This window comes from Mustela erminea, chromosome 14 (assembly GCF_009829155.1).
Source record: "Mustela erminea isolate mMusErm1 chromosome 14, mMusErm1.Pri, whole genome shotgun sequence".
NCBI classification, from domain to species: Eukaryota; Metazoa; Chordata; class Mammalia; order Carnivora; family Mustelidae; genus Mustela; species Mustela erminea.
The window spans coordinates 27,154,111-27,298,289 of NC_045627.1; the positions used below are offsets into that span (position 1 = coordinate 27,154,111).

The following is a 144,179-nucleotide window of genomic DNA, read 5'->3' on the forward strand; positions in this document are numbered from 1 at the left end:
GTGTAGGTAGCTGGGTGAGTGAGGTCCAGAAATTCAAAGAGTCTCTGAGCCCTTCCTATGTATCAGGCCCAGAGCTGGGCTTGGAAGCAAAGATGCAGAAGAATTGGTCCAGGGACACAGCAAGCCAGCCTGTGGCCACAGGAGACTTGAAGTTCAGTCTCCCAGGTTATGCACTTTTCCAACACACCCTCATGCAATCTGAGACATGGGTCCTTCCCAGGGATAAGACTTCTGACCTGCACGTCACAGCTCTGCACCCCAGAGGAGCCACGGGAACGCTCCAGCATGGAGGGAGGTGGGGCGGGGAGCGCTATGGGCTGGCGAGGGCAGTTCATGCCAAAACAAAAATAGTGCCTGACCTCTAGCCCCCTCCTTCTGGCAAATTTCTCTTAACCCATTCATTCTGATGGAAAAATCTTACATACACTTTGCCTCTAATTCCCATTTTTATCAGATCTCTACTGTTTGTTTTCTAAATCTCAAAAAGGGTTATAGTTTAAAACTGCTATTGAGGTGACGTAATGAAAAAAAATCCTATTGGAATTATGTATTCAAGCAGTTTTTCAAGCACTTTTCCCGAATTTCATCTCAAGAAGCTGTTTGGGCTCTTGTTAGTAAGGAGAACCCAACTTGATAAATATGTGTTGAACGAAGAAGTCAGTGAAAAGCAAAAATCCTGGAACAGTAACCTTCAAGAACCAATGTGTTGGGACGCCTGGGTGGCTCAGTTGGTTAAGCAGCTGCCTTTGGCTCAGATCATGATCCCAGCGTCGTGGGATCGAGTCCCAGGTCGGGCTCCTTGCTCGGCAGGGAGCCTGCTTCTCCCTCTGCCTCTGCCTGCCATTCTGTCTGCCTGTGCTCGCTCTCTCTCCCCCTCTCTCTCTCTGATAAATAAATAAAATCTTTTAAAAAAAAGAACCAATGTGTCCCTTCTCACAAGCCCATGGCCCCTCCAAGCACCCTCAGCGCAGCAGAAGAGTTCATCCAACTCCAGGTTCCGAACATCCCTCCACAATCCCGTTAGAGTCGCAGAGAGCCTGTGTGTGTTTTTACGTGGCAGAATGCGCAGGGTCCCATGTGAGCACAGCTTTGTTTGAAGATGGCAGACCGGCTTCTAGCAGGAAGCTTCATCCAAAGGGAAGGTGGCTGGCAACTTGCAACTGGCCCTCAGTCCTTGATAATATTTGTCAGGAAGCTAACTTCCTGTCCTTAATCAGCCCAGTATTTTTTAAAGCGATGAGAATGGCCTGGGCATGGTGGGGGGCAGTGGGGAGGAAGTGACAAAGAACAGTAATCAAAAGCCTTTGCCCATTGTCTCTGCCCTGTCAGCTCCATGTGGCCCTGTTTCTTTTCTTTTCTTTTTTTTTTTTTTTTTTTTTGGTCCCAGTTTCAATTTCTGGACACACTGGAGGAGAGTGACGTGGCTGATACAGCAGGCAAGCCATGGAGAGTTCTGCTCAGTGTTCCGAACTGATACATCACCGCATTTTGAAGACGGGAACTTCATAAGAATCAAGCACCTAACTAATTCGTTGAGAAAGCACAGGGGAGGAGATTATAAATGACTCAGAATAATCCTGAAAGGAATCTTACATATTTCAGATGCGGTATTCACACGACGACGCTACTGCCAACAGAAAATAAGTGGCTTTGGAAGGAAGCCATTGTCTTTTTTTAACTGCATGTTCAGAAAGGAAAAACTTAAGAGAGATGACAAGCTAGATGGACAGCTATCATCAGAATTTAGGATCATGATGATCCTGGTATGATAAAGTGAACAGAGGAATACATCATAACAGTTCTCATATCTTGAGGGCTTGCTTGTCGTAAGTGCCAGGTCCCTGCCATGAGAGCTGCATATAGAGGAACATACCTGTCCCACACACTCTAAGAGGAAGTCTCGGGAATGGATGCCGAGTGGTTATGCAATTCACCCCAGGATCTAAGTGTCCACAGATGCTCGCAAGATATACATGAGTAGCTGAAACAAAAGTATGTTCTGATGCAAAAGGGAAAAAAAAAAAAAAAAAAGGAGGCACACCTCATATCAACTGAGTTGTTTATTCTGGTCTCCCTACTGCCAGATTTGATGAGATGGTACCTCCCAGAGAAGGAAAATTCTCAGACACTGATTAACCTGGAGAGGTCAAGATGAATGAGTTGCTAGAGCCCTCTTTCAGGTGGGCTCAACTTTCCTTTAGAAATGCAAAGGGACTGAGCCAAGCTTATAGATAATTCCATTTACCATGCAAAAAAAAAAAAAATTGCAACTCAGGGTATGGGTTCATAGATATTCAACCTGGCTCAGGGTTTGAAGTGTAGGTATTTCCCCCCTTCACCTTTGGAGGGATTCTCAATGCATAAAAAAGGCCAATAACATGAGTAACCTGCACTTTGTCTAAATGGTAGGAAAATCCATTTAATCATTGAACATCTTGATGCTCAATGCATCTTGAAGGCACTTTGTTTTCCTAAAGTACACAGAGAATAAGTAACATAAAAAAGAACTTGGTTTTTAAATGCTTTAGAAAGAAAACCACTCCTCTTTTCCTCCAGGCTGTTGTAATTCCCATCTCAGTGATGCAACTACAGATAACTGAGCCAGACTGGTTTCTGAAGTATTTTCTTTAGGACCAAGGAAACCTAGGATGTCTTCAAATGAGGGGATGGAACTTGAAGACGGTGTTCCTTGGATTAGGAAAATGACTGGAAGTCTGAGTGCCAGTAGAATCTAATCCAACTTTTGCTGATTCATGGCTCAGTTGTCACTGTCCTAGGCTCCAACCCAGCCAAATTAGAAAATTCTACCCTTGTGGAGAAGTTAGGAGGAGAATAGAGAATATTAGAGGTTTCCTCCACCCTACATTTCTTTTTTTTTTTTTTTTTAAGATTTTATCTATTTATTTATTTGACAGAGAGAGATACAGCAAGAGCAGGAACACAGGTCGAGGGAGTGGGAGAAGGAAAAACAGGCTTCCCGCTGAGCACACCCCACATTTCTTTACATTTAGTTTTAATAAACCATTTGGTCTCACAGCCAAGACTAATAGGTGATGATCCCTTGGAGCTCAGAGTATCAGAAATGTCCTGCTGACATCCGTGTGGCCATTTAAAGTTCTTTAAAATTACCATTTTAAAAAATTTTTTAATTTTTAATTTTAATTTTATTTTTTAATTTAATTTTTTAATTCTATTTCTTCAGTGTTCCAAGATTCATTGTTTAAGCACCACACCCAGTGCTCCATGCAATACATGCCCTCCTTAATACCCACCACCAGGCTCACCCATCCCCCCCATGCCCCTCCCCTCTAAAAAGTACTGACCTAGGGCTAGTGAGACAAGCAAGTCAGAAGCTTTTGCAAAGCTTCTGTTGTTAAACTGGGTATGAAGCCCACCTGAGAGCCGGATGCTCAGAGAATTCTGCACGTCACACCTTGATTTACACCCCATCATGCTACCCAGCCTGGGGTTATACATTCCATAACCTGTCGGGGTTATCCAATGAGTCATGAACACTCACCACAGAGCAAGGCCAGGAATTTTAAAAACACCCCAAAGTTGAGCCTCATATTTCCAAAAAAGAGACTGAAAAGCCAAAATGAAACAAAGCCCAGTGATTTCCTCTCTCTTGTGTCATTCTTGAGCTTGGGGGTCTCTCTCGATACTTGGTGAGTGTCTTGATACTTGACTGATTCTTCAGAAGCCTCATCACTGGTGGACCTTGGTCAAGACTCCCAGGCCTCTTACGGTCCCGGAGTTCTATAAGGCCATCTTAAACCATGACAACAAACATCACATCTCAACTAAAAAATCTGAACACCCTGGGACAGCTACAAGCTGTCCTTTCCCAAGCCAAGGGGACGCCCCACCAGGTGAGCCCCATTGTCTGCTGAAATGTGCACATGGGAACAAAAAGGGAATAAAGGAGAGAACATGTCCTTGTGTTTCACCTGACCAGGGATCAGTTCACTTGCTCCGAGTCCACAGTTCACAAAGCCATAAACTTGTTTTCACCACAGAGCAACTTCTCGCCATGGTTCGCATTTTGGGCGGTGGTGAATGAAATACTTACACCTTCTTGCAAAAATTAGAATTTCCTATGGTGACATCTCCAGCACTGTCCTCAAAACTCCCTTCTTCCTTTTCATCCTTAAAATCTCTTGATCCCCTCCCCCTCCTTTATTTTTGAAAAATGTATTATGAAAATCTTAAACATACCCAAGTAGAGAATAATCTATCATGCAATTTAGGCAGTCAGTGTAGGGCCCGTCTTGTTTTATCTACACTCATATCCTCTTCTTCATTCTCCCTCACTAAGTTATTTTTAAAAGCAAACCCAAAACATCTTATCATTGCATTTGTAAATATTTTATTTATTAATTCTCAAAGATGCAGACCTTTTAGAAATATTGTTTTTATTTACACATAAAAAATAGGCTGAATGTGTTATATGCATCAGTAAGAAGTCAGAAAACATAACGAAGCAAGACTGGAGAGATTTAGAAACTCCGTGAAGCCATGAGTCAGGCAAGAGTTAGTTCACCTCAAACCTGCATCTTCTGCTGCTTCAGGCTTTGCCCTTTCCAGCTGTACTCTGTGACCTCTCTGGGAACCTGTCCCTCCCATGGGGTTGCTCTGCAGAGTCAGCCTTTGGACTCAGATTTAAGGAGAAAGCTCCACGGGTACATAATCTGTCTAAAGCCCTCAAGAAAGGTCTCATGGTGGTAGACCCAGAATCTTGGCCAGATGGGTTTCTGTTCCTATGGCCTTCCCTGACACCTTCATTCCAGGGTCCTGACATTTCTCAAGGATCGGAGCCCCAAGTTCTCAGGGAAATAGCCACTGACTAAGAAAAAAAAAGAGAGCGAGAGAGAGAGAAAAGAAAAAAGGAACTAGTCATAGTATCATTATCATAGCTGGAAAGAAATTCACAGTACATCTTTCATACAACTAAGCAGTGAGAGTTCAATCCATTTCCCCTTTGATCCAAGCATCCTGGACTCAGATGCCGGACTGAGCCTGGAGAGAGACAGGCCTTGCTTCCGAGAGCAGTCTCCTGGCAGACACACAAATAGGTTAAGAAGCTCACCAAATAGGGAACCTGGGTGGCTCAGTCGTTAAGCCTTCAGCTCAGGTCACGATTCCAGGGTCCTGGGATTGAGCCCTCCCTCGGGCTCCCTGCTCAGCGGGAAGCCTGCTTCTCCCTCTCCCACTCCCCCTGCTTGTGTTCACTCTCCAGCGCTCTCTCTCTCCGTCAAATAATAAATAAAATCTTTTTTTTTAAGTTTTTAAAAAAATTTGTTTATTTGACAGAGAGAAATCACAAGTAGGCAGAGAGGCAGGCCAAAAGAGAGAGGAGGAAGCAGGCTCCCCGCCAAGCAGAGAGCTCGATGCGGGACTCGATCCCAGGACCCTGAGCCGAAGACAGAGGCTTAACCTACTGAGCCACCCAGGTGCCCCAAATAATAAATAAAATCTTAAAAAAAAAAAAAAAGAAGAAGGCCTCACCAAATGAAGTTCGCAGCTTTCCCTTCCCTTTAGTCTGAGCCCCATGCTCTCCACATTTTTTGCCACTATATCCCCAACAGCTTCCCAAGGATTTTGTGGCAGCTTCCAAGGGCCACAGCTTCTGGAACTCCTTGTCTGTGAGGCATGCCTCCCAACAATCCGTTCATTTTGTCCCCACATTTTTTTTTGTCCCCACATTTCTTTTCCATCAAGAGATCCCATGTTATGGAGCCCGATGATTTACTGTTTGATTCGCTCCAAGGTCATTAACCTTGTCAGTTTATAGTCCAGCAAAGGGGGGGTGAGCTATGGGACAGCCCCTCTAGTCTGGACTGATTTCCAAAAAGTTGGGTGAACACGAGTTCCCCGCTGAGCCCTCAGGTCGACCACCAACCTCCGCACCCCGCGTGATGTGTCTGCTTCCCTGGAGGGAAGTCCTGGCCCCCTGTCAAGACTGTAGACTGGGGTGTTAAGGGAGGTAAAGGTGGAGTTGGGGGGAGGGGAGGGGAAGATCCCTGCTGCCAGAGATCCTGTGTGCTGGGGCTCCTGAAAGGAGTCTTGAGATTCCCAAGAGAGCCTCACCACTTTTGTCCTCTGCTGAGTCCAGACCCAAACTTGCTCTCAGCCGGCAGCTGGGCTCGGGGCTTGCGGTCCCCCCAGTAAATGACTTTCTCCACTGTCACTATGTCCTCCTTTGCAACAGGATACAGACGCAGCCGAGGCCTTGCTTCCTCTGACCTCCTGCCACCCCACTGCACCCTCTCCCAGCCAGAGGCACCTAGAACAGGATCAGCAGGCTCTCTACAGATTACTATTAAATGTCCAGGAATTTTGTCAGCTGGCTGTTGAACACTGACACTACTAAAAATTACATTATATAAATTTATGATTTAAAAGATTATAGTACAAACAGCTAATAAATACTGAAAACATCATATATCTTAGTTGATTTACTACATTTTACTATTATTGTGCTTCTAAGGTTATTTACAACAAACCTGTCTCTACGGTGAAAATACAACAGAAATGGTGCCCGCCAGCCTAGTGACCCCCAAGCTTGGGGACTTTACACGGAGGGCCCGAAACCACATTGCTGGGGAGCATTTACACAACAAAAACTGACACACAAGAAGAAGAAAGGCTTATAGTCTCTCGAGAGCAGAAAGTTAAACACTTACCAGCACACCCCTGTCTGACTAATCTCCAGGATTCTAGACCCCCGGGGACATTCTCAGCCCAGCTTGTGGAAAACGCACTGGGTACTGAATTTAAAGAGAGCAAGGGGCATGGGCCAACCTTCCCTGTGAGGCTCACCGGACCGACCGGATGACTGCAGGCCCTCGGGTGCTGATGTCCCGCTTCAGTGTTCTGGTCTGGATGAGCGCCGCCGGGACCTACTGGCAGGGAGGCCTCTCTCCACAGCCGCTTCAGGGCTCGCCTCCTGCTGCCCTGCCCCTCGCCCTTCTGTCTTTCTTCTCCGCACACACAGCTCTGGCTGTCTCAAACTTCGTTCATTCCTCAAATACCCTATGCCAGGGGTTTGCAAACTCGGAAGCCTGCAGGGACCGTGTGGTAGCAGCTTCGCGCCAGGCTCTGAGGAGGGCATGCTGTTCCCTGCCCTCCATCCAGGGGCCTGCTCAGCCCCTCTGCCTGCGCGGTAGAGGGAGGAGGCCCTGCCGTGATCTTATTTGCAAAGAGAAATCAGGACTCTGGATCTTTGTAAAAGAGGAATTTCCCGCCTTTGAAGGTAGAAAGTACTAGAAATTTCAACTACATGAGGTGGATATGCTCACCTCCCTTACCCCAGCAATCATTCTACAGCATAGAGGCATTACCAAATCAGTACACTGTGCATGTGACACACGCTGTGTGTGTTGATCATTTCTCCAGAAAGCTGGAGGAAAAAGAGGTAAATAAAACACATTGCATTTCTCAACTCCTGGGAAATCCACCCCCCCTTTTTTTTCTGGAAAATTCACACCCCCCCTTTTTTTTCGTGCGAATTCCAGGCTAAACCAGCTGATGGTGACAGGTGTTGTACTCAGAGGCCACCAATGCGAGGCCCCCCAGCCTCTCAGCCGCCTAGTTTCACCACATTCATGCACCTTGCCAGCAACCCTCATTAAACATGAGGGGTCCCTTATGCCTCAGGCTTTTGAGAAAGCCTCTGGCACAACCCAGAAAATTCAAATGTGGGGGTGGTTCTCTCCCAGGGCACCTTTAGCCAACAGATGAAAGGAGTTGGTGAAGCCAAGTCCCTGCATTCCTGCCCTCTGGTGGGACAATTCTGAGGCACTTCTAAATGACTCCTCAGGGACACCCCACGAGGTTGAACTCCAGGTGGCCACAAGGCCAACAGACTCACCTGCACACCGTTCAGTGGTCAACTTTTTTTTTTTATTTTAAGATATTTATTTATTTATTTGACAGACAGAGATCACAAGCAGGCAGAGAAGCAGGCAGAGAGAGGAGGAAGCAGGCTCCCCACTGAGCAGAGAGCCCGATGCGGGGCTCGATCCCAGGACCCTGGGATCATGACCTGAGCCGAAGGCAGAGCCCTGGAGTCACCCCAAGCAAGCTTCCTGTGCGCACCCAAGGGCTTGTCTCGGTTGGCTTTCAGGGAACCCAAACTGTCGACAAGGATGGATGCTCTCACTGCGGGTTTTCGCACGTGCTGTCCCCTCGTCGTGAACACTCCTGAACCGCTCTGCAAGAACCTGTTCAGGATCAGTACCTCTGGAAGTCGTCTCTGACCCTCCTCTCTTCCAATGCTGTGCGATCCCACTGCGCCATTTCCCTAAGCACATCACTCCCGCACGTGCAAACTCTAATGAAGCTACAATACAAAAAACCTTACACTCTGTTTTAAGTTTAAGGGACATGTCCATTGGATCCTACGACCCCCATCCTCCTTCCTGTTTTACAGGTGCGGAAAGGGAAGCTTGGGAAACCAAACGTAGGCTGGACTTGAACTCACAGGACACCTTCCAGGACGCTGACTCCCTTAAACCTGAGGCTCGGTGCCTAACATCACAGCGACTAATGGCAGGAGCTGAGGACTTCAGCAGCGGCTCCCTAGCACCCCGGCAAAGCAAACCTCAGGGGAGGGGAGGGAGGAAGGTAGCTCAACGAGGCTGAACTTGAATTTCAGGAGTTGCCTTTTAAAGGAATATTTAGAGAGCACAGAGATCCACAGAAGATGTAAGTCGCAAGTTTTTGTTGTTTTAAATTTCAGACATTAGATTTTTTTTTTTGTCTCTAGATGTTCGATCTGGGTCTATTTTATATTTTACGTTTTCCTCATCACGCTCACACCTTCTGCGTTCTTGAAGACATGGAGGAAGTTTTCTCATCGCTGTCTACTAATTCTGTCATCCATTTCACTTCTGAGTCTGGCTTTCTTTTTAAGAAGAAAAAAATTGGGGGGCCGCCTGGGTGGCTCGGTAGGTTGGGCATCTGCCATTGGCTTGGGTTGTGGTTTCAGGGTGCTGGGATGGAGCCCTGCATGGGGTTCCCTGCTCAGTGGTGAGTCTGTTTCTCCCTCTCCCTTTGCCCCTCCCCCGCTCATAAGTGTGTTCTCTCTCCAATAAATGGGAGAAAATCTTAAAAAAAATTTTTTTTAATTAAAAAAAATCTGTAAAAAAATTTTTAAGTAATTACTAAGATTTCTTCTGGGGATAATTAGTAATCTTAAAGTTGCACTAAATCATGCATAGGGTAACAGAAAATACAATCTTCAGAAAAAGCTCTCAATATATTTAGTTCAATAGCATTCATTGTAATATGGAATTAGGGATGATATCAGAAGTTTGAGGTCAGGAATCCAATCTCCTGTTGTAATAAAAATTAGGCACAAAACCTTAAAAATCAGACATGAAAAATTAGACACACACTGCCTTCTTCCTCTATTTCTAGAGAATGTTACAAAGTTTGGGTCTGGCTTAGATATCAGTGACTGAATACAACTATTTCCATGAGTTTTTAACTTAAATAAACATTAAAACAAAGTCCCTGGGGGCGCCTGGGTGGCTCAGTTGGTTAAAGCGTCTGCCTTTGGCCTGGGTCATGATCTCAGGGTCCTGGGCTCAAACATGCTCAGCTGGGAGCCTGATTCTCCCACTCTCTCTCCTTCTGCCCGTTTGTGCTCTCTTGCTCTCTCTCAAATAAATAAAACCTTCAAAAGAAAAAAAGACCCAGATTTACATAGAGTTTTATTTACATTAACACAAAATTTCCATTAACAGTTTCGATTTTAGATAGACTTGGTGGACACACTGCCTCTAAAAGGTATTAAAACAAGAAAAGAAGTACACAGGTAGTGTAGACTTTACTTGTTGTTAAAGCACTTTGTTTCAATCTTATTTTCATCACACTCTACCTGAAATTAAAATGGCTATCCCCAGGTTAGAACACTGAGGCTGGCCAAAGGGGCCAAGACTTGAATTCAGAGATCCTGGGCCATTACTTGGGCCACATTTTCCACTAAAACCTAGTAGCTGTCAGGAGTAGAGAGGCCTTGATCAAAAGCCAAACTAAAATCTTTCATTAGCCCATAGTGAACATGGAATCTGGCTTAAGCTGGAGTGAGGTCAAGGGTCAAAGTCCATTTAATGCTTTTATACAGAAAAGGGCCTAGATTCAACAACTGCCCCCCATGAGACTGTATCAGAACCAGGTTCTTGAAGATGATGCTCCAAAGACAGATCCTGCTCAGTACCGTGCTCCTCCCCACCCAATGCTAAGGGCTTACGAAAGTGCAGCTGACCAACAATACAGCCCCCAAACATGCATAACACGTCTCCCCAAATACCCATTGTGTTTCTTCCCAAATGAACGCACGTGGGAAGAGTGTGTACCTTCCCGTGGAAGGGCTGCACTTGAGGCTTCCATCTCCCGGTTTCTCATTTTAGCAAGGCAGATAACCTGTCTCGCAGGGAAGGAACTGGATTTCCAGATGGACTAAGGAGCCAGCTCATTTAAAGAGCTGGTACACAAATCTGGAAGATTCTGGAGCCGTGCTTCCTACAAAGGAGAGAGAGGGAAACCACAGAGATGGGCATCAAGCGTAAGCCCACAAATATAGTAGAGGTCAGACCCAAAGCCCAAGTATGTGTGTGCACAAGCGTGTGTATGCACATATGTGTAAACACGCACACTTGTTTATATGTAATATATTTTGGGAAATGTCAGTTTTCATAATCTCCTAGGTTTATGGTTTTAAATTGAAATACAACACGTACTTGGAACAGTGCACAAATTATAAACATACGGCTCAGTGACTTTTCAAAAATTCAATACATCCAGGTAACCGGCACCCTGTTTATGAGACAGAACAGTCCTAGCCCCTTCTGCTATGTTTACTTTCTAAGTCCTTACATTTACTTTCTAAGGCAGCCTGTAGGATTAGAATCAAAGTCAGATGTCCATCAGAAGCAACAGGGAAACAATGTTCAATTTTCTGACCCAAAGACCAGAAAGAGAGAGGTTTTAAGGCTCAAGAGGTGCATTTTAAAAAATTATCTTTATTTAGGTTTCTGATTCAGCACATGTATCAAAGACTAATCAACATAAAGAAGTAAATAAGACATTAATTGGAAGTCTTACATCTCTCTAAACTCTGACCAAGAATGTCAAGATTGCCACTATTACCAGAACTCCAACCTAGTCAAGTTGTAAACAAGCTACCATGAACATACAGTGTGCACGGAGATGCAGAGGCAAAGACATGCTAGCACTTGGCTCTCCTCTCTTCCTTGTTGATGTCTTTCCACTTGACAGTCCACTTTTGCTTTCCATGCTGAGTTCCAAATAAAAGTCCAACGGCTCAGGGTCAACCTGATCCAAACCTCTTCCAGAGGAATGCGTTCTTAAACTGATGTGCCTGCAACTTTGTTTTTGCCAAGATGAAGTTCAGATCAAGATGTACACTACAATCTCGATGACGGTGCAGACCAAGTCAAGAAGTGAAGTTGAGCAGTAACCCGAGTTAAGGCATGAATGCACACATACACGCACACACACGGCGCCCACGCTATCCTGAACATAGGCTTCCTCCCACTGCCTCGGGAGAGGCACCCGGGGCCGGGCTGTTAACCACGATGCCAAGCATTCTGGAAAATGTTCCCCATAGTGTCATGCTAACAGCTGTGTGTGTGTGTGAAGAAAAAGGTAGAAAAGAGAAAACAAGAAACCAGAAACGAAAACCTAAAAACCCCTTAATCTTACAATGGCTCTCGAGCATGGAACTCGTGTAGCAGCGTCAATGGCTGGCTCTTTAATAAATTTGGAAATAAAAGGTTGTTTTTACTATGTATTTCTTTGGTAGTTACCACTACAAAGTTTTCAGTGTTGGTTACCTATAAGACAAGTACTAGACAGAAGATCAAGTTACATAGAAACGATTCTTCCGTACTGTAAGAAAAAGATTGTGCTCTCGAAGCACAAGTTACTACGCTTTTTCTTGCCTTATTGGGCTTCCTCTATAAGCAAGGCTTCGTGCAGAAGTTCATGTCTACCTAACAGAGGGCGATACATAGTCTATTTTCCTACAATTGAACAGTTAACAAAAATTCACATTATCAATGATCTCTGGTCAAATCAGTTAGAAGCCAATTACCAAGGGACAGCAGCACTCGGTGCCAAAGCCACATTCTGGTGACACATTCATCCCATGGTTGTAGTCAGTATCTCAGGAGCTCAGAATTTAAAACTTCTTTCAATTAACAAGGAGCAAGTTAAATTAAATCTTCCAATACTTCCACCATCTGCCAAATTTTTAGAATTCTGTCCAGAATGCCAGCACGCTTGATGAGAGAAAGCAGTTAAGAGCCCAGAGGTGTCAGGTATTAGAGAAGTTAATTTGGTTTCATATAAAAGGCATGGTAATCTGGCAACAGAGTACTTATCCTATTAGCAGCACAGTGGTAGCCAAGGGTCTCTGTCCACAAGACAGGGAAAGGAAGCTCCTAGAAGCTCCTGGTGCGTCCGCCTGCCCTCGGGCCAGCTCCTGACTGGACAGAGGCCTTCAGGGAATCACTCCAGGGTGCCCCTGGGCACGTGGGCCACAAGAATGGCAGGAACCATATTCAGCCCCCACTGAGAAGCACCCGTGGTAAGTCAGCTTCCCATGGGTGAGAGGACTCCTGCCTCCACGGGCTGGGGTCTGAATCTGATGGGTCCCTGGCACGTGTACTGCCCGTGCGTGACCGATGGCACCCGGGGTCAGAAACCACTTGAGAAGAACCTGAAACAGCATAGATTCTAAAGAGTAGTGTTTGTTCGATCAATTCTGAATGTCTGCAGGGAGGGGCACTCATTTATGTCGACAAAGTGCTGTCTGAAGGAGCTGTGTTTTATTTTGAAATGAAATGACAAGTCTGGGGGAACCAGCATTCCATTTCTGCAAAGTCTGAAAGTCAAGAACCTGTTTCTAAAAGGCAATTGTCAGCAATGGTTTGCTCACACCAAGTGCTTTTTCATTCACCATATGGCAATGTCGCGACTTTTGTGCTTTCGGGAGGTAACACTATTGGCAGAAAGCGAAGGGAAGCTTGTTACGTTACGGACGATCTCGGCTGCGTGCAAGCCACTATCCGACAGCACTGAATTCTATCAGCTCGCAAAAGAGTCTTGTAAACATAGACCGTACTTCTCCTATGAAAAAAAAACAAGAACTGTACCATGAAGGCAAAATGGGTTTGCCTCCTCTCAGAATTCCTCGGAATGGCAATGTACCAGGAGGGGCAACAGGCTGTTGGTGAGGTCCCTGGGTTTGCCAGGACCCTGTCTGATCAAATTAAAAACCTAAAGCCTCGATAACGAAAGGCCACACTTCTTCCCCTTATTTGAGAACTGTACTATGATTATGTATATTACATACAGATTATAAATAAAATTTAGATCGACCAATTGGGGAGTTAGGGGTGGAAGCAGGAAGAGGTGAAAAATCCTATTGTTGCTTTTACTCTCAAGTTCTTAAAATGCTAATCAAACACTATTTTCCGACAAGACTTGCTTCATTCTGTAATTTTTAAATACGCATTCGAAGGCAAAAACGGAAGTTTCTATACTGTACACTATCAAATATCTACAATGTCACGGTTCCTTATTTTTAGGAGTGTGTTCAATAAAGAGCTAGCTATTAGAGATGGGTGTCACAAAACATGGACTCTTAAAAATTACTGATAAATTAATTTTCAGTTCTCTGATTATATCCAACAGATACACATTCTCATCATAAAATATACATTCTCTAGTAAGTTATTTTTGTCCACAGCATATATAAATATGCAAACACAGGTGGTAAAAATCACTTTACTACCAAAGTACAAAACAGTTACTGCTGAAAAGCAAAAATAAAGATGTTGCAAGTATTAAGAAAAGAGTGACTCACAGTGTTCCACTTCCAAGTGAAACCAAACGATTTATTTGTGCTAAATGAATGGAAATGATGTATTCAGAGTATACTTGTTTGTACACCGCACTTGCTGATACTGGGCAGCACGAACGCTCGGGCTAAGGGGCTCCTTTCCGCTCACCTCTGGTCTTTTCTGCCAAGCAATAAAGGATTCTGTGGCCATTAGACCATGATATTCCTATAATGTTCATTTCAAATAGTACTTTCTAATAGTATTTTGCACCTTTAAAATATGTGTTCAAACTCTATCTTAGGGGAACATGAACAATGGAAAGGGGAAAATAGCTGTTTTTGTTACAATCACATTGCTTTCTGCAGCAGATATCCAAGAGTGTGTTCTAATCCGCCGTCAAAACCACTGGTGGGCAGGACAACATTTATTGACTCGTGTTGGAGGGCCCGTCTGGGTAGGTTAACACTAAAGATAAGGAAGGAATCACACCTTACTATACACTAATTATCCATCCCACGTGTATGTGGAAAAGGTACAGCCATGTGACCCATTACTTTTAGTCTGTTTCACAAAAGAAATGGATGTTGACAGATACTGAAAGTAACCTATAAAAAGTGTATCTGTAGAAAGCTCTATTAAAGAGTATATTGTCTTGGGCACTGGTGCATCTAACTTTCCATTCTACACCGAAAGCTAGATTTTCAAAGGTCTGAACTGTAGTGCTGAATTATTGGTATGTTTGGTAAACACCATTATAATGGGGATGGGGAGGAGAGGTAACAGCTCAGTAATTTTCTGCAAATTCATGAAAAAAAAAATATAAAAAAGATATCCCTTTTTATTTTACAAACCTAAAAGCCAGGAAAATGAAGCTCTGGGGCCAAGCAAAAATTGCACACTGCTGCTGAATTACCAAATATTGAATAGCAAATGTTCCAGCCAGGGAATGGACATACATGTAGATTCAAGTAAAACACTGATGGAAAAAGTCATCTGTTTAGTGTTGTAGACCCACAACACTGGCTGCGCTTCCGACAAACACTTACAACACAATTAATAGTGAAGCCTAGATAACCTCAGTGCAAATCAGTCAGATCCAAAAATGCCAGGGGAGGAAGCCTTTGGCGTTGAGTAGACGGCTCCGCTGTACGAGTCCCAACATGAGATGCGGACTAAGCACATGCATTAAGGCTGGGAGGAGGGGTGCGCCGGGTGTTGCGAAGGGGCGGGCTGCGAGGTGGCTGCTGACGGGGCCGCGGGCTGCATGGGGGGCGGAGGCGGAGGCGGAGGGGGCTGGACCGGGGTCTGTGTGTTGGGAGACGGAGGCGGTGTGGGCCGCTTGAATTTATCAGGACTGTTGCTTCTCCGCGGTGAAGGCCTCTGTAGACGGGACAGAAGAACAGGTCAGTCTGGGTCCAGACGGCTCATTTCTAACAGCCTGATAAGCCGGGGGCGGTGAGAAAGGGGAGCGACAGAGACAAGAAACTAGAGAGCTCCTTGTCTACCCCTATTGGTTTCTGAACTACTAATGAAAACTTCGACAAGGTGGAGTTTGCACCTACACCTTTGAAAAAGCCATGCAAGATTACCCCAAAACGTGCACTGACCAAACTACTGGACTTGGCCCTTCGATGGGACAGTCCTAGAATTAAGAAACAGCTGTCTCATCCTCCGCTCTAATCTTTTCCGTCCACTGTATGTCCCCAGGTTCCTTCCACCACTCAGGTAAGTGGTCAACATCCTGAAAGATGCAGCTCAACCAAATGTGTCTTTTACATAAAACCCAGCAAACCAACAAAACCCAAAATCCAGATTACCTCCTGCTTTCGTAGAATAAGAGGCTTTTTTTAAGGATTCCATTATCAGAAATACCCTCACTTCTCTCCTATTCTCAAACCCCTGTTAGCTACATTTCTGACTGTTCTATTAGTCAACCTACTAAGCTGGCCGGGGTTTAATTAAGGCACTGGCCAGAGTTCAAATTACATTTCACAAAGCGTCATTTTTCACAGAAAGTGAAGCTGAAGTTTTGTCTCCTGGGAAGGATTTTAGTTTCCAAACCAGAATTTGGTATCAAATTGATGGAAGTCGCTATAGTTTGAAGGTGAACTGATGGTGGGAGGGAGAAGAAAGGGCAAGGTCTAAGGGCATCACCCCTGGTCTCTTGAGGAGGAGCTGCTGCCACCACCAACAGAGTCAAGTGCGGCTTCCTCCCCTCTGGATACTTACTGTGATGCCATGGGATGCTCCCATGTGCTGCACATGAAGACCCGGGGAATTGTAGTAAGACATTCCGGCTCTAGTCAGTGAAGTTGGTGGCGTGAAACCAACTGTGTGACTTGCGTATGATAGACCTGAAATATAACCATGGCAAGTATGATGTCAAACTCCATTTTCTGCTGTCTTTAACCATCCAGAAGACTTTAAAATGCAGAAGTTCTCAATCACCAACAAAAATGAACATAGATAAGACTGGTGAGCTAACCAAATGGTCTCCTGGATGAAAGGGAATGTAAAAGTCAAGTCCTAGAACAGAACAGAGAGCCGAGAAATAGGTCCACACATAAACAGTCAAGTAATCTTCAACAAAGGTGCCAAGAATACATAATGGGGAAAGGGCAGCCTCTTCAACAAACAGTACTGAGAAAAGTGGATATCCACATGCAAAAGAACATGGACCCATGTCTTATACCCTATACAAAATCAACTCAAATCTAAGACCTAGAACTATAAGCTCTTCGAAGAAAACACAGAGAAACAGTTTCATGACATTGGTCTTAGCAATGATTTTTCAGATGTGACACAGTCATAAAAGCAGAAACTAGACAAATGGAAGTCTGTCAAACCCAAAAGCTTCCAAAGCAAGGGAAATAATCAACAAAAAGATAACCCAGGGAATATGAGAAAATATTTACAAACCATACATCAGATAAGGGATTAGTATTCAAAATACATAAGGAACTCCTCCTACGGTTCAATAACAAATAACCCAATTAAAAAGTGGGCAAAGGACTTGAATAGACATGTCTCCAAAGACCTACAAATAGTCAAGAGGCGTAAGAAAAGATGCTCAACATCATGCAACATAATCCAAAATAGCCAAGATGTATAAACCACCTAAATTGAACTCAACACCCAAAAAACCCCCCAAAAAATCCAGTCAAGAAATGGGCAGAAGACATGAACAGACATTTTTCTGAAGAAGACATACAAATGGCCAGCAGACACATGAAAAAAAGCTCAACATCACTCGGAATCAGGGAGATAAAAATCAAAACTACAATGATACCACCCCACACTGGTCAGAATGGCTAAAACTGACAACTCAGGAAACAATGGACGTTGGCGAGAATATGGAGAAAGGAGAACCCTCTCACACTGTTCCTGGGAATGCAAACTGGGAATGTACTCTGGAAAAGAGTATGGAGGTTCCTCAAGTTAAAAACTGAACTACACTACGACCCAGCAACTGCACTACTAGGTATTTACCCAACAGATACAAACATGGTGATTTGAAGGCGCACAGGGCACCCAAACGTTCATAACACCATTATCAACAGTAGTCAAACTATGGAAAGAGCCCAGATGTCCATCAACAAATGAATAGATAAAAAGATGTGGTACACACACACACACACACACACACACACACACACACACACGAATATTACTAAGCCATCAAAAAGAATGAAATCTTGCCTTTTCCAACAATATGGATGGAACTAGAGGTTATCATGCTAAGTGAAATAAATCAGTCCACGAAAGACAAATACCATGATTTCATGCATATGTGGAATATGAGAAACAAAACAGATGAATATAGGGGAAGGGAAGGAAAAATAAGACAAAAACAGAGAAGGAGACAAACCATAAGAGACTCTAACTATAGGAAACATTGAGGGCTGCTGGAGAAGAGGTGAGTGGGGGGGATGGGAAAACAGGGATTAAGGAGGGCAATTGAAGTAATGAGCACAGTTCTTTAAGCTATTAAGGATACTTTTCTTTTGGATTCCATGGCTGAAACATGCAGCCACCAAGCCTAGCTTTATGTGTCATGTCCCAGAATTTGTCTGTGTCCTCAACATCTAAAGTCAAGAATTTATTTCATTTCTTGATTTGACTATCAAACAGTGCTTTCTATTTGGCATGTTTCCATTTCAATTGTGGATGTGGGGTTCCCATTTACAAAATGAAGGTTTGGAGTAAAGTCTAAGTCCAACTAAGTGGCTGTGTTTGTTTTGACCACAAGCACTTCATTCAGCTGGAGAAGGAAAGAAGAGGTTTTATTAATACAGCTCTGATGAATACAACCCTAATTCTGTTTCTTATGAAAGTGATGAAATTTAAAAGAAAGGGTATGAAAGTGGATTCTTATCCCAAGACAGAGAAGTTCATGATAATAAAAAAAGATGCAGCCTATTTTGTATTACAAGGTTAACTACTGGTATGTTAAACATGAATCAAGAATCTTCAAAGACTCCCTACTGTCTACCTAAACTGAAGAAAAAAAAAAATTATCTTCTCTGGCTATTATAAAGGCCTCTGCACTTGGCTCCAAACTATCTCTTATATTGTAGGTCAGTGGTTCTCAACACACAGTATTAAAACTCAGGCCCAAATCAAATGATATCAGAATCTATGGGAGCAGGGCCTCAGGGCAGCCCGTAGTAAGAACCATAGTGACCCCTACCACTCTTAATCCTGACCTCTACTTCAGTTCATACCATGCCCTTTGCCTGAGGTGGCTTCTCTGTACTTTCTCCCCTGTCATTCAGGACCTCAATCAGCCTCAAGAGGCAAACAGCCTAGACCCCAGAGCCGACAGCCATATTAGCTCTAGTTCTGCAACTTGGTGCTGAGTGACAGTGGACTTCAGATCCATCAACTGTAAAATGAGATTACTGAAGTGGCCTCACAAGGTTGCTGTGGGGATGAAATGAGTAAATGTCACAAAATGCTCAGAGTGCCTGGCCAACGATAGCCTCATTAAGCTTCGGCTCATGAAGCTCCTTTACAGCCCATCTCAAAAGTGCTCTAAGTTGGTAGCTCTCTCTTCTTTGAATTTGAATCTCTTCTTAAACTATTGAGATTTTTTTTCAATTACCACTTTTCATTTTGAAACCATTCACCACTTGCATGAAATTGCAAACACACTACAGGTTCCACCAAAGAGTTCTTCCAGAAGCACAGCACAGTATCAACGCCAGGAGACTGACACAGGTCCCCGACTAGTGACGAAGGCATAGGCTCGAGGTGGACTTCATCAGTGTTTACTGCACTGTTCCCATGTGTATGTGTGTACACAGCCCAAAGTAATCTGATCACATGGGCAGATTTGAGTTAACTCTCATCACAACCAGCCGCAAAACTGCTCCATCACCACACACAAAAAAAGAACCCAAGTCAGTCCTTCCATATGTCACACCTTCCCTCTCACCCTGTGCCCCAGCAATGACTGACCCATTCCCTGTCACTATAATGTTGTCACTTTGAGAATGTTCTAGAAATGAAATAGTACAGTATATAACCCTCCATGGAGTGGATGTCCTGCAGTTCGGCTATTTCACCTTCTGCATGAAATTATTACACTTGGCCTTGCAAAGTTTCTTAAAAAGAGTCTCTTGTATTTTCCCTCCCAGCCCCTTCCCCAGGCCCTGTGGTTGATGATAAGCTCTTAGAGGCCAGACCGTATCTTAGTACTTTTTGTTTTCCCTTAAGTTCTAATCATCATGCATCTGACCCTCTGGCCCACAAACACAATACAGGATGAGAATCCAAAAATCACTGGGTTGAAAATGCCAAACCCCAAACACCAGTCCACTAATAAATCAAGTAGTACGATTCTTCAAAGCTATTGGTACAATAAATTTCTCTTGCTCTCTAGAGAAAGGCATTAACTAAAGTGAAAATGGTAAGACTTGTTCTGCTGTCCACAAGCTCAAGGCTGCAACTTTAAAAAAAGATGGTTAATGAAAAGCAATTCACGACAAAAATTCATGACAAAAACCACTCAGCAAAATGAACAAAAGTGTATAATCTGGTATGAAACCAACTATCTAAAGGAACACTGCAGGAGGAGCGGGTAGGAAAATGAGGCATTTGGAAACACTAAAATATTACCAGTACCTTTGGATAGGAGGATTCTGTATGACTTTATTTCTGCTTCTACCCTTCTGACTGTCCCCAAATTCTCTTTATATCTTTTTGCCAGTGAAAAAAAATATAGAGCCAAACTAAAGACAGATACATTTTCTTCCTTTTAAGAGTTTTTATTTTAGATTATAATTTTAAGATATTTTAGTTCTGTAAGTTACACCTAAGACCATGGTCTTTGCAAAACTTTAACTACAGACACAATTTCCTCTTTAAATCTCCCTAATCCAGCTCCGTCCCAATGACTTCATCAGCACCGCTCTTGCAAGGTCAGTGGTGCTTCTGAGCTGCGGGCTGTGACAACCTTCTCCAGCCCTCATTGTACTTGACCCTGGAGAGCCTTGGACAAAGCTGACTCTCTTCTGGGTGAAAGGCGTTGTCTTAACTTCAATGAGCTCATATTCCGATTTTCCTTCCAATTCTCAGTCTCCTTCGCCAGGTTTTCTTCCTGTACTTGACCTCCAAACATCGCAGTTGCTTCAGGATCAGACAGGAGGGCTTTGCTCTGCTCCTTTTATCTACTAGGACGAGGCAACGTCTCACCTATTTCTGTGGTTTTCTTCAAAAATAAACTTTTAATTTTAGAATAGTGTTAGGTTTACAGAAAAGTGGCAAAAGTAATAAAGAGGATTCCTGTATGGTCCACGGTCAGATTCCCTTATTATTAACATCTTATGTGAGTATAATACATTTGTCGCAATTAATAAACCGAGGGGCGCCTGGGTGGCTCAGTTTGGTAAGCGTCTGCCTTCGGCTCAGGTCATGATCCGGGGTCCTGGGATCGAGTTCCCCATCGGGCTCCCTGCTCAGTGGGGAGCCTGCTTCTCCCTCTGCCAGTCACTCCCCCTGCTTGTGCTCTCTCTCTCTCTGACAAATAAATAAATAAAATCATAAAAAAACAAACAAAAAAAAACAACTAATAAACCAATACTGATACGTTATTATTAACTCAGGTCCCTTTTTGTTCCAGGATCCCATTTGGATGCCACTTACTATTTCATCATCAGGCGTCCTTAGGTACCTCTTGGCTGAGGCAGTTCCTCATTTTTTCTTGTTTCTGACGAGCTTATCACATTTGGGGTGTATCAGTCAGGTCTTCTACAGACAGACTATCCCTCAGCTGCGATCTGTCTGATGTTTCCACATGGTTAGGCAGGGTTATGGATTTTTTGGAAGAAGTCCACAGAGGCGAAGTGCCATTTTCATCACATTGAGGGTACGTGCTACTGACAGGGCTCCCCATTGTTCACATGGACCCTGATGGCCTGGCTGAGGCCAGGTCTGTCAATTTCCTCCATTGTAAAGTTACTCTTTTAACCCTTTTCTACACTTCTCTTTGGAAGGAAGACCCTATGTCCTCCCACACTGACAGAATGAGGGGTTATTTCTACTTCCTTGAGAGCAGAGTATCCACGTAAGTTCTCTGGAATTCTTTCAAAGGACAGATCTGTCTCTTCTCCCTTCTTTATTTATTCCATTATTTATTTATATTCATATGAACTCACGGATATTTATTTTTTGTTTGGGTTATAATCTAACATGACATCATTTCTTCTGTTGCTCAGATTGTTCCAGCTTTGGCCTTTGGGAGCTCTTTTGGTTCGCACCTCTGTGCAAGACACCCCTGTGTCTCTCTTGCATCCCTTCATCTTGCTGTTTTCTTAGCACCGCCTTACCCTGCAACATTCCCAGATTTCCCAGGTTCATCCTGTCCCCTGCCTGCTCTGTGCCCTAGAAAGAGCCATTTCTCCAAGAAGTTCCCAGTTCTCTTCACTGGAGAAGGGAATTAGAAACCAAGATCTGGGCAGTGGGTACACTCGGATGTGGCTAGTGGGGTGCAGACCCTCTTTCGAACTTCGTTTTTCCACATCTGAGATTTAGGCACATCGAAATAGGCTAATTGGAAGTATTAGCATCAAAATATGCTAATAGGCTGCTTAAAACAGTGGACAACCTGAAAGGTTAACTGTTGACAAGTAACTCTCTCCCTGTGGTAATCCACACATGTAAGTCCACACATTATTAAGAGGAGGATCTTTGATAAGCTCTTGGAAATATGTCTTTCAATTCAACTGAAGGAGAACTTAAAGTATTTCAACAACTTGATGAAATGCAAGACTGCCAATGTTAATCAGAAACGGCAAGGGAAGGAACGAGCCAAAATGATTAAAATGGAAATGAAAACTATATATATAATATATATATATATATATATATACACACACATAACATAATTCCACTAAGAAAGTGATTAGATATTCTTAATACTGAGCACTTCCTCCAATAAAAACTGAATTGAAAAGCAAATTTGAAAATTCAGGTTTTGCTCATGTACTATGTATAGGACTATAAGGGACTAGATTAGGAGTAATTCTGCTGCCAAATAAGAGATAAAATCTACTTTGATGATATTATAGAACTTAAAATAAGACACAAATGTTCTTCTCACTTAGGCTGGCTGAAAGAAAAAAAGAAGAATCTGGGTGTTACTTATTTCTTAGTTTAAGGAAAAGCAAACAGGTTGTCTAACAGGCAAGTCCCCGATACAGGGACAGGGACAGTGAGAGTTCAAATTATGTACACAGAGTAAGATATTATTGTAGAATACCTGTAACAAGAGAAGTTAATATTCCCAACCAGGGTCTGACTTTTGCTTTTTCTCTATTCAAAGACCTCAACATTAGACTTAATGAATTGGAAAACAGATGCCTCTAAGGACCTCTTTAGGTTTAGATAAATCAAACAGAAGGCTAAATAAATTATAATGAATATGAATCAGTACCATCATCTCCATATTGCTTCTTCCTAATGCATGCCTTCCTTTACATCAATAATTCAGAAGGCCAAGAAGACCTTTATCATGGTAATGGACCCTGAGTGCTATTTGGGGGAAACTGAGGCAGCAGGGAAAGGGAGCTTTCAGAGAGATGTAAAGGCCACCAGAGAATGGGAGACACAGATGTAAGAGCATCCTTAGGGCAAGAACAAGGGGAGATGATCATGTACTGATCCAGGATGCAAAGCCCTTTCGGTTTGCAAACAGCTCTTTACCCTGCCTGAACTGGATAGAAGTTGCCCTGCTTTGTGCTGGGCTCTTTTGATTTCTCCTCTTAGAAAAAAAGAAAGAAAGGTCACAGCAGCATAGCACCGGGCAGGACCCTAACCTCGGTGTGTCTGTGGCAACGTGCACTGCCGGGGCATTTCCCCTTGGCCCCCTGAAGGGTCTCCCGCACTTTCCATAGTTCCAACAGCCCAAGTGAGAGGGTCCCCAACACTCAGCTGTTCTACTCTCCAAAACCACAGAGCCTTTCCTGCCACCATCCCTCCAAGCAGGCACCTTGCTTTATTCTGCTGTGAAATTCTCACACTCACTCTCACACACACACACACACACACTCTTTCTCTTTCTCTTTCTCTCTCTCTCTCTCTCTCTCTCGCCAGCTCTGTTTAAAATCTGTTTACCAGCAAGCACAAGAAACTCAGACTTGTCCCTTCAGTCACAAGATGCGAACCTTTGGCTCGCTACCTTTTCTTTTCCTCCCTCCACTCTCCTCGCTAGTCCCCCGCCCCTGCTTCCTCCTTCTTCCTTGCTGGATCATTTACTTGCCCTCCTGGCCTGAAAGCCCCATGCTGTGCTGGTTCTGAGCCAGAGACCCTGGCGGGGGGGAGGGAGCTTTCAGGGTCAGATGAAGACAAGCACGCCTTTGAGGGAAAGGCTTGAAGACCAAAGCCAGATGCAGGAGCAAAGCCAAAAGCGAGGCCAACTCCTTGCAGGGCCTGCCTACTAGGCCCCAGTCCTGCTCACCAGTCGTCACCAGGAATGTCAGGGGGCAGCTTGTGCTGCAAAGAACCCAAGCTTGGGAAGCAAGAACCGGTCCACCTTGCCCCCTCCTGGACCTGTGACCAGAGCCACTGAACTTCTGAATCACTGCTTCCTCAGTGGGGAAGATGATGCCTACGTTAATTATTCTGACGGCAAAAATGAAAAGATGTATGTAAAACATAATAACAGAACCCACAGGAGATGGGTTACGATCCATCTGAGACATCTGTCCAAGGCTTTGTCAATCCACTGGAACTTAAAATCAGTCAGAGACAGTCTTTTTAAAAAGAATCTTTGGAGTTAAATTCCTTTTCAACAACAACAAAAAATTTAAAAACACCAGCTGGCACTGTAACATTTATGCCTAAAAATTTCAGGCTAAAACTCAGGCTTAATGGTGATTTGTTTTTGATGTTTCTGAAAAACACATGACTGTTCTTCCTCTGCTTACAAGATTTTTATATGCTAAAAGGGAACACATCTGGGGAGGCTTATTAAATGTACCAGAGATCACTCACAGGGTAACTGAGACCGTGTACTCACCGGGTGATATGGGCCTGCTTGAACTCGGAGACGGTGTGTAAGGGATCGGGCTGGACACAGTGCGAGGTCTTAATCCTTGGGCAGACATCTCATTAAAATACCTAAGAGGAAAGGGGGGGAAGTATCAGAATTGCTTGCATTTCAATAGTTCCTAAGGGAGCTCCTATGAGATAATGTTCGGGGTTCAAATCTTGAGGTCAAACCCCGGGGTATTTGGAGAGTGATACTATAAGCTAGGAGACAAGTAAAAAGCAGACTCCGGGGTCACAAAGCTCCACTGCTTGGCAAGCCCCTCTCCCCAGGGGTACAGGTTAGGGAAATCTGGAATATCCTAGCTCCAGGGGGAGGCCTCCTAACAGAACTGTGTTGTACGACAGAGAGGGCTGGGCTTTTCTTCATCACACGACAGCTATGTAGAAATCTACCTCCACTGTGCTGAAGATTAGACACATCCATGTTTTGATGGCTATATTTAAACTGTTATTTGAGCCGCAAACCCACTCAAGCCCTCTAAGATTTATGTCATCAAATTAAAGCGTACAGGTAATGGGAAAAAATAAATTAATTTAAGAAGTAAAAACAAATCCCAAAAATTAAAATTAAAATTAAAGCTTAAAGCTTAAAGGTCACAGTATTCCCGCAAACTGGAGGTCAATCATTTATGAGGTAAGCCTGGCTTAGCGAACAGCCACACACGAGAACAGTCAAAGACCCAGCACTCCACACCTACAGGAGTCGCACTTGGCCACGCCATGCTGGCTCGGACTTCTTCCTGGACGTGGAAGTCACACCAGACCTGAGGAACCTCAGGCCTGATGGTCAGGAATGTCAGCCTTCATTCTGTGAATGAGCACAGAACGCTGACAAGCAGAAATCTCTGCTCAAGAGTCTTCCCCATCAGCTACCCTCCACAGGCCTTGCAGCCAAAGGAAGCGCCGCGTGTGCAAACCGCTCTGTCCCGGGGAAGATCACAGCCCAAAGGTCCTCCGGCAGTTTGCAAGAACGTTACCACGGCTACTTCCATGCTGGGCCGTTTGGCTCACAGAAAACCAGGCTCCCCAACCTGCCACAAAGCTCTCAGCCAGACAGCCACCTGCAACCTCTGCCTGCCCTCTTGAACAGCCCAGCACAGCGGCCCCAGGTACTGACTCTACCCAACTCCCGCAGGCAGCGAAGACCACCTCTTGCTCTTTAAGAAATAAACACATTTTAGACAACTTAAGTTTCCAACTATTTTCTTTCTCCCCAAGGTGACATCACCATTCCTAACAGGGAGAGGAGAAATCTCAGTTGGGCAGCAGTACTCTAGCTGGGATAATGTGACCTATGAAAGATAAGGCAAATCTTCTGGAGTCGATACCAGTTCTGGAAAATATCTATATCTATCTATCTGGAAGCCTGAAGTAGCTCCAGTATTTTCACCACGGTTGGAAGATACTGTCCCTCAGAGTGCGTCCTTCAAAACCAAGTACAGGGCATTGTGTACTGTTAATAACTGGTCCACTCCGTGTCTCAAGGTAGTTAATAAAATAGTCATCTGGTATTCAAGCTTATGTTTTTAGTCAAATGACTGTCAGAGGCCAAGGGTTTCAGAGAGAAGGGAACATGTCAGAAAGAAATCAGTGAAATTCAAGGTCAGGATAACAGTTTTATGATATAAACTTTTGAGAAAGAATCATCTTTCCAAATGAGGACGCACACAGATATTTTAAATATAACCCATTATTGTGTTTTTCTAAGTTTTTTATTATAAAAATACAGACCTTCATTATAGAAAATCTCAGGTTTTTCTTAAAATGATAATACCACTATCTATATAGCAAGTTGATCAAAAGCTTTGTTAATAACTCTCTGGAGCTATCAATGGAAAGAGAAAGGAAGTGATTCTGATGTGTTTTGGTGTCAACAAGTCAAGATGATTCATCATGGTCATCTGCAAACTCTGCTCTCAGACTGACTGCCCAGTCCTGTTGGAGGGAACGCTCAAGGAGGCTCGGTCTTACCCCTCACTCTGACACCAACACATAAGGCTAAGGAAACCCTGATCCAGAACACAGAATTTCCCTGCAGAAATGATCTGGTTCAGAGAAAGCCCAATTTCCCAAATGCTGGGTTTCTCTGATGATTGAATAATTTTAGTTTTTTCAAGCTGGATTTGCTGCTGATTCTAACAATCGCCTCACTCCCAAGTACAAGGGGTCTGTGGGAGTTAGGGGTGGGGGAGGAAAGACTGTGGATGGGACAAATGCTGGGGCCATTTCCTCTAGTCAACCACAGATGACCCTCTTACTTCAGCCCATTTCTCGGTGGGACAATGAGAGGGCTTGACACAGACTCTTGAGCAGAGACAGGGGACGCACTGGTTTTAGTTTTTTAAAGTAGCTCCAACAAGGCCCAGAAGTTTCCAAGTTGTTAAGGCAAGGCCTCTGCCTTTCAGCAACCCCCACCTGCCTCCTGCTGATCCTTCCACCCAGGCACAGTGCGTTACCTCAGGCCGCAGAAGCCTGCTCATCCACATCGGGGCGTAAGATGCTCCCGTCCTTTAAACAAACACAGGGCAGGAGGAGACAAACCCAGCAACTAGGCAAACTCTGTCTCTCTATACGTAACCCCCATTTCTCTCTCGACCACGTAATTTTGGAAAGGCAAGTTCTCGGTCTTTTTGTGTTTCAGGAAAACGGTCCCCTCCTCCCTTTCCCCAGGCTCAGCCCCGGCTGTCACGCGCCGCTGTCTGTCACCACCACGCAGAAGCGTGGGGGCCGCCTCCTTCCACATCTGACCGGATGTGAAGGGAGACCCCTGGAGCCTGGTTTGGTCTGGCTTCCTCGCGAGGCCGGGAGACGCGCGCGCACCTTTCGTCGTCCATTTCCAGGCTGGACTCGCTCTCGGAGAGCTGCCGGCACAGGGCTTCCCTCCGCTCCATCTCCCGCTGCAGCTTCCTCTGCAGCCGCAGATTCTCCTCCCGCATGTGGCGCTCCTCCTCCAGGTACTGGGCCATTTTCTCAGAATCTGAAAGGCCAGAATTCTCCATTCAGCCGTGTTCCGCGCGGTCACACTCACACCTGAGCTAAGAACACCGCGGTCAGGTTCCCGTGCCGCAAAGAATCGCGCTCCTCTCCCACGTGAAGGGGATCTGGACTTACAGATCACCCCCACGCACCCCAGTTCCCCAACAAGCTGCATGTACAAGAAATGTAAGAAGTGCCATGGCACTGGGAGGTTAGGTATTTTCACGCCCACTTGGGTGCCTTCTACAGTGAAGCGTGGGGAAGAGGAAATGGTGGAGTGGCAGCGCCGGGAGCCTTCCCCGCTGCTGGAGCCCACAGGGGCGGGGGCCCAGCCAGGGCACCCAGCTCAGCCCTAGTTTCCCCTCAGGGAGGCACCAGCTCTGCTGCTCCTCAGCTCCAGACACAGAGGGAGCCCATCACACCCGCCAGCACGCCGGGAAAGACCGCTGCACTAGAACCCACTTGGTAAGTCAGAATTCTGTTTATGAAAATAGGAACAGACACAGTAAACAACTGGAGGTGAGTATGTCAGGTGGAATTTCTGGTGTGTCTGTGAGACTGTTTTCCTGACCCAGGCCCAGCCTCTCTGAGGTTCCTCAGGCACCACCCTGTGTGATAAGGACACAGCAACAATACTGGTTTCCTAGCCCAGAGCTGATTCGTCCCAGCATGAGACACTGGAAGCGGCGGATCCCCTTGTTTTGACTCTACAGGAATCTGAAATTTGGGGCTGCCATCTTCATAAGGTTCTAGAATCTCCTTGTGCCAAGTTCCCTGGAGCTTTCACCAGCCCTGCCCTCCTGAGGGGACTCTGTGCCAGACTGTGTGGTACCTGCCAGCACCATTCCAGTGAATGGTAAAACGTGTCCCCACCTCTGACAGAATATGTGAAGTCACCAAAATAGTATCGATATACAATTCAGTATCAGCCCATCATCTTGCTTCCTTCCTTTTCCCTCCTCTCAGCCAATGAACTTGGGAAAAATAAACTCTCCATCTACTTCTCTTTTCTGAAAAATAGCTACGAACCCAAGAGCGGTCACAATCATGTTTAAGAGAGTCCCACAGGTTACTGCTCCGTATTATTAGCCCACTCCAAATTCTTTCAAGGAAGGAAGGAGGAGTGAGAGTTCCACACTAATCATTTCTTTCCCACAAATTGACCCTACTTCGACTCCTAAATCTATCCAATTAGTTTCAGTTTTAAGCACCTCTATGAAGGTCTGGTGTTTTAGCAAATGATGACTTTTGATGGTAGGAATTCCATGATTTCCAAGACAGCATCATTACAGAAACTATAAAAGCTCTTGAATATCCTTTAGAAATTCAAATAAAAATGCCAAAAACACTAAGTTATTAAACACTATTATGTGCACTAAACACTAAATCCCTCAGTTGTTTTCAATATAACCAGAAACCCTGCTGTCTAATCCAGATGCAAAAATCTCTTTAATTGAAGGCAAGCTGGGAAAATATTTACAAAGTACACGTTTAATATAAACGATTTAAATTATTTCATCCCAAATATGCAAGCCGGCAGAATTTTTTCACTAGCTCTACAGGAAGCACTAGATTGGGCCCTTGGAGTATTACTGTTTCTAGAATAAGAGGGGTGGCTGTTGGAGCAAGCTGCCTTTCTTTTCCATAAACAGGAAAGCTTCAGAGAACTGAGGATTTATGAGGCTTCAAGAATAATCATTTAAGAGGAAACACTGTCTTTGTTTTTCAGATGCAACCCTTCAGCATCTGGGGATATCAGCAGGGGGATCCTTAAGCAATAATCTATACACAAGACCATCAGTCAGGAGGAGTGATGGCTGGGGGACTTTCCTGGCACCTGGACAATTAACCCAGAAGCCAGAGGACAGAGAAGGCACCAGGCCCATCACCTCTGGGTGGCACAGACCAGCCTCAGATGCTGACACCATGGTATGCCTTGGGTGCCCTCTGCTGGCACATCACCACACCTGACTTCAAGACTGGATTTACTCCATTGAGTCACCCTGTCACCTTCTCTCACACAGAGCTCCCTAAGACTTAGGGGCCACAGCTGATGCTTCCACCATCTTTAGCCATCTTGCAACACTCAGTCAAAGATGACATCAACAGAGGATGACTTCACAGACTCCCAACAGCTGGGTCTCCTATGATCCAAAGGTGGCCTGTACATTTTATATCCCCTTTCAAGTTTATGGTTAGAAAATGCTGGTGCCCAGGCCGCACCACAAACAGATCAGAACCCTGTGGGCGAAGCCTCTCCACCACTGTACTGAACAGTCCCCAAGGGATTCTTATGTTCATCCCGAGCTGAGACCCACAGGGAGACAAGCCCAAGTTCTGATACAGCAGACCTGGAGGGTGAGGAGCCAAGAACCCAGCAGCAGCCCGGGGAGGCAGGCTACCTGACCTCGGTCACTAACTCATCCTCTAAACCAATCCAGACCAGCTATGAGCCAGCCCGTTGCCACGTGTCCCTCCTTACACTCAGCCTTCTCTGCCTTCACAAAATCAAAATGGCACTTATGGATGCCTCTGTCCGCATCGGCAGGCTCTTCAAATACCAGATATTGCCACAGGAACAAAGTAAAGGGAATGAAAAATTCTTCCTCAATTTCTTCTAAAGGTTTTGTCTGGGGCACAAGAAAGAAAAATGTAAGCCGGTGGCACAAAAAGACCTCTGTCTGTCCGACAAACCAAAAACTCAAAAAATATCCTAACATATCTATTATTTGAGAACTCGCTGATTCGTTTTCATAAAATGTATTATCATGGTTCTCAACTCAAGGGTACACATCAGAATTCCTTGTATTAAAAAAAGATGGAGGGCTGGTTTCTACTAGCATTAGCCCAGAAACTATGAGGTTAGACAGAATAACGGACCCCCAAAGATGTCCACATCCTAATTCCTGAGGCCCATGACGATGTTACTTTAGGCGGCAAAAGGGACTTTGCAGATAGGATTAAGTTAAGGAACCTGAGATGGGAACTTATCCTGGATTATCTGGCTGGACAAATGTCAGGCCAGCGTTTCGTAAAAGGAGGCAGGGGGTCAGAGTGAAAAGGTGCCATGGGTGCAGGCAGGAATGCTGCTCAGGCAGGGAAGGGGCTCTGAGCCAAAACACGCAAGCAGCCTCTGAATGCTGGAAAAAGCAAGGAAACAGTCTCCCTTAGGGCCTTTTACAAGAAACCAGACCTGCTGACACCTTGATTTTAGGCCACCGAGACCTATTCTAGACCGCAGACCTTCAGAATTGCCTTAAGCAACTAAGGCTGTGGTCATTTATTATGGCAACAAGAGGAAATGAACACCATTTCTTACAGGTTCCAAGGATGATCCTGAGTCACCAACCCAGATCCACTACCGGATTAGAACTTGCAATGAACTTTAGAGAAGGAAACAGAAAGGTAACTATCACCGAAAATTTAAATGAAGAGTCACTGGACTCTGTAATTCCACTTCTAGAGTTTATCCTGAAGGTGTTCTTGCTTGGGTGTCAAATGTGGGGACACAGATGTTCACTGTGGTTGCAGCATGACAACCAGAACGGGCCCGTTGACACAGGACATATAGCATCCATGGGCGATGCCTTCTAAGACTCCCAGTGGGTGCCCAAAACTAAGGATGACCCCAAACCCTGAAGATACTATGTATTTTCCTAAATATACACACTATGACAAAGTTTAATTTTTTAAATCAGGCACAGGAAGAGGTTAACAAAGTAATAATAAACTAGAACAATTTTAACAATATAGGATACTATATGTTATATGAAGTGGTCCCAGTCTCTCTTGTGGGGGACCCAGGGCAGGCCACTCCACAACGGGCCACTTTGGCAGGAACAGTATTTTGAGGTAAAGCAATCCACACCCATCAGATTCAGGAAAAGCTCTTTATTGCCCCCCAACTGCCTGCCTTTATCAGGAAGAGAATTAGCGCTACAGATTCTTTTTTATCTACAAAACTTATCCACATAATAGGGCAACCTTTGTTTTCTAAGCATTTTCTCTCACCTTCCTGCTAAGGGTCTGTCTCCCTTTGTACTGTCAGCACACCACCCCTCTCTTTAGCTCAGGTTAGCTTCCCGGTGCCTGCCCGACCTTGCAATTTCCACATCTGTGTGGAGTCCCCGTACATATGCTATTAGATTTGATTTTCTCCTGTTAATCTGTCTCATTTCAATTCGATTCGTAGTCCAGCTAGAACCTTGAAGGGCAGAGAAAGGTCTTCCTCCCCAACACTCTCAAAACATCCTGCCTGGCTGTACTTGCCCTCCTCGTGATGATGTGACATGACACGATGCCTATGTGAGGAGATGAAGTGAGGGGAATGACACAGGCATTGGGACACATCATCAGGCTTCTACTGCTCTTCTGAGCGCAAGGCAGGAGAGTCACCTGCCTCCCGACTGGGCTGACACTATGGAAAGTGAAGCTGTGTAGGTAAGAAGGCACTGGCGTATCCCCAGAACCAAATACGAACCAGCCTTTTAGAAAGGCAATCAGAGAGCTCTCTACATGTATTGGCAAGGAAAAATTTGCAAGATACAGTAAGGAAAAATAGATAAATACAAAAGAGTGTGCTCGCTGTGCTGCTTTTAGTATAAAGTAAGTTTATCCAGACACATACATGTATCTGGAAGAAAAGATAAAAAAGTGTCTAGCCACGAGACATGGGCGGCTGGGGTCAGAGGCGAGAGGGAGAGCCCCTCCTCCCCTGCGCACCCAGCTTGGCACTGTCCATTCAAATGCCTCTGAGCAGCCTGCACAAGGAAATGGGGAAAACCCAAGCAAATGCACGGTGACCTCATCAAGTGTTCAGAAATCTAGTTCCCCTGATTTCCAACTCAACAACTGGACATTTTCCCAATCCGTAAGGATACATTTTTAAAGCATTTATTCTTCAAGTGCGAAAATGTTAGCTGACACTAAAATTTAGTAAGGATGATACATGCTCTGGTCTCTGCCTTTGTTCCCTGAAAGTACATTTGTGAACACAGGGAGAAGCATAAAAATAGTACCCCGATTCTGGACCCTTCCACAATTATTTGATTTTCTAGAAGTACTTGAGACTATTTGCCTGTCCTACTGTAATATATTCAAAACTAGTCCATTCCAGGACAGAAAGGTTTCTATATGCATGTATTGGTAACGGACTACAGGATGGATCTGACCCATGCAAATCCAATGGTCAATACTGGTAAAAGCCTGTGCTTGGTAACTGGGTTGCCTGTGCACACAGAAGACCGGGGAGAGAAACCAGGGGCTACGTACGCTGTAACTGAGCGGCTCTCAGCTGCTTCTTCAGCCTTTCCACTTCATTCTTTAAAAACCTGATGTGGCGCATCATGTTTTCTGGAGAGTCTATCTCCATGGAGATGTCTCTAGGCGACGGGGGAGCAGAGACCGGCTGGTCTAATTTCTCCTGCAGGATTCTTCCGTGAAAAGAAAAATTCCAACAATGAAAAACAGTTTCCCTTAAAAGACAAAACATACTAGCTGGAGGGTTTGTTTTCACGGCAAGCTCCTGTGAGTCACCAGAATTCACAGGGTTGACAGACTCAGGTTCTGCCCGTTTTAATACCCACTTTGGGTCTCCCTTACCTAGTATCCAGGTCAAGGTCAAAGGGCAGAGCTGAAGGATCCACCCTCCTTTTTCTCTTTTAAATGTTCGCCGGTAATTAAGCATTAGTGAAAAAGTCGTCAGCATTTGTTTCTGATTATTATGCCTGGCATACAGTAGGCACTCAAATTATCTGCTGACTCAATGCATCACATCGGCTTGTGGGAACAGAGATACTAAAGAAATTTCACTCTCAACGCTTTCTGGTAAATGCTTCTGAACTCCGTACTAGGGTTCCCTTGGAAGGAGACACCACACAGACTCCACTTCTAAAATTCCCTCCGAAAAAATTCCTAGGAGTGGGGCAAACTGGGCTTAAGGCCCTTTGCTTCTATTCAGAGCACAAGTGAAAAGATAAAGAACAAAACCAAGCCACAATCATTGGGTTAATAATTGGTGGTCCCACCTTCTCTAGCAATTATCACTAGTTTGAGGCACAAGGAATGTCAATATTCAACAGCTTTTCACTGACCAAATGATACATCATATTGTTTAACACAATACTTTGGCACTTACACATATAAAACCTCCAACTGTGTTCTGTAAAGGAAGAGAGACTGGCAATAGACCTCTAGGCTCCCCTTTCATAAGCTGCTAGGCTCTTGGTTTGGTTTGGCTTTTAACTTTTACCTTTAAGTTTGCCCAACTGCAAATTGTGAATTGCCTTCAGGCCTGCCCTTGTTGAGAAAACTAGCATGTTAAACATTGTAATGGTCCTGCATTTACTGTATTAAATACTCTTTCATAATTCAATTTATTAGCACCGCTACAATAATGCAAAACACACCCAATTCAACAACAGCTTGAATATTTCCCTAGAGATACAGCTCTGATTTTCACTTCTCTTAAAGCCTGTGATAGGACTGTATTTTGCAAATTTAGAGATGAACTCAAAATAGCTTACAGATGCTCATCCAAACCAAATACTTATGGCAAAGGACTCTGGTTAGCAAACAAAAGATCCTAGTGAAGTAGATTAAGGAACATTTTTAAAACTCCCTTTCTACACCCCCACACACATCCCACATACAGAACACCCTGCCATTCTTCAAGTCCTGCTCCACCACCCAACGGATGCAGCACTGAAAAATCAGGACACGAAGGGGTTCAAGAAACGTCTGCTGTTGAATGACATGTCACACCATGTACACACATTTAGCACAACGATTCCTAACCTTAACTATGTGCAAGTATTTACAGTAAGTCTTCACGCCAATAGATAATAATTTTCCTATTAAAATCTCAGCCTTCCTGTTGAAATACATTCTAGAGATGTGTAATAATTAGCTGTACACCATCCACAACCGAAGCACTTGAAAAAACGGGGGAAGCCAGTTCAATAAGGTAAGACGCTGAAATTGCAACGATCTTTCCTGAACAATTTAAAGAGGAACCAATAGCACCTTGACTAATGTCTTCATAGACTTTGTCCCAAAGGAAAGGAAATTCGGGACTAGAAGAGAGAAATAGAAAGAAATAGAAATAGAAAAAGAAATAGAAAGATGCAACATGAGAAGAGTTCAGGAGGCTTTCAAGTTTTTTTTGGTTTGGCAAGTTAAAACAATGTGCATCACCCAAGGAATTAAAACTCCCCTTTCTCTCCATCAACCACACCCAGAGCAGCGCTCTCGCCGTGCACATGCCCCACACTGAACAGCAAGACTAAACAAACCGCTTTTCAGCTTCAAGTTTGTCCATCCTTTTCCAGAGACGATTAACTAGCGCTTCTTGTTCTTGTTCCAAAGTATTTTCAAGGTCAATCTTCTCTCGTCTCAACTAAAGGAAGGAAAAAAGTTTTACTGAGAATAGTAAGCCATTTAAACTTTTGTTAATGAGATTTTTTTTGATTGGACCATGAGGACCCCCTTACTTGGAAAAAACTGCAAAGAAATGGCCAATTTCCTGGCATAGTCACATCAAGTGCATCTAGTTCTTAACCTTTAGTTGAGAGAACCGAGACAGGTTCATTCTCTGCTATCTGGTACACGAGTCACACCACTTGTTTCAGCATTCATTCAAGGCACAGGGACACAGGTAAAGTCTTCCTCAGAGAGCGCTGAGAGAGCTCAGCTTACTACTCTTACCAGGACTTCTCCGGGTTTGTCCCCCGACCCCAGTGCTGCATGTAGTTCAGGGCTAAACCAGAAAAGTTATATTACCATTTATATAAAGAGCTCAACACCTGAAGACAATTCTTTATACTGATTAATGGCTGCACAATGCCAGTTACCTCTGAGGAGGTAGGGAATAGAAGTCTGATTTGGGGGAAAGTATGCAGTAGCAAGGAAGCCCCAAAATGCATTCTACTTCATGAAAAGAACACATGTGGGAAAATTCATTTACTCCATCAATACTGGGCAATATGAAAATACTATGAACGATGCCAGTCACTGGCTAATAAGGGTGTATCAGGGAATCAAAGTCAGAATTTTCGGCCTTCATGACAGTTATATTTTAGTGGGGTCAAGAGAGTAAATGAAATAGGATTTTATATTTTGGTGGAGAGTGAAAGAGCTATGAGGAAAAAGAGGGCTGGCAGGAAGGATAAAAAGTGCAATGATCCATTTCACAGCAATGTGCAGAGGGAATGTGTTATATCATTCTTTGTAATTCTCTACCTGTTTGAGATATTAAATAATTTTAACAATTTTTTTTTTTTTTAAGGAAAGAAAGGTTATGGTACTGCCCCTATACTGTCTCTTAGAATAGCAACTCACCTTTTCAATCACCGAGTCAACAAATTATTTTTGATTGCACAGCTACAAAGACTGCCTTAGCAGGTCACAGAGGCAAGCTCCTCACTGATCAAAGATCCCTGTACAGGGCCATCTGGGTGGCTCAGTCAGTTAAGCGGCCATCTCTTGATTTCCACTCAGGTCATGATTTCAGGGTCCTTGGATCAAGCCCTGCATTGAGCTCCCTGCTTGGCAGGGAGTCTGCTTGTCTCCCTCTCTATCTGCCATACCCCCTGCTTTCTTCTTCTCTAAGATAAATAAATTAATCTTAAAGAGAAAAAAAAAATCCCTGCATATACAGTAAGATGAGACCAGCACTATGTATAAACTGCAGTCTTTTAAAGCAACCAAAGCAGACCTTATTATCAGTGAGTAAGTCAAAGTCACATCGCATGGTCAAATGAAAACACAGCGTGGAAATGCGTGCGCCAGCAGGTGGAGGGGCGGGACGGGGGAGAGGAACAAGCGGATTCCACACTGACTACAGAGCCCAACTTGGGGCTCGAGTTGGACACTCAACCGAGCGACATAGGCACTCTGAACCCAAGTCCCTTCTGACTGCTTATCCTGCGAGCGCCCAGCCCAATGGGTATCATCACTGACTTGTGTAATATTCATTTAAAAGCCTGCTTTATAATTAAATCAGCTCAATGGACTGCCAAATTCTTTTTTTCTCTTCAGTAGCTCTCCTTTCCGTTGCAAGTTAATTAACATCAGACCAGGAGTTCTTATTATGTTCCCAAAATAAATACAGAAACTTCAGTAGATAAACTTAAGTGCATAAAAGTCTAGCTGGTTCATGTGACTTCACAGCCTCTCCTAGCTCCATCTTCTCACTGGGCAGATACTAACCTATCATCAAAAAAGCCAAAGGTGGGGGGTGGCTGAGAGATGGCTCCCAGCACCACCACACTTCTTTCTCCCTGTAGCGTTTTCCCATTTAAAGAGAACTGGGACACTGGGGTGGGGGTAGAGGTGTGGGAAAGAAATGGTTGGCCAAAAAACCTGGTGAGAACTTAAGCCTCACCGCTGTGCTCAACTACAAAATTTGGAACGTCTTAATGAATTTTTTTTCAATCTACATTGAAAAGTTTTACTCTAACCACATTATCATGGGAATCATGTTATCACATGCACATTTTTTTCCCCAATGATTTACGTTTTTTTATTTTTTTTTTAAATATTTTATTTATTCATTTGACAGAGAGATCCCAAGTAGGCAGAGAGGCAAGCAGAGGTTGGGGGGTGGGGGGAGCACACCCCCTGCTGAACAGAGAGCCCGATGAGGGGCTCGATCCCAGGACGCTGAGACCATGATCAGAGCCGAAGGCAGAGGCTTAACCCACTAAGCCACCCAGGTGGCTCTCAAAAGTTTTATTTGAGAGTGTTTGTGAGCTGAGGGGAGGAGATGGTTTACAAAGAGGCAGAGGGAGAGAGAGAGACAGAATCCTCACGCAGACTCCCCAACCGAGTGCAGAGCCCGTTGCAGGGCTCAATCCCAGGACCCTGACATCATGACCTGAGCAAAATCAAAAGCTGGACATTTAAGTGACTGACCCACCCAGATGTCCCACTTCTATTGGAGAATATATTCTGAACCCCAAACCTCTGGCTTAAAAAACAAATTTTGAAGGCAAGATAATAAAAGAGAGGGAAAAGCCCATGAAATAAGAGCTGCCATAAAAACAGAACAAAGACACAAAGTTTGTTACAACACACAGGAGAGGGCACTTAGATGGTGATGATGTAAGAACAGGACCCGTTGTTTAAAAAAGGAATCAGAGTCCTCTAACACCCACATTAACCAAACTCTAAGTTGGCTAGATTTTTTTCTTCCCAAGAGAGAAATTCCAAGAAAACAAGTAGGTGCTGGGGATTAACATGACAATCCCCCAAAACCTTCCAGGTCAGGTAGTATCTAAAGGCTATCAATAGTTTAGCCCAATTTCCTATCAATTTGTTATGTAACACTATTAGATTTCAAAGTGGTTAACCTGGAGATACAGAATACCTGGGAAAGTAAAAGCACCGTATTTTAAAAATGACTAAATTACAGACAGAAAAATGAACGTTTTCGCAATGGTTGAATGTGTCCCCCCAAAATTCCTATGTTGAAGCCCTAACCCCCAGTGTGATGCCATATAGAGGTGGGACCTTTGGGAGGTACTTAGGTTTAGCTGATGTCATGAGGTCGGGGGCCCCCATGGTGATGGGACTTGTGTCCTTTCTAAGAGTCATGAGAGACCTTACAGCTTGCCTCATGAGGACACAAGAAGTCGGCAGTGTGCAACCTGGAAGACAGTCCTCATCAGAACTCCACGACGCCACCGTGCACTGGGATCTTAGAATTCCAACCTCCAGAGCCATGGGAAATGAGAAACAAATTTCTGTCGTTTATCAGCCAGTCTTTGTTGTTGCAGAAGCCCAAATGGAATTAGAAAATTTTTGTTTTTACTACAAAAGTAGAGCCAATAAAGATCTTAACCTCCTTCCAGCCTACTTTGGGAATATATCAAGGTTTTCCATACCCATGGGAAAGAACAGGATTCATGGAGGGGGGGCGCGGGGTGTCTGAAAACAGATGATGAGCAACGGACATGAAAAGAGCAGAGTACAAGGCACCACGGTCCTTGCTCCACGGCAAAGCCGTACTCACCAATTAAAGCAGCAGACACAGAGCTGGTCAAAAGTGGATGCTTCTGCCAGTGTCTGTCCAGGCAGTCAGTGGAATTTTGCTCAGCCCTAACAATTCCCCTCCTAGGCTGGAAGACATCTGACCTCTGCCTTCTAAAACAAGGTGGACTTTTTGTTGTTGTTGTTGTTGTTTTTTAAGAAATTCAACAGCCAATTTTTATCACAGATGAGTTAAGACGGGTGTTCACAGGCCACAGAGCCCCTGAGGTACCTATCTGATTAACCAAACTGCAGCTGGTTTCAAAATTAAAACCAAGTTCTAGGTCATCATCACTGCCCGGGCAACACCAAGCACAGAAGGAGCCGGCAGAGTCAGTGAAGAGCGAGAGGAAAGGAGAGGAAGGAGGCTCCCCTTTGAGTCCAGAAAGTCAACAATTTAGGTGAAAAAAACTCATCTGTGTACATAAGAAATATACTGATAGACGGGGAAAAAAGGAAAAAAGATTAAAAAAAAAAAAAACCCCATAAAAGAACTATATAGCAAGATAATTAGGGTTGGCTCTGCAGTGAAAGGAAGGAATACTGGTGGTAATTTCTCTTCCTGCCTTTTCCTGCCTGCACCCGATTTTGTAATGAACATTTATTATTTTTGTAACAAAATATTTAAAGACATCTGATCTTAAAAACTGACAATTTCTGGGGTGCCTGGGTAGCTTAGTTGGTTAAGGGTCCTGGGATTGAGCCCCACATCGGGCTCAGCGGGGAGCCTGCTTTTCTCCCTGTGCCATTCCCCCTGCTTGTGTTCCCTCTCTCTCTGTTGGTCTCTCTCTCTGTGTCAAATAAATAAAATCTTTTAAAAATAAAAAAACTGACATTTCCAATACAATTTAACAGTACATCCATTAATTTAGGATGTTAATTTACATATACAAAATCCTGAATAAGCCAATAAACTCTCAGAGGATAAAATGTTAGCTATTTGAAATATTCTGAGAATTTTCCAGATAACCCAGAGTCAACCTTCTTTACCACAGTTTCCAAATATTTTTTCTCAAAGACCGTCTTCCTATAAAAATTAGATTTGTTCGTTGAAATGAACATAACTTCAGGACAACATTAATATCCCGTCAATATTAACACGTGAAAATGACATTATTTCATTATTTACCAGTTCAATAAATTTTAGTTTTGTTCAGTCATGTTGAGAAACGATGGTCTTTTATGAAAAAAACACATATAATTACTCAGATTTCTATGGTTTCTGGACTCAAGTGTTCATCACTTAACATCGGCATAAAAGCATATAAACCTGCATATATGGGTTCCTAATTCGAGGGGACTTTTACCATTTGAGTACCATCAGTGGAACTGGGTGTACATCCTTTTGCTACATCGAGAGTGCTGTGGAGAAGTCCATGGGAAAGAGGTCCCCTCAAAGCCATGTTAGAAATACGGTATCACATCAGTGGCTATCACCAGTCCATTACCTAAAATGAGCTTAAGAAAATAACACGAGGAAAACTTTTCTCGATATGCTTTCTCCAAAATGGAAGTTTCTGTGATGAATCGTTACTGCCTCCATCCCAATGCCTTACACAGAGATGTTGGATTTACTTAGCCATTCATTCTTAACCATGCACACTGAGCTAAGAAGAATGCCCTTTCTTAAGTCATCAACTAAATTACTGTTCTGGTCATAAACAAACAGATTTCATGCATTTCAAAAATCACAAAGTCTGAGTACAGTGTCTCTGGATTTTACTGCCCTTACTATGGCATACCCAATGGCCTTCAGTTTAACAGGCAAAGTCTTTACCTCCAGGGCATGACCAGAAACACACCCTGTTGGGATGTGATGAGGTGTCTCTCTTGTTATACGGGGAACACGTTTTTAATTTTCCCCCTGCCACTGTGTAATATCTGTACCAACCTTTCCACACAGCAAATGTTAATCCGATGCTTCAAAATAAAGTCTGACAAGATGGAAGAAAGTGAGTTTTTCTATTTAATTGAAATGAGATCTAGCGAAGGAATTCTGAGGGACTGTTTCCCCCACATCCCATAGACAGACTGACTTATCTGTGTCCCAGATGGAGCTCAAAGTATACTTTCCCAGGTCTGGAGTAGGGACCTCTCTCATCTGCTTTATGACATCCCGACAGCTTACGGATTACAAAACAAATCTGCCAAAAAGAAAGCCCACTAAAGCTTGCTCGGAGCGCTGAGGATTGCCCTTAGCTTGCCTCCTTCCCAGGCACAAGATCCAGCTCGAGTTTCAGCTCTGCTCTGAGGCGTTTTCCTATCTGTCCCAAATAAGCAGTTGGTAAAATGCTTGTACGCAAGCTTCTCAAGTGACCTCAACATCCTCAAGGATTTGCTACAATCAAATTGCCACAAGCGGACTTCAGGAATTATCCTGATTATTATTCTGGCTGTGCCCCGATGCAGCTTGCCTACACGTGCAGGCACAGGTTACGATGCTTTATTTAAAACAAATTAAAGCAGACAGCAAATTATAATACCCTGTTGTTTCTTGGTTGTGTGTGTGTGTGTGTGTGTGTGTGTTTTAGAGGTAAGAAGAAAGAGGAAAAGAGGGAAAGATTAAAATATGAATAGCAGTTGTTTGGGGGGGGTGGACTATAGGTAATTTTTTTTTCATATCTGTACTTCTGTGTTTTCCAAGTTTTCTTGAAAAAGCAATGGATCGCTTTTCTAATACAAATATTTAATTAAAAACTCCCAAGATCCGGAACTTGATATTAGCAAGTTTGAAATCAAGTTTCAAAGCATGCAGTGGTCACTAAATTTCATGTCCTTAATGGAAGTGAACCCTCCAGTCACAGCATCTTTCTTTGGGGCAAAATGGCACACAGAAGCTGGCAGGGACACCCAGAGCCATTGCAGCAGGGTCCTCATGGCCAGACCCTGAAAGGGCAGCGGGCAGCAGAATGGAACTATAATAAAACCGGCAGGGCCACACTCCCTGTGAACTTTAAAAATACCCTGTTTCACAGCAATTAAAAAGATCAACCAGGGACGCCTGGGTGGCTCAGTTGGTTAAGCAGCTGCCTTCGGCTCAGGTCATGATCCCAGCGTCCTGGGATCGAGTCCCACATCGGGCTCCTTGCTCAGCAGGGAGCCTGCTTCTCCCTCTGCCTCTGCCTGCCATTCTGTCTGCCTGTGCTCGCTCTCTCCCCCTCTCTCTCTCTGATAAATAAATAAAATCTTTAAAAAAAAAAAAAAAAAGATCAACCAAAGATGCAAAACTGGTTTGTATCTTGAACGAATCACCGTGTTCACAAGGAAGGCAGAAAGGCCATCCTGTAAGAACAATTGTTCTAAGAGTTGGAAACCTAAAACCTTCTTTTCTTCTTAATAGCACTTAAAATATACTAAGTGTTTCCTTGTTTCAACTTAAAAAAAAAAAAAAAAAGGAACAAAATTAAATCTTATAAGGCTTGAAGAGTGTCACTCTAACCCCAGCCCTGTGATTTGCTGCAGTCACGGAGGGTGAGACACGACCCTGGGGTAAGTGGGTGTCACCTCTGCAGCGCTCCTGACACTGCGGTCTTGTCAGGCCTCTGTGGTCACCTGGCGTTGCCAGGTGGCTGAAGGTAAGCCCCCAGCACCGATCTACACGGAGGCCTACATCAGACAAAATGCTGCCTGGAAAGACAAGCTTACGCCCTCAAAGACACCATGGAGGCAGACCACCTCGACACTTCTTCCTTGTCCAGGAACACAGTGGAGGGGTTCAACGTCATATCCTCTTCACCAGCTCTGTTCTGTTTCCAGCATCTCTGCTCCATGCAGGCCCTGCACCCACTTTTTACTGCATGTCTTCTCTCCCATTTATCTCCTCCCACCTCCCTGCTCCCCTGCAACCAGGCTGGACTTCGATCAATCCAACCAAGTGTGTCAATTAACAAATAATTAAACCAGGTGCCAAGGAACTTCAGGGCATCTCCCGCGGTTGGGGACGGGGGCAGGGGGAGGACACGCTGCTGCAGGAGCGTCACCGCTCCCCTCCCCCAAAGTCATGCACACAGCGTCCCTCCTCGCCGTCCACAAATCCATCCACTGGCCTTGCCAGACCAGGAGACCACCCTTCATGAGGCCAGATACCTAACATCATCTTTCTTAGCAGAGTCTGTGCAGACAGCAGGCACATGAACTGAGTGAATGCAGGCTCTGTGCCATACAAATGGGCTAACTGCGCATGGGCACAAGAGAAAGCCAGAGGGGCTGGGTCACACAGAACATGTGAGCCCATACTCGTTCGTCAACTGAAGAGAACAGGTCAAGGAAGGTGATGAGACATCTGAGGTTCAGATAACACGCATGCTCATTTTCCTGGAAAATGGGCAGGGCAAAGTACCATAGAAATTAGATGAAACTTCCGTTATTAACAGCAACAGCTACAGTTTTTGGAGAGCTTACTAGATGTGAGTCACCGGGACTTGGTGGTTAGGTCAACACTGTGCCTTTCCTCTTTTAGCTTACTAGAAAATTTATAGGGAAGAAACACTTTAATTGTTTGCTAATTGCTGTTTGTGTAGCAAGTGTTAGGGGCGCAGTACTGATCATTCTGTGAACGCGGGGCAGCACAACCCTGCCTGCCTGGAGAGACGGACCCGTGCAGATCTGGGGGCAAGCGAGCATGGCGCACAGCACAGCATGGTTTTCTAACTGCAGGCCGTGGACCATTACTGGAGTGTGAAATGAGACCACTGTGACCTACATTTTGCTAAAAATGAAACAGAATTCAATAGAAAATCAGCGCAAAGCACAAGAAATGCTATTTTAGGAAACTTGTCTCCGTCAGATACATGGTAACAAACATTGTAGTGTCCGAGGTCGCCATGTTAACTTCTCTCTTGTCCACACTGGAACGATCTGGCTGGAGGGATGAGAGAACTTCGCCATGGTGGAGTGTGAGGAGGGGCAGGATTCAAGAGTAATCCTCTCAACAAAGCCACGAATTTAGGTATTCATGTCTGTTTCACAAAACAGCTCAAACTGCGGGCTGATTATCATACAGGTTCTTCAGATGGAAGGAAGAGTGGGACCCAAGACAGTTTTCCTATGCTACATGGGCTAAGATATTGTCATTTGTAAATGGGACGCTAATGAATGAAATTACCATTCAATTCCAAATCCAACTTTAGACAGGAGTGTCTCTGCTTTTGCGATTCGGGGTTATCTCAGATAAAAGAAGACTCCTCACATTCTAGAAATTACAGCTAGAGAACAGAGAAAGGGTGTCTGGTACGTGGCAGATGAGCCTGTTCATAACGCGAAGGTTAGCTGAATTACGGGACTAATTCATTCCACTTTTCCTGTTGTACTTCCTAACAATGGTTAAGTACTCAGTCCACCTAGCAGCTGCTCTGTTAGCTGTCTCCTCCTTTTCCAGTTTTCTATGCCAAGTGCACAGAGGGCTCGCCATAGCTGCTGACTTGAACTTCACTTAATAAATAAGCCAGTGCTGCCTGTCTTTTAATGCTAGTTCTCCTTCTCCAGAGAAGAAAAATCCTTCCTGGTTGGGAGAAAACATTCAAGGTCAAGATTTCCTGACACTAAGAGAATATTCCAAGTTCTAAATGTTCTTACTGTCACCTAAGAAAATGTGAATACCAATTAAGAGACTAACAATGACCATGTTTGAACAAAAATTTTCAAATAAGGCTTTTGCAGGCAGTGACCACCAGTTCAAAAAAAAGCCTGTAACAACACTGAAGTTATGTTGATTAGACTAAACCTAGTCTACAGTGAGGGCCTCCTGGCATGTGACCTGCAAACGATATATCCTGATAAGGGAAATATATCTAGAACATATAAGGAATTCTTACAATTCAATAATAAGATCATCTTGAATGGACATTTTTATAAAAGATACAAAAATGGCCAAGTAGCACCTAAAAGATTCTCAAAATCAGCCATCAGCGAAATACAAAACCACAATGAGATACCACTACACATTGACCAAGATGGCTTTAATCAACATGGTACGACCACCTTGAAAAAACAGTCCAGGGGCGCCTGGGTGGCTCGGTCAGTTGAGTGACTCGTGATTTCAGCTCAGGTCATGGTCTTAGGGTCTTGAGACTGAGGGCCACAGTAGGCTCCACACTCAGCACAGAGCCTGCTTCTGTCCCTCTTCTTTTGTCCCTCCCCTCACCCCAGCTCATAGGCGCTCTCTCTCTAAAATAAATAAATCTTTAAAGAAAGAAAAACAAAAATAAATAGTCTAGCAATCCCCCCCCGAAAGGCAGACATGGAGTTACCATGTAATCCAGCATATGTCTTCCTAGATAAGTACCCAAGAAAAATGAAAACACAAATCCACACGAAAAACTGTTCAAGAGGGGGACCGCCTGGCTCATCTGGTTTCAGCTCCAGTCATGACCTGAGGGTCATGAGATCAAGGTCCATGGTGGGCTCTGCACTCAGCAAGGAGTCTGCTCGAGATTCTCTCCTTGTCTGTCCCTCTCCCCCTGCCCCACATTCCTGCTCTCTCAAGTGCATTTTCTAAAATAATTAAAATCTTAAAAAAAAAAATGTACAGGGATATTCATGGCAGCATTATTCATAATAAGAAAAAAGGTTAAAACAACCCAAATGTCCACCAAATGATGAATGGATATATGAAATATGACACAGCCACGCAGTGAAACGTTATTCAGTCAGGAAAAGGGGTCAAGTATTGATACAGGCTACAGATGGATAAAAGCCTTATACCTAGTGAAAGGAGCCACTCACAAAAGGGGACACACCGTATGATACCATTTTTCCTTCCATTCAGAATGGGCTCATACAGAGACAGGAAGCAGAGCAGTGCCTGCTTCAGGGGAATGGGAAATTCAGAGTGACAGCAGAAGGGCACAGGGTTTCCTTCTGAGCTGATGAAAATGCTCTAAAATTGATCACGGTTACGGTTATACAACTCTGAATAGACTAAAAACCAATAAAGTGTACATTTTAAATGGAGGATTTTTATGTTATGTGAGTTTATCTCAATAAAGCTGCTACCATCACCAGCACTGCTGAAAAGAAATTGACCTAGGATATTAAGCAGAAGAACTAGATTCACATCCAGTTCCTCTGGAATCCAGTGCCCAGGCTCTAAACACTACACTGTATCTCCTTCCAAAACACAAATGACCACTTTCCAGTTACTTGGCCAAATCTACACTTAAAACTCTTCCAACAGAGCAGTGGTAGACCATAAGACATATGGGATAATTGCCTTCAAATAGCATACAGTTTAAAAAATACGTTTATTGTCAGATAGATGAGCAAAGGCATGTACCACAGACAAATCATTGTAATATGTAGTACACGCCTTTGCTCTTGATAATGATCTACAGTAGAGGATATATTCTGTAACACAAACTGTGACCTACAGTCTATCACACGGAGGATAATCACAAGAGAGGATCAGATCACATTCATGGATGAACAAAAGACATTTATTCCTGCTGGAGGGAAAAAACATTCCCCCAAAGCACTAAAGCTATTTATAGCTAAACAAAATACAGAACAAGATCCCCAACATTTAATCATCCCAGACATACCCAAAACAAAGAGGGGAAGTTTCATGATGATGTTAAATTTCTCCATCTTAATTAAAACAGGACCTTGATATTCTAGATCTGAGGTTTATTTCCAGGATAGGGCTTTGCAGTACATGTACTCCATTGTGGAATGCCATTTCTTTATTACTGAGGTGTGCAATAACCCTGAAAGTGCACTGTGTCATTAACTTGGTGAGAACGTATGCCTTGGACATCATTTTACAGGGTTTCAGTTACTGAAGTCCCCAGAGAGTCTTAAGACAGTGCAGCAATCCATTCTCTCTTGCCCATGGACTCTAAGATCAGACTGTCCCCTAAGATCAGACGCCAGGCCACTACCTCCACCTTGTGGCCACAGCTAAACCCTGAGGGTCAAAGCCCCAGTCCCAAAGTCTCCTCAGCTTTGGAATAAATGCAAGAGAGAAGCTGTTCCAATTCCTGACAGCCACCAATGAAGGCTGTGACCAAGTGAAGCTCTCACAACGCCCACCCCTGTGAGAACTTCACTTGGTCACGTGGTCAGCTCTTGATTCGTAAGTTCCGATAACAAGTATCTGGTGTGTCAGGACCTTAAATAAGAATCTTCAACGTTTTCACTTGAAGGAACTTGTTATTGCCTATCTTAGGAATTAAAGAGGTGAACTTTGGAATAAAATGTTTTTAAACTGTGTGTGGTAGGCGTTTTCTAAATTGAGATATTACATCTGAATTCTGAATACAAATGTTAAGTCTACATTACTCTGGATATGTATAAAATAAATAACCAACCTTTGCAAACAGAACTTTTTTTTCCCCTTTCCCTGGAAGGGATAGAGAAATGTTTTTAGGACCATTATTCACAGTCTTAGAAAACGCAGTGACATTCCTCCCTTTGATACAGGGAGATTCAAGAGTAACACAGAAAACAGATGCCAGTTAGAGTAAAACTGACTTCCTTTCAAAGCTGACATTCCCGTCACCGTTTCATTCTCAGGGACGATAATGAAACTAGAGCGGCCCTGGGGGTGATTTCAGAACCAGTCAGCATGAACCGAGACACACAGAAAGACCCTGAAGTTGGGATAAATCTGGTAACTTTGCCTGAACGGCTAAGCCAAACCATCGAATTAGCAATCAGGGTTGAAATTACAAAGAACTAGAAGATTTTCATCAATACACTGAATTTTACACAGAAACCAGATCGCAGTACACTATGGTCAGCCTCTTATAATCTCTCTTAGGGAAAATAAAATCTCAGGACATCAGATTAGGGGAAAAGCATCAGGGAGCACCGAGGCTAGGGATAACAAGTGCTTTTATCTAACATGCCAACTTGGATGGGCTGATAATGGCTGTCCACAGTTCTGTGTATCGAAGAGCATAAAGACCATACTGGACTCCCCAGGCAAGGTCCATGTTCTAATACCAATGTCTGCCAAGGGCAATGGACGAAGGGACTATACACAATTACTTTCCACCTTTTGTACTGTTTAAGCTTGCCATTCCGGATTTTAGTTTGTCCTTCTCTGCTTACAAATGGAAAACTTGGGCCCAGAAAAGTGAGTAAAGTCAATGCAAGGTCATACAACTAGTTAGTGGTTGAACCAGGATAAACAACCAAGTCTATCAACTAATCAAGCTGGGAAAAGATAGGGCTCAAATAATACCATTAATGACTGCTAATAATATTGTTACTAATTCAAAGAAGAAAAATGCTGTTTGTGCTGAAGAACCCCTAAAAGAAAAGTTTTAGTTCCACAGCCACAATGTCTCAAGAACTTTCACAGAAACTATCCTGTGGTTAAAAACACATTGTTTCCCCTCAGTAAAAGGAACCTAAGATTTCCTGCCTATAAATCAGTACATCACAACATATCTCCAGAAACTTTATTAATTGCGGTTTAAAAAAAGAGAAAGTGTGTGAGAGAGAGAACAGGTGCTATGCAGCTCTGTCAATGCTTACTTCAGAAATGAAGTCTCCACTGTGGGAAGAAACAGCTGAAAAATACTTTTCACTTACATTCCTTAGGGTATCTTGAAGGCCTGAAGGAACAAGCTGATAACAGGGGATAAAGCTATATGGAGAGAACTACATCTTACCTGTTCTAATGTAAGCTGCTTAGAAATGGTATCATTCTCCAGTTTTTTAATTTTCTTCATCAGTTTGTTGACCTGGAATTCCTGCTCCTGTTCAAGATGCTGTTCTAGTTCAGCTTTCTCATGCTGCAACTAGAAAATGGGAAAAACACAGACGTGAAAATCAAGACACCCACAAGCCAGGGTGAACATGGGCTCTAAAAGCTGGTTCCACTGAGTAAGAGGTATCATCACAGAAATTACAACCCTCATGTCTGCCAACATCCAAGTGTACACCTATGAGGAACCTGCTCCCAGGTTCCTCTAACTTGCAACCAAAAATTACAGCGCATGTACACAGGCACCTGGCCTGAGCAAAAGGCTGAAAATGACAAGACAGATACACCCGAGCACCAAACTATGAGTACACCCAGATTTGTTTTTTAAAAACATGTAAATGGTTGCCTCTGTAGGGAAGAATTGGGAGGCTACAGAATGAGGTAAGGAAGGAAACTTGTATGCACACACGCACACATACACACACACCCCAGTTTGGTTTTATACCATGATAAAAATTAAATAAAAATGGAAATTTTACACTGTCAAGTTTTCTTAAATGAATGCGTTTACTCAGGCTTACAGAAATGTGTGTAAAGATGTCACAATCACAAAGCTTACTTAGTAAATTATTCTGAATGTTATTTCCCAATATACTAACGAGCATCCTTTGGCAAAAATCAGTACAATTAATTATCTTTCTATAATGAGAACATACATCACACCTCCTACATCTTTCCTAAAAACCAAGATGGGGAGGGGGAGGCCTCTCATTTATGCAATTAAAAGATAAAGTTATGGTGTCACTGTAAAGTTTTTTTAAGAAGGTACTCCAACCATCAAAACCGACAGGGAATAAAGGAAATCCATCAGACATCTGGCTACTGGGGTTCTCATTAAGAACCCAACTGGGAGGGTTGTGCTGATCCACAGCAGGAGTTGGAGAGAAAGGTAGCAACGGGGTCCGGTATTTTCAAAATCAACGGGATGTGAAGCAGAAGCTATTCAAAACAATGAAACACACAAAGTGTTATGCATATATCTATGAGGACACTGCTCCCTACTTTTACCTTCAAAACCATTTCTTCGGGAAGCATGGTGTACCAGGCTCTTCATGGGCATCAGGCAGGCATGACCACCCCCATTTTATATGTAACAAAGGAGGCGACCAAGGTAATTCAGCAGGACGGTGGCAGAGTCTGGGACCCACATCCTGCACTGACCCCCAGGCTGGCGTTCTCCCACTGGATCCTGAGCAAACCTAAGAGGAATCAACTTCAGATCCCTCTAGAGTCTAGTGCATTCTCGATGCTTAAAAAGTCACGTGATCGAACGGAGATACCAAGCCACCCTGCAAGCTCCCTTGGAGGATGGGACGTCTCCCTGTAAACGCTGCATACAGCGTGATTAGCTGGCCCTGAACAGCCTCCACACGGGTGCACCCAACCCTCTCCACACTGAACACAACTGCCACTGCTCTGCAAGCAAGCACATTCCTGGCTAAAAAAAAAAAAAAAGTTTAAAATCTGACATAGTGTTCTAATACTGGAAATGTTGACTAAACAGATGCTGGTTTTCCTCCAACTGATTTTGATGTGCAACTCCAAAAAAAGCTGGTCAACCTTGCAGGGACCCAGAAAAAAAGCAGATGTGAGAAGGTGCTTACAGTGACAAGTCTATTTTTAGCTCACTCTTTAAAACTCAGGTTCTGCAAGATCAAGCAGTAATTAAAAGAAACGAGAACTGGACAGAGAACAAGGAGAGCTCCTGCATTTCAGACGCAAAGACCCCGATGGGACAATTACCACTCGTGAAGAAAAAAACAGCAAAGCGTGCACATCTCCACCTAACGTTTTTATTCATAAACATTATCTGTAGGTCCTACCTCAGGCATAGGTGACATCTCTAGTGAAGATACCATCCTTGCCCCGAAGCAGTTTACCTACACTAAGCTTAAATGATAGCTACTGGTTTTAGAAAAATGAACTTTAGTCTAAAACCTTTAAACCCTTTACAAAGTCTTTTTTTTTAATATTCTTTTTTTTTTTTTTTTTTTAAAGCATTATTCTTCCACCCTGTGGTAAATGAAAACACTAAAGGATGCAATCTAACGTTGAAAAATGTCTGGCCCACAAAGCCGCATTTGTCACAGAATGTTAATCTGAGAAAAGGTAAGGCTGTCTTTGGCTTACAGGAAAACATTCCTGTTCAAACAGATGGTCTATATTGTCAATATCTGATTAGGTATTCCCTTTAAGAATACAGATTAAACTAGTAATAAAAACCATAAAAGCTCTCAATTTTAAGAGGCTTTTTCCTCTCAAGAGCTATACCCTAAGGAGAACTTGGTGGTTAAAGCTGTTGTTGCCGTAACTCAAGTAAGGTCCCTGGGTTACACTAATCCATTTGGAAAAGATCGAGCCGTCCTGAGATCTGTTCACCGAAGATTCACAAGGTTCATCGTCCCCAAAAGACAGAGCTGGAACAAACAGCTTTGCTGCCTGCTTTGTTCTGCCATCTCTCAGGTGACAGGCAATTTCAGAGCAAGCACAGAGTTTCTGAACAGAACACGAGAAGCAGAAAACAGGGTTCTTCCTTGGAACAAAGAAACCACCAATACAAAGAACACAGAAATATAGAACCCCCCCCCACCACCACCACCCTTCAAATCATTAGAGAATAAAGATGAGCAAGAGGGAGGGGGCAGAGCAAAGAAGGGATCTTGAGAAACTAACCACCACAGAGTTGACCTGAGGAAAATTCAGTAATTGTTTTCAACAGATACCATATAAATTCAAGCCACTCAGCCCTAACGGGGCTGGAACCGACATCCTGAATCCACCCTTCTGTGTTAAAGTCGTAGCTCATGACACCACAAACAAAAACCCTAAAGGGAGCATGGCTTAGGCTGACGAAAGACCAGCTACCAGAAATAAACCCCACTTTCAGTGGCATCTTTGAAGTAGGCACAAAACTCAAGGCATGATTTTACATTTCTAATCAAAGGTTTTAACAATTTATAAGCAATTTTTTAAAAAAGATTTTATTTGACAGACACAGAGAGAGACAGAGAGATCACAAGTAGGCAGAGTGGCAGAGGGAGAGGGGGAAAACAGGCCCCCAGCTGAGCAGGGAGCCCCATGCAGGACTTGATCCCAGAACTCTGGGATCATGACCTGAGCTAAAGGCAGATGCTTAACTGACTGAGCCACCCAGGAGCTCCTTTATGCGCAATTTTAAATCTTCCAAGAAGGTCTGTGATCCTGAACTAGAACAAAAAAATAACTGAAACTGAGAAGTAAATAGTCAAGCAAATTCTATTAATGTGTTTGAAATAAACTCATGTATTCCCCTTAAATATATCTAAAGCAAAATGCTTAGGCAGATTAAAATTTTTTTAATCAGAATTTTCTATAAATACACTTTATAAAGTCAATCACAAAGATTATGAAACCGAGTTTTATAACTCCTACTTGTGCAATATATTATTAACATTAACAAAAAACCCCTGTAGAATGGAAATTCTGTTATGTAACAGATGATGCACTGGTAGCATATTTTTGATGGAATTAGGGTTATATGAACGAGGGTTTACTCCTTAGGATTCAGCACTTAAATAAATAAATAAATAAATAATAAACATAACTGAGAAAGCCATAAGCAAAGATACAAAGTATAAACCTATAAAATTCTAAGTACTAAAGCTTGAGCATTTTGTTACTATATCCACTCGTTACATACTGAGCCCAAAAGCAAACTTCCAGCCCATTACAAAATGCAAGTATAACATTATTTTGAGCTAAAACAGGCTAGGCTTACGCATCATTCAATCACTTATAACTACCACCTTTTTTATGATTTACAACGGCTTCCTGGAGCCACTTCTGTGAACCAGGCATCTTACGTAATAGATTCAAGACCTCTTCACTGAAGAGTTCACTCTCTAGCACGTAGAGACGCTAAAAACCGTTCAGCTGCGAGAACCCCCACAGGCGCACCTGCAGGCTCCCGAGCCAGGCCTCCCACCCAGCATGCGGCAGGTCTGCCAAATTCCAGTCTGGGCGGAATGGGCGTGTGCAAGTCTGGGACTGCTGTCAGTTCAGCCAATGCCAAGTGAGGCGAGACTTCCAGCCACCGGCCCCAGCACCCAGGTTTTCGTGCAACTTCTGAATCAGCTCAAGCTGCCCCCACCTCGGCTCTCCTTAGTCCACGCTAGTATTTCTCTCTGGGTACTTACACCACCCAGCCCTGCAGCCGACAGCCTTGGTTTACTGACAACCACCAAGGACTAGAACTACATGCCCCCAGTAGAGACCCCCAGAGGACAATAACTATTAAGTCATTGGGTTGTTAAAAACAATTATCAATGTTATTCATAGAAGCTTTGCAAAAAAGTTCAAAAAGATCTCTCACAACACTGAGTTTTTTATGAACCAACTTTTCAACTGCTCCACTGAGGAGCCTGAGCAGAAAGACAGCCTCCCACTTCAAATCCATTATATCACCACTAAATGCCTCTGGGGCCCACACTTATTCCCACCTCCAAACCCCTTCTGTTACTGGTACCATTATTCTCAATCAACACCTCACATCTCATCAGTTACCAATTGGCAGTAAGTCAGCCTCCATAACAGCTGTCAAACCACCCTCTTCTTCCTGTGCTCACGGCCCCAATCTCGTCCAACTCTTTCATTCCTCTTCTCTGGGCCACAGCCAAAGCCTCCTAACAGATCTCCCGAGATCCAGGGTAGGTCATCCTGGCAGACAAAGCCTAATACTTCAGGACTTTGCTCAAAACCCTTCATTGGCTCCCTACAAACTGCAAAGGTGTAACATGCCAAAGCCACATTCAAGTCCTTCCACGATCCAGTCCCTCTGCAAAAGTTTCCCTTGCTTTCCTCATGCTATTTCACACTCTCAAATGACATCCTAAGGTTTGCAAACCTAAATGCCTTCAGGGTCCAGACATCTAGCAAAGAGGGATGAGCCTCAGCACAGAGAGTGGTTTTAACTGCGGATAAAGGCAAAGTTCAAGACTCTTCCTAAAACATAAAATTTAAAAAAAAAAACAAAACCCATCATGCTGGGCAAACACTTCTGGAGACCACTCCAGTCCAGGCTTACAGACTACAAGCTCTGTGAGTCACGTGGGACCATGGTACCACGAGCTGTGCCCCCGTGGCCCCACAACCCTGATCACACTGTGCCCTCTGGTACAGTGCCTGAATCCCTCCCTCCAACCTACCGCAAGAGTGGGCCGGCTCAGAAAACACCTTCCACAGAGCCTTCCCACATGCCTTCCTTCCTTCTTCAAGCTGCGAGGAGCACACTGTTCTACCCATACATTATAATGTCTAGTTCATGGTGTGTTTCCTATCCTATGAGTTCCTTCCAAGAGCAGCCAACACGTCAAGGCTCCAGATATTATGTCCCAAGCATTTTACGTCCACAATGATGGATACTATTATCTGCATTTTACGAAGGACAAAACCACAGTGAGGAGATGTCAAGTACCTGCCCGAAGTCACACAGCTGGGGGAAGGAGTCAATCTAGGGTTAAACACAAGGTCTCTGCCTTTGGAACCTTTGTCCCTTCCCCTGACATGTGCAGCCCCCCTCAAGTTCCAGCATACATCCTCAATCACCCTGATAGGACTGCAAGCTCCGCGAACAGCAGTGGCCAGCACATACGAATTCCATTCCAGATCATGCAGAAGATGCCTTGTCTGGGCAAATACTGACTGGAGAGATGATAAAAGTCTCACTTCCTTTAGAAGAAGCATCAAGATGAACGAAACCACTAGGCAAGCATCAAGGGTGCCATTACTACATACATAGTACTCTCAGGTGACCAGCACCAAACTCAAGAAATGAAATTTGCCAGCTCCCCCGAAGACTGCGATGTCCCTTCCAAACCAGAGCCCCCATCCCTGAGAGGTCATCACTCTCCTGATTTTCACCTAGGATAAGAATTCCTTGCATTTCTTTAAAAAAAAAAAAACAAAAAAAAGACTTTGTTGCCTATGTATTTCTAAACATTAGTTTTGCATTCTTTTTTTGTCTAGCTTCTGCTAAATAAACTTGTGATTTCATTCACCCACGTTACTGATTCTAACGGTATTTTTATTGCCTTTTAATAGCCCAATGATATTATCCACACAATTTATCCACTCATGGATAATGGGTATTTGGGTCATTTCTGGTTTTTTACTCTGGCGAACAATGCCACAAAGAACATTCTTCTATACATCTGGTGCACATGTGCACACACTGGGAAATACATCCAGGAGTGAAAGTGCCGAGTTACACACAGTGAATATTTCCAGTATCATTAGGTTATGCCAAATCGCTCTGAAAGCAGTTGCAACCACGTCCACATTCTGACAGCATTCAGAAGGCTTCTCTAGTAAGATCGTGTGGTTTATTCTGCCTTTCTTGATTACTAATGTGTACTTGTTCCTTCACTTCTTATTTGGCTATCTGCCTTTGTGAATGGTCTGTTCAAGTCTCTGTCCATTTTTCTTTGGGACCGTCCATTTTTCTTACTAATCTGTAGTTTTTTGTTGGTTATATAAAGTTGCAAATATCTCTTCCCACCCTGTGGCTTGTCTACGCATTCACTTTACATGATTGCCAATGGTATGTCTTTGTTCTTCTCTAAGCAAAATGTCTCTGTTGGGAGAATCAGTGCTGCTGCCGATCTGTAATCTTCATGTGAGTGTCTAGACATCATAAATGAATTTCTGAGCTTAGTAAGCATCTTCTTTTCTCTAGCTTACTTTACTGTAAAAATATGGTATGTAATACAGATGTGTTGACTGTTTTTGTGATCTGTTAAGGCCTCCAGTCAATTCATGGTTAAGTTTTAGGGGAGCTAGAAGTGATATACAGATTCTGACTGAGTGATAAGGAGGAGGAGTTGGACCCCTAACCCCTGTGCTGTTCAAGGATCACCTGCATTTCATCCTTGAACGTCTGGTACCACCCTCAGTGAAATCGTTTGGGCCTACAATTCTTTCACTAGGAAGGGCTGTTTCTCACACAGAATTTCTCCAATGACTAGAAAGCTCACGTGTTCCAATTCTCCTCATCCAGTTGTAGAAAGCTATGTTTTTCTAAGAATTTGTCCATTTCATGTAAAATTCCAAATGTACTGCCATATAAAATTATTCTTGAGTTATTCACTCTACTTTTGAATGTCTGTAAGAAAAGTTGTGATGTGATTCCTGTTTTCTAACAAAGATTTCAAGCTTGGTTTTTTCTTTTTTTAAATTTCTTTGAACGTAGTAAGCGCAGTTGCTTTGGAGTCTATGTCTGATAAGTCTAATAGCTACAGTATTTGTGAAGTCCACTTCTGTTCTTTTGTTTCCACTGGTTTACATCCATGAAGTCTCCTACCCCCATGTGCCTGGTTCTCCTTGTGTGCTGTGCAATGTATTGGAACTTATATTTTAGGCAAAAACCTGTAGCCTAGGATGATGGTACCTTCCTCCAAAAAAATTCCATCTTCTTCTGCCAGGAACAAGAAGCCTGGGTCTATTATAATCCACAACAAAAGCCTCACTATCTTTTCGTGATCAAGTGCTGCAGAACTGGTTAGTTCTTATCCTGAGATGGAGCTCTTCACGATTCCAGCTTCAACTGGGCTTCAGTTATCAAGGCCCCCATCTCTGGTCAGCCCCGAGCTCCAACTTCTGTAACCTCAGTTCCCGCAGTTTCCAAAGCACAGCTCAGTGCCACCTGATCCAGGAAGAACAGCAAATGTTCTCAGGACAAAAGCCACCTTGGGAGCTGCGGTCTTCTCAATTCCCACCTCCCACCCAGGGCACAGACCTGCAGATCTTCCTCATCTTGTTAGTTCTTCATGCTTTTTTAAAAAACGTAAGAGTATTCTGTCTAGCTTTTGTCTATCCTCAGTGAGGTTTGTTTGGGTTACCTCATCTGTCATTTCCTAAGTGGGGGAGGCACATGTAACTTTTGCAAGGGAGTAGCTAGGTCTCTCCAGAAAATCGTTTTTTAGATGTTGTTTTCTTGTCAGCATCCTCAACCCCAAGGACAGGTCCTCACTTCAGAGCAGAGGCTCCAGGAGAGTTCAGGCTTCCCACCCACCCAGAATATCTAACAGGCCACGTTTGAGCTTCCTGCAACCCCCAGAACATGATGGTGCTGAAAGCATTTAGAGAAATTAATGTCTTTAGAGAAATCTGGTTAGGAGGAAAATTTTTAAAAGATGCTCCACAAATAAAGAAATCCTTTCGGCCCTACAGTCGGCCGACTGCACTGAAAACCCATTCTGTCAAAACTAGCACTTTCTTCATCTGAGGACTAGAGTGTTCAGCCCAAAGAAAGAACTGACTCAAACTTGAAACATTACTGTGAATTAAAAGGCCACACCTTTATGAATAAAGATGAAAAAAAGGAAAGTAAAGGTAGTGAGCAGCAGGATGTAGCTCTGAATTTTAAGTTCATCACTGACTGGGAGGACTATAAACGGGTTTGAAATGAAAAGAGAACCTACCCAAGAAATGCAGAACATTTCTAAGTGCAAAGTCTTAAAATCATTTAAAGTGTTTCCAGCGATGGCTAAAGGCTATCTCCACTGGAGCCACTGGTCCTTTACTAACATTCATCTTTTCAACTAGAAATAACAATGCCGACTCCTAGCCTGGTGAACAAAGCAAGCTCTACTCCAGCTTCATCCAGTTATTTTTTAATGTCATTTTCCTTCTACTTTTCTTTTCCCTCTACCTGTGTTTTCCCTGACTTTTTTCAGGAAGTCAGCATGGAGGCTTAAAAGCCTTTCCTCTTGCCCTCACATTCCTGGGAGTCTGTACTGGTACATCCAAGCCAGCCCTGATGTCAACACACATACGCACACTTGGAAAGAATCTTGTGATTTCTTAAGACTAAACAACTGCATCAAGTTTATTGTGTTTTCTAATCACAATGCAAATTGTGTTGGACAGAGATTTTTGGCAGGCTACTAAACAGGAAAATTCTGGCTCGTAATTCAGCCTCTGGAGCTGCATCATTTAAAATGCATTGAAAACATCCCAGGAGCCCTTTTGCGGATGTATCGGGAACACAATGTATAAGCCCCTTGCTCCATGAAAAGAAACAAAGAACAGACAAAGCTGGTTTCAGATACTTTGTAATAAAAACAACACACACACACACACACACTCCTCTGATCCAACTGTTCTGTAAGCTATAGGTAATAGCAAATTTTTCAGACCAGCATTAACAACCCTGAAAAAAGCCCAGAGGGCCAAATGCCCAGGGCCACCTTAATGGAGAATGTATTTTAAGGTCTCTTCTCTTCTGCCATGGGGAGGGCAGAAACAGTTTTCCTTTGAATGGAGGCAATGGCATCCTAGGTTAGGTATCTTTAAAATTAACTAGAGAGTTTCCTCCCTATTTGTTGCCCCAACAGGTGATTTTGCTACCAGCACTGCCCTCCTAGTGCCCTGATAAACTCCAGGTCAAAGGCAACCCCAGACGCTGGTGCATCCGCTGACACTCTGTGCTCACCCCTGTGCCTGAGGGCCTGGCGGACACACAGCCCTTCTGGGGTTGCAGAAGCATCCACTCCAGAAAGCCATGGGGCTGGAAGGAGAAACTACTTCTCCAGAACTGAGGGGAGGAGAAGAAAAGGGTGAATGAAGTGATACGCCTCTGTCTACACGAACAAGCAGATTCAGGGATTCACTCCAATTTCACCTCTAGGTTTCCCGTCTGTGCAAACCGAGGTGGAAGAGTAACACTGCTGCACGCAGTCCTGCAGCACCGCACGGCGGGACGTCCTCTGGTAGTGCCAGCTTCCGCAGCGGCATCTGCCCTCCCTCCCCAGCTCTCTGTCCGCCACCTTTCCATGGATGCGAGGAAACATCAACTATGTGCATTCCGGAAGGCATTCTAAGGGACCAAGCCAGTAACGAGAAAGCCATGCCACTGAACAAGACATCCGGAAGACTTTTATTCTCAAGTACTCTGAATCATCAACATTCGGAATATGCCTTCCCATAAGGGCACAATAATTTCTATTAGAGCTATAGTGGCATTATTTTCCAGACTGGACCAGATCCAATTTCAAATGTGAATCAAAAGTACAAAACTATTAACCTATTTGTTATTTTAAGGTCTAAAATTTAAAAGTTGGCTTAGACTGAAAAGATTCAGAGATACAGTACCCTTCTTATCTCAGTCCTGTTCCAGGGTTTTTAAAAAAAAGAAAAAGTATTAACTCTTGGCAGCAGTGCTGGCTGAGAGAAGACTGCAGACAAGAACAGGTCTTCCCAAGGAGCAGGAAGTAAACTTGATGCATCAGGCTTACATAAAAGCCAAGTGAAAAAAAATCCACGACTGCTAAAACCACAACCAGTCTCAGCAATGTCAGGCCTTCCAGTTGGCATTGGTGATTGGTAGTTCACAGGGGAGTTAGGCATTTATTTAAAAAAAAAGAAAAAAAAAAAAGTTTGAAGGCCGAGGACCAGTGGAATAAATCATATCAAGACTGACAAGACAGTTAAGCTAGTCATTAGAGCATTCTGATAACACTAGTTCTTAATGATCACAGCATTCCAGAATCCTCTATCACCTGCAAATGCACCCAAGTGTGCAGTGGGCTTCAGTGCACTGAGCTTGGTGACAGACAGACACAACTATGACAGATCTCTGCTCTCAGAGCCAGTGACACAGAAGGTTCCAAAAGGTAAGGACAAAAAAGGCCTAGGAATTTTTAAATTTCCTTTTTAGGAAATAAGACATTTCCTAATTACAAAAATAATATATGTTGCTTTTACAAAAGGAGAAGAAAAGGGATGTAAGAAAGTTAACATAACCCGTAAGCTCGGCACCCCAGTATAACTAAAACTAACATTTTGGAAACCAGTCTTTTAGACATATTTCCCAACATGCGTGTTATATATCAAAAACTGATGAAGAGGTTGCTTACAAAACATTTCTCATAAATTTTAATTATAAATTATGGTTAAATACAACCTGTCTTTGAGGCATTCCAGAGCTCAATTTAGTTCTGATGTAGGCTTGTGCTGGGCTTACAGAAGTACTAGAAGGTTCTTTTTAGAACAGTTCTCAATCAGATAATCCCATAGCTCAAAAGGATACAGATTTTTCAGACAAGTTTTCATAAAATGAAAGTATAATTTTCTGGCTACCCAGTGGATATACACAAAAACAAGAGAGAAAGCATGCTTTTAGTGTGTTGTTTGTTTCAGTGATTTTAACATATTTGAAAATATTTGAGCTATCTCCAAACTTTATCTTCTAGGACAGAAGGATTTCCCCTCATCCACGCTTAAACAAATTTCCATTTTTAAAGGCATTAGATACCAGTTCCATCATGGCAAATGGGAAAGGAAGTGTTTCCTCCACAGCAATAATCTCAATTTGTCCTCAGACCCAAAGAATTCCTTTGAAATGCACACAGCAGCTCTGGCCAATCATTCTCAGAGACAACAGTCAAAGCGTGGTGACAAAACCAAAACTGTTCTACCAACAGCCTCTCAGTGGCCTTTGGGTGAAAAATGCTAAGCAAACACTTTCCTGGTGAACAGGTCCATGGCCTCACTTGTCAACACCTGTATGAAGTGTCTCTTGCAAGCTTTTCAAAAAAGGTCTCTCTAGAAGCACCATCCTAGAGAGCCATATTAAAGTAATTACACAATTAGAAAAGTCTATTGGTAGCAATTACTCTAAAAGCCTCCAGATGGAGATCCATTCTTCTATACTGGGTGGCAGAAAATGTGAGCCTTCCACAAAGGACTGGCTTAAGTCCCTGAGGCAAGCCTAGCGGGAGGGCACCACAGTGGGATGGGCGCCACAGGGGGGCAGCCTTCTTCCCTTGCAGCTGTCCCAGCTCTATCCAACCAGTCAAAACCAGAGGAGGCCATCAAGGATATTCACCACAAAATGGTGTACTGTGACACCTGATGTCTAAAGTGAGAGATGACCTATCACTCCACAGAACACACATAGTGCTAGAATGTGCCAGAGACCTCAACCTCAAACTCCCTGACACCTGTCTCCTTTCAAGAGCCCAAGAACCAGGAGGGGAGTGATGAGTCACTCACTGTTCAATGGGTACGGAGTCTGGTTTTCAAGAAGTTCTGGGAATGAACAGCAGTGATGGCTGCACACACAAATGGGTGAAATGGTAAATTTTGTGTTAGTGTTTATTTTGCTACAATGTATGCATGCGTGGTGTGGGGGGGGCAAATACAGATTGCCTAAGAACCACACTGGGATTCTTGGGAGGCTGTCTCAGAGACATGCTGATCATTCATTTGTCCAGATCCTACAAGTCAGATCCCAAATAAGCCAGTCTCACCAAGAGCTCCCCCAACAACAGAATCACAACTTCTTAGGAAATCCTTTATTTTGACAAAGGGCCAACCTAAGACTTGGCCACATGGAAACTATTGGTACATGTTATATACTACTCCCTGCAAAAACAATTTATTGCCCTGTTCAGGTCGTACCTTCTTTAATCTCTTCAGAAAAGATCCATCATGCCCCTCAGTTTTTAATATATGAAAAAATTTTTTCTTCTGACCAAGTAAACTACTTTTTTTTTTTTTTTAGATATAAGAATTATGAAAAAAAAATCACTATATTTCTGCAGGTTATAGCTTTATTTATAGGATGTTCAGAACTTTAAGTTCAAACCTTCTTACGCCAAATATATTATTATAACTAACTCCCTTTTCTGCTGTGCATGGCTCTTCTGTTCTCACTCTTACTTAGTGTCTTATTTTAAGAGACATCGATGGCTTTGGAGAAAAGGTACTTTATGATAAGAAACTACACATCACAGAACCACTCACAAAGAACAGGAGTAGAGCATGATGACCTTGCTAGCTTCGGGCAGCCTTAAAAATAATTTGGTACAAGACTATAAATACTAACAAACATTCAAGTTGAAAACAAAATATGTTTCTTGTAGGGTTAAAAATTAGGGCACGTGTTTACACACTAAACTCAGAAGAACAGACCATAATTGCATCCCTACAGTTCTCGAAGTAACATGCGAAGTAAGTGATCTGATGTTGCCCCCGTGAGAGAGCGCCAAAGGTCAGACTAACCACCTCCCCTTCTCTTCCTCTATATCAAAAGGCACATGAGTCTATAGAGTTTCCACACAGAAATTCTGCTGGACAATAATTCCTGACTACCTCTCTTCTTCACATTTCAACAGCCACCAGCTAAATCAAATTTTGTGCAAGAGAGTAACAGTATCTTTATTCAGCAAATAGGAAGAAAAATGAGAATGAAATAAAGATTCTGTTGCCTGGACCCCTGTATGGTCCTAACACTAGAGCTTCTACCCCAGAGCTTCCAGCCTTCTCTTACAGGAATGTCTACATTGGAAGCTTAGAAAAGGATTTAGGACATTATTTTAAAAAAGTCTCAAGTATCCTTTTATTATAACCTCCCTAAAATGTATTCTTCAACCATATCAACGAATGGAGTGGTTAGCGATGTCCCTGAACAGAAGATACGAGGAAATGCATCTATCTCTCTTAGTCACCTGACAAAGTGGAATTACTTGTCCTCCTGGCATAATTCTACATTTGCCCATGATCTTGGACAAGCTGTGGTATATAATGAAAACTTAATATTCCACTTATTCTTAAGTTCATATTAAGTGAACACAAAATAATTTGTCCTAAAACAAATTTTACTTTGTGTAATTTACTAGTAAGCTTTGAGGGGGAAAAAAAGGAGCCTCTGAATTAGGGGGAAAAAAAAAAATCAAACCTTCCTACATGTTTTGTGTTGTGTCTTCTATAAACTATTAGTGATTAACGTTAAGTTATAATAGCTGTCTGACATCTGCTCAGTAACATACTACTCACCCATCTGAACACATCTGATTGCACGTAATTTTAACAACATACCATAGATATCTTTTATTTGCCTCCTAAATTGACATTTCACTTTATATACTCATATTTTGGTGCAAAAGACCCACTCCTGTTGCAATAATGTTTATGTATTCATTATAGATTCAATGTATAAGGAGGAAGAAGTCCCACATTTAGTGTTAATCCTCGTATTTCCAAAACACCACATATAGGGGTGCCTGGGTGGCTCAGTGGGTTAAAGCCTCTGCCTTCAGCTCAGGTCATGGTCCCAGAGTCCTGGGATCGAGCCCCGCATCGGGCTTTCTGCTCAGCAGGGAGTCTGCTTCTTCCTCTCTCTCTACCTGCCTCTCTGCCTACTTGTGATCTCTGTCTGTTAAATAAATAAAATCTTTAAAAAAAACAACAACAAAAAAAACCCAAAAACACCACATATAGCAATTACTCCTGTGCTAAGGCTTCAGGCTCATCAGCAACTTTGAGAGGCGCTCAAAATATAAAATAGCGTCCCTTACCTAAGCAGATGGGTCACAGAGCCAGAGTCTTGAGTATTACATTGCTGCCATCTTTACCTGGTATTTTTAATCTCCAAAGAACTTTAGCTACAACCTCATCAGCAAATGTTTCAAGCCAAGTGCTCCATCAAAGTCATTTCTTCCTAGAGAGGAAAACAGGCAGGGAAAGACGTAAAGGGAGAAAAGATAAATTTACCTGCATCAATTTTCTGGAGAGCTCATTAGTGAGGAACTCTTCTTCCTTCTCATAATTTACAGCAAGGGTTTCTTTCTCCTTCTGCAAAGCCTGGATTTTCTTGAATAAAGTGTTACTGATGAATTCTTCCTCTTGCTCAGCCCTGGCTTGCTGTTTAAAAAAAAGGGGGGGAGGAATAAATGAAAAGAGAGCAACAACAATAACGAAAATACGTTAAGGAAACAGAAAATTTACTAGTTAAAATACAGTTCTTATTTGCAGAGGGTGCACCCATTTTAAGGAGATTTCTATTTTTAACTGTGAACCAATGCCCCCCAAGATGCATAAACCAGAGGGGCCGAGTCACAACCCCAAAAGCAAATCTGGCTATTCCCCCAAAGGGCCTTCCTGTATATGTACGGCCTCTCTTCTTAAAGTGATATTTCAAAGGCATTAATAAAGACTTTCTATTACAGTTTTTAGAATCAATCCCAATCAATCACTGGACTACAGAGAGCTCTGTAGATGGCAGACAGGTCCCATTGTGGGGCATACGCCAGCCATTCCTGCTAACTCCCTGCAGGTCTCTATATCTCAGAGGGTTATAGTTAAAATATCTAGGCAACAAGTTTTATTGAAGCAGAGAAGTTCAACTTGCTTGAAAGTAAAATCCTGTCACCTATTTAGGATGTTACTGAAAGGCTTTGGATATGCACTTTTAAAAAGCAATGCAGGTCCACATAAATTCGATGACACGCGCAACGAAGGGTAATTGTAAGGAAACACACAAGTGGCTAGAAAGTCTTACTGAAGAAGCAGGAATCCAACCAGTGAAAAGTAAGGGTGGATGAAAGGGGTTTTTTTTTTACTTTATTAATTTCCCACTAGGAATTTTTTGGAGGTGAGGGCAAAGACAGACATATTTTAAAAACAGAATTTTAGAATCAGAAGAGAAGAGGGTCTGGATAATTCAACGGAGGTGAAAATATTCTTCTGTAGCATCCCCCTAGCCCATACTATGTTTTACCAGAATAAACAGAAAAACTTAACCATCAACTTAACCATCCTTAAAGGAAATTCATCTTTTCAGAAAAACCTGTTTCAAGTGAACTCAACTCTACTCAAAACACTTTTTAAGACCATCATTGTGATGCATTCATCACAAATAATGCATTCCTGTTTTATCAGCCAAGTGGAGGCAGAAACAGCTCCATCAATTCCAAGCCGCCAGCACCTGTCACTTACAATAACACAAAGCCAGAGGGCAGGAGACAAAAGGGCAGCGGCACTAAATAATTACTACCTTTTATTGTAAAACCTCCAACAACCACCTCCAAGTCTGGTGGTTTAGATCTCTGTACATATACACTCGCCTCCCCAGCGCCCGTGCCCTAACAGCCACAGTTTCTGGGGAGCCTGTCTTCTGTGCTCCCCATCTCTGTGGCCAAAAGGAAGCACCCCAGTCCCCAGAACTGCCTGTCGAGGAATTCTACAGGAGAGCCACCCGGAGTACTTCAACTGAAAAACAGAGCTACACAAAGAATGGGAACTTTGGGAGAAGGTCCAGTAGAAACCACCTGGGATAGGTCAGGAGAACTGAGCCCCTAAGGGCACGTCTCAGCTAATAAATGTTTCTTTCCATCCAAGAGCACCCAGGGAGAGGTCCCTAGGTTCCAGTGGGCTCCCTCACACCTGATATTCTATAAGGCCCAGAAAATCTCCTGAGGACTGGTGCTTCTTCCCCTCCCCGCTTTGCAACGACTCCCCACTTCTCTTTAAAACTCACATACGTCCAGGTGTCAATACTAGTGCAACCGGGAGGAACCCAAAGTATTTACGGAGGCACACTTGACACGCAGATCCAAGCCCGCAATCTGTCCAAGCTACTTGTTTCTAGGTTTTGACTGACAACATCCTACATGATTTGAATCCTGAGAATTCTAAAAGTTACAGAACGGAAAGGTAGAGAGAACTATAATGCTGCAATTCTGCCCTTAATTTTTCGAAAAGGTGGTGTTGGCCATACATTATTATCATCAGGTCAGACTCAACCTCTTACGTGTTGCCACATGCTCAGTATTTGAGACACCTGGTGTATTTGATCACCAGCAGGGAGAGGGCCAGACTCTCCCCAGGCTCCGGGGACACCCCTCCCCTTTGCACTGGGGCCTGGAAGTAAGAAGCTGGAAATAAGGCACAAGCCCTAAATGTCTGTCGGTGGAGCTTGCTCCCCTGCCTCTCCCTTCATCTAACCATTAAGTTTCAGGGACAACAGACTTCAGTATAACATAAAACAGAACTCCGCGATGAAAAGCAGATTTGTGTTTGCCAGGGGCTGGGGGGCGGGGGAAGGGGCGTGCGTGTAAGATGGGAAGCGACTGCTAATGAGCACGGGACAAATTCTTTCTGGGGCGATGAAAATGTTCTGAAATCAGTGCTAACGGTTTACACAACCTTGTGAATATACTAAAAATCAATGAGGTGTATACACTTTAAAAGGGTGGATTTTATCGTACGTGAATTATATCTCGATTAAGAAAAAGCACTCTGAATAATTAGCAGGGTCTGTATTTCACGGAGCACCTGGCTTCCTTTGCAGTTCTTCCCAGAGAAAGCAGCAAAATTTTAAAAGGATGGGGGTGGGGAGGCGTTGAAGAGCCCCAGATCTGCTATAAAGTGCCTTCCCAAGTAAGTGACACACCACCAGTCGTGAGGTTGAGGCTTTAGCTAACAAAATTATTCACCATTTTAAAATAGCCATTTAATTCTAGGCAAAGCCCATTAATGGAAAATGCTGCTCTCAGGACCCCTGAATAACATGCGGAACTGCTCTGGGGAGCCTCTCTAACTTCACGGGGGCTGGACAGGCCCTCACAGACTCCATCAAAGGCCTCCTTTTTGCCACGTTTTCATCCGAACCCAGGTTGGGGGTTAGTCTGCCTCCCGTGGCATCTGACATCCAGAGGAAAACCACTAGGAGAACAAGATTCCAAGTCCCCAAAAATGTTAAACCAAGTCCACCCTCTTTCTAACTGGTCACAACCACTGTAGGAATGAACACATAAATGAGGACAAAAGGCAAGCTGTTATATCCAAGAGAGCCTCAGAGAAAATTGTTTAGAATATCAGACAGAGTGGACGGAAAACCAGGGGTGAACTTGATGCCCAGAGTCTGCGTGGAGAGCCACACAAAGCAGCCAGCATCTGCCACTTCCCCTGCAGCCGTCTCCCACCATGGGCTGTGTCTGCCCAGTGTCAGTCTGGGGCCTGGCTCTTTTTACCCCTAACTCCAAAACAAGCCTTTTATTTAAGCTGTAAGTGAATTAACCTTCCAATTTATCTCCCCCCCCCCCAACCACCACCACCAAAGACAAAAGCCTGGGAGAGAGTGGCCTAGGAGCAAAGAAGCAAGGCCCAGGCACCATTCACCAGGGGGACAGATAAAACAAGCTACTGCTTCCCTTTTTATTAGAAATGCTTGACAATTTCAGCATACCTAAAGACATCCAAATTTGAAAATAAAACTGTATTTCAAAAGCTAAATATAAGAATCATGGTTCACCTGTAACACCATAAACTCCCAAAAGAAAATGTGAACATAAAATTAGGAATGCTCTGAAGGAGGAAAACTTTACTCTGTGTTCTGCCTATGTCTGTAGAGTTGAAGACTGGGAAAATCCAGGGAAAATTTTTTCAGTATCTGTGATTATAGCTGCATGTTCAATATGGTTCTGGATGTTGTGTTTAGAAACTGAGTGGCTCTGGTGTAACCATACTCACTTATTCCCCTAGCAATAATCATCTGAGGTCTGTAAACACAAGGACCACAGCAGAAGGCATCTCACCATCACTCACTCTTTCCCCTGCCTATCAAAAATCCAACACCAAAAAAGAGGGAAATAGTAAAGAAATAGGGGAGAAAGCAGAACAGGAGAAATTTACGAAGTACTCTGGCAAAAATAAACACCAACAAGATTCTTAGAAGAATTATTTTCTCCCCAGTCACCACATATTTAGGCAACCATACTCTGAGCACAATTTTCTGTGAAGAAGGAAAACAGCCCATTCTGATCCAATGCTAGGATGACCACCAGGGCACAAATCTGATAGGAGTTTCCAGTGTGATTGTTTAGGGTTTCTGCTCTTTATCGCAGCATTCTGGAGATCAAGGGCGGGGGGAGAAAGGAGAATTCAAAAACTCTCAACAGTAGCATTCACTGCTGATGAGAAAAATCCGAGTGCCAAAACCAAACTCATGTAGGATGATGCAATTCCTGATCTATCAAGCATGAGAAAAAGAACAGTTTTCCAAAGCAGGCAATCAATATTTGATAGCAGCCATAGGTAGAGGGTATAATCAAGAGAAGATACGAGTGACTACCAAGGTAGCACATTAGCATTTGTTTTTAAAAATTACTTTTAAGTTGATTGCTGACTTGTCTTAATGACAAAAAATCATAAACGTAAGATTACCTTGAAGCTCAAATGCTTAAGAATCCAGGCAGGCTCTATTTATTATTTTAATTATCTAAATTTAGGAATCTATTTGAATATATTATTTAAATTCACTATTCTGTTGCCTAGTCACTTACAATCTGTATTTTAATGATCTTAACATCTCAGTTTGAAACAGCATCGGAAACCAAATTGTTAAAATCGCAGGAGCCACCCAACACAAAGCCAGGGAAGTGACTGAAACCCTGTGCTGTCTCCGCTGTCATTTACAAGGGTCACCACAGCACAGTCCGGGGAGATGCTGAGTTCAACAGAACCCATGCCGGATGGCTGGTGCCTCTCAGAGGATTTGCCTGAATATCAGCCATACCACTGGGTTTATTCACAACAAACCACTGTCCTGCCGCGGTCCTGCTGGATCTGTTTAACACTGAAGTACCAGTACCACAGGGGTGGGTGGCAGGCGACACAGAAGATAAGTCCGTTAAGTACCTTCACTTCTTCGATTAGAAGAACAAGAGAGATGATTTCACACATCAGATGTGTGAGCATTAGAATTTCCCACTTAGTGGAAGCACTAGGTTGTTTTGTCTTTCCTCCATGTACTGCATACTACCTAGGCTTATAGTAAGAACAGTTAATAATCAGTAAATTCAAACACTTATTTATTGTATTCCAGTATTGCCAGCAAGTCACTGAGTACACTGGATCAGAGCAGAATCACTGTCAGCCTTGCCACTGGGCTATTCTATCCCAGACACTATGCCCAGGCCATCTGCAGGACTGCAGGGCAAGAGAGAAACAGCAAGAAAGGGTGAGTACAGGACAAGAAGAACTCAGAGAATCTCGAGGTTAAGAAGGACTCCAATAGCTACTAGGTTTTATCAACCTGCTGTGCCTCTCAGATCAGCTTCAGTGAACACCAGGCCTCACCACTCTGCTGTCAGACTGCCTACTTCACAAGATGTCCACCTCCAGCTGAGTGACCCCAGACAAGCCATGTGACCTCTTGGGACCACTGCTTTCTCCTCTGTAAAGTGAAAAGAATGGCACCCCCTTCTGGGTTGGTGTGAAGATAAATTCATATACTTCAAAGAAAGAGCTCAGCATAGTATCTTGCCTAAGGAAGCACTCAAAAGATAGTTACCAAAAAGCCTGGGAAGAAGCATGTACAAGAGGATTAATGAGAAAACAATGAAGTCTTATGGAGTTCCCTTCATTTAATGAAAAGTTGAAAGGGGCTTAACTATGGCACATCCATAGAAAAATATTGAGGAACCATAAAAAAATTATATATATATATAGATAGATAGATAGATAGATAGATAGATAGTATATTATATATTATAGATTATATATAGATTATATATTATATATATAATATATAGATATCTATATGTATATGTATATAGTATCTATATGTATATAGAGATCTATATATATATGGTTTGCGCTTACTATCATGAAAAGATGTCCAACAACAAATGGTTAAGTGAAATATCAAAATGGAATGTTTATATCTGAAGTAGAAGGACCCTCTTTTTTTTTCCCAAAGAAAAGCCACACCTCAAGGACACAATGCACTATAATAGAAACAATCTATTTATAGTTCCACACATACACACTAACTCATGATCAGCAAAGGCTTCAGATATTCAAGTTCTCAGAAACTATAAAATAGTTTTATCTGAAACATTACAAAGAAAGAAAATATGGTGAATGAGCAGCAAGAGAATGGATCAGGCAGGTTTGAAAAAGAAAAGAGAATTTCTTGAAATAAATGTTTAAATTCATCTTACATTTTGTATTTCAATACCAAATTTGACAGAGCTGATTAGCAAACACTGAAAGACATAAAATTAATCCAGAATGTAGCACAAAGAAACAAGAAAGTGGGAAATGGGGAGGATATCAGTAGATACAAGGAAGAAATGAAAAATCTGACACATTATCTCACTAAAGATTAAGAGGGAAAAAATACTTGAAGAGATGATGGTTTCAGATGGTGTATCTCAGAAATACCATCTGAGAACATCCCTGAACTAATGAAAGACATGAATCTACAGATATAGGAAGTACAAAGAATTGGTACCTAGACACATTTTGATCCAACTGTACCACATTAAGACAAAAATCTTAAAAACAGTCTAAAGAAAAGACAGATCATCCATAAAGAAAAAGCAGACTAACAATCACTTCTCAGCATCGACAGGGAAAGGGGACAACAGAATATTCTCAAAATGCTAAGACACAACAAGCAGCAAACTGTACTGGGATATCAAGACGAACTGTCTTTAAACAAACAAAACTCACATTTCTAATATAAACCAACACTGAGTTTATTACCAGTAGATCTACACTAAGAAAGCTGCTACAGGATGGACTTATCCCAGAACTGTCTACAATGCACAAAGAACTGAGGAGCAAACAAACTAGTAAAAATGAAGGATAATCTCAACAAAGACAACATCTAGTCTGTGAGGTGAAACTGTCAGTGAGTCCTCTTGCTCAACTAAAGACCCCAATAGTTAAAACCAGAAAGAGACAAGTCGGCTTAGCTCATGCTCTAACTATAACCCACTGGGCTTTTCTTACCACACTTTCTGGAGGCATTGGAGATGTTCTGTCGTGACCAGAACATTCCAACTGTCAAGACCAGAAGTGTATACCTAGAAGACCACACACCACCAAATCCCCTTCCTTGCCCATGATTTCGGGCTACACATATACCAATTCCACCCATGACCATGTGTCCCCCATCTGCTTTCTTGCAGGACCCCTCGGAACCTCTCCATAAAACCACCAGGGGTTGACCTTGTGGGAGGTCAGTTGTTAAGGCTTACTGAGCCTGACTGCATCCAAAATAAATTTCTCCCTTTCTCTTTTCGAAATCCCTCTTGATACTTACTGGTTGCAACAAGTTTATCTGGCAATAGTGTTGGCAAACCCAGCCAGGGGCTATGCTCTTAATTTGTCCAGTCCCCCTGGAACTACCCAGCCGAGTGGGTGGTGACAGCAGGATACCAGGACTCCCCCCGTTCCTTCCGGCGTTTTGGGCTGTGCTAGGTCATTCAGAAACAAAAATACTGACGCAGAACCCAAATACTAAATAGTAATAGTGTCAATCTAAAGGGATGGTGAGAATTAAAACATTTTAAGGTCCTCATATTTCCTAAAGATCTAATATATTTCTTTTAAATGTGCACAGTAGAATTTCAAGTATAACTAGTAAATGAATAGAAATAGAGAACTCCTAAACCAGCAGAAAAATATTTTAAGTTAAAAGGTACAAAAAGAAAGAAAAAGATGGTAGAAAGAAGGAAACTACCTTAGTCATCATAACAAACACAAGCAAGACTAAACTAGACAGATTGTGAGATGGGAGGGGGAGCGCAACACTGAGAAGGTATTAGAAGAAAGTTCTAAGTACAGAGATGAAAAAAAGATATACCACACAAACAATAACCTAACCCCGGGGACACAGGATTATATTAATATCTGTCTTAAACAGATTTTACAACAAAACACATTTTTGGGAAGTTCTATCAAGCACAGAAAAATAAATAAGACAAAAATTCAAAGTACGATGGCTGGTAAAGAAAAAACAAAACTATCATTATTGGCAGCATTATTTAAAAACTATAAAACTCAGAGGCATGGGTGGCTCAGGAGGTTAAACATCTGATTCTTGATTTCAGCTCAGGTCGTGATCTCAGTGTCCTGAGATCTAGCCCTGCATTGGGTTCAGGGCTGAGGCAGGGAGTCTGCTTAAAGATTCTCTCTCCCCTTCTGCCTCTGCCCCTCCCCCTGCTTCCATGCTGGCTCTCTCTCAAATAAACAAATCTTTAAAAAATAAAAATAAAAACCTATAAAACTCTCCTGAAAATTCAAATAATTAGAAGGCAAACAATACCATGGCATTTTGTACATACCAGCCATAAACAGAACACACTTTTCAAAAAGATATTATTTAATGTAGTCATGAAAATTTTAAGGCACCTAAGAAGAGATCAGCCAAAAGATATCCAAGATCTCTATGAAGAAAGTAAGTCTGAACTGAAATACACTTAATAAAGAAAAATGCAAGAATAGATCTACAAATTTACTACTGTAGATGTGCCGATTCTTCCCCAAACCACCCATGAATTCAATGCAATTTAATCAAAATACCAACAGGGTTTTTTGAGAAGCCTGAGGAGCTGATTCTAAAATCTTTGTTAAAGCACAAGGGCCAAAAGAGGCAGACCTCCCAAAGAAGAGTATGAGAAAGAAACCTGCCCTACTGGAGAGAGACTTCCTATAAACTTACAGCTATTCCCTCATACACTGCTGGTGGGAAAGCAGAGTGCTGCCAGCCCTTTGCATGCAATCTGGATGATTCTCCAAGTTAACCCTCAAGTGACTGTATGACTCAAAACCATTCCTGCATATATGCCCAAGAATACCAAAAACCTTTCTTCATGAAGAATGCGTATACAAATGTTCCAAGAAGCATTATCATTATAGCCAAAAAAACAAGAAAAACCCAAATGCTCATCAACTGATGGAAAGATAGATAAAACATGGTACAGCCATTAAAAAAAATGAAGTACTGACCTTACAACATGGATGACGCTTGAAAATATCTTCTTGGTAAAAGAGACCAGACAAAAAAGACCATAGAACATATGATTCCATTTACATTAAATGCCCAAATTGGGCAAATCCAATGGGACAGAAAGTATGTTAGAGGGTGATCAGGGTTGAATGTGGGGTGAAGCAAGAAATGGCCACTAAAAAGTATAAGCTTGTTTTTGGGGGTGACAAAAATGCTCTGTAATTAAATAGTGGTGATACATAACTTCACTAAAAACAGCTGAATTGTACATTTTTAAACAATATTTTATTTATTTAACAGAGAGAGACAGAGAGATCACAAGCAGGCAGAGGGGCAGGCAGAGAGAGGGGGAAGCAGGCTCCCTGCTGAGCAGAGAGTCTGATGTGGGGCTCAATCCCAGGACCCGGAGATCATGATCTGAGCTGAAGACAGAGGTTTAACCCACTGAGCGACCCAGGTGCCCCTGAATTGTACATTTTTAAAGAGTGAATGTTATAGTATGTGAATTAGATCTCAATTTAAAATGAAGTAGGGGGCTTAAGCCACTCTGAGAGATACAACAAACTCTTTACTCCCCACTGCCCTGGGCCAAGAGTGGACCAAGGGTTGGGGGTGTGGAGAGTCCTCCCCCCAAGATCTCAAGCAAAGACCCACTGCCTCTGGGAAAAAGGCAGGGAAACTCTGTCCCTAAGACACCCACCAGATTCAAGTCAGAGACAATCTACAGAAAAGCGGTGCTGGGAACACTGCGTCTTGATGGCCCAGGCACATAAACCGAAGACTAGACCAGATGAACAGAGAACTACCCCTTCCTCTACAAGGAACCTAGCAATGAGAAACCACTCCAGTGGTCTAGGCTCAAGAAGGGGCAAAGGCATGGAGATTATTGTAGCCCAGGCATTCGAGAACCTCTAAAAGCAGAGCAGCAGAGCAAGAACATGAGGAAAATGGGGTATCAGAGGCCCCACTCTATGTATAAGGTACTGGAGCAATTTGAAGCTTGTGGTACAATCACAGAAGTACAACCACCAGCAAAACTCAAATCTAGTTCAATTACTGATTAGACTGACTCAATCTCACATTGATGGCCCAATAGAAGAGACATGCTCATTTCTGGGTATAAATATTAACATTATTATCTCAGTCTTTGACCTACAATATCTATAGTCAATCAAAAGTTACAAAAAAAAAAATTAGGGGCAGCAGGCAGGCTCATTTGGAAGAGTGTAAGACTCTTGATCTCAGGGTTGTGAACTCAAGCCCCACATTGGGTATAGAGATTACCTTAAAAATAATAAAAGACATGGACATTGGGGAGGGTATGTGCTATGGTGAGTGCCGTGACGTGCATAAACCTGGCGATTCACAGACTGTACCCCTGGGGCTATCAACACATTGTATGTTAATAAAAAATTTAAAAATTTTTTAAAAATTTAAAAATAAAAATAATAAAAGCAAAAACATCTTATATGAGTAGGAGAAAGAAGGGCTTTTCTTCCCCCTCTTTAAGTATGGAACCAATTCAAGGCACAGTTTTGTTTGTTTGTATTTCTTTGAAATACTAGTTCTTTGGTATTTTCTCATTTTCCCTCAAAGAATTATCTTTTTCTTATTGGTACACTTACCAGATTGGCAGTACATTCAAAGTGCTCCATAGGCCCTACCCCAATATACCATAATTCTCAAACAATCCTTCCCCTAAAGGAATCATGGCCCCAAATCAGCTACCTCCCTTTCCCTATAAAACAAAGCTGTGAGCATCTAAAAGCTCTTTCAACTAGGAAATTGAGAAGCAATCAGACTGACCCAAATTATACTAAAATGTGAAAGACTGTTTTCTCCAACCCTGATGATTTCTTATGAGAGGACAGGAGGGTATAATAGGATCACTGGCTGAGTATCTTTGTTCTACCAGTTATCTACTGCTATGTAACAAACCATCCCAAAATGTAATGCTCGTGAACAACAATGTATCATTTGTCATTCTACAAGCATTCCCTTGGCTGGTTTCACTGAGCTCACTCACGCTCCTGCACTCAGCTGGAAGTACAGGTGAGCTAGGATGATCTAAGATCAAGGGAGCAGGAAAAAGTTTTCATCTCTTAGTGAGAGAAGCAGTAAAATACTACTCAATCAGGATACTTCCCTTTTTCAAAGTTTCTTCTTCTTTTGAAGACACAGATATCCTAAAATCTCTCAAGGTTTTTCTATAAATAATTGGCATGGAAGAGGAGCAACTCTAGAATTTGGTTAGTACTTTAGGTTGGTATTAGTAGGACGACCACCTGCATTGTTAATGACCATATTGAGTATGGTCAGAAGCTTTGGGGGGGGGGCAGGGGGAATCATACCATGATCAATTCCTACTGCTAAAACTCATTTCCTTGCTTCCTGATAGCACCAGAGGATGTACAGTCTCCCAGTGGAATAACAACACATTTTCCCAATTATAAACACAGGAACTGGTCCTACAAGATCATGATGGGTAATCTCAGATGTATAAGCAATATATAAAAAGAGATCAGACCAAAAAAAAGAGAATCAGACCAAAACTCATAGTCTGCGCCTAGGAGTCTCAAGGCAGACACAACTGTAAGAACAACGGTCATAAACTGGATGGACCAGAGACACAAAGACAGAAATGAGCACATCAGGGTTCTGTGTTTGTGATTCCTATCACTCATTAACTTCAACCCATCACCTTCTTCACCTTGAAGCTATTACTATCTCCAGGGTACATCTTGGCTCAGCAGCCCTGGAGGAAGTTATCCACTGCTCTGGGTAGATGTGCTCTTAAAATGGAGGCTTCTAGCGGTACCTGGCTGGCTTTGTCAGTAGGCTGTGTGACTCTTGATCGTGGGTTATAAGTTCAAACCCCACACTGGGGGCAGCGATTACTTAAAAAATAAAAACTGAGGCCTCTACCTTCCCCCACACACACAAGAAAACCACGAATGCCATACCCTTTATACCCTTACCTGTCCCCAAACACCTCAAGGTTTCCAAACTTGGTGCCAGGGCAGTAACTGAGACCCGCAGAACAGGAATATGGAATCTCTACAGCTTAACAAGCTTGGGAAACAGGCTTGACAACTCAGCGGCCAACCAAGCAGAGCAAGGAATCCAGCAAGCATGTCCTACTCTGAAGGATCAACAGGGGGAGCTGTGGTACAGGGACCCCAGTGCACGAGGACGGCAGCTCAATAGGCAGAAAGACAGGAATCCTTCCTCCCAGAAGGTACATTCTCATCGACAGAGGCATCATGAAGAAAATTAGAAACAACAAAACAATCGAGCCAAGAATAAGCTCACTGGTGGTCACCTTCACCCCAGAGGGAAAGTGGAGACTGCGATCGGTTATTGTTCCAGACTGAATGCTGGTCATTCACGAAGTGCCTTGACTCATCAGGAAACCTGCATTAGGAACCACGTCCCCGCTAAGTCTGACATGGGCAGGGGTGGCCCCAGCTACTACCAGGAGACATCCCTCGTCAACAACAGGCTTCCCTCCATAATAAGTTCCCAACCAGAATGGCTGACACTTGGAAGCAGCAACTACAGTGATCAGAATTTTACAATGTACTTCAGAACATGAGAATCTCCGACATGGCAAGCACTGTACGGATTGGCAGTGAGGACCACTGACACTGTCCCTGCCCTGAAGGGGTATATAATCCTAGCAATTAGGTGAAAGTAACATCATTAATCTATACCCTTAGCAGCTGGCCTTGGAGTCATCTTGGCTGCGTAAAATAGCCTGAACAATCAAGGGATTTAAAATGAGAGTAAGCTGCACAGAAAAGGGAAGTATTTAATCCACTGCAGTAACAGAAGAAACGGCCCAGCACAGAAGCAGTCCAACAACTCCCGAAGGAGGGGTAAAAATGTAAACAAATATACAAACTTGATGTTATAGACATGCATATGTATGGTGTATCCATAAATGAATCATTAACTCTGTGGACGACTATAACCCCCACACTGCCGGAGGCCCCTTCTATACATCTCATTCGACTGATACATGGGCTTCCCGTATTTCAGCCCCACATAAAAACAAGAGCTGAGAGAGGTCAAGCAACTTGGCTCAAGGGTCCCAGCTACTAAGGATCAGGGCTACAGTTCAAACCTAAGCCCTGGACTGGTTCCAAAACTCCTAGTCCTTTTATGGCCTACTCCACTGTTCCAGCAACAGTGTCTCCCCCTAGGGCAGGGAAGGTAATGATGCTCCAGAAAGCAGAACCTCTGAGCTCAGTCTTAAAGCCAACGTGGGCCATGGCACTATGCCTGGGCTTCACAAAGCAGCTCGTCTTAGGGAGGAGCTACCCTGTAATTTCCTTTCCCAAACGAACTAGCTAAATGGAGGGTGACTGACAGGTAACCTTTCAGAAGCGCCCAAGAACCACTTTCTGCTACTGCTACCAATTTCCTGATGGTACCCACACCGGTGTTCCCAGGCTGACAGCACGCTCTGGAAGTTAGCGTTACTCCACACGCCCTTCCACCTGCTCCTGCAGAGTGAATGAAGATGTGTCTGTCGGGATGAGGGAAGAGAGGTCACGGGAACATGGGAACAGGCCGGCCACAAGCAGGCAAGTGAGGATATGGATTCAAGTCTAATAGGAAACTGTAGGATAAGAAAAGTCACACTCTCTGTGTGTATAAAACAGCTCACGTATAGCAGGCCTAACCACTATTCTCTGAAAGGCTGCTTACAAAGCTTAGCCCTTACCTGGTGACTGGGAACTTGAATTGGGAAGGGTTCCCACCATCCTGATTAAAGGGGCTCATTGTGTCAAAACTCTACAAACGTTATGGTTTGTGACGAACTCCTGCTTTCCTCTGGGTATCTGGGATTTGGGGACATGCTAAGCAGAGGGGCTCATGTGATCAGTCCCAGTGAAAGCATGGGCGCTCAGTCTCTACTGAGCTTCCCTGATAGACAACATTTCGGATGTGTTGTCACACCTGCGGCTGGGGGTACACCCTGTAGGACTACTGGGAGCAAACTCTTACAAGCTCATGCCTGGCTTCCTCCAGACTTCGCTCTGTGAACTTCTGCCCTGTGCTCATTTTGCTTTGTAGCCTCTGGCTGTAATAAATCTTAGCCATGATCATGACTGCATACTGAGTCCTGGGAGTTCTCCCGGCAAATCCACAAACCTGGGGGTGGTCTTGGCAACCAGGGCTCACCTTGTATCTAAAAAGAACGCCCTTTCATCTAGCTGTCCAAAACCATGGGAGCCACAGAGTGCTTATGGGAGCACACAGCACACCCATCACACTGTAATGATTTCGGCGTGCTGGTATAAGCTATAACCCGAAGTCTGAATGTAAGTGCACCCTGACTGAGAAAGCCATGAGACTCCTTAGCCAGAGAAACCTCCCCAGATCTCCAGACCCTTCACCACCTACTTACCAGCTTCAACTGGAGATCATGAAGGCACTTCAAACACAACCAACATCAAACACATCTTGAGTAAACATCTCGTGTAAACACTTCCTTACGTCCAATCCAATCCATCGGAACACCTTGTTTATAACAAACAGATCTAGAAAGTTTCTTTCTATTCTTCCCCTTGCCTCTGTTCCAGCCACCACCATCTTTTACCCAGCTGACCACAGCTGACCACAGCTGCTGAGCCAGCCCTGCAGATTCTTCCCTTCTCGCTCTCATATAATCTATGCTCCATTCTGCATGCAAAGTGATTTGGCAGAAGACTGACCACTCCATTGCCCTACATCAAGCCCTCCAGTGCCTTCCCAGATACTCAGAAATGGTGATTCCTCCCGGTAATCTACGAGCCCTCCACCATGGAGTCCCTGCCTGCCTCTCCCCACCTTGCTCACAGCGTTCCAGCTATACCAGCATGTACCACACGTGCAAAGCTCATGATTCCTGTGAGGCACTTGAGCCCTAGCTAGACCCTCTGCCGCATGGCAGGCTGGTCACCTGTCATTCCACATCTCCCCAAAGAGGCTGCTCCCGCCACCAAACCTAAAATCAGCCCATAGTCACACATCCCATTATACAAGCTTTCTGCTTCTGTTGGTTTTATTTCTCTGTCTCCCTCTCAGGCCTCACCAGAATGTTGGCTTATGAAGCACAGCAGGTCTGCTGGTGGCTGCTGCAACTCCAGAGTCTAGAACCGTGCCAGGCATCTGGCAAGCACTCAAATACTGGATACGTGGGCACTCCCTGAGATGCAGGAAAAGCCTTCTCTCAGTCTCTGAGCCTTCCTCCCTCCACTCTGCTGGTTAGCAGATGCTCAAAGCAGTGTCAGCTTCTTGTGACAAAAAGATGAGTACTGTCACTGCTTTTGGCATTGCTAGTCCAGTAATTCCAAATCTATCACAGCCTTTCCCAGCCTCCATCGGCTTCCACGGATGCCGCCAACACCACAACATAAGTCCTGTACTTGGTAGCTCTGACTTCCATTCTTATCACCTTCCTATCACCACCGCCACATCACGGTCGGGGCAGCCAAGGACGGCAACTAACCCCCAGCCTGAACTCTCCTCCTCCTTTCCACAATAGGACCCCCTCATGCTCTACTTGGCCCCATGACCATCAAGCCAGACTGCATCTCCCTGCCTCCCTGTCAGCGAGGGGAGCCCTGAGGCCAATCTAGTCTATAGGGGATGGACAGAAGGAAGCAGCAGCATCTTTAAAAAGGAAGCATCGTCACCCGCTTTCCTCCTTCCCACAGCCTGGAATCAGCTGAGGGTCATGAGGCACAGAGGCAGGCTAACCGCTCACAAAATGGCAGAGCAGTGATACAGAAGACCCCAGGCCCATGAACAGCACAGAGCAGGGAGCTGTTGAGGGACAGTCAGAGACTCAGAGCCACATTTTGGATCTCCCTTTCAGCAGTTTAGCTTCTGCCGTAGTACAATTCCTTAGATGAAAACTCATCAGTGTGAGAGGAAAGTCAGATATAAGTTTAGAAATTAAAAGCTCCCCCAAGATATAGTAAATTAAAGTGGCAGAATCTATGTGTATTATGATCTCCCAAGTAAAGTTCAATTTAATAAGGATATATAAAACGCAGTCATCTAATAAAAAAATTTTCAGTTTATTACATATGCACATAAATATCATGCATATAAATCATTGTAAATATCTTAGAAATTAATAGAACTGCACCTAAGAAATGTTAGTAGTGCCTCTGGAGTCACACAATACCCACAGAGCTGAGGACACTACTCTGCCCATACTGAGCATTAAGTTTTGCAAATATGAACATTCACTTGGCATGTGTATGTGTAGACACACACACCCAGGAGGGAACGTCCTGCCTACAAGCCCAATATCAAGGTTACAGTAGCAACACCTAATATTCATTAAGATAAACTACCCATGCCAGGCCCCTCTCCTGACAGAGTGGGTCGGCTCTGGGGTGTGGGGCCCCAGGGTTCCGACCAGGCTGGCTGGTGAACCAGAAGCAGAGGAAAGGACAGTGTGCTGGCACTCTATAGACCTGGGCTTTGGTCCTGGCTGTGCTGTGAACCCCTATTTAGCCTTGGCAAGCTTCCTTCTACCCTAAACCTACATTTCTTTCTCCATAAAACATGATACAGGGCGTCTGGGTGGCTCAGTCAGTGAATCATCTACCTTCAGCTCAGGTCAAGATCCTGGGATCCAGCCCTGCTTGGTGCCCTCTCTCTCTCTCTCTCTCTCAAATAGATAAAATCTTTAAATAAACAAAATTAAAGGTGAGATAATCAAAGTCCCTTACAACACAGCAACTGAAAAAAACCAATTACATTCTCCAGAAGAACTCTAGGGAAAACCTTGTCATCAGAGGACACTAAGGACAAGGAAGATGGCTAGTCAGCAGGAAGTGGGAACGAGAACCCAAATATCACTCTTCCCCATTCAGTGATCTTCCCACATCCTCCTCCTCTGGCCCTTGGAGACAGTGGGGACATTACCCTGGTTTGTACAGCAACTCTTATGTAGTATCCTCCAAACCCAGTGGGCCATGAGCAGCAAGAGAGCAAAGCACTCTGATTCAACAGAAGGAAATACAATTCTCCCCCCAAAGTAAAAAGCCTCTGGATCAAGAGACTTAGAAGGGAGAAAGTCCTGGGGGGCAGCAAGAGAAAAAAAGAAACATTATAAGAGTAGAAAACTCCCAAGAAAGTTAAGTAGTCTGCTAGGGAGAACACAGCTAACACTGTTATCCGTCCCCTCTAGACTCACATTGATAAAATGTGATAAAATGCCTGTACATTTGATAAAACGGCTCACAGGAGAGGCACGCCGTATCCATTCACCACACTTATCCTATTCGAAGTACTCTCTTTGATTACACGTTCCTCCAGTGATTTTTGATGTCTGAAATATCTGATCTCACTGATGTGCCCCATCTCCCTGATGTTCCAGATGTTTCCAATACTTCCGCTGTAAGAACTGTTCCAGTGAACGTGACAGGGTCCAACATCCTCCTAGCCAGATGCTCCTTCCAGCAGATGCCCCAGCTCTGGGTTTCAGGATGGAGTTAGGATACGGGGATTTAAAGCAAACTGCTTCCGACATTCTTCGAAGCTCCAAGCTCTGTCTGCTTCCCGTGCAGCTGCAGGTGAGAGAGCTGTAGCCAATTCCCTCCCCCGTTCATCATCTGCTTGCTCCTGCAGATGCATCTGGGGTTTGGCTTCTACACTGACTTTCTAAGGAAGCCAACTTCTCTGAAGAGGGGAAAGGCATGATGGTTTGGTTCAACTGCAAGACTGGCTTTGATGTTGGGGTTGGGGGGAGGCTGATGGATGAAGGTTCTCTGAGGAAGGAGAGAGGGGTGGTTTAACTCCTGACAAGGGTTTACTGTTCAACATTCCGGCTGCACACGAAGATACATTACCTCCTGGATATCCACGCTTGAGTCTGTTTCAACCAGAGAACTCTTTAGTACAGAAGGAGTAACTTTCCCCTGATACAACTTCCAACAAAGTTCACTAACCTGCTGTTGGGAATTAAGGTGAAAACCCAGCACAGGTCCCCCACTCCAAAATCCAGAAGACTGCAAGCGAAAAGCTACAACCATGGGGCAGGAAGCCAGGTCGCATGAACTGCATTCACTGGGTAGCACAGCCTGATCTAAACTGACACGAGGCAGTGTGACGCTTTATCATCACACCTAGTGTGACTGATCACATGTCTGGCCGATGTGTTTGCTGACGGAGTGCTGTTCAACCCATCTGGAGGTGTTACCTGTGGCATGGGCCCAGCACTGCCTTCCCATGCCCCCCCACCCCGCCCCCAGAGGGGTGTTGAAGTCCTTTCTCCAAGTACCTGTAAATGTGACGTATTTGGAAATAGGGTCTTTGCAGATATAATCAGATTAAGAGGAGGTCATCAGGGAGGGCCCTAATCCAATATGACTAGAATCCTCATAAGAAGAGAGAACACGGGGTACCTGACTGGCTCAGTGGGTTAAGCCGCTGCCTTTGGCTCAGGTCATGATCTCGGGGTCTTGGGATCGAGTCCCGCATCGGGCTCTCTGCTCAGCAGGGAGCCTGCTTCCTCCTCTCTCTCTCTCTCTGCCTGCCTCTCTGCCTACTTGTGATCTGTCAAATAAATAAATAAAATCTTAAAAAAAAAAAAAAGAAGAGAGAACACAAAGACAGAACAAGGATGTGCCACGCTGACTGCAGAGGCAGAGACAGAAGCACAGCAGCTGCAGCCGAGAACTCCCAGGAGCTTCTAGAAGCCGGCAGAGGCAGGAAAGGACCCTCCTGCAGGCTTCCCCAGGAGCATGGCCTTGCAACATCTTGCGCTTCAGACTTTCAGCCTCTGGAACTGTGAGAGAATAAACTTCTGGGTTTTTTGTTTTGTTTTGTTTTTTAAGATTTTATTTATTTATTTGACAGACAGAGATCACAAGTAGGCAGAAAGAGGAAGGTAAGGGAGCAGAGAGCCTGACGCGGGGCTCGATCCCAGGACCCTGGGATCATGACTTGAGCTAATGGCAGAGGCTTTAACCCACTGAGCCACCCAGGTGCCCCTAAACTTCTGTTGTTTTAAGCAACCAAGTTTGTGGCACTTTGTTATGGCAGACTTAAGAAATGTATATACCTCCGTCCTCGCCACCGAAAACCTTAATTCTGAAACACACCGCGCTCCATGGACAAGAGACTGGGGGACTATATTTTAATGTGCCAGTTTATTCTGCCCATTTCAAAGTAACTCTAGGTTTCGTTCACTGTTTCTGGAGACTGGTATTTATATAAATATGTGAAGATTTATAATAAACTATTTTTGTATTAAAGGGGGAGAGGAAGAAGAAGAGAGAATACACAGGACATATATTTAGCCTTCAAAATTAGCAAGAAGGAACAGTTAAAACCATCTAAATAGACCTTCAAAAAAATAAATAAATAAAATAAATAAATACATCTTCAACACTTTTCGTGGCAAATAAATGTTCCCCATTTCAGTGATACTGAGGCAGTATTACATTTAAACCCAAAAGAGCCGTCAACATCCAAAATGCTGCAAAATTAACCCTGGTTAGTAATTAAGAGTCCCTACTCATATTTAATACTAGGGAAACAAGGAAAAAGAAGGAATTTAACAGTGAAGTGTGTGCGTGCATGAATGTGTGTGACAAGTGTATATACTCATTTCCTTATTCATTTATCTAGCAAATTTATGCCAATAAACATGTATGACATGTGCCAGAAGGCACAGGGAATGTAATAAAGCTATAATGAGAGACAGAACCTTACACTAGAAAAGAAATGCAACAAAGGAACAAATTGGTCTCCTCCCAGTTCTGAAAATTTCTCTTTGGCTCTCAACTTAAACTTGCCTTCTGTTCTCCTATAGCTCAAGACTGAAAATTTCAGTAATTTGGTCATTTTTGTCGAACATATTAAAAACAATCACTTTGAAATAGTCCATGTACAGAAAGGTGATCCATGGATCAACCAGAGATAACACAGAGATTGACGTCTGTAGGAGTTCACTGAATTGTCATTCATACACATGCTAACAACCAATTCACCAACAAGAGACCAGGACAGGCAGAATCATGCCCACCCCCACCAAAAAAAAAAAAAAAAAAAGGTGTCCTTGTCCCAAATCCAAGAACCTGTGCCTGTATTACATGACAAACTGGAATTAAGGAAAGAGATGAAATTCAGGTTGCTAATCAACTAACTTAAAATAAGGAGGCTATCCTGGGACACCTGGGTGGGCTCAATGTCCTCAGAGAGGTCCTTATAAGTGGAGGCAGAGGTCAGAGTGATACCATACATATGAGAAGGATTCATCCTGCCATGGCTGGCTTTAAAGATGGCAGAAGGAACCAACAGCCAAGAAGTCCAGGTGGCCTCGAGACCTTGGAGGGGGCAAGAGAATGGGTTCTCCTCTATGGCCTCCAGAATGGAAGGTAGTTCTGCCACACTTTGATCTGAGTCTAGTGAGACCCAAACTGGACTTCTAACCTATGGAACAGGAAGATAATAAATCTGCGTCATTCCCCGTCTCTCGGTCATTTGCGGTGACTGGTTATGGCACAAACAGGAAATGCAGGCACTGATAAATGGTTGTTGACCCTAACAATGGAATAATTACGCTGCCATAATTAAGAACAAGGGACGACTGCCGTGATACGTGTTCACAAGAAAGAACCAGCTGGGAGCCGCAACATGAATCCGGTTTTGCTTAAAAAATTCACCCCAACCCTCAGATGTGTTAGAGAGAACCAGAAGCACAAGCGATTTAGGGGGCTCTGAGGACAGTCTTTGTACAATGAACCTGTTTTTCCAAGTTTCTACAATGAACAGTTATTTGTCATCAGAAGAAAATATTTAAAGTCCGGCAGAGGTTGTGCTCAACTAAGGTAGCTGTGACAGGCTCCTTGGTGACTGAACCAGGAAGACTGGGAAGGACACACTCCGAGGGATGAGGAAGGTGACGGAGGAAAAGGAGGTTCAAAGAGCACAGAAATTCAAGGATTCTCATCCAGGTGAACCTGAGGAGCAAAGATCTTTATTTCGTCTGTCCGCGTCCTGGGCACACAGCCTGTGCTTCCTGCACCACTAGTACCTCCGGAAGACGCTGGCCTGCCGACCATGACTCGGCACATCCGAACTCCATCGCCCCGGGCACAAAACCACCTGGGCAGTTCTGCCGTGACAACGCCGCCCAGTCTGAGCGGGTGCTCTTCCCCAACACTACACCCTAGCTTCAAGCCTTCATGTTTTTCGTGATTTTGTAGGATGCCAAGGTTTTCAGAAACACATAGATCATGTTAGGGCCGAAATCCCTGTACTCACTTGGATGTTTTAAGAACTATCTTGGCACCAAACTGGCTGAAACAGACCAAGACAAAAGCTCTGACCGTTCCGTGCCTGCCACATGGCATTCTCAACGTGTTCACGGATATTATGCAAGGAACACTGACGTTTGGGCTTAATTTCATATTACGTACTCCTACGAAAATAACTAACGTAAATTCTGCAATCCTGAAAATGAAATGGTCACTGAAAACTCAAAGAGCAGTTTCGCAATCGCAAGCTTGCATGTGAGCGACGTTCAGAACAGACACGAATGTGTGTGCACGCCTGGCAAATGGTTCGGAGCATCACCCCTGAAGGGCGACATGCCCAGCTGCCTCACAAAACAGGCTACTTGCCACCACTATTTTCCCAACAGGAAAGCTTGTGCCATTTTTTAAAAAAGCCTCTCCTGGGGTGTCTAGGTGGCTCAGATGGTTAAGCCTTCGGCTCAGGTGTCCTGGGATCTCAGGGTCCTAGGACTGAGTCCCGAGTTGGGCTCCCTTCTCAGTGGGCAGCCTGCTTCACCCTCTCCCTCTGCCACTCCCTCTGCTTGTGCTCTCTCGCTCTAGGTATCTGTCAAATAAATAAATAAAATCTTTAAATAATAGTAGTAATAATAATAATAAATAAAAGCCTCTTCCATCTAGACAGGATACCAGCTCCAGATGTTTCTGACAGCTAAGTTCCACCACACTTTTGAGATGAAGATAACTGCCATGTTATACAAACTATACCTATTAAAAAAAAAAAAAACTAAGAAAACTACCCCTAAGTGATCCTGCTTCCAAAACTGTACAACAAAAAGCTAAAGGCCACTCTTATGTAATATGTGTACAGAAATCTTGAATAAAGTATTAGCAGAATGAACATGAATATAGTAATGTACTAAAATTTTAAAAATTACTAGTAGGGCTTCTCTCAGGAATGAGGCGAGTCCAACATAAAATGATGTATTATTGTATTTCATTACCTTAAGATTTTAGGTATCATCTCAACAGACACAAAACACTTGACAAAACTCCACTCACTCGTGAGAGCAAACAAAACAAAGCAAACACCCTGTGTCTGAGCTTCTCCCAAAAGCTTTTATCAGACAACATATTTAAGACTAAAGCACAAGAAGCTCTCCCATTAAAGTTGGGAACAAGTAAAGGATGCCTGCTATCTTCAGTATCATTCAAGGTTGTACAGAATGTCCTGGCTAATGCAATAAACCGAAAGGAAACATGGTCAAGGTGCTTCTTACGTTCACGCTAACTTCCGAGGCCAGGATGCAAGTGGGAAATGGCATAAAGTCAGTTTTCCTTTGATTATGATATGGTTGGGGTGGGTCTAGAGAACCCTATTCTGTTAGAAAAACAAAACAAAACAACGGAAAACATGCAGCAGTGGGAAGGTACAAGGAGAGATCCATAGCCAACTGGCGGAAGGAGAGACAGGTCAAGGCCCACAAACACTCGCAGCCTGAGAGTAAAGGAGCCAGCACTATTTAAATTAGTACTCTCTTCTGTTTACTAGGTATAAATAGCGAAACATGTAAGTTAAATGTGAGTATGACCTGATTCTCTGGTAAGAGATCAAAAGATGCTAGAAAGGAAGAGAACAGAAATCTGTCATTTCAGATGTCATCCACCTAGAAAGTCCAAGAGAGCCAGCAGGTAACCAGAGGCTAAGCGACATTTAAAAAACACAAAGCAAAATCATGCCTAAATATGAGAAAGTCAAACAGAAAAAGTCCTGCTCACACGGGGAAGACAAAGGTCCCGTGAAAAAGAAAAAAGGCTGACGGCTGCCAGTGCTGAATGAAGTCTTTTTAAAAGCGTCACCAGAGGGCTGAAATAAAGAAACACAAACTTTGACAAGTGGATAAACAGGAGATTTATCCGATATAAATGTTCCCTGACCTCGACTCCCCACAAGACTTCAGGGACGTGACGTGCAGGAGGACAGCCGTCACAGCGATGGCAGCCTTGAACACACAGTGTCAGAACCCACCATATGGCAGAGTAAAACCTACTATGAAGTTGTAATCATCCAAACAGTTATTAACACAGGACTATAGAGATGATGGAATCAAAAAGGAATGTCACAACTAAATCTGGGTATTTAGGGAATTTAGATGCCATTTCAAAGCATTTCAATGGGATAAATGGCCACATATTTAGTCAAAAATGAAATCAGACAGTACCCCCAAAATATGCACAAGAAGCGCTACCCCTGAGCAAGGCTGTCTACTTTCTAGCTCCTTTCTTCTTCTTGTTGTTTTCCGTCCACTCGCACTGGTCTGAAGCTCTTACTCAATTAATCAAAACACTCGTCCTCCTCTGGGTCCCCTCCTTTTCTTAAGGACTGTCAGGCTGGACAGTGCAAGGTGAAACGCACTGTCCTCACCAGCCAGTTCCACCTTCTGTTCTGGGACCTCGGATGAGCCCTCACACACCGCTCGCTGCAGCTCACAGATAAGGCTACGTTTACAAGCATTCAAGTAGCAAGAACGAAGGTGCCAGAAATCAGAAGTTTAAATGCTCCGTTAGACAAGAAAATGAGAAAAGCATATGCCAGTTAAGTCCCATATGACAGGATCAGGAGCCTAAGGTGACCCAAAATGCGACACCCCAGCCCCTCACTCTTCATAATCAGAATGCTGGGCTCACCAAAGTGCAAGTCTCCTGCTCAAGAGCCTGCTCTCATGGGGCACCCAAGTGGCTCAGTTATTAAGCAGCTGCCTTCGGCTCAGGTCACGATCTCAGGGTGCTGGGATCGAGGCCCGCATCAGGCTCCCTGCTTGGCAGGAAGCCTGCTTCTCTCTCTCCCACTCCCCCTGCTTGTGTTCCCTCTCTCACTGTGTCTCTGTCTGTCAAATAAATAAATAAAATCTTTAAAAAACAAAACAAACAAACAAAAAAACCCTGCTTTGAAAAGCAGTCACAATGAGATATTTCCTTCCTTTGGTACCTACACAGAGGATCCCTAGATGAAGTTTTCTTAGACGAAGACTACACTCTCTCAGAAAATGTTTTTCTTTGGGGGGAAGGAAAGGAGAAGACGTGGCTGGAGCGCTTGGCAGAGAAAAGGCACATCATCTTGGCCATCTTGAAGCATTTTCAGAAGCAGGTACTGTATAAATTAGCAGATTCCATCTCACGGTGAGATCAAACCCTGACATCACAGGCAGCCATTAAGAAATGTGGGTCACTGTTAAAATTACCCTCACTCAACAGGTAAGGAAAGAAGAGTCAAGTGTGACTAAGCAATCGCCAAAGGCCCATGTGACTTCACTAGGATTACCTAAAAGCTCTAAAAACCAGTCCACATAGGGCAACCCTAGTCACCTAAGAAGCCTGAGAACAAGAACCTGCAGGATAATGTTCTAAAAATACTTTCTGTTCAGAATTCATATATAGTATCTTAAGTATCTGTTGAAGGTCAATCCTATTTTAAAACACCTGTATTATAATGTGTAGACTCATGAAAAACAAAAAAACCTAGGAACTCTCCTTGAGAAAGAAAAAAAAAAAAAAAAAAAAAGACAGCCTCTGACATCCAGGAGCTGATGTGATGCTCACAGCTAGACCTCAATATTATTACAAACCAAACAGCCATTTACAGCTAAGTCACATTGCTCTGGAGGACAAAAACAATCTCACAGGACATCCACATCAAACAAGGTCACTCTGTGACCATGACAAAATGAGACAAAGCAAGATCCCTGTGAAACCCACAATATACCAAACATCCCCCCCTCAGCTAAAATGAGTGACTGCAGCTTCTTTAAAAATTACAGCTTTCAGTATTGTATTCTGCCCTCTCTATAGGTAAGATGTACTGAGATACCCAATCATATAGACCTGCCCTTGCTTTTTGAAAACACCCAATCTAGAATGAACCTGTGTTTTTGTAGACCTTCCTAGGATTACCCATCCAAAACCCAAATAGGTTCTTTCTAACACCATCCTACTCCCCAAGGAGCGTTCTCTCGCACTAAGATGAGGAATGTCTTCAACCTGTTTCCTGGCAGGTGCATTCCTGATGGTCTTTGGCGAAAGAGCACAAACTTACTTCACTTTGCAAATTTCCACTTTCTTTCCCCATCAAGATCCCACATATGCTTACATTTTGTTAAACCCAAATTTAACTTCATTAACAAACTTTTCAGAATCCTAGTTATTGCATAAAAGCACATTACATCTATAAGACAAAATGTCTCTGGCAGAGACTCTAAATTCATCAAGACTTTTGCTCCATTCTTTTAAAAATATGGAAATGCATTTTGCTATTAATACAGAAAATCCTTCACACCAAGGACTTTGAAAATTCAGACAGCTCTTTCTTCTCAAGTTCAAAGCAAGGCAAACTCTGAGCATACCTCATAGACGACATTTTCCAAATTTGCAGGTTTTGCGCATACCAACTGTACACTCAGAGGACCGCATAACCCTGGAGTAGAAATGGTTTCTCTAGACACCCTAGATCCTGAGACCCAATTTCAAGAAGGAAGAGATCAACAACACAGACGAACCTCACAGACATCACGGGGGGAGAAAGGAGTCAAACACTAAGGAGTACATATTGTATGAGTCCAGCTAAAAACAGAGTTCTGACTCAGGACAGGAGTTACTCATAGGGATGGAGACTACAGGGGGCAAAGCAGGGTCCAGGATGGTAGTAACATTCCGTTTCTTGATCTAGGTACAAGTTATCCAAGTGCCTTCCACCTGCGAAAATTCGCCAAGCTGTACATTCAGCCCACGTGCAGTTAAAGAAGTTATGCTTCGGGGCGCCTGGGTGGCTCAGTGGGTTAATTCTCTGCGTTCGGCTCAGGTCATGGTCTCAGGGCCCTGCGATCGAGCTCCGCATCGGGCTCTCTGCTCAGCAGGAAGTCTGCTTCCCCCTCTCTCTGCCTACTTGTGATCTGTCAAATAAATAAAATAAAATCTTGAAAAAAAAAAAAAAGTTACGCTTTAAAAAGTTTTTTAAAGAAGGGCAGGATGACATGTCATTATATCACAGAGCAGCACCCACTTAACTGAGACTCTGAAGACATCACATGTCCACCACAGAGGCCAGTTTCCCAACCTCCCTGAGCCCCTTTGTCCAGCTGTAAATGAGGTTAACCACTCATTCTCCACAGAGTTCTTCTGAGGGCTGCCAGAGATCATGCTTCTCATTGGCGCGGGCCTATGCCTAGAACACGCAGTTTCCACCAGACGGACATCCTGTCTCCCAGTCTCTGTCCAGCGGCGTCTCTGTACAACTTGGCGAGAAGCGGTCATCTGACACGTCCTGGGGAGACGGCAGACAGCAGATCCACGTCCGGCTAACTCCCTCCACACTCCCTTTATCTACCTTTTCCTTCCCCATCCTGGGCCTTCTAGGCCCGCTCAGGTCTCACCAGACTCTTCCCACCATCCCTGACTTCTGACCCTCTCCACCACATCTACCATCTCAGAGAGCATCTGTTTCCACTCTCAACCCTCCAAGAGCGCTGTACCATTCAGTCCATTTCCTCCTACTGTCTTCCCGTTGTTCTCACAGATGCAACCATGGCAGGGGTGTGCACTTCCCAGCGATGTCACCAGCCCCTGGTACCAAGAGTCATGCTTGGTCAGAGCAGGCAGAGCTGCCCCATGAAAACGTGAGTAGTAGGCATGCACTGGGGGGTGACACGGCCATAAGGGTGAAGGTGAGATGTCTTTAAGATGAACCTAAGGCAGCATATTCAAAAGAAAAAGGAAAGTATTGGGGCTTTAGGTGGGGGAATTTCCACCCGCTTTGTCTGGGTGTCCCAGGAGGGCATAAGGAGGTCAGACTCCCCTGAGCCATTCTCCCCTGCAGGGTCAGCCGAGGGCTTCCTGCAACTGCAGATTCACCCTGAGCTCATTTTTATACACCGATTCATTCTAAAATTCACCAGGGTTCTTTGCATAAATATGTAAGATTTTAAAAGAGAAGGACGCATGGATGGCCAGAGGGAAAAAAGACAAAGTCTAGCTGCCAAGTAAAACTAAAAGTTCCACGGATGCTTATCAACAGGTCCTACACATTTTGAAATTTTAGTTCTGAGTGTTCTGGCAGCCTAGCAGTTTTGCAGCCCAAAAACTGAGGAGCTTTACTTGGTATTAAGACCCAAGAAAACAATTTCTTCTGTGAGTCCTCATAAAAGGGACAGTGTGGCAGGTAGACGGCACTCAAAAATCCTCTCACCCCACATCCCTGTTCCCAAGACGAACACTCAATACTTCGGAACTGAGTGACCCGTTATCTGAAACCTACTTTCAGATGGTTGGGCAACAGGGAACAGAGAGAGGGAAGGAGGGGTGTGTGGGATATGGGCGTCAGGAGATGCTAAAAATTGGTGAATTTAGGTGAGGGGTATGAGGGTGTTCATTCATCTGCCTACATTTTAACCAAATAATTATAATGATTCAGAGGAAAAAGAAAAAAGGGGGGAGAATATATTGTTACCCCCAAAACACAGTAAAAGGGATTCAGCGGGGTCCCATCAACTTAAGTAACAGTCTGGGTTCACTGCCCACTAGGACCTCTCTCCTCTCTCTGTACTAGCAACAGCCCTCGGCACCCTAGCCTTTGAGTTAAACACCATGTGTCTTTACAACCACCATATAGTCTATCAGTTCTGCTGAAGACGAAACTATAAAGTCCAAAGTGATACTGGAAGTTGGGGGCCACGGAACTAGGAAAGGAAATAAACTCTCCCTTTTGTGGCTTCAACTGAGATGATGGCATCAATAGCTTGTGAAGGATGAAACGGTCAAACACGGAGATGTCCTCAGATGCAGCAGAGGACCCAAGTAGAAGCAGCACCAGCTTTGACAGGAGCCATCGGGTCCCCTGAGGCTCTGTATTTAGAAACACAGGCTCAGGGCACCAGTGTGGCCCTGTCGGCGAAAGTCATATCTCTACATCCTGAGATGGAGCCCAGCATCGAGCTCCTTACTCAATGGGAGTGTTGCTTCTTCCTCTCCCTCTGCCCCATCCCAGCTCCCCCCACCCAACTCGCACTCTCTCTCTCAAATAAATAAAATCTTAGAAAGAAAAAAGAAACGAAACAAAACCCAGGCTCCTCTTTTTCTTCTCTTTGCTCTTCTCTATTCTATCAGCTGAACCCATGTAAGCACAGGTGATAGAAAAAACCTAATTAGTACGCTTTACTGCAAGGTTGCTCAAATTATAAATCCTGTCCAACAGGACCATAATATTAAAAGCTTGTGTTCCTTTTACTGGTTCCACTTACATAAATTGGAGTGAATTCAATTGATTATGTACTTAATGGGGAAATCTACTTTACTCTTAAACTCCTAAAATATATTTGAGAACGTGAGCTAGGACTCCGGTCATGGGAGCTGATGGTGACTGGAGTACAGCCTTATCTTAAGAAACTGGATCTGTAGACTCTGAACACGGTCGATGCCAGAAAAAGTTCCATGTGCTATTGTAGGGGTTCAAAACCCTCAATAGAGAGCCCTAAACTTTGAACAAACATCATAACATGTCCTAGCATTTTACAAAGACTGCCACCTTCTTATGTGACCCAGAAGAGTGACCCATGCTAGCCAAAGACAGGTCTTTAGTGCTACTCCCAACAGAACAGTTTTGAATTCCTGATACCTATCAATTTCCAGATTCTACTGAGAGGAGAGTTTAGTAATAAAAGCCATGTATCTTTGTTCTCTCACTGCCATCTAAGTTATTTAGGCAAAAAGAAGAGTTTGCATTGCTAATAAAGTTGACTAAGTTCCAGGAAAAATATACATATAAGCAACATGGCACTTATTTCTGAAAGGAAAGCCAATCCCTTCAAAACTCAAGAATGAAACTCTATTTCATTAAGTGAAAAAGGCAAGACAGAGAAGAGCATATGCAATGCGCTCCCATTTCTGTGTATTTTCTTAAGGGCACGATATAGGCCCACAATTATATCTGCATAAAATATACCCAGGAAAACACTTTGGAAAATGACTAAGAAACCAATAATAGCAGTTATGCCTATGAAGACAAACCAGGGTCAAGGATAAGACATTACCTTTCATTTTTATATGGCTCCAATTTCAAATGCACCAATTACATAATTTTTTAAACGTATCTTTCCTAAATATATAAAACTCTGTCTTCTTTCAGTTTTAACATGGAGCCTATGCACTTTCTATTGGTGGAAAAGGAGTCTCAGATGATCTCCACAAAGAGGGGGAAGTAGAGGGAAAAGAGATGAGCAGTTAACATTTAATGACTGAATGCATTTTGGGGAAAATGCCAATAGGATATTCCTGTTTTCACTACAGACTTAAACCCACCAATATGCAAAGAGATAGAACAGCCTTGGGTAGGGAAATACAGAAGAGCTCTCTCTCTACCTTACAAACTTGGGCAGTAAGAAAGCCCTGTTGGGTGGGGTTCCCAAACCCAGACCACACCCTAGATAACCCAATTATTCTCCACTTCCCCAGGCACCAGATCCAAACATAAGGAATTTTACCTAGATCTGACCCTTGCCCAGACCCCAACCAAGATTCTAATTATTTTTTTTTAAAGATTTTATTTATTGTATTTGACAGAGAGAGCGAGATCACAAGCAGGCAGAGAGGCAAGCAGAGACAGAGGGGGAAGCAGGCTCCCCGCTGAGCAGTGAGCCCGATGCCGGGCTTGATCCCAGGACACTGAGATCACGACCCAAGCAGAAGGCAGCAGCCTAATCCACTGAGCCACCCAGGTGCCCCCAAGATTCTAATTATTAATGGATCATCCCCACCCACTATAACCTCCCCTCTGGCCCCAGCCGCTAGCCTACTTCAACTAGCCTACTTCAACGGTAGTACCAGTGAATCCACCTTTTCCTCCAGGCTCCCTTTCCATCCCCCACATAAGCAGTCAAGATCCGAAATGCACCTGAGACACTCTGGAGTCAGCTGTAACACAAAAATGCACAGGCTCCAATAAAGGAAGGTCTAAAGTCTCTGACTCACTCACTGTGCAGGTTAAAGACAACACACTCCTCAACACACTACTAAGATGCCAAGAAATCCCACTAAGGACATGCAAAGAGTCTACCAGGGGCGCCTGGGTGGCATAGTCTTTAAGCATCTGCCTTCAGCTCAGGTCATGATCCCAGGGTCCTGGGATAGAGCCCTGCATCAGGCTCTCTGCTCAGAGGGATAGCTACTTCTTGGGTTTTCTCTCTCCCTCTCTCTCTCTCATGCTCTCTCCCTATCAAATAAATAAATAAAATCTTAAAAAAAAAAAGTCTATCACATGAGGATCTAAGACTCTAATAAATGTGGGAAGAACATAACCCCTGTCATCTCCGGCTTTTCTCTTCCCTTGTACAAAGAAAGCAAAGAACAGGCTACTTACTTACTTACCTTTTAACTAGAATGAGCACAGAACAAAGTGTGAAGGTGGGGGAAGTCCATTTTGGATACATTTACTCCTCTATCTACAGACTCTCCATCTTTATTCTTTCTCCAATTCCCCAACCAAGTCAGAAAGTTTGCATAACAAGCAGTAAATCTTTTTGCCACATTTGGATTTTAAAACATGAAGACTATTGGCAAAAACACATCCTAATGAAAAACTAAAAAAGAATGGATTAAAATGCTATTTTTGCAGGCCAAATTTATTCATCTGAAGAAAGTTCTAGAATGGCATAGTCACTGGAATCAAACCTATACCTAATTTAAAAAGCACATATGCCAGCAGTGCTCCTTGAAGTAGATGATCTAGATACTAAAAGTTGTATTGAAGCCATAGCATTAGAAGCATGGACATGACATCAGTAGAGTCCACATTCTAGAAGACAGTCTCCTCTTCTGTGAGACAATAAACACTACTCAAAAAAATTCTTAAGTGATTTAATTTTTATACCTTCTTAATATTTCTCATATAAATCAGAATAAAACCACACATCAGAACAAATTTCAATTTTTAGTCAGAATGCATGTTTTCAGAGGGAAGAGGAAGTGCAGAGTACAAAGAACAGTTTATTAAGAGACATGGGTTCAAGTTCTGACACTCCTGGCTACCAGTATCATTTCCCTGGTCTATCCTTTGTAAAAATAAGCATTAGACTGGCAATAAAGGACACTTAGTATATTCTCAGCTCCAGAATTTGAAGACCGTAAGAGATAAAGCTAAAAAGTCTCTTCCCTTCAAATGGATGTCTTCCATATTTTACCACTAGTTCAGGTTTTATTCACAGCAGCCATCAGAAGACAGACTATGAACCCTGTCAAAACTGGCCCCACCTACTTCCAGATCCTTCCTCGGGCCACATCCAAATCACATTCTGACCACACTTATCTCTCAGTTCCTCAAACCCGCCATGCTTCTGTTGCTTTCAGGATTTTTGCATGGCCTGTTCCCTTGGCCCACAACATGTTTTTACCAGTCCTCTCCACGGTGACTTTTATCATTCAAATGATAGCAGCCTAAATGCACCTCAGGAAAGCTCTCCCTGGCTGCCCCAAACTAGCTGAGTTCCTGATTGTATCCTCTGAAAACCATCTCTTTGAAAGCATCTATCAAAATAAAAAATAAAAAATAAAAAGATTTTATTTGAGAGAAAGAGAGAGCAGGAACAGGGGGAGGGGCGGAAGAAGAGGGAGAAGCAGACTCCTGCTGATATCATGATGTGAGCCAACATCAAGACACTTAACTGAGTCACCCAGGCACCCTTTCTTCTACCACAATCTTAAATCTACAATTTAAAACTAATTGTCAAGATATCTATTCCTCCCCTCCTCCCAGCCAGAACATAAGCCCTAAGAGGCAGGAATGTCCCCTAGACCCTACCATGGTGCCTGACAAACAATGGCCTCAGAAATACTTCAGAGATGAAGGAAGATGACTGGCTAAGTGGTAAGGAGGTTCAATTTAATTTAAAGTCTAGAGCTTTCAACCTATCTTTAAACAGGGGAAATGGAAAATACTGCAGAGGAAAATAAAACCACCAGATAAAAGAGTCTGAAACTGACCAGGAGAGAAATAATGCCAATTAACCTCAAGTCCATTTAAGAAGGTTCTGGAGAGAGGAAAAGGTTACACTAATAGTATCCCAGATGCAAATAATGCAGTAATCAATTCATCATGGAAGATTTATCCTAACTTAGGATTGTACATGAAATATGAAGTGATAGTATAAAGAAAGATGAAGGAGACTCTAAAAGACACCAGGAGATGTGCTCTAATATTCAGCCATAAATTTAAGTCATTCAGCAGTTTAAAATAATATCTAATATGACTGCTTCTACGATTTCTTCTGAATCTCTCTTAAATGCACTGTGAATCATTTAAACAAAAACCCAATAGGAAGACATCCTACATTAATACACAGTAAATTTTTACCTAACAGCATAATACTATTTCCTGAGATTATAAATTATGTAAGCGTGGAGAAAAAAAAACATTGTGGGGGAAAAAAACAAAAAACAAAAAGCCAAATAAAAAAATAAGTGACAGTGGGAAACTGTTTTCCAACTCAAAATTAGAAAAAAGGGCAAGTCTCTGAAATATACAGAGCGCTGAGAAAATGGCTAAGAGAAAGACCACCATCCCAACAGGCAATCAAAAAGACTACGAGGTGGGCATTTGCTGTAAAGGAAACACAAATGCACTTTACAAACATGGGAGAAAATGTCTGCCCATCCCCTTGAGAGAAATGCCCATCACACCAATATGCCATTTCTTATCTACCATATTGACAAAATCCCAACTGGATAAAAGTGTGGTCCGGGGCCACCATACTCTGTCTCCCATCCTGCTAATGGAAATGTAAATTAGCACTAGCCCCACTGAGGACAACTGGGAAACATCTATTCAAATCACAACATACATAGCGCATCTGACCCAGCAATGTCACTCCTGGGAATTTACCCAGAAATGCAGTATTTCAAAGTAAAGAAGTGTCTCTGGAGTCCACCTGTCCAGGTGTGAAATCTGGCTCTGCCTCTCTCTGGGGCGTGACTTTGGGCTAGTCACCCAAACCCTGTTAAGTCCCAGGTTTTTTTCATCTGTAAAATGGAGATACTGCTACTTCATAGGCCTGATGGGAGGACTCAGTCAATATAAGGAAAAGGTTGAAGGGAGTGGCCCATATACATGGTATATACTAGATAGGCACTACCAAATGCAAGGTGTCCCAGATAGATTCACCCGCATGCGAAACGATCCATGTTCAAGATCACTGTAACAATGTGAGACCAAAAACTGAGAGCAAACTGGATCCCCAATGGTAAGAGACAGCCATACAGCGGATTACCATGCAACTGCACGAAAGAATGGGGACGTAATGAATGTACTGTTAAGGAAAAATCTCCAAGGCATAACTAAGTGGAAGAGAAAAAAGGCATACAACAAGGAGTCATCTATACCACTCTCGGTGTAATAGGGAAGGGGAGCGCATATCATGAGATGCCTTTCTATTCAAAGAATGCCAATTAAGAAATCAGAATTTTTTAGGTAATTATGTGACTTGACGCAGTTGTTAGCTAATGCCATGGGGGTAATTATTTCACAATATATAAGAATATCAAATCGACACGTACATCTTAAACTTACACAGTGCTACATGTCAATTATAAGCTCAAGAAAGCTGGAAAAAAATAACTAGTGGGGAAAAAAAACAAAACATTTTTACTGGCAACATCTTTTTCAAGCCTTAATTAATAATGTACATACAAATGTACAGACCAGTGGTTCCAAAATGTTGTTGCTGTAATTTTGGAATTACCAGGGAATCTTTTAAAAATACCAATGCCAGGGGCTCCCATCCTCAGACACAGAAGGATGTGACCCCAGGTATCATGACTTTTGAAGTTCTCCAGGTGCTTCGGATGGACAGGATAGTCTGGGACCCACAGACTGAAAGCTGAGCCACTATTAGCTATGAGGCCAAATTAATCCCATCAAAGAGCAACTGCTCTAAAAATAAGCCAAATCCCAAACCCCTAGCCAGCCACCCACTTTAAATCCTAGTTGACTTGGGCAAAAGAGCAAAGTAACATTGTCTAGACCATCCCTCGGCACACTTCTTTTCCTAGGCTCAGGGCTTGGCCACCCGGCACCACCCTCCACTGAGGCTTCATTACCACCTGGACTGGTCCCTCTTGCTGAGGTCCAGCCAAGATTTGGAGAACTTCTGGTAAAAGGAGTCTCACCACCTCCCACCCCACTTCAGCCAAGGAGCTGACAGATTGGAAGAACCCTGGCCATCTACCTTGCACTCTCAACTGTTCCATTTATCAGCACTGTTCCATGGCCAATAACTTATACACATTTCACCTGGTCTTTTTTCAGTCGAGACTCCCACGACCCACCCCACAGACTTCCTGTGAGACGCATGAAATAACCAAGTTGAAACCATTCTGAATCTATGTGCTGCACAAGTTGCAGATTTCAGAGCTGCAGATTCTGGGCAAAGATGCTCATTTTTCTACCTGTCCAGGAGACATCCGTCTGCACACACTGCCCACAGCTTCCTGTCTGCTGCTCGCCAGCCCCAGATGGCTTCACATACAACACCATGCCAGACTTTCTAGAAGCTCTAGATGCTAGCCCGTCTTCCTAAGGTGTATTTCGTCCACAATGCTCAGACATTCGCAGCTAAAAGCTCCAGGCGAAGACTGCAAAGGACACCTCACTTGAAATTTCTCTGCAGCACAACTGCAGGAGCCAAGATGCTTGCCCCGTGTGCCGGAGCCAGTGACCTGAGAGACATCCCACTGTACAGCATGAGGGCAGGGAGGCCAGACTGCATACCTTCCTGAGGGCAGAACCAGCGTGACTAGGATGCTGGGGGGACTAGTACCAAGAAGCAGAGCAGCAGGTAAAAGGTCCCCATACCAGCTGCCAGCACACTAAGCAGGAAGAGATTTAAATCCGGAGCCAGCAGCCTCCCAGCACAGAGGTAAAGGCTTAAAGCAGAGAAGGAAGGATAACACATTTGAGTCCAGAAAAGACTCTCCCGTTTACCTTTCCAACACAAAGTTACTAGAGGAAATATTACTTTTTTAAAATGTGGTATGTAATGGTATGTGGTTATAAATCCTTATCAGTGATGCAAACTGAACTATTTATAGGTGAAACAACTTTGAGACTGACCACATGTTGATAACTGGTCCAGCCCAGTGGTTTATAAATTCACTTTCCTTTTGCGTATGCAGAAAATTTTCCATAATAAAAAAAGTTTAAACAAAATCCTCTAGCATCATAAAAACAAATTTCACAGTAGGAGAATGTGAGAAATGTATTCTAACAGCATGATCACGTGCCAGACATTCCAGGAGGAGACAAGGCCACGAAGTCACCAACTTGTGCAGCGGGTTTTCCTCTCAAGGCAGCAGCATCGTCGCTGGAGCCCTGGGGCCCAAGTCAGGCCACAGGTACCAAACAGAAATGGCAGCGGCCAGGACCTCTCTTCGCTGGTGCAGCAGCCGGAGCTGTCCGAAGCGGTTCCACTTGTGGGTATACAGGGTGCTGAACTCCCCACCTGGCTCTCCCCTGAGAGAAAATTCCTGTCAGCCATAAATGACAACGCAGACACACAAGACAGCCATCTACAAAAGGGGCCTGGAGGCTGAAGAAAGAGCTTAAGATGGATGGAGCCGTTCAGAGCTGCAGGCGTCCTTCGAGTGGGGCCTGTGGCTTCAAGCTGCCATGAGTCTGCCCATGCAGATCCTTCTCCCTGGAATGCCCTTCACTCACATCCTCCAGGGGAAATAAAACCCTACCAGTTCGCCAACATTCTGTCATCTGTAAAGTGTTCAACACCGCCCGGGCCAAACATAGCCCTTCCATTTCCATTTGTTCCTGAGCCAGTCCCTGGTCTGTCCGGCCCAGGATCCTCCACTGTCCTTCTCCTGCTCTGCAAGGTGGGGGTGACCTCTAGGGGCTGCAACTCCCAGGTCCCTGAAGCCAACTCACTTCCACGGGACTCGGCCAGTAAGAAGCATTGGCAAGAGCCTGGAAGGTGGGAGAAGGGAGAATCAGGGTGTCTCTTCCCTTTTTTTCTCCACCTCCTGCAGCATTCCTGTCTCTAGGCCCACCTGGGCCCCTGGACTCTGATAACACCTCCTCCCACTTTGCCCTCCGGGAGGAGGATGGGAGTGATGTCCTGCTTTTCCAAACCCTGAGGTCTGCTTGGGCTTCTGACGCCCTGAGCCTGGGGCAGGGGGGATGCAGTTATTCATGAGGCTGCCTTGCTCCTTAAAGGACATCTCAAGTGTAGAGCTGGCACTTGGCAGGTATCCAAAAGCTACTGAGTTAAATATACACAAGGATACCTCATAATCTTTTCAAAGTTAGAAGAAGGGGTAGGCACCTGGGTGGCTCGGTCATTTGAGTGTCCGACTTCCGGTTTCAGCTCAGGTCATAATCTCAGGGTGCTGAGATGGAGCCCCACATCAGGCTCCCCACTCATCTGGGAGTCTGCTTGAGATTCTCTCCCGCCTCCGTCTGCCCCTCCCCATGGTTTAGGCTCTCTCTCTAAAACGAATAAATAAATCTTTAAAAATAAATAAAAGTTAGAAGAAGGCCACAGGAAGAGAAAACTCTTGGAAACATCTTTAAGGGACAGAAGAAGGATGCTTCGGAGGGGAAACTGATTCTACGGATTCACCACCCATGAATTACAGCAATTTCCCAAACAGTAGGGCAAAGACCTGCATTACGAATTTAAATAAACAAAACCGTACTATATTTCCAGCTCCTACAAGGAATTTCATAGAACCTTGCAGCAGCGCGAAGACACAATGGTTACTGTGAGAGGGCCTCCAGGGGCGGGCTGCCAAATCCCGGCCCCCCCACCTACCAGCTGAAAGACCTGGCAAATTACCTTCCCCATACCTAGGCGCTCGCAGTCTGGAAAGCTGGAACAATTGTGCCTGTGGTTTGGTTTCAAAAGCTAACTCAGTACACACTGCCACCATTAGTCACGATCTGCAGCATAGCTCCAGGGGTCCCCAATTCAACTGCCATCGGAACAGGAAGAAAACAAGCATGTGCAGCCACAGGCGTGAGAAGCGGGAGGGGTGATGCCAAGACTAACCAGAGCATCCGTGCCTTTCCTACAACACTCTCTTGCAGGAGTCTTTTTCTTTTTTTAATCAAGATTTTATTTACTAATTTATTTGACAGAGAGAGAGAGAGATCGCAAGTAGGCACAGGAGCAGGTAGAGATAGAGGGGGAAGCAGGCTCCCCGCTGAGCGGACAGCCTGATGCGGGGCTCGATCCCAGGACCCTGAAACCATGATCTGAGCCGAAGGCAGAGACTTAACCCACTGAGCCACCCAGGCGCCCTCTGCAGGAGTTTTTCAAAACTCTGACGCAAAACCACCTGCTCTGGGCCAAATGCAAGCCTGCCACCCCTGATCTCTAAACAAGCCCTCCCAGTGAGCAGGGAAAGCAGAGGCCCCAAAATGATGTGTGAGTGTCGCCTGGTCCCACAAACAGTAAGAGGCCCCGTTCCCTCTGTGCCATTTGAGGCTCAGAAGGAAAGGAGAAATGAAACAAGAGGGCTGGTCACATGTGGCCAAATAAAAGGGACACCTGAGGCATACAGTCAAAGATAGCTTCCAGAGAGGAAGAAATAAGGAAGTTGGTGGTAGAAGGGCAGAAAAAAGTGAAAGCAAACTGACAGCAGCTTGAGGAAGAAGAGGGGCTGACATCCTGAAAACCCAAAAGAGCCCCACTAAGGGGGCACCTGGGTGGCTGAGTCGTTGGGCACCTTTACTTCGGCTCAGGTCATGATCCCAGGGTCCTGGGATCAAGCCCCGCATCAGGCTCCCTGCTCGATGGGAGGCCTGCTTCTCCCTCTCCCACTGCTCATGTTTGTGTTTCCTCTCTCACTATTTCTCTCTCTGTCAAATAAATCAATAAAATCTTAGAAAAATAAAATAAGATCTTAAAAAAATAATGTCCTTTGGTTCACAAAGGTTTAAAAAAAAAAAAGAGCCCCAATAAGGAAAGGACACTAGATGGCTTCATGGCAGAGAGAAAAAGAAGATGGGCAAATCCATAATCACTGAACAAAGAGGAGAAAAGACATGGGCTCCCTCACACCGGAGAGGTAAGAGCCTATGACCCATTTTTAGAGAAGACACGGTGTCTTAGGGGTCAGATAAACTGCCACAGGATCACAGACGAGAAAGAAGCAGAACTGAGGTTTTGTTTTTTTTTTAAGTCCTATGAGCTTTAAGACTGCCAGATAAAATACAGGATGCCCTGTTAAATTTGCATTTCAGATCATTTCTTAGTATACGTATGTTCCATGCAACATTTGGAACATATATATACTAAAAAACTACTCGTTGTTTATCTGGACTTTAAATATGGCTCCTCATCCTTCCTTCTATTTGCTAACTCTGGCAACCCTATCTGGTTTCCAAATCTCTCTCCATTACACCAAGTTCACTCAAAGAATCCTGGGGTGGAAAAACAGTAAGGAGCTAATGAATAAAACTAAAAGGAGGGACAATTCTCACAGATGGCCTAATGGAGAATGCTAATCTGCAACACATAAAATTCAGAGCATAAAAACAAAGGTGAGCAGTGGGACCCACAGGAATGTGAGAGCGGCAGAAAGAGTACACTGTACTTATGGAAAGCAGCAAAGCCTAATGGTTTTCATTTGTGGGCTAACAAGCGAATTCCAATTGCCTTTTCACATCGCCCAACAGAGATTCCAATGACCCAGAGCTGCCAGGCTGTGGGCCAAGTAAGAACCAACCAAATAAGGGATTAAAGTCATTAGTGCTAATCTCCCTTACCTGAAAAAGAACGGGAAGGCATTCAAAGTAGTTTGGGAGGCAGACTGCAGAGAGACCAAAAGACTCAAATAGTTTTGGCTTACAGCCACACCTCCTCAGCGACAGAGCTAAGGGCTTTCCTGGGTTCAAGAAGGCTTACTTTACCTTATTTACAATGCCAGCTGAGCTCCTGAATTATACAAACTGTCCTCCTTGCCCCCTTCCGTCATCCCAAAAGCCTCCACACCAGGGCAATAAAAGTACATCCGTGCTCCGGTGAAAAGCGTGTTCCTTCGACCTTCCAAAGTCCTGAGGCAACCACTTCTATTGCTAGAGAGAGACCCAGAGGCAACAGAAAGAAAAGAGGTCACTGGAGGAGTCCCCTGCAAACAGAAAACTACTGGCCTCCCACAGACCTGTCCCTGGCTCACAAGCTGTGGCTGTCCTTCCACCAAGTAGGTACTGCAAACCTGCGAAGTCAGTCAGTTTCAAAGACATTCACATGTGGCTTCTGTTCTTTAGACCAGGAGTTCTTTAGACGAGAGTGGCTCTCTCCTCTCAGCCATCCATCAAAGCCCACCCTCTGGAATCCATGCTCCTTGAGAAAGGGGTCAAAAGTCACAGGACTGAGAAGCCGGCTGACTGTCTACTGCCCCCAGTGCTAAAGACAGAAAACTGGGAAAATGCACGTTGGCCTTTTTTTCCAAGAAATAACGGAAAGAGCCTTAGAACCAACCTGCAAGAAAAACATGGATCTTTTAGAAACACACGTTTGCCTTCTGACACCACCAGAGAGGCTGGCTTAATCTTGGCTCACCAAACCCCAGGGTATGGGCCAAGTTCCCAGGCATCCCCCCACCAAGTGCCAGAGAACCGCAGGCCCTAAGAAGCCAGGACACAGAGCTCCCCAGGCTCAGGTCTCCAGAGCTCAGGGCCTGCTGCCTCGACTTCCTCCCATCAGTTTCCAGACATTATTTTGATACCGCCATCTTACAGAAGTATCAAGAACAGTTTTGATTTTGAAATACATTTTGGAAAACATCAGAAAGTATTAGGGGGGCACTAATTATCTTAAATCCCATTTTCCACAGGAATAATAATACACAACCTACCAAAACACTCTGATGTGTATTGTCTCATTTTACCCTTAAAGACAACAGTGACACCGGTATTAGCCCTAAAAACTGTAGTTTTACCAGGTTAAGTCCACCAAGGTCCAACGGCTCTCAGTGCAATATAACTTACCTAGTAAAGCACCAAGAACCTCCACTAACTGGAACCTGCATCCTGCAGGGGCCTGGTATCCTCTGGTGGACCACACTCCTTTCACACAGTGAGCAAAAGGGTACAGGGGGTGGGGTGCTTCCGAGGGTACACTCCAAAACAATTCCACAGATACGCATATATGGTGGAAGACTGCCCCGCAGTAAAAACAAAAAAACAAAAACCACCAGCTCTGCGAGCAACGACACACTGTTTAATATAAGTAAACAGATGAACTCCCGCAACAAATCAAAGGATCCAGCGCACAATGAATACACTCTGCATAAAACCACTTACATTAAGTTCATTAAGTTTAAAAATAAGCAAAGCAAATCTACAGTGACAGAAGTCAGTACAAGGTGACTTTTTGGGGGCGCGGTGACCGGAACAGAGTACAGGGCAGCTTGGCAGAGGAAATGCTGATAATAGCATGTATCTTGAGCGGGTCAGGAGTACACTGGTGAATTCATCTGTAAGTTCATTCAGCATAAATGTGTGCATTCAAATCTTATGCCCTTTATTGTAAGCATATCCTACTCCCATCAGTTTACAAAAAGAAAACCTGGGCACCCCATAAAACAAATTCCACAAAGTCCACCGAGCATCTGCTGAGCGTCATGAACACGGACTGAACGTCAAGGATGTGGAAAGCTGCAAGTGATCCTTCAAAGCCAGAGCTTTCATGCACCAGTCACCATACAAGGTACCCTCGGGCTGCCTGTGTTCAAACCCTGATCCCAGCAGTTACCGTGACCTTCCAGAGGTTGCTGACACTCCCACACCTCACTGCGTCACCCAGGACACGGAGATGGCAAAGGGTTGCTGCGAGTCCCTAACTGAAGTGTTTGGAACTGTACCAGCCACACAGTTAAGACTGTGCCATGCAGCTACTGTTATCATGGAATAAGGGAGAGCATCTCACAGGTGATGAGCTCCAAATTACCTGCCTTCAAGTAGAAGGAAAACACAAAGGTCTGCACCGAGCAGCCAAAGCAGATGATGAAAACAGAAATGCTCCTATTTTCCCCCCACTCTCCTTCCCTCCCCCCCTCTTCTGTAGTTAGCCCCTGGACGGAACCCAGGAACAGAGCCCACCAGACTTGCCCAGCAGGGTCCTGCTCTCCTCCCCAGGTTGCCTTCTGTTCCCATGTTCAGTTTTCAGAGTCAGGGGGGGTGTGTCCCTCCCGACAACATCCCTAGCCCCATCTTCCTCTAGATGAACTGCCATTTATCCTTCAGGTTTTTGCTTAAAAATCACCTCCTGAGGGAGCTGAAGCCCTCCTTGCGTACGGTTCCCCACTTCCAGATCGAGTCAGGGCCCTTCCCCAACTTCCCGCGCGCTATCTCGTCCCAGTTGTTATATATGAAACACTGCCTGTATACCGCAGGTGATCGATACATTAAAAAATAAAATAAAATCCACTAGGACTGTGCTAGTCAGACTATTTTTAAGTAAAGGTTATAAATAAGTACAAAGAGATCGATTCCAGATTGGGCCGGGGCGACGGGACGGAGAAGAGCAAGCCCAGATGGCTGTGCTGTAAGCAGAGCGGCAACCTCCTGGGGTGCTCTGGGAAGGGCACAGCGCTGGACCGGCTAAGGCCCACCCCTGGAGGGTGACCAAGACAGAAATGGGAGCAGGGACTGCCCCACCTCCATGAACAGATAGCACCCTTCCATCACTGCTTTTTTTCCAAGGGAGTCTGCTACCCTGGAAACACTCCCTTAGGCCCAGCATCCTGGGAATGTGCTGGAGTAATGGGGTAGCCCTGACCAGTTTCATTGAAGAAACAACTAGGAGGATAATGCCCACAACAAAATAAAGATAAAACGTATCATAAGCTGATTTATAGCCAACCCTCCCATGGGCTGTACAGCCTGGCACTTAGGCTCTGAGGCCAGGCCTGTGTTCAAATCCCAGCCCCACCTGGCTGACCTGGACAGGCTGCCAAGTGACAGAACCTCTCTGAGCCTAGCCACGCCCGACAGCAGCCTTGATCCCACAGAAGGGCAGCGAGGGTTCCACAAGCAGCTCTAAGCAAAGCCTTCCCCACAGTAAGCATTTCATGAACAGGAGCAGTCACCACAGCAACACAACAGGATTTGGAAACACAGCAATGCTGGTAAATAAGAATTGTTATTCATTTCTTCAACCTTTGTTCGAACTTTCTTAAATTACGGTTTATTTGAAATGCTACCAAGGAAAATAAATGCTTACAACACATTTCATTAAAAAAAAAAAAAAAAAAAAAAAAGGGAGGGGTGCCTGGGTGGCTCAGTTGGTCAAGCATCTGCCTTTGGGTCAGGTCATGATCCCAGGGTCCCGGAATGAGGGTCCTGGAATGGAGCTCCCGGCTCAGCAGGAAGTCTGCTGCTCTCTCTGCCCTGCTCCTGCTGTTTCTCTCACTCTCAAGTAAATAAATAAAATCTTAAAAAAAAAAAAAAAAGAGGGGCACCTGGCTGCAGTCAGTGGAGGGAGGAGCATGTGACTTCTGATGTCAGGTCTGTGGGTTTGAGTTGCACATTAGATTACTAAAAAATAAAATCTTTTATTATGCTAAGTGAAATAAGTCAGAAAAAGACAATTATATGATTTCACTCATATGAGGAATTTCAGAAACAAAACAATCATAGAGGAAGGGAAGGAAAAATAAAGTAAGAGGAAATCAGAGAGGGAGACAAACCATAAGACAGTCTAACTCTAGGAAACAAACTGAGGGCTGCTGGAGGGAAGGCGGGTAAATGAGGTAACTGGGTGATGGACATTAAGGAGGGCACATGATGTAAAAAGCACTGGGTGTTATACACAACTGATGAGTCACTAAACACTACATCCGAAACTAATACACTATGTTAATTTAATTTAAATAAAGTTTTAAAAATTAAAAAGATTTAAAAATAAGACCTTTAAAAATTATTTTTTAAAAATAAAGAATAAGAAAAATTTTTTAAAGCAGCCATTATTTATGAGGTGTCAGGACAAAGTGCTTTCCTTTCCTAGAGGACAAGTCTTTGCAGCAAGTTAATCCCTCCCAAGGTCCTCCACCGTCGGGTGCTTACTCCAAGTACAAAAGGACCAAAGCATTGAGCCCAAGAATGGGCTCAGTCTATTGCCTATGTTTGCTGAAGGACAGAAAAGAACCAGATGTGGGAGAGACAACAAGCAACAGAGACTGACAATGGAGCAATATATCAACCTCACTTTAATTAAAACGTTTTTAGGTCCAAAGGTGCCTGGGTGGCTCAGTGGGTTAAGCATCTGCATTCCACTCAGGGCATGATCTCAGGGTCCTGGGATGGAGCTCTGCATGGGCTTCCTGCTCAGTGGGGAGCCTGCTTCTCGCTCTCCCTCTGCCTGCCACTCCCCCTGCCTGTGCGCTGACAAATACAATCTTTAAAAATAAAAAATAAAATTAAATGTTTTTAGGTCCAGGGGCAACTGTGTGGCTCAGTCGGTTGAGTGGCCAATTCTTGGTTTCCACAACTCAAGTCATAATTCAGGGTGGGGGATAGAGCCTCTCCTCTGGTTCCTTCTTGCTCAGTGGGCAGTCCGCTTCAGGAGAGAGGGAGTCTCTCTCCCTCTGCAACCCACCCCCCCTTACTTGTGCTATCGAAAATAAATAAATCTTTCAAAAAATAAATGTTTTTAGGACCAAATTTATAACTTCAACATGAGGACCACAAACAAACAAACAAACAAAAACCAGCTAGCTGCTTTTGGGGATCAGTGCACACTTTTTCCTTTAAAAAAAAAGGAAGGTTTTTAAGTCACTCAGAATAGAGGTTATCAGGGGCTAGAGGTAAGGGAAAATGGAGTTTTTGTTTAATAACTGCCCAGAGACAGTTTCTGTCTAGGATGATAAAGTTCTGGAAATGGGTGAGGCCATAACTGCAAAACACTGTGAATGTACTTAATGCCTCTGAACTGTACCCTTAAAAATGGTTAAACTGGTAACTTGATGTTATGTATTTTACCATAATTTTTGTTTCTTAAATGACACACAAAAGTCACTGGCCCTCTTCACTAGGCACGTATTTCTCAATAAGAAGGCTACAGGGGACACCTGGCTGGCCTAGGCAGCTGGGCATCTGACTTCGGTTTAGGTCATAATGTCAGCGCTCCTGGGATTGAGCCCCACTTGGGGGGGGGGTCCCCACTCAGCAAGGAGGCTGCTTCTCCCTCTTCTCAACCCACTCATGCTTGCGCTCTCTCTCATATAAACAAATAAAATCTTAAGAAAGAAAAAAAAAAGGCTACATGCATTCAAGGTTCAAAACGATGTGAAATAATTAATATACTTAACAAAAGAAATGACACCTTAGCAGTTAATGATCTGTACCTGATTGAGTCTGAGTCTCTACTTAATGGCATATATATTTAAATAGTACTCTTTCATTAACAAAGATGTTAAAATCATCTAACCAATTTTTTCCCCCTCAAATTTTAGTGTTTCTATAATCAGGAGCTACTAAATGAAGCAGAGACACAATGTTTTGACTCTCAGCAAATGTCTTTGTTTAGATAAATTAAGGCCTGTCTAGTGAAGACCAAAAAAAATCCTCAATAGAATAAAAGTTATTATTTGAGTTGGTATATTAGGATAACAGGAAAAAAAAATCACCACTTACACACAAATAATGTCACAAGTTGAGAAACTCTTTCTTTAATTAAACACCAAATAAATTATTTTTCTCAAGACTATTTTAGCCTAACTCCACCCCAAAAACGCCGTTAGCACAGAGAAGACTTCTGGCTTAGAAAAGCAAGGCATAGCTGTGTTTAATCTAGTGCAGGTACTAGATTTCTAAGAATTTCCTTTAGCTCAGGCACACTCCATGTTTTCATTCTTTCACTTTTCCTCTTTCCTTCTATGGAAAACTTTTTTGAATCATGACCAACGTCTGGCTAAATATCCCAGCTCCACTCCTCAGTACCAAGTGGCCTTATTTGATCCCAAGTGCCCTGAGATGCCCTGGAGGGTATTAACCAGATCCCTCTGGACACACACCTGGCACCCACAGGAGGCTGGTTTGATCTGGAACAGATGCCTGGAAGATTATCCCGTCAATCAACACTGCTTTTTTTAAAAAACTGGAATTTGGAATTGCACATAAACTAGTATCTCTAATTAACTTTAACTTACGAAGTCTTTACTTTCACATAGTTCTGGATTAAAAAGACTTAGGAAATTCGATCCGTACAACAATATTCCCTGAAAGGAACGTGGGTCGGCCTCAGGGCGTAACAGGATAGAGGCAAAACTACCTAGATAATTTCAATCTACCGGCAGATGCAAATTATGAAATTAAAACATCAATGACATTTCTTTTCAATCATCACCACATAAAAAAGAAAATTAAAAACAAACAGAAAGCCTCCCAGTGCCACCTTGACACAGACAAATTGAATAACAGCTCTCCCCATCTCTCTGCCTCACAAAATAAACTACGGGCTAATTAAACTGGGAGTGAATTATGACACATCATTTCTCTTCAAGGTACTCAACAAAACAGAGAGGGTAACACAGCCCTCCCAGGAACCCAGACAAAAGTCTGAACTTCCTTTCTTGCTCCCCACCCCGCATGCAGGCAATTGCTGCACCTCCCAAGTCTTCAGACTGGAAAGTGCTGGAGAGGGAAGAAGGACCATTCCCTCTGCTCTTAATTCTCTACAGCACCAAGCCAGAGCCAAGCTGGACGAAAGTCAAGTGCGACCCTTGGCTGGCTGCTAGAAAGGCCCTTACATTCCTTCTGGATATTTCAGAGTCCTGGCACACAGCAGGCCGTTCTTAAGTACCTGTAGCTGTACGGAGGAGGCAAAGGGGGAGAGAAATCACAGACAATTTCCCATCACTAAGTTAGTATTATAAAACCGGGTTGCCTGGGTGGCTCAGTTGGTTAAGCATCTGCCTTCAGCTCAGGTCATGATCCTGGGGTCCTGGGGTTGAGCCCCATGCTGGGCTCTCTGCTCAGCAGGGAGTCTGCTTCTCCCTTGCCCCCCCCACTTCGTGCTAACAATAAAATATGTTTTTAAAAAACTTTATAATGAATTTTAATCACTAAACTGCACCCCATACATTAGATCTAGAAACCAATAGTAAATAAGAGGTGAGTTATTTCTAAATAACCATAAATCAAACTACTAACCCTTTCACGCATTCTTCTCCATAAAAAAGAACACTTCCACAAAGCGAGATTTCTAATTACTAGAATGAGCACTGGAATAAAATCCCTAGCTGTAAACCTGACAGCCAAAAAAGGTAAGAAAATTGGACAGTTTGGGGGAAGAATGAAGAGTCTGCAAGTTAACACCCCTCCAAGATCCTGACAATTAGAAACATTTTCCCAAGCATTAGTTTCCCTGTCAAAAAAGCTTCAACCACCACCAAGCAAGAACACCCTGAACCTGTGAACACTTACTTCACCACCTTTGACAATAATCCAATTTATCTAACAGCAGCGGCATTGTGATTGAAAACAAAAACCAACTCCTACCCACTGAGGGAAGAGGTATGGGAGGAAAAGAGGAAGAGGACTGTTACTCCTTGTTCAGCCTGGCTGGGGTTTAAAAGCTCAGATTAGCATTTCTAGGTGTAAATGCAATTATCTCTGCAAAGAAGGATTTAAGAAAAAAAGAACGCAAGTACACTGTGTGGGACACTATTATCAACCCCCTGGAACTCCACTCTGTAAGCCACACGTGGTCATCCACAAGGATTCAGCAAGTCTCCCAATCCTGCCTGCAAATACTCCCCCAACTGGAGCTTCGGGTTACTGGTACCTGCATAGATGCGTTATAGCCCAAAGCTGCTTCCCAGAGGCAGCTGTGGGGCATTTTACCATTAACTAGTTATGAGAAACACTAGAGTGATCAATCACCAAAAGTGAAGGGGTGAATCTGAACATTTCCAACTGAGCCACTTTTCCCCACTAAAAGCCTGGCTCAAAAATCCATGGAAAGGTGAACCTAAAGACACTTTGTCCCCCTTTCAGAGGTGAAATGTATCTCGAACATGTAGATGTATGCTACAAGGTAGCCTACAACATCACCCATGGTTAGAGAGCAAGGGCTTGGGAGGCCCCTTGATTGTAGTAGTCTCCCAAAGTATACAGTGTATCCATTCATCCATCTGATCTGTTTAACCAACCAGGGCAAAGATAGTGTCTCATGACACAGGCAGGAGAGTGGCCTTATTAGTGAAGTCAGGAGACAGTATGGGCACCCTCATCCAATTAAAAACAAAAACAAAAACCTCCACCACCCAATGCCTCCAGAGTCAAGCCAATATACCCTTGAGTATCTACCACATGCCCTGCACTGAGGAATGGGAGTGAACAAAGCAAATTCTGCCCCCCAAAAGGAATTTACACATCTGCCGGGGGAGACCTATGTGATGGGGATGTAGGAGGAGCAACAGATGGGTCCTGTGGGACCACACGAATGGGCACAAAATCCACTGTGTGCCTGGCGAAGAGGCAATGCCATGCACACTGCGGTGGGGGTGGGAAAGACAATCTAGTCTACTTGCATTTATAAGGTAGCAGGGAAGGGAGGAGGAAGGAATAAGATTAAGGCTGGGAAGTACATCCTAGAGGAGTCAGAGAAATCTAAATTCCAGGAACCAGCAGTTCAACAAAGTGAGGAGTATGAACATGACGGGTACCTCTGGGAAACACACAAGGGCCAGACCAAGCAGAGCCTGGGAAACAACCAGAAAGTCTACCTGGATTCAGAGGGTAATGGGGGGCCATCCAAAGTTTTTAAATAAGCAATAACTATTTCAGATTTTTGCTATAGGCCAGTCTTTCTGGTCTTAAACAAGAGTAATCACAAACCAGATCCTGGTGATTCTCTGAACTATTCCTCATCCCCAGCAAAACAAATAAGGAGAACACAGCAAAAGACTGACATAATCTCCTCCAATGTTTTGTGTTTCTTTAATCAAATACAAATACGGTATATGAGATACACTGAAGGGAACTATGAACATGAAGGACTTTAACTGCAGAAGAAATCTAACAATATAGCCTTTTTAAGAAGCCTGAACTTGTGTACAATTAGGTCATACATTTCTCAAAGTTGCATCTCAAGTTGGGCGTTTCCATTAAGAATCTAAGGGGAAAAAAAATTTTTAACAGGGAAAATAAAAAAGACACACTACACCTCTTTACAAGGGCAATGTTAATCCAACAGCATCAGAGTCTGCCAAAATGAAGTCTTAAAAATGGAAAATAGTGTATTAGGCTTCCAGAGTAAATAATCCCATATCCACAACATTTACTATACGGTGGCTTTTACTGGTTAATGAGATCATTACACCGTTGATCTTTAAAATAGCCAGGTTTTCTAATCGTGCCATACCAACCTGTTTTTCTACCATAACCTCAAAATGCATTTTTATTTCTATAACCCTAAACTTCTATAATAAAGTACTAATTTTATAGAGAAAGATATTTCAATACTAGTGACTAATTTCAGGCCTTGATTTTCAAGCCAGACACATGCTGAAGGTCTGAACTGGTCTCAGAAAAGCCCACACCTTAGAGAACTACCCACGCCAGGTGTGAAGCTCTGCTTATACTCTGAGAAGCCCAGCAACTAACTAGTCCAGAACCATGAAGCCATCCAGTGAATGCCCATTAACGCATTTCCTCATCTGCTCGGACACCACCACCCATGGACACTTCTCCTGACAACGAATCAGATCACCTCCAATTACATTTTTCACCCACAATACAAGCTGATGGATCTAGCCTAACATCTAAAAGCTACTCAACAGAGTTACTGAGCATTTGTTTTTTGTTTATTTTCTCCACTCCAAAGAAGAAATTATGATCTATAATCAGCAACCTGGTTCCACTACCGATTTACTAGAAGAAACTGGATAACCACTACTCCAAACATTCCATTTCACCCCTAAGCCCCAGGGTCAAGCTTGTAACTCCCAGATGCTTCAGGCACTTGGGACACATGAAGGGCCTCATACAGAGGATTCTTCCCTGCACATAATGCTTACCTCTATCATATATGTGCTGGGAACACACAGGCCCATGAAACCAGCCCTTTATTAAATGGAAAGCTTGACCCAAACAAGTACTTACATACCAAAAGAGACAGACAGAAATTACCACAGTTAAGAGTTCTATTAGCCTTTGGACTGTTTTTAAAAAGAGGGCACATGGGGAGTGGAGTGGCGCGTGTCAGTCAGTTGAGTGGTCAACCCTTGGTTTCGGCTTGATCACAATTTCGGGTTCCTAGGATAGAGCCCTGTACTGGGCTTCACACTCAGTGGGGTGTCTGCTTAAGGATATTCTTTCGGGGGGGGGGGTAGTGGGTGGCTCAGTCATTAAGCATCTGCCTTCAGCTCAGGTCATGATCCCAGGGTCCTGGATCGGGCCCCACATAGGGCTCCCTGATGTGTGGGAAGCCTGCTTGTGTTCCCTCTCCAGATGTGTCTTTCTCTGTCAAATAAATAAATAAAATCTTTAAAAAGAAAAAGATACTCTCTCTCCACCACTCCCCCCGTCCCCGTTACACACATACTCTCTAAAATAAATTAAGTCTTAAAAAAAAAAAGAGTGCTCAACACTGAGGTATCACTACACATCTGTGAGAATGACCAAAATCTAAAAGATTGACAACGCCAAACGCTGGCAAGGATGTGGAGCAACAGGAACTCTCATTCTCTGATGGCAGGAATGCAAAACCGTACAGCCACTTTGGAAAGGCAATTGGCAGTGTTTTAACAAAATCAAAAATACTCTTACCATAAAATCCAGTAACTTCTCTCCTTGGTATTTACCCAAAGGAGCAGAAATCTTTTGTCCACACAAAACCCTGCACACAGATGTCTGTAGCAGCTCTAGTCAAAAATGCCAAAAGCTGGAAGCAACCCAGTCCTTCAGTAGGTTAATGGATGACTATGAAGACAGTAAAAAAGATCAGCGGTTGCCAGGTTAGTGAGGGATAAAAAGGCAGAGCATAGAGGATTTTTAAGGCACTTGGTCTACTCCATGTGATGCTATAATGGTAAATCCACAGAATGTACAAACAGCAAGAGTGAACCCTAATGTAAACTATGGACTTCAGTGATGATGATGTGTCAAAGTTGGTTCATCAGTTGTAACAAATGTCCACTCTGGAGGGGAATGTTGATAATGGGGGAGGGGAAGCAGGATAAGGAGTTTAAGAGAAATCTCTACAACTTCCCTTCAATTTTGCTGCAAACCTAAAACTGCTTTGAAAAATAAACTGTTTAAAGAGAGAGACAGATTAAGAGGGTACCTCTCCTCCAGGGTGTGGCTAATGAGCAATGTATCTTTCTGAACGTGTTCAGGGGAGAGGAAAGACATCCATAATTATCTTTAGTGCCCAAGAACATGAAAGTTAACATTATAGGCAGAGGAAATAATAAAAGGCAGGAAGGCAAGTAATAGGATTATGGTGCCATTTTCCCTTCAGATTAACTAAAATAGTGAAAAATCGAGCGAGGCCTTTATTTAATTGAACACAAGCCTTTCTAGGCAGCTACTAACAAGGGTTACGTTTAAGTTAGAGTTGTTATGGGTTGTGCAGTTTAACTGCAACAATAAATTACGATATGGTATTGTTCAATGGACCCCTTATACCCACAGACCCATTTCATGTAGTCACACACATTTCTCAACCCAACTTACATACCTAAGAAGTCAAAACCACTTCAACACACTCTGGGTCCCAGACCAGTTACCGAAACTCTCAAAAGCTTAAAGGGATCTCTTCTCTGCGTTTGCTTTAATAACACCTGCCAAGTCCTAGGGAACCAGGTAAACCACAGGCATTTTTATTTGTCTCCCTGAATATATGAATCAGAGATTAAAGAAGAACTGAGCGGCTTTTCGTACTTGTAGGCTGTCATCTAAAACAATTTTAAAACTCTACTCAGTAATGCCACAGAACATTTCACAAAGTGTATTTGGTTGGATGTCAGTTTTAGCTGAGGGTAAGTGCTAAGAAATAAAGCCACCACCTTACACAGAAGGTCTCTGATCTTATACACCAGGAATGAACATGTTTGTCCGTGCAAAGCCAACATGTTTGTGTACAATTTACAGACCTACTTATAATATGGTCAAGTGTCAAACAGATACCCTTTCATAGTACCTCCACCCCCTAATCCTCTCCCAAACAAACAAAAACAGCCTGAATTGCTCACTGTACGCAAAAAGCTAGGGATTCAGTTTCAGAGTTTTACTACTTTCCGTTGTTCACATTCTCCAAGAGACTAACCCTCTCATTTACTAACTCAAACCTTAAATAAACTGCATCTACCAACTTCCCCCTCTTCTCAAGCCCCCACTCAGAAGAGACATCTCTCTCGGCCAAGAAAGCTACAGAGGAGGCTTGGAAGTGGCTGCCTCTGCAAATTCCTCCCTCTTCCTACCGAAAGGGCACTTCAAGAACTTGACAGTCTGGAAACGCATGAATGTTGCTCCCAATTCCATTCACCAGGACTGGATTTGAGCATGCAAAGTGTCTTTCTACAATCAATTTCTATTTAGGCTGCCAATTACACTGAAACTTTAGTGGAAATCTGCTTCCTAAGCAAATTCAGAATGCCATCCAGGTCCCACGTATGAGCTAGCACTGGGGGAGCATACACACCCACACACACATACACACTCACTCCTCCGCTGAAGACTTTTGCTGGCACAGGGGCATCCTAAACTTGCCCCATTTCATTCCCAGACTGTCATCTTTGATCCACTCCCAAATTCATGCCTTTTTCCTCCATCTGAAGATTCAGGCTAATCAGCTATTGTGCAGCAACTATGGTAATTTATCCCCTTGATTTCTTGACATTTTCCTCTCTGCTCCTGGCTGGGAAACTGTTTTGATCTGAATAGAGTTGTCTGTATGGGGATTCTGCATGTTAATGATGTGGCTAGCTGGCAGGGATATTAGGTGAGAGCACACGGTGTACTTTTGCCAGTTATGTTTCGCCTCATCACGGCTACAGTGGCCTTTCTAATCGCCTGCTACAGTAGGAAGGAGAAGACAACACCTAATCTTACCCTCTTCGGGGGAGCCTCGGGGGCTAGGTGGAAACAGAACAGACAGCCTGTTCTTTCATCAAGAATCTGGACTCAGACAAAATACCCCCAGGCACTCCACCACCAATGAAGCAAACACACGTACATCTATCTTGCTCCGTAAGGGAAAAGGAGTCAGGCAATACCATGGTTTGAGCCCGTCCAAGCTTCATACCCTTCACTCTATCCAGTATAGTACGAGATGCTGCATTCGCCCGGCTGTATAATGCCGCTGCCACCCCTCACCCCAACCCCTACCAAGGAAAGGACTTCCAACGGAGGTGGGAGCCTCAGCTCCGGTACCCGCCCTTCCCTCTCAATCCTGGCCAGAAAACTCCACTTCCCGGATTCCCAGCCACTCTCTCCCGCCCCCTCCCCGGGCGATCAAGCTAGCGCCTTCCAGATGCCAGCGAAGTGCCCAGACCAGCTACGCACCCCCCCAGCACCCCCAGTCAGGCCCCTGGAACTGACTCCGGGTTCCTCCCTCTCCCACAGCCTAGGGAGCCCCAGATTCTGGACGCACCCCTTAGGCTTGCTAGTACTGAAAAAAGTCCCACCCCGCCCCCCAGCCACGCCACCAGCCTCCAGCACTTCCCGGGAGGGGCCTCCTCCCCAGAGGCGAAACGGGAACGTGGTTGTCCAGCAGCGTTCTCCCACACCCCACGAGGAGTCTGACCCCCAGGGGAGGCCAGATTCGCGTGGCCTCGGAGGGGCACCTCCCTCCCCCACACCCCCCGGGAGCCAACAGTTCTTGGCAGAGAGTGTGCTTGCTGCGGGTTCTCGGGAGCCTCGGGGAGTTCGGGGGCTGCCCGGTCCAGGTGCAGCCTCTCCCGGAGGCGGGCGGAGGTCGGCGCCGCGGCGCGCCCCCGGGGGGCACTCACGATGGTCACGCTGGCTTTGCGCAGGTCGCGGTTCTCCTCCTGCAGCGCCTTGCACTTGAGTTTGTACGTCTCCAGCTCGATCTTCAGCACCTTGTTCTCCTGCTGCAGCGAGGCCAGGCGGTTGGTGAGCTCCTCCAGGCGGAACGGCGAGATGACAATGCCCCCCGACTTCCCACCGCCACCGCCTCCTCCGCCGCTGCCGCCGCCGCCGCCGCCCGAGGTCGACGAGCAGGACGACTGCATGGCGGCCGAGCTGCTGCTGTTGCCCCCCGCCCCGTCCGTGTCGCTCTCGCTGGCGCTGTCCGCCATGGCCGCGGCGGGCTGGGGAAAGGAGGAGGAGGAGCAGGGAGGCGGCGGCGGCGGCGAAGGCTGGGCTGCGAATGAGTGGGCGCCGGGCGAGCACAGGGGAGCGCCGAGCTGGGCGCCTGGCAGCAGGGCGCAGACTCCGAGCGGCGGCAAGAGAAAGAGAGGGAGCTTCCCGCTGCCAAGGGACCTCCTCTGCCAGAGAACAGAGACCCCGCCCGGGCTCGGGCAGTACTGCACTGGGGCTCGCTCCAGCCGGGCCTGGCGCGCGCGCTAGGCCGCCCTACAAAGCTGGCCGAGAGCTCCAGGACCCGCCCGCCGCCGCCGCCGCGACCCGCCTCCCGGCGCCGGCGCCGGCCCCTGGTCCTAGGACGCGCGGGCCCTGCGGGTGCGGCAACGCCAGGCCAGCCCCCGCACCAGCTGCGCGCCCGCCGCACGTGTTCCGAGGGAGGGCCTTCTTGCCCCCAGACCTAAGTCCCCCGCCGCCCAGCCTCTTCCGGGCTCGCGCCGGCTCCCGGGAAAAGAAAACCGAGTGCCCCGCTAGCCTCGCAGGTGCTGGGGACACGTGGAAAGGTCACGCCGGCTCCCGCATCCAGCCCTGGACGAGTGGGGGCCCCATCTTCCGCCGACTGCGTGTGCTCCTGTCTCCCTCTGTCTGCTTCAAACACAGACGCAGCCTCTTTCAGTTTTATCTTCTCGGTGAGCTTCACGGGGAAGCCTAGGATACTAGCTCCAAGAGAACAGAAAGTTCCCCCGCCGGGAGCCCATAGGGGGAAAACAACAATAGCGGCCACAGGTTAACCTTGTTAAGAATTTACGGAAAAGACAGGCCGCTCTCTTTACTCCTCCTCCTAATAATCTCATAAACCTTACGGCGCTCAATTGTTCAGACAAGGTGCAACTTATTTTTTTCTTTTCCTCTTTGCATCTTGAGAACTGTGCCAGGACGCGTCACGCAATAGGACTGAGACACTAACACTTGTCTAATCCACGAAGAAAAAAAGAAACACTTTCTGTGGATTAAAGCCCAACTCTTTAAGTGCTAGTTTTCCTTAGACATAGCATTTGCTATACAAATAATGATCAAGTGGGAATACGGCGTAACCATAAAAACTTTTACTAGGTTAAAAATAAAACATTAGTCTAATGTGATCTAATTCAGGGTTCTAGTTTTGAAGTATAAAAAAATTGAAATCAAAACTTTGATTCCCCTTCTTCCCTCCCAAAGAAAGTCTTGCAGGAAATCCGCCCAGCAGGTGAAATGATTCTAAACATCTTTAAACTGTTGACACAGAACAGCTTTCACTTATGTATAAAAATTGGAAAGTGAAACTGACCAGACTAGTTATTATCTGAGCTTAGTCAAGGAAAGAACAAACACTTGGAAGCAGAAAATAGAGGAGAAAAAAAAAAGTGTGAAAATTTCTATTGCTTTGAACTTTTGGAAACCATTATAATGTGTCAGGAAGAGTAAAGAGGGGGACTTAATGATTTTTTTATTCTCGGTCCTCCCCTTATCTTTAAACCTAAACTTGATCTAATGATTAAACTGTCATTCAGTGGCTCATGGAAACTGGTACCTCGGAACAAACTACAACTCCAAGTGTTCCAAATGACATCATCTCTTACCAAGATGGCTGCTTCTAGCAGACAGCTGAGAAATGCCAACAGCAATTAACCCCCAAATTTCTCCTAGTTATTTTTTGGTGCTAAAGGACTTCTGAACTTAAACAGGGTTGGTGTGGCAGGAAACAACAACAACAACAACAAAGAATGGGTTTGGCTCTTCAGAGGCATATAGCCAATGTAAATTGTTAGAAGTGATCCAGTGTAATTTTCCCTGAAACTTAACTTCTCTTTCTTTTCCTGACTTTTCTTTTTGGGGTCTGGTACCTGAGACAAGCAGCTCGTTCAAGTAGAAACAGCTTCTGGGAAACTCGCTTGCTGGGTGGAATGGGGAGAGTAAACCTAGCAAGGAGCGGCAGCCCCGGGAGAAATTCAGATTTAACTGCATTCTTTCCACTTTATTCAGCTCCGTGATAGAATCTTAGAGCCGGTCTGGCTTCCATACTTCACAAGTTTCTATTGTTCCCTATCCCATAGTATCTTAAAGCTTCCACTTTTAGAGCTTATTGCAACGGAAACATTCCTTCCAGGCAGAGCAATGGGCAAGTTGGCTCTCCCTTCGCTCTATCACCAACCACCTCAGAAAGCCTGACTCCTTCAAGTCAGCATGGGGGTGGGGTTTAAAGCTCCTGACTTTCTTAAAGGGCCCATGTTATAGGAAGCTTAAACATGTATTAGTCTTGAACAGAATCTGGAGGAAAACTGCATTTTGACATGGTATTTGTAGGCAGTAATTGTGTTTAGAAGACTTTGGGGGGGAAAGCCATCTTCTAAAGCTTCCCTGCTGATACGGATGGGAATAAACTGGGGAATATTTTTTTCACTGTGGTTTTTATTGTTATTGCAAAGCAGAAGCGTGTCTAATTTTCTACTTCTTGTAAAAGTGATTCCCCTTATAAACAGACCATTTATCACAACATTGGTTCAGTAATAACATTACAATGGAAACACTAGTTACAAAACCAATAATATCATTATAAAACTCCTTCTCAGCTTTCTAGGGGAAATGAATCAGGATAGGTGGCAGTGTGTGCTGCCTGGAGGAAGAAGACATATTTAGATAATCACTTCCATGGGAGAAATAATGAAATTTACCTTTGCCCTAAACTCGAGCTGCAAAATATAACGACAAAGGAAAAGAATACCTTATAATCTAATTATAGGCACAACATCACAATCTTTCTTTGTCTAATGCCCTTTGTGCAGCTGATTTACTCTATGGCCTTGAACCTTCCAATAGGAAAATTAAAATAATGCCATAAATCATAGGGAAGTTTTGTTTATTTTTTATGACTATATATAAATTGCTGTACATACCTAGTTACATTAATGCCACATGCTAGTGATTTCATTCAAACTCGGAATGGGTTCTGTGGGTGGTGGCAAGACCCGTTGTTGCAGTTTTGAAAAAAATAGGAATGAGCCAATATGAGCTGGCTATCAGAGTGCCAGAATTCAGATAGAATCATAGAAGAATGTGCCACTTAGTGTTATCATTTTCTTGAAAAATAGTTGATTTCGAAATATATCCATCCATCCTACTATTGCTTATCTCCAACCACCCCATTTCTTTAACAAGTTTTTTTTTTGTTTTGTTTTTGTTTTTCAATATTTTACACTTATTGATGTCAAACTAGTCTTGCATACCCCACATCTCACTCTGGCAAAAGATCATGACTACAAGATTAATTACATATCTCACCTCTATCCTCCTGTTTGTGTTCACTCATCATTCGTTCTAAGAGATCAAAACTGTCTCTACAAATGACAGACAAAAAAGATATGTCATCAGCTAAATTAGATGAGAATCAAGTAAGAATTTCAAAAATAAAAAACAAAAAATGAAACATATGATTTATGTCTAGATATTTGGCAACCTAGAAAATCTAAAATTTGTCTTGACACAGAACTTACTGAATTCCTGATCCAGAAATGCTTTTTTAAATGATACTAAAGGCACAGCAGAACTTGAAAGAAAGTAAAGGGAAATCCCAGGCTCCAAAGCAAAGAGGAAAACTAGAAACAACCCAAATGTTCACCTACAATATAAATCCTATTATATTCATGGAATGGAATAATATACAGCAACATGAATGAGCAAGCTACAGCTTCATGAAGCAACATGAGTGAACCTCACAAATATATTAATAAGCAATAAAAGACAGACACAAAAGAGTATATACTGTATGATAGCATTTATATAAAGTTCAAAAATAGGCAAAATTAACCTATGAGGTTAGACATCAGAATAATGATAGTCTTTTGGAGGAGATAGTGTTTGGGGTACTAGAAGATTTCTAATAACATTTTTTTTCTTGTCAGGGTTATTTGTTACATAGATATGTTCACTTGTGAAAAGATATTGGGCTATAGATTTATGATCTATGTACTTTACTGTATGTATCTTGCACTTCAACAAAATGTATAAATCAAAAAAGGGGAGAACAGGGGCCCCTGGGTGGCTCAGTGGGTTAAAGCCTCTGCCTTCGGCTCAGGTCATGATCCCAGTGTCCTGGGATGGAGCCCCACATCAGTCTCTCTGCTTGGAAGGGAGCCTGATTCCCCACCCCCCACCTGCCTCTCTGCCTATTTTTTATCCCAGCCAAATAAATAAATAAATTCTTTAAAAAAAAAAAAAAGGCGGGGGGAGGAGTGAGTCACTATAAACCACAGTAATGACCTGGTTGCTGAGACTGGAGCAACAGCATTGTGGGGTTTGTTAATCATGAGTTTAATGCCCATCAAGGACAGAATTTGGGGCTTGGGGCCATACAAGGCAAGAATCTACAAAATGCCAATCAAAAAGCCACACCATGCCAAAAGTTTCTTACCTGCAAACAGGAAGGCAACAAGGAAGTTTGTTTGCCTTAAACTGGTTTCAGAGTTTAAAAAAAAAAAAAAAAAGCCTTTCGAAAAGTTATCATCTAAACCTAAGCCTCATAGAGTTAGGGATTTCACGTATATACTTCATACTACCTACATGGTCCAAAAAATCCACCCCCCCCTTCTTAAAAGTTAGGTTGGTTTGGAAAATTTGGGAATGATGGAAATGTTCTAGAGTTTCACTGTGATAGTGGTTACACAAATGTATATATTTGTCAAATCTCATCAAACATACTTAAAAAGGGTATTTGCACCTATGTAAACTCCAACCAAGAAAATAAACTAACAAAAATATTTGGCTTAAAGATGGTAGTATTTCTATTTTACCTGGAAGAAATAAGCAAAACTTTCCTCTGGAAACAGTCTCAAAATGAAAATGGGATTACAATTGGAAATTATAAAATACACAGAGAAATAATCCCTCTCAAATAAAAATTAACAAACAGTAAAGAACAGGAAGGATGGTGGGGCACCTGGGTGGCTCAATGGGTTGGGCCTCTTCCTTCAGCTGGGGTCATGATCTCAGGGTCCTGGGATTGAGCCCCACATCTGGGCTCTCTGCTCAACGGGGAGCCTGCTTCTCCCACTCTCCCTGCCTTCCTCTCTGCCTACTTGTGATCTCCCTCTCTGTCAAATAAATAAATAAAATCTTTGGAAAAAAAAAAAAAGAAGAAGAACAGGAAGGGTGGTATCTCTAGAATTTCAGTTAAGACAAGTGTTGGAGAGAGTTGGGTTAGATAAGTATGTTTAAAATAAAAGCCATAAAAGAAGGATCAGAAAGCATAAGATAGAAAAGCACACAAACAGACTTGAAAACAGGACAGTACAAATTACAAAGAAACCAAAGAAAATATTTGGAACTTAAAATATATAGTAGGCTAAAAATCAATTAACCAAAGACCAGGAACACACATGCAGCCACAAAAGCTAACTTTCTTTAGCTTGCAACAATAAAGGAGAATGTACACCACAGAAATTGTGCGAGGGGTTTGTTATAGGATTTATGCTTGAACTGGGTGATTCTAAGCAAGGTTTAAGAGGGCAAGGGTTAGTTCTGAATTAGATATTGTCAAAAAGTGGAGGAAAGTTGGTGACTGAATATCTTGGTTATTTTTTTTTCAATATTTTATTTATTTATTTGACAGAGAGAGGTCACAGTAGGAGAGAGAAAGGGAAGAGATCACAGAGAGAGAGGAAGGGAAGCAGGCCCCCTGCTGAGCAGAGAGCCCGATGTGGGACTCGATCCCAGGACCCTGAGATCATGACCTGAGCCGAAGGCAGCAGCTTAACCCACTGAGCCACCCAGGCGCCCCTCTTGGTTATTTTTATCTAAGAAGCAGGAGCATGAGAGCAGGGCTATTATTCTATCAGCATTATCTTATTTCAGTTGGGAACACCTGAACTGCCACCTGAGCAGTTTTTCATTAAGTGAATAATTTTTTAAAAACCCTCCAGGAGTAAATTAATGAGCAGACTGGAAACAGCTGAAGAGAGAATTAGCAAATTAGAAGATAGATCTGAGGAAATTAGAATGCAGCACAGAGATATACAGAGATATAAGAGCAAGGTTAGAAAAGCAAGGTCCCACATATATCTAGTAGGTATTCAGAATTAGAGAACAAAGTGGAATAATCGAGGCAATATTTTAAGTAATAATGGCTATGAACTTTAAATAATTGATAGAAAAATATGAATGGTCATATTCAAGAGGTAAAATAAGAATGGAATAGGATAGCAGCACCAGGCTGACTCAGTCAGTAGACTGTGTAACTCCCGATCTTAAGTTCAAGATCATGAGTTCATGCCCCACATTGAGCGTGGAGGCTATTAAAAAAAAAAAAAAAAAAAAGAATAGAATGGGACAAATAAAAATAGAACTATATCAAGAGGAATTCAAACATATATTGGTAAAAACTGGAGAACAAGTGCAAAAAAATTAAAACAATCCTATGTAAAACCAGAGAGAAAACCAAAAACAGAGACTACTTCAAAAGACAATTATCTATAATTAGAGTGTTAATAGATATCTTAATAGCAACAATGGAAGACAGAAGACAATACAATAATAACATCAAAGTGCTAAGAGAAAATGACTATAATAGGAATTTATGCACAACTATGATACTCTTTAAGAATAAGACTAAATTATGGGCACCTGGGTGGCTCAGTCATTAAGCATCTGCCTTCTGCGAAGGTAACGATCTCAGGGTTCTGGGATCAAACCCCATATCGGGCTCTCCACTCAGCAGGAAGCCTACTTCTTCCTCTACAGCTCCCCTTATATTCCCTCTCTTTCTAGCTCTCTCTGTCATAAATAAAGAAAATCTTTAAAAAAAAGAACAAGACTAAATTAAAGACATTTTAAGACAAATACATTACCACAGTCCAGCTCAGAGACTTTCTAGATGTTCTTCTAGAAGCAGCAAGATACAAGAAAGAACCATGAACAAAGTAACTTGGAAGGAAGTGTCTAAATTTAAACAAATACTGACTACATAATTGTAAAAAAATATAAAAAATAATGGTGATGAGTATGGGAGTTTAAAAACCAACAATAATAATTACCATTTTAGGGAAAAATAAAATACTGGAAAATAACAACAAATGGGAGAGAGGAATTGGAGTTAAGGCATTCTAAAGCCTTTGTGGATGTTCAAAAGGAGAGTAAAGAGAATGATTCACTTGCTGTTTTTCTTTTTTTGAGTAATGCACGTTAAAATTTTAAAGTAAACCACTGAAGGTATGTATAGGAATGAAATTTTTAACACGAATCAGTTAAGGGAATAAAGGAGAACCAGCAAATACTTGTTCAATCCACTGGGAAGTTTAAAAAAATAAAAGAAGAAAAGAGCAAGAGAAAATCAGAATAAATAAAAATCACACACATACACCCAAAGATTGTAGAAATTTGTACATATATATCAGAAAGCATAAAAACTATAATTGAACCTAACTATAGAAGCACAGAGATAACCAGAATCGCAGGGGGGTGGGGGGGGAACCCAGCCATCTTTCTCACAAGACTGTCAAGACTTAAAAATTTGAAAATAAAAGATTGAAAAAAGATGTATTATACAGATACCTATCAAAAGAAAACTGAAGAAGTCAGGTTAAACCCCTTAAAGAAATCAAAAGTGCTGTCAGATATAAAAGAAAGTAAGCATCCAATAATTAAAGGAACAAATAACCATGAAAATTTTTTTAAAAATTTGTTTAAATAATAATGTTTAATTTATGTTTAAGTAGTAGTAATATAGCCTCACATACATGTATTTAAAATTAACAGAATCATGTGGAAAATTGACAAATCCACAATCATCATAGCATGTGATCATAGCACATCTCTCTATTGAAAGATTTCTCACTCTCAAACAAATAAATAAAATCTAAACACACACACACAACACATACACACACACATACAAAATGCCTTTTCCTTATGCTTTTCCAAAATGCCTTCCTGTGATAATGCCTTATCACATAGATGTGATCATAGCACATCTCTCTATTGAAAGATGAAGCAAATGAAAAATTAAAAAGAATGAAAGATTTGAACACAATTAACAGGCTTGATCAAGTGTGGGTGTATGTGTGTGTAGGTATCCCTATACCCAACAATTATGATACAAGCACTCTATTCAGGCACATAATTTACCAAAAGTGGTAATGAACTAAGCCACAGAGCAGGTCTCAGCACACAAAATCCCATATTTACTAGGTGCTTGCCTTGTGCCAGGTGCTGGCTAAATGCTTTAGTGCTTCACATGTGTTCATTTGTTTAATCCTCAGAACAACCCTACTTGAGTATGTAACTACTTTTATCCCTGTTTTTAAGATGAGGAAACTCAGGCTAAAAAAAAATTTAGAAAATTGCCCCAGCTCCTCAAATGACAAATTGGAGGACTGGAGTACAAAATAATGCGGTCCGTAGACATGCACATTTTTTCCTTTAGAGAGAAAATTTTATAAGACACACAGAAGCACACATTCTCAACACCCCAAATTAATAAGTTTTGCAATTTGGCCATATTTCTTTTATCATTTTCCTTTTTTCTAAAAAGGACAGTATACTTAAACAGTTAGTCTCCTTTAACAACAACTCAGTTTGGGCCGCCCAGGTGGCTCAGTCAAATAAGCACTGACTTGGGTCAAGATCTCAGCATCTTGATCTCAGGGTTATGAGTTCAAACCCTGTGTTGGGTCCCATGCTGGGTGTGGAGCCTACTTAACACATAATAATAATAAAATAAATAAAAGAACAATAGCAACTCAGTTTGATTCCCTGCCTCTTTTCCACGATAGACAGGTTTCCTTCCAGTTTATATTTTACATATTCATGATGGCCAATACTTGTGATTATTAAAAATGTTTTGTTTTGGTGAGGATGCATATGCAAAAGTGCACATATACATGGGAATCCATTTTAATAGTTATTTGGAGAAGGAAGGAAAAGGCATTTTGTTTGTGTGCATGTGTGTGTGTGTTTGTGTGTGTGTGTGTTTAGATTTTATTTATTTGTTTGAGAGTGAGAAAGCTTGAGTGGGGGGAGGGACAAAGGGAGATGGAGAGGTAGAAGCAGACTCCCTACCAAGCAGGGAGCCTGACACGGGACTCGATCACCAGGATCCCAGGATCATGACCTGAGCTGAAAGCAGATGCCCACCTGACTAAGCCACCCAGGCGCCCAGGAAAGGGCATTTTGATGAGGAAACTATGGCTAATGGCAAACCAAAAACAATGAAAAACTTAATGAGGCCAGAACATGAGCCATAAGAGAGAAAGGGACTAAAGACGTAAATTGTGACCAGCTTTGAAGCTTTTTTTTTTTTTTTTATGCCATAGGAATGAATTTGGATTTCATCCTGTAGGAAATAAATCAGAACAGTTGTCTTTTTCTTTCCAAAGAAGAAAGTGGTAGGCTTAGGTATTTTAAAGTAAAATAGAGACATTACAATGTTTCCCTCCAAATAATTTTCCTGCATGACCCCAATACAATTATTATTACCAATAAAAATTAACAGTAATTCCCTTACTATCAGTGAAGACTCCATACTGTAGCAGTACTCTATTTTTAAAGTAAGCCTCTATGGCCAATGTGGGGCTCAAACTTACAAGCCCAAGATCAAAAGTCACATGCTTTACTGCCTGAGCCAGCTAGGAGCCCCTTAGTACCCTACTGATATCATCATTTTCCTGACTGTCACCAGTATGTCTTTTACAACTTGCTTATTCAAACCAAGATATAACCAAAGACCACACATCACTGCATTGCATTTTCTGGGTCTCTTTAGTCTCTAATTTTTATAAAGCCCTTTCATCACTTTTCTCATGTCATTAAAATGCTGAAGACACTTATGCAATAACCCACTTCTAGATTTGCCCAATTCTTCCTTTTAATATGGTTTTTAACTTTTCCTTCTGCCCTTTGTGTTTCCTAAAAACCAGAATTTAGGTGTAAAACTTGTTCAGATTCAAGTTAAACATTCTTAACAAGAATATTTCATAGGTGATGCTGTATGCTTCACATCGTAACACATAGAGGAAGAACACAATGTCTGGGTGTTGACTAAAAATCGACACTAAGATTAATCCCTGAGTTAAAGGGGTGACATTCAGTTTTCACTCTTGCAATACTATGGTTTACCTTTTTCTCCCAACAAATAATAGGGCGACATCATGGCAACGGATACATTGTCATCTTGTCTCCTGTCATCACTTGACCTAATGATTTCAACATCCATGGATGATCCTAGTTTCAATCAGTAATTTCAGCTGTCATTCTTTTGTAAAGAAGAGTCTTTTCTCAGTAGCTAGGATTATATAGTTGCCCTGATATATACAATTCTTACTGAAAATGGCTTCATTATAGGACTTATACTCTTACCAAACATGATTCTTTGCCTTGCCATAAAATCAAGATCAAGCTTTCTGATAATAATGCAATTAAATATTAAATCATTAATAAGATATAACTAAAATAATATACATTGTGTATATTAAGGAATTTAAAATAGTTTCTAAATAAATTGTGGGCCAGAAGTGAATTAAATATGAAAATTAACAGACATTTATAACAATGATCATTTAAAATCTACTAATGAAACACAAGGGATGCTGCTAAAGTAGCAAAATGCCAGATAAACAACTAGTAGGAGACAGTAAGGAAAAAAAGGTAAGGGGAAACACCTATAAGCAATTTTAAGGCAAGAAACAAAAAATGTAGTTAAAATATACAGTTTTTGTACAAAAAACATTATTTGCCAAGAACAAATAGAAAACCTGGTTGTAACCATCGAGCAAATTGAAGCAGAGGTTTAAAATGTTCCTCCAAAAAATACTCTCCTCCGAGCTCTGAAAGATTTATAAGAGAATGCTACCAAACAATTCTAGAACAAATAATCCCTGTCTTATACAAACTGTTCCAGAAAATAGAAAACACGGAAATAACTCACAACTATTTTATGAGGACAATAAACTTTATCCTAAAACCAGAAAATGGCAGTGTAGAAAGAAGAAAGAAAGAAAAAGAAAGAAAGAAATTAGTTTGAAGGCATTAAACTGCTAAGTACCGACCAAAACTATTCTTTCCTTTTTTAGGCACTCAGACAGACAAGATGTCCCAACGTCACTAGCATTTGGGCATGGGAATACAATCGTGTTCCCCAGAGTGGAATCTAAATGGAAGTGATGTATGCCACTGCCACACATGAAGAATAAAAAATCTTAAGCATAGTCCTTCTTACTCTAACTATAATGGTAACCCTCAGAGCCCCTGCAGGGAGCACAAAGATGGCAGAACCCCTGTCAGCCTGGACCCCTAAGAGACTGCATATAGCAGGTAAGATTTGCATCTTTTATAACTGACAAAGTATTAGTGTCCAGAATATATAAACAACCCCATATGTGAATAACAAAACAAAACAAAACAGTCCATTAGAGGGAAAAAAGGCAAGGATAGTGATCAGACAATTTGAAAGAAGCAGAAGACCAAACTGTGTATGAACAGCTGACAAAATGCTCACTCTTACTACTAGTAAGTGAAATCCAAATTAATACCACAATAAAATACCCTTGCATAGCCTTCATATTGCCAACAAAATTTAAATCTAGGTGTTGGTGAGAACATGAAGCAACGAGAACACTCTTGTCTTACTCATTGCTGATAGAACGGTAAGCTGGAGAACAGTTTAATAATACTAACTAATAGTAATAAATAATAATAAAATAGTAATAAAAGTAATAATAAAGTTGAAAATGCATGTTTCTTATAATCCAGTGATTCCTTAGTATGCATTCTGGAAAACAATCACACATGTACACAAGGCAACATTAACAAGAATCTTTGCAGAATTGCGTGAAACAGCAAAATCTGGGGACATAGAAATGTTCATCAGTGGGAGAGTTTATAGATAAACTCATTCTGCATTGCATTCTCTAGAGCAATATGTATCCATATAGATAATTCTCAAAAACATGTTAAGGGACAACAAAACAAGCAGCAGAAACATAGTACATATAATATGATTTAAATGTAGGCAAACCAATCATCATTGGTGAGTACTTACATATGCCGTGATATATGAAGTCATGTGTATCGATAAACAGCAATTTCAAGATTGTGGTTACCTCTAAGAAAGAGAAGATAACAACGGGCTTCAGCTGTGTCTGTAATGTTTTATTTCTTTTAAAAATAAGTATGTTGGGGATGGCTGGGTGGCTCAGTTAGTTAAGCAGCTGCCTTCGGCTCAGGTCATGATCCCAGCGTCCTGGGATTGAGTCCCACATCAGGTTCCTTGCTGGGCGGGGAGCCTGCCTCTCCCTCTGCCTCTGCCTGCCACTCTGTCTGCCTGTGCTCACGCTCTATCTCTCTCCCTCTCTCTCTCTAACAAATAAGTAAATAAAATATTTTTTTTAAAAAAGAGTATGTTGGGGCACCTGGGTGGCTCAGTGGGTTAAATCCTCTGCCTTGGCTCAGGTCATGATCTCAGGGTCCTGGAATCGAGCCTCACATCGGGCTCTCTGCTCGGCAGGGAGCCTGCTTCCTCCTCTCTCTCCGCCTCTCTGCCTACTTGTGATCTCTGTGTGCCAAGTAAATAAATAAGAATTTTTAAAAAAAAATACAAATAAAAATAAGTATGTAAAAAATTGGATGCCAATGTAAAAAAATGTTAAGGTTTCACAAGGCTGGAGGATGCATGGCAAGCTGTTTTAATACTTTTCTGGGTGTTTCAAATACAATCAGTCATTACTATTTGCGGATTCCATATTTGTGAATTTCCCTCCTCCCTAAAATGTATTTTTCACCCACAGATCAATACACGTAGTGCTGCTTCGGTATTTTGCAGACACGTGCAGTGTTGCAAAATTGGAGTCACCTGGTACACACATTCCGAAGGTAGAACAGGGGAACACTCAACCTGTTTGTTTCAGCTTTTATACAGTAAGAAGTGTCGCTTTCATGGTCTGTCTAGTGCCTCCTGTTTTGCATCTTTATGCTTTCTGTTGATACTTCCACGGTTTAAAATGGTCCTTAGATGGAGTACTGAATACTGTCCAGTGTCCCAAGCTGGCTAAGACTGTGACAGGTCTTAGGGAGAAAGAGGGTGTGTGTTACAGAAGCTGCCTTCAGGCACGGGTTGCAGTGCTGGTCATGAGCTCAGTGTTAACGAATGAACAGTAGATATTAAATAAGGAGTCATTAGAGAGATACATCCATAGAACAAGATTATATATTGATGGGTTGGTGAAAACTCTGTGACCAAAGTCTCAGAGGAAACTAAATCTGGATTTCTCCTGGAAGGAATGGCTTCTACTTCAGTGTTTGCTAATTCACTAATTCACTAAAACTAATTCACAAATTCACTGAAACACTAATTTAGTGTTTGCAGATACAGTACAGACAATAACTACCATGAATAATAAGAAACAACTATATTTAACTGAAAATATAATATGTATTTCTAAGAAAGGTGCAGGCTGTGGTATCTCCCTAATAAATTTGAAAAAAAAAAAAAGTCAACATTAGAAAGAAGACAGTGTTTAGAATGGACCTAATTTAACTATGGAATGATCTGGACTATGTTATTCATAGCCCTTTCTCTTGTTCTAAGATATATTTTTATATTGTACTTTTTACACTTTTGAAACTGGGATGCACCCTATTGTCTATGTGCTTGTTTATGTGGAACTATGCTTTTGATACCCAAGCAGGGGGAGAGGCAGAAGGAGAAGCAGGCATCTCACTGAGCAGGGAGCCCCACACAGGGCTCAATCCCAGGACTCTAAGATCATGACCTGAGCGGAATGCAGATGCTTAATGACTGAGCCACGCAGGTGCTCAGTGATGTTTTATAGTACAGTAAATATGGTCCATTTAAGTAATTCTGATAAACTTTATTGATATCCAGTGATTTCAAGGAGAGGTGGGTATGTGGCTGGTGGTCAGGGACACACCCTGTATGTTCCATCTGAAACCTCTACCAGCCTCTGCCCTATTTAGGTGGTGGATGTCACTAACCTTTATCATTGTATTTCCCCCTTTCCTGATGGAACACATGGGAGGAAAGAGGAAACAACCTTGAAGAATAACCTTCTCAGGTAAGAGCGGCTAAGGGATGTAACAGCAATGGGGAGTGTTGGCAGATTAGAGGAAGGTGGAGTCCTTAAAAGGAAGAAAAAGAAAAGGAAGGAGAGATTGTGTGAAAACCAAATCTTGCAAGGTACCTGGTTAATAATTTTTTTATTTTGGAACCATGTGAACCATGTAAATGTATGTAAAAGTTAGTTTACATAACTAAAAACAAAGCAAACGTTTTTAATATTTAATAAAAGAATTCCTAAAAATCAAAAACTAACTCACACAAAGGAATACAGGAATCCTCTGTACTCCCTTTACAACTCTTCTGTAAGTCTAAAATTATTTTGAAACAAAATTGAAAAACAAAAAAGAACCAAAGCAAATAATCTTAATTATATATCAAGTTGGTGGCACAATGACAGGAGAAATTTCCAATGTCTGTAGGGTAGGCAAAACAGTAGCCCCTCAAAAATGTCCTCACCCGAACATCTAAAACCTTCGGGATGTTACATTAAAATGGCAAAAGAGATTTTGAGGGTGTGATGAAGATTATGGACCCGATACTCGGGACATTTTCCTGGATTATTTGGTGGGTCCAGTCTGATCCCACAGACCCTTAAGAGCAGAGAACTTTCTCTGTTGGAAACGAGAGGTGGAGCACAAAGGGTGTCAGAGAGATGGCAAGCATGACAAGGATTCAACATGTTCTGGGGGGCACCGACGCGCAAGACACATGTGCACGAATGGAATAGGGGCTTCAGGAAGACAAGAGTGGCCCCATGCCTGCAACTAGCAAAGAAGTGGGGGACCTCTGTCCTATATTCACAAGGAACCAATTTGTACAACTGGGATATGGTTGGAAGTGAATTCTTCTTCTCCAGAGCCCCTAGATGAGAGTCCAGGCTGTCCGGCATCTCGATTTTGGCCTTGTGAAACCCGAAGCAGAGAAACCAGCTCAACCAAACTGGACTTCTGACTGGCAGAACTGTGAAATGAGAAATTTATGTTATTTTAACCTGCTAAATTTGTGGCGATAGGCGATATGTTATGGCAGCAATAGAAAAGTAATGCAGTATAAAACACTATACGTTGGCTGTATATTCCTGGAGGGATATGTTGTTAGGACAAAAAGAAGTACAATAAACTTCATACTGGGTAGTCCTATATTTAGTAATTACATTGGCACTATTAGCTGGAAACTGTTAACAGGTATATTGGTCATGGTTCTGACAAAAAAGAGTCTTAAACTGGGATAATTTTTTTTTAAGATTTTATTTATTTATTTGACAGAGAGAGATCACAAGTAGACGGAGAGGCAGGCAGAGAGAGAGAGAGAGAGATAGAGGGAAGCAGGCTCCCTGCTGATCAGAGAGCCCGATGCAGGACTCTATCCCAGGACCCTGAGATCATGACCTGAGCCAAAGGCAGAGGCTTAACCCATTGAGCCACCCAGGTGCCCTTAAACTGGGATAATTTGAGGAGAGTTTAATAAAAATACTACAGAGATGTGGGCAGATTGTACGGAAGCACACAAAGACTAGAGCAGGAACCTATCACCTCTAGACAGGAAGGGGCAAGGGAGTCATTCCCAGAATCTGTAAGGAGAGAGCTGTGAAGGAAGTTACCTGATAAGAGGAGTAAATGTTGGTTGAATGAAGGAATGAACTAATTTCATTACTTAGAGGGTCTGGGAAAAAAAAAAAAAAAAAAAAAAAACAACCAAACCACAAAAAACCCCTGCCCATGTGAAATATATAAGCAGAAAAATAAAACTCTGAGGATCTAATGTGTTTCTCTAACCTGTCTCTGACTCCGTCTTTATGCCCACAGATTTTTTAATTGGGCCTATTGTCCCAGTTACTCACTCCCCTCTAATAAAAATAGACATTCACCCCTTTTCCACCTACCTCTGAAATGTCCTCTCTCCATGAGCAGAATGTACTTACTTTCTCACTGATATGATCAGAGGCTTTAAAGGTGTCTCCATGGTATGGGTTTAGTCTCTTGCACATTTGTGGTTCACCAATCAGTGGGAGCCGCAGGTCCAAAGAGAATATGGAGATGTGTGGAGTAGACCTAAACTCAACTTGCATTCTGGAATCTGGAGCCTCTCTAAAGTGCTAAGAGAATCCAACTGAGCCCAGCCAAGCACAACCAAACTAAAGCCTGAAGCAGAGCTTCCCAGTCAACCCACAGGCTCACTGACTCTGACTCAGAAACACCGTGCCAGTGGTTCTAGCCAGAACAATTAGGCGAGAACAAGCAATAAAAGGCATCTGGATTGGAAAGAAAGAAATAAAAGCATGTCTCTCCACAGATGACACAGTCTTTTATATAGAAAACTCTAGGGTATTCACTAATAAATTATCAGAACTAGTAAGTTTAGAAAATTTGCAGAATTCTACATCAATATATAAGAATCAATTGTATTTCTACACACTAGTGTTGAGCAATCCAAAAATGAAACTAATAAAATAACTCCATTTACAGTAGCATCAAAAAGAATAAATAGGAATAAATTTAACAAAAAAAAAAAGGACAAGACCTGGGGCGCCTAGGTGGCTCAGTGGGTTAAGCCTCTGCCTTTGGCTCAGGTCATGATCTCAGGGTCCTGGGATGGAGTCCCACATCGGGCTCTCTGCTCAGCAGGGAGCCTGCTTCCCCCTCTCTTCAACCTGCGTCTCTGCCTACTTGTGATCTCTATCAAATAAATAAAATAAAATCTTAAAAAAAAAAAAAAAAAAAACTTCTGCCTTCAACTCAGGTCATGATCCCGGGATCATGATCCCTGGATCAAGCCCCACATTGGGCTCCCTGCTTAGCATGGAGCCTGCTTCCCCATCTCCCTCTCTGCCTACTTATGATCTCTGTCTGTCAAATGAATAAATAAAAATCTTAAAAAAAAAAAAAAAAGAGGACAAGACTTATACACCAAAACTATAAGACGTGGGGCACCTGGGTGGCTCAGTGGGTTAAGCCTCTGCCTTTGGCTCAGGTCATGATCCCAGGGTCCTGGGATCAAGCCCCACATCCAGCTCTCTGCTCAGCAGGGAGCCTGCTTCCCCCTCTCCTTCAACCTGCGTCTCTGCCTGCTTGTGATCTCTCTCTGTCAAATAAATAAATACATAAATAATCTTTAAAAAAAAAACCTATAAGACATTATAGAAAAAAATCTTAAGGAAGACCTAAACAAACGAAAAGACATTAATTCATTAGAAGACAATATTGGGCAATATTCCCCAAATTAATCTACACATTTGATGTGATGCCTAGCAAAATCCCAGCAGTCTCTTTCATAGATTTGTCCAGGTAATCATAAAATTAATATGGAAATGCAAGGGATCCAGAAAAGGAAAGCAATTTTGAGAAGAAAAACAAATTTGGAGGAGTTACATTTCCCAGTTTCAAAGCTTACTGCAAAACTACTTTAATCAAGACAAGATGATACTGCCATAAAAACAGACCTGTAGGTCAACCGAACAGAATTATGGGTCCAGAAATAAACACTTACATGTATAGTTAGCTGGTTTTCAACAAGGGTTCCAAGACGATTCAATACAGGGAAAAAAATGTCTTTTCTATGAATGGTGCTAGGACAACAGGATATCCATAGGTAAAAGAATGAAGTTGAAATGCTCCTTCACACCACATAGAAAAATTAACTCAAAATGGCTCACAGACCTAAATGTAGGGATTAAAACTATAACACTCCTTGAAGGGAACATCTTCATGAGTTTTGGTTAGGCATCGGTTTCTTAGACATGACAACAAAAGCCTAAGTGACATTAAAAAAAAAAAGCTGATATTCATTAAAATTAAAGCTTTTGTGCCTTAAAAGACAACATCAAAGAAATATAAGTTATAAGGAGAGAAATTACTGGCACATCACATATTTGATAATGGAATGCATCTAGAATATGCAAAAAACTCTCACTATTCAAAATAAAAAGGAATTATTCAATTTAAAAATGAGCAAAAGGATAAAGGTAAGAGCAGCAACATGGCGGCCCTGGGAACTGGTGACCCTGTGGATGCTCAGAATGGAAAGTCTCCGCTGGCGCAACTGGGACAAGCTGACCTCTGAGGAGTTTGTGCATCCGGTGCAGTTGGGCAGTGACAGGAGACTGCCATGGCAGCAAACCGCAACATGGTAACCTGCGTGGGCACCTGGTTCTGGTGTTCACTATTCATGTTTATGCCTTTTATTCTATGTCCCAGGAGAGTTTCCTAGATGAGCTGGAGGACAAGGCCCAAAGCTGCCCAAGCCCAAGCCCTAGCAAGAGATCAGGACCCTGAACCAGATGGGCCCTGTGCATCTCCAACCTGCCAGAGCCTGTCACGTCATGGATGATGTCCATGACCCTGTGGAAATCAAAGCATTGCTAGCCTCAACCTTGGATGATGACGGAGCCCAAGAAGCCAGGGATTTATTTATGCATTTGGCCATGTCCAGGGAATACTGGCCAACTCACACTGACTGTGTCCAATCAATGAGCCCTTCTTATAGTTTGTTTCCTTGTTTGAGAACTGTACGACCTTGGCTTTTCACAGGCCTTCTCACTTTGCAGTTTACCCTCTTCACCTCCCAGGGGCTTCACTATTATGGCAGGGACATGGGGGAGGGTGGGGGTGGGTGGCAGCTCTGTGTGGTGTGGGAGCCAAAAGTGGGAAAGATGGGGTCAGGTTGAGAATCATAACCTGAGTCTCCTCTCTCGGGGGAAGAAAAATGAGCAAAGGATTTGAACAGATATACTTCCAGAGAACATCTACAAATGTCTAATAACACATGGGAAGATGGTCGGTCTCATTAGCCATTAGGGAATTGCAAATCAGAATTTGAGATAGTATTTTACACCATTGAGAAAGAAAGAAAAACAGACATTATCAAGTGTTGTGGGGGCAGTGGAGAAATTTGAACTTTCGTACATTGCTGGATGAATTGTAAAATTGGCAGCCACTCTGGAGAACAGGTTGGAAGTTTCTCAAAATGTTAAAATAGAGTTACTATATTACCCAGTAATTTCATTTCTAGGGATACATCCAAGAGAATTGAAAACATCTGTCCATATAGAAATTTGGACGCAAATGTTCATAGCAGCATTATTCATGACAGCCAAAAAGTTGGAACAACCCAAATGTCAAAGAACTAATGAATGGGTAAGTAAATGTGGTATATCCATATAGTGATTATTATTCAGCCATTAAAAGGAATAAAATTAAAAGGAATAAAATAAAATAAAAGGATATGTTACAACATGGATGAGCCTTGAAAACATTTTGCTAACTGAAAGAAGCCGGACATAAAAGGCACACATTATAGGATTCCAGTTCTATGAAACGTCCAGAATAGGGACATCTACAGAGATAGAAAGTAGATTAGTGGTTTCCAAGAACTTGGGGGAGAGAAATAAAGATGACTGTAATGACTATTGTTTAAGGCCACATATACAAAAATGAAAGCTTCACACACAGTTGGTGTCTTAAATGCATATTCTCTTGGAAAACCAAAGATCACAAAGCAGGGTCTACTAAAATTAAGTGGCATCTCACCCAGGTTTATTACTCTATCTTCCCTCTCTTGCTTCTTTCCATCCTCCCTCCTTTCTCTTACTTTGAACTTTTCTCTTTTTGAAAAAAAGGGATGCCTGGGTGGCTCAGTTGGTTAAGCATCTGCCTGGCTCAGGTCATCATCCCGAGTTCCTGGGATCGAGCCCCACGATGGACTCCCTGCTCAGTGCAGGTCAGCTTCTCCCTGTCCCACTGTCCCTCCCCCCCACTAGTACACACACACACACACACACACACACACACACACTCTCTCTCTCTCTCTCTCTCTCTCAAATAAATAAAATCTTAAAAGAAAGATTTAAAATAGGCAGTACAATGGACTTCCTATTTGTTTGATAGTACACAGATAGTCCGATATACCCATCACCTACCTTCAACAGTTATCCATAGAGGGGCATTTTTTTTTCACACATAGCTCTTTGATCGCTGTGTTAGGTTTGGTACTCCAAGAAGTAAATGTGAAGACAGGATAAGATGGACAAGAGATTTATTGGGGAAAATAGCTCTGGGGGAAGGGAGACAGAGGAGACTTGGAGAACCGTCGTCAGACTGCAGCACGAGGTCTAATCTCTGTGGAGATGAGAAAGGAAGAAGGAAGTTTGGGTAGGGAAAGTTTTAGACCTCGCTGTGGTTTTAAGAAACTCTCGGCAAAGCTGAGGGAGAATTCTTAAGCCAAAGTAACAGGTCAAATGAATCCCCACATCTTCTAGGAATGGACCTGCCTTAGATCTCTGCAGCTCCTTGTCACTGGCTGGCTATACTCCATGGGAATCACAGCCGCAGTGTAAACGGGCAAGGAGTCGATTTCAGAGTCCACGTAAGCTGGAAATCGTTTTCTGCATTTCCTTAGTATTTTCACAGACAAAATTACACATAAGCAAATGCAAAACTTGCATTTTGCTGAAGTCATCCCCTAATAAATCAATTGCACTGGAATAATTTGAAGTTTCAAAACAGGCATTATAGATGAACTGACAGAATAACAAAGGGAATCTCCACCTCCCCTTCAAGGAGCAATGAAAAAATACATCGTGAGATTGTGGAAGTCTGGTATGTCATTTGACTCACTCCCCACTCCAGGAAAGATTTTGTACCGTGGATGTTCCTGCGCTGGCAATCTCATTTCCTTGATGTGTATGAATTGATCACATCCCACGTGTTCCAAAGAATGACATAGAATCAAACATGTCTTTGATACTAATCTTATGTGGTCAAAACTGAAAGGGAATTCTCTAGAGAAATTGGTGCCATCTGAAGAATTGCCTTTTTCCTTTGATTTTTCAGGTTGTTCACTGTGGCTACTTAATTTTTTTTTCTTCCTCTTTCCCCTGCAGATGGTCAATTTGAAAGAAATTCTAAGTTTCTCAGGAATGGCTAACCATTTAGGAATACATTTCTTTTGTCCTTGAAGACCTTGAGTCTTCTATTCCCCACAGGAAAATAAAAATGATAAAACATTTATAATGTTGGCCATATGGGTGCGGTATCTCCTTAGTGTGGCAAATTTCTGAAGAAAATTTCTTCATATTTCTGTAATTGGGGAAGGAATGGGGCAGTATAGGAAAAGGTGCCAAATGGGCATGAGAGATTGGGTTATGCAAGTTTTGTTATTATTTTATTGTGATATAATTTGAGGTCTTACAACATTTCCTGGAATGAATACTTATTGGAGCCAATTCCAAAGTAAATTTTAGAGACTGTAGATACTTCTGCACTGAAATTTTAATTTTTTTAAACCATGTGATCAATTATTTAAGAAATATTAGTTCTCCTTTTAACCTTCATATATGTATTTTATTTTCCTTCACAACTCCTTGTGGTTTGACTTTTTAAGCTTGACTGCACTGAACTATATAAAAGGAAAATAAATATAATTTAATTTTATGGCTAATAATTTCACATTTTTGCAAATAAACCTTCATTTGTTGCAATTGATTGTTCATTTCTTTAATGAAGGATATTCTAACACGGTTCTTAAAGTAATGTTTGCTGCAGTAATATATGATAATTAGTTATTAGTCAGTCTAGTACTTTTTGAAACTGTTGTTGAAGATGGTGAATTTTCAGTTTAATTCCTATGTAATGACATAGAAATTACAGAAATAAATTGCATTTTATAGATGGTAATTAAAATTCTGTTTTCCTTTTCTTTCTCCAAGAAGATTAGAGACAGTTTCTTGCTTTTAGTTTTGAGAATTTTTACTCTATTTCAAAGAGTAGAAACTTCTTAATAAAAACCATTAAAAATCCTCATTTTTCTTAATTAGAGGGAAAGAATTAAGCATTTACTGTGCCTTTTTAGAAAGAAATGTAGTTCAGTGCTTGTTAATGAGGACAAATGCTCCTTTACAAAAGAATATCAGCTAATAAATGTAAAAAAGATAAAATAATTCGAAAGTCAGAATTCTGTGTCCCCCTGTTCCATGAGATCATTGATGTAGGCAAGAGTCGTCAATAGTTGCTAAATAATTGAGTGGAAAGTTGTCAAAAACAGAATACTCTCACAATGACAAAGCTTTTCCCCCAGATAAAGGCAAAAAGTATCTTTACTTTGAAGCAACCTGACAGTCATCGCCTGAACCCAGTCATCAAATTTAGAAATATAAATAGTAGGCTGTTTAGTAATTGCCTGCAATCTGACATGCACAGTGCCATCTATGAAATAGATATGCCACAAATGTTTAACCCAAACTGAACTAAGTCTTTAGATCTGAATTTCCAGTTTATATATACAAGTAAGAGACAATCAAGTTGAGCACACTGTAAGAAAACCATAGATCAAATCTGTAAGGTAGGACATTCTACCACACAACTGCCCGATCTCATTAAATACTCAACATCATCAAAGATGAGTTGAAACAACATTCTATATTAAAAATATGTGAGAGGCAGCGCCTAGGTGGCTCAGTGGGTTAAAGCCTCTGCCTTCAGCTTGGATCATGGTCCCAGGGTCCTGGGATCGAGCCCCACATCCTGCTCTCTGCTCAGTAGGGAGCCTGCTTCCTCCTCTCTCTGCCTGCCTCTCCACCTACTTGTGATTTCTCTCAAATAAATAAATAAAATCTTCAATAAATAAATAAAAAAATAAAAAATAAAAAATAGGGGCGCCTGGGTGGCTCAGTGGGTTAAGCTGCTGCCTTTGGCTCAGGTCATGATCGCAGGGTCCTGGGATCGAGCCCCGCATCGGGCTCTCTGCTCAGCCGGGAGCCTGCTTCCTTCTCTCTCTCTCTGCCTGCCTCTCTGCCTGCTTATGATCTCTCTCTGTCAAATAAATAAATAAATAAACAAATAAATAAATAAATAAATAAAAATATGTGAGAGACGTAACAGCCAATGCAGGACAGACTTGACTGGATCCTAGTTTGAAAAAATCAAGTATGGAAGATTTTATGGAATTGTTAGAGAAATTTGAATTTTGACTGGGTATTGGATAATCTTAGAGATTTGGTGTTAATTTTTTACATACAATAATGGCTTCGCGGTTGTGTAGGATATTTTATTTTTATTTTTAGGAAATGCAGACTGAGATATTTATAGATAAACTGATAGATTGTCTGCAACTTCTTTTCAAATGGATTAGTGAAAAGAAATATATATACAAATGTGCATGTAAAATATATTTTTAAAGGGTAAAATGTTTAAAAATTTTTTTTATATAAATGATTGGTATGTGGGTGATTATAGTACTATCCTTTTTTGTTTTGTTTTGTTTTAGCGAGAGAGAGTGTGCGAGCCCTCTGTAGGGCAGAGGGACAGGGAGAGAATCTCAAGCAGACTCGGTGCTGAGCCCAGAGTCCAAGCTCATGATCCTGAGGTCATGATCTGAACCGACATCAAGAGTCAGACACTTAAATGACCGAGCCACTGAGGCACTCCTGTATTATTCTTTCAACCTCCTGCATTTACAAAGCTTTCATAATAAAAACATAAGTGTGACACATAAAACTTCAATTTTTATTTGTTAGCCTGCCATTATTTCCTACAACTTATAAAACCATATCAAAGACTTAAGAATATGTAGGAACTCAGCAGCCCAGAGAAGTGGAAAGGAAGTAAAAGCTTTAGTCTTCATAGCATCACACACTCTATGGACCAAGCTCCTTGCATAGAAGCAGAAGTCTTATTTGGACTGAGGTACTCTGTGGAGTCCTGCACAGGGCAGTTGCCTATGGAATGAAAAATAATTCTTCACCATGCTGAAATTATCCAAGAATATAAATACAAATAGACAAAAAGGAAAGACAGGCTCAAGACTGAGATGCCACCCTCAAATTGCTTCTATTGTCATAGCGCTTGCTCAATTACGTAAATACTGAGAATCCTGGTCAGTACTGAGTTAAGAGACCCATAGCTCCTGCATAGAAGCAGAAGTCTTATTTGGACTGAGGTACTCTGTGGAGTCCTGCACAGGGCAGTTGCCTATGGAATGAAAAATAATTCTTCACCATGCTGAAATTATCCAAGAATATAAATACAAATAGACAAAAAGGAAAGACAGGCTCAAGACTGAGATGCCACCCTCAAATTGCTTCTATTGTCATAGCGCTTGCTCAATTACGTAAATACTGAGAATCCTGGTCAGTACTGAGTTAAGAGACCCATAGACATCATTGTAGCTTACTGAATCCTAGAATGAAGAGATTTTTTTTTTTTTAATTTAAAGTAGGTCCCACACCCAATGTGGAGCCCAATGTGGGCTTGAACTCCCAACTCTGAGATCCAGACCTGAGCTGAGATCAAGAGTCAGACGTTTAATGAACTGAGCCACCCAAGCTCTCCATAGTGAAGAGATCTTAAAAATACTAGTTTACAAGTTTTATGAAATTGCTGATGTGCGACCATTTCTGACCAATAAAAATAGAAATTCGATGTGGTTGAGCTTATTACTTAACTCGTCCCTTAACAACTTAACAACAGAAAGATTATGGAAACCTATTTTATTTTCAGACATCTATCTATCGATCTATCGTTCTTCCTCTTTTTTTTTTTTTAAGATTTTATTTATGTGACAGAGAGAGAGAAATCACAAGCAGGCAGAGAGGCAGGTAGAGAGAGAGAGGGAAGCAGGCTCCCTGCTGAGCAGAGAGCCCGACTCAGGGGCTCGATCCCAGGACCTTGGGATCATGACCTGAGCCGAAGGCAGAGGCTTAACCCACTGAGCCACCCAGGGGCCCCTTCAGACATCTTCCTTAGGATGGTCTTTCTGTAATCCAGATGAAATTTGCCACTCTGCTTGTACCACCATTTTTCCATGATCCAGCATGGCCCTTGACCCTCTTCAGATTTTCATAAGCAGTTCTCGTGCTCTCCCAAGATTTCTTCTTCTCCATGTTAAACAGCTGTGGCTCCTTCAGCCATTCCCCATGTGTACAATTTCAAGGTTTTTTTTTTTATTATCTTCTTCGAATTTCCTCTGGAGTAGCTTTTGTTCTTCAGTGGCCCAGAGTTCATCAATCTTGGAACCGCTGACATTTGGAATCAGATAATTCTTTGCTGTGGGGGAATTGATGCTGGAAACAAAGGCAGAAAAAAATTATGAAAGTTCCTTACTACCTACAAGTCCTATGACAAGTCCTTGAAACAAGCAGAGTTACATTCCTCTAGAAACTCAACTGCCTTGATGTTGACACTTTGCTAAGGGCAAAAGGCCATCCTAACCCTTGTCCCAATCCAGGATCCTGTAAGCCTACTATATTTTTATTTTTTTTTAAGATTTTATTTATTTATTTGGCAGAGAGAGACACAGCAAGAGAGGGACCACAGCAAAGGGAGTGGGAGAAGGAGAAGCAGGCTTCCAGTGGAGCAGGGAGCCCAATCATGACCTGAGCCAAAGGCAGGTGCCTGATGACTGAGCCACCAAGGTGCCCAAGCCTACTTTAACTTGTAAGAGTTCTTTTGGAAACTTCCTTTATCTCTAAACCTCCAAGATACTTGTTGGCAACCACCGCCCAAGCATATGGCCCATTGATATACATCTGAAGGGTCTCATGACTAAGGTTTTAGTAAATGGTAATAAATGACCTTTTCCTACAAATGTCCCTTGGGGACAAAATTGCTCTTGGCTGAGAACTACTGGTTTAGCCACCCACCCAAACAAACAAATATGAAATTCCAAATATAACAAAGACTTAAACTTCCTATTTGGAAAACAAAAGATCTTCGTACCTGGGGAAGAGCAGATTGCTCACCATAATAAAGGAAGGATTATTTGTAGTTCAGAAGGGAGAGGATGAGGATGAGAGCAGGGAGAGGAAGGGTGTTAAGAAGCAAAATTCAACTTAATAAATGTGAAAATCTTATTGGCTTTATTCGACGACTCATAAATCAGGCAGCATTCCATCTAACAATTAGAAAGAAGGAGCTGTACAAAATGGAATGCTTTTCTAGGCAGAAACTAGGTGGGATGAGGAAGTTATTCCTAAAAGAAAAGAAAGGATTGTTTCCGACAAGGTCACCTTCTTTGGGTGGAGGGAGGGGGGGTTCTATCATGTAAATTACCTCACTAGTGCTGATCAGGAAATTCCAGATTGACTGGTTATAGGTCACATTCCTCCAATTAAGTCTTGGTTTGCTGTTGGGGTGGTGGTAAGAGAATTCCTTTGGGGCCTGGTTGGTTGGTTGGTTGGTTGGTTAGTTTTTAACAAAGCCTATGCCAGGGAAGGTCCTGGTATTTTCTGCCTGAAGGAATTTCAGTACAGAATAGTCAAATGTGTGATTTTATTTTTTTTTTTCCAAAGATTTTTGTTTATTTATTTGACAGAGATCACAAGCAGGCAGAGGGGCAGGCACAGAGAGGGAAGCAGGCTCCCCACTGAGCAGAGAGCCCGACTCGGGGTTCGATCCCAGGACCCTGAGATCATGACCCAAGCCGAAGGCAGAGGCTTAACCCACGGAGCCACCCACATGCCCCTAGATTTTAGACTCTGGGGCCTTGTTTACTCCATGACAGGCAAATGACATTTACTATACCCTGGAAAGCTTTGGGTCAGCTTGTATGATTTGTGCCCTTAAGAAACGGACTCATCTCATCTGGGTTGATGTAGCCCAAAATACAGTCTGTGCACAACAGAAGCTTAGAGACAGTGGCATCTATGGAACTCTTGGGAAGGGACTTCCACCTTTCTTCAGATGTAGACTACAGACTCAGCCCCCGCTAATCAAATTCCTCAGGGCCTGTGCAAGGTCAGCTGGGACCTGTGCATTAAGCTGGTGTGGCCCCTAGCCACCAGGGCAGGAGAGGATGAGACTCACTCTTGTCTGGGACATCTATTAATGTACCCTAGAATTTTTTATCTTAGCCATACATATTACACTGATGATTCGTGTGTGTGTGTGTGTGTTAGTAAATAGTTAAAAGCACTGACTGTAGGATTAAATTGCTTGAATTCAAATCCTGGCAGAATCACTTTACCTCTGCCACTATGTTTTACCGCGTTACTTCTTTAAGCTTCAATGTTCTTATACTCTCAGACAGGAATAATAATGCTATCTCATGGGGTTACCTGTGAGAATTAAATGAGCTTGTGTACATAGCACATATTAGAATCTGTAAAAGCATAAACCATTAACAAAGGTTCGCTCAGGTTTTTAGTCCTTACCCATCTAAAAACATGTTTCCTTCCACAAATGCTACCTCCTACACTTCTCCCATCACGGCCTTACGTATTTGTTGTTGTTTCGCTCTAAGTGCGGGAATTCACATTCATCTCTCCTTAATTTCTTCTTGACAAGAGCATGGCACCCAGAATCAGATAACTTTGGTTTCAATGTCAAATCAATCTGCCTCTTATCAGAATGATGAGAATTAAGTAAAAACGACTGTGGCAAGAGACTAAATCAGAGGTTCTCGGCTGGGGGTGATTTTGCCTCCCAGGTGACATTGGCCATGTCTGCAAATGTATTTTTGGTTGTCGCCACTTGAGCCTGTTACTCACACCTAGTGCGTAGAGATTTAGTGATGCTGCTAAACATCCTACAATGCACAGAACAGTTCCTCACAACAAAGATTTACTGGCGCCAAATCTTTATAGTACTGAGGCTGAGAAATTGCAAAGTCTGTTGTTAACTGTTCTAGCACCAAACAAACCTGTTGAAATAATTTTGAATCCCAACTCTGATCTCTAACACCATAGCTTCTCCCTGCTTTAGATTATGACGACATTTGATCAGCATACCATCTATACCATTATCCAAATTACTAATAAAAATTGATGGTGTAGGATAGGATAAGGACAAAGTAATCAGCTTACTGTTGAGGGAG

General features: G+C 43.0%; 1 protein-coding gene and 1 long non-coding RNA gene across 3 annotated transcripts; one reads left to right on the top strand and one right to left on the bottom strand.

The window, feature by feature from the left end:
• Positions 1-11,010: 11,010 nt before the first annotated feature.
• Positions 11,011-116,423, bottom strand: CCDC6 (coiled-coil domain containing 6). The gene is made up of 9 exons (XM_032311669.1): positions 115,963-116,423; positions 62,677-62,826; positions 48,050-48,178; positions 34,697-34,800; positions 32,676-32,836; positions 27,249-27,405; positions 24,397-24,497; positions 16,107-16,231; positions 11,011-15,257 (listed from the first exon to the last, which is right to left on the bottom strand). The coding sequence occupies exons 1-9, from the start codon at positions 116,269-116,271 to the stop codon at positions 15,063-15,065; spliced, it is 1,431 nt and encodes a 476-aa protein (XP_032167560.1). The 5' UTR covers positions 116,272-116,423; the 3' UTR covers positions 11,011-15,062.
• On the top strand, positions 27,472-32,284 carry LOC116572601. Of its 2 annotated transcripts, XR_004278431.1 has the most exons (4): positions 27,472-27,869; positions 29,134-29,762; positions 30,726-30,809; positions 31,597-32,284. It is a non-coding gene; the product is annotated as an uncharacterized LOC116572601 (long non-coding RNA). The 2 variants fall into 2 exon arrangements; XR_004278430.1 differs by lacking the exon at positions 29,134-29,762.
• Positions 116,424-144,179: the final 27,756 nt, after the last annotated feature.

Bases quoted from the DNA above. Each gene is read 5' to 3' on its own strand.
- CCDC6 (XM_032311669.1), bottom strand. From the start codon at position 116,271: ATGGCGGACAGCGCCAGCGAGAGCGACACGGACGGGGCGGGGGGCAAC. The intron at 62,827-115,962 runs GTGAGTGCCCCC...TTTTTTAAACAG, and splicing joins GCAAAGCCAGCGTGACCATC to CAAGCCAGGGCTGAGCAAGA. The intron at 32,837-34,696 runs GTTTGTTTAGTC...TTTTCACGGAAG, and splicing joins AAACTTGAAGCTGAAAAGCG to AATCCTGCAGGAGAAATTAG.